Source organism: Ranitomeya imitator, chromosome 5 (assembly GCF_032444005.1).
Source record: "Ranitomeya imitator isolate aRanImi1 chromosome 5, aRanImi1.pri, whole genome shotgun sequence".
NCBI classification, from domain to species: Eukaryota; Metazoa; Chordata; class Amphibia; order Anura; family Dendrobatidae; genus Ranitomeya; species Ranitomeya imitator.
Genome location: NC_091286.1, coordinates 23777440 through 23921618, shown reverse-complemented (window position 1 = coordinate 23921618; position 144179 = coordinate 23777440). Strand labels below are relative to the sequence as shown.

The 144179-nt window shown below is 44.3% G+C and overlaps 2 protein-coding genes across 2 annotated transcripts in view; both read right to left on the bottom strand.

The window, feature by feature from the left end:
• Positions 1-18923, bottom strand: part of DNAH14 (dynein axonemal heavy chain 14) — a 182189-nt gene extending 163266 nt beyond the window's left edge. Inside the window, exons 1-5 of the mRNA XM_069726485.1 lie at positions 18761-18923; positions 17542-17672; positions 13064-13245; positions 12658-12752; positions 11186-11353 (exon numbers count right to left, since the gene is read on the bottom strand). Of these exons, the coding sequence (XP_069582586.1) occupies positions 11186-11353; positions 12658-12752; positions 13064-13245; positions 17542-17672; positions 18761-18913 (729 nt within the window). The 5' untranslated portion in view covers positions 18914-18923. The remainder of the gene's footprint in view (positions 1-11185; positions 11354-12657; positions 12753-13063; positions 13246-17541; positions 17673-18760) is intronic.
• Positions 18924-51972: 33049 nt separating this feature from the next.
• Positions 51973-130586, bottom strand: CNIH3 (cornichon family AMPA receptor auxiliary protein 3). The gene is made up of 6 exons (XM_069768424.1): positions 130163-130586; positions 91555-91623; positions 69761-69808; positions 57095-57207; positions 56624-56767; positions 51973-52608 (listed from the first exon to the last, which is right to left on the bottom strand). The coding sequence occupies exons 1-6, from the start codon at positions 130241-130243 to the stop codon at positions 52581-52583; spliced, it is 483 nt and encodes a 160-aa protein (XP_069624525.1). The 5' UTR covers positions 130244-130586; the 3' UTR covers positions 51973-52580.
• Positions 130587-144179: the final 13593 nt, after the last annotated feature.

Genomic DNA, 144179 nt, shown 5'->3' with positions numbered 1-144179 from the left:
GAAGGACCTGGAACACCATTCTGACCTGCTTCACGTGAGACTCCCAATCATCCAAAAAGACCAAAATATCATCCAAATATACAATCAGGAATTTATCCAGGTACTCTCGGGAGATGTCATGCATAAAGGACTGAAATACTGATGGAGCATTGGAAAGCCCGAATGGCATAACCAGGTACTCAAAATGGCCCTCGGGCGTATTAAATGCTGTTTTCCATTCATCGCCCTGTTTAATACGCACAAGATTATACGCCCCTCGAAGATCTACAGTGGGGCAAAAAAGTATTTAGTCAGTCAGCAATAGTGCAAGTTCCACCACTTAAAAAGATGAGAGGCGTCTGTAATTTACATCATAGGTAGACCTCAACTATGGGAGACAAACTGAGAAAAAAAAATCCAGAAAATCACATTGTCTGTTTTTTTAACAATTTATTTGCATATTATGGTGGAAAATAAGTATTTGGTCAGAAACAACATTTCATCTCAATACTTTGTAATATATCCTTTGTTGGCAATGACAGAGGTCAAACGTTTTCTGTAAGTCTTCACAAGGTTGCCACACACTGTTGTTGGATGTTGGCCCATTCCTCCATGCAGATCTCCTCTAGAGCAGTGATGTTTTTGGCTTTTCGCTTGGCAACACGGACTTTCAATTCCCTCCAAAGGTTTTCTACAGGGTTGAGATCTGGAGACTGGCTAGGCCACTCCAGGACCTTGAAATGCTTCTTACGAAGCCACTCCTTCGTTGCCCTGGCGGTGTGCTTTGGATCATTGTCATGTTGAAAGACCCAGCCACGTTTCATCTTCAATGCCCTTGCTGATGGAAGGAGGTTTGCACTCAAAATCTCACGATACATGGCCCCATTCATACTTTCATGTACCCGGATCAGTCGTCCTGGCCCCTTTGCAGAGAAACAGCCCCAAAGCATGATGTTTCCACCACCATGCTTTACAGTAGGTATGGTGTTTGATGGATGCAACTCAGTATTCTTTTTCCTCCAAACACGACAAGTTGTGTTTCTACCAAACAGTTCCAGTTTGGTTTCATCAGACCACAGGACATTCTCCCAAAACTCCTCTGGATCATCCAAATGCTCTCTAGCAAACTTCAGACGGGCCCGGACATGTACTGGCTTAAGCAGTGGGACACGTCTGGCACTGCAGGATCTGAGTCCATGGTGGCGTAGTGTGTTACTTATGGTAGGCCTTGTTACATTGGTCCCAGCTCTCTGCAGTTCATTCACTAGGTCCCCCCGCGTGGTTCTGGGATTTTTGCTCACCGTTCTTGTGATCATTCTGACCCCACGGGGTGGGATTTTGCGTGGAACCCCAGATCGAGGGAGATTATCAGTGGTCTTGTATGTCTTCCATTTTCTAATTATTGCTCCCACTGTTGATTTCTTCACTCCAAGCTGGTTGGCTATTGCAGATTCAGTCTTCCCAGCCTGGTGCAGGGCTACAATTTTGTTTCTGGTGTCCTTTGACGGCTCTTTGGTCTTCACCATAGTGGAGTTTGGAGTCAGACTGTTTGAGGGTGTGCACAGGTGTCTTTTTATACTGATAACAAGTTTAAACAGGTGCCATTACTACAGGTAATGAGTGGAGGAAAGAGGAGACTCTTAAAGAAGAAGTTACAGGTCTGTGAGAGCCAGAAATCTTGATTGTTTGTTTCTGACCAAATACTTATTTTCCACCATAATATGCAAATAAATTGTTAAAAAAACAGACAATGTGATTTTCTGGATTTTTTTTTTCTCAGTTTGTCTCCCATAGTTGAGGTCTACCTATGATGTAAATTACAGACGCCTCTCATCTTTTTAAGTGGTAGAACTTGCACTATTGCTGACTGACTAAATACTTTTTTGCCCCACTGTATCTTGGTGAACAAACTAGCCCCTTTAATACGAGCAAACAAATCAGACAGCAACGGCAAAGGATACTGAAATTTGACTGTAATTTTATTAAGAAGGCGGTAATCAATACAAGGTCTCAAAGAACCATCTTTCTTGGCCACAAAAAAGAACCCTGCTCCTAACGGTGATGACGACGGGCGAATATGACCTTTCTCCAAGGATTCCTTTATATAACTCCGTATAGCGGCGTGTTCTGGCACAGATAAATTGAACAGTCGGCCCTTAGGAAACTTACTACCAGGAATCAAATTAATAGCACAATCGCAATCCCTATGAGGAGGTAGGGCACTGGATTTGGGCTCATCAAATACATCCCGGTAATCTGACAAAAACTCCGGAACTTCAGAAGGAGTGGACGATGAAATTGACAAAAATGGAACATCACCATGTACCCCGACAACCCCAGCTGGACACAGACATAGATTTCCAATCCAATACTGGATTATTGACCTGTAGCCATGGCAACCCCAAAACGACCATATCATGCAGATTATGCAACACCAAAAAGCGAATATCCTCCTGATGTGCAGGAGCCATGCACATGGTCAATTGAGTCCAGTACTGAGGCTTATTCTTGGTCAAAGGCGTAGCATCAATTCCTCTCAATGGAATAGTATACTGCAAGGGCTCCAAGAAAAACCCACAGCGCCTAGCAAACTCCAAGTCCATCAAATTCAGGGCAGCGCCTGAATCCACAAATGCCATAACAGAATAGGACAACAGAGAGCAAATCAGAGTAACGGACAAAAGAAATTTAGACTGTACCGTACCAATGGTGGCAGACCTAGCGAACCGCTTAGTGCGCTTAGGACAATCGGAGATAGTATGAGTGGAATCACCACAGTAAAAACACAGTCTATTCTGACGTCTGTGTTCTTGCCGTTCAGCTCTGGTCAAAGTCCTATCACATTGCATGTTATGGCTGGCAATCAGGCAACACAGCGTGCAGTAATCAGCGCACATACAGAGATCTGGCAATAACCAAAAACAATAGGACGAGCTCTGAGACGTGGAATCTCTGTAGACTGCAGTACCTGATCTATCCTCACACAACTATAAGCAGCAGTGGATTGCGCCTATCACTACCTATGCAACTCGGCACTGCCTGAGGAGCTGACTAGCCTGAAGATAGAAATACAAGCCTGACTTACCTCAGAGAAATACCCCAAAGGAATAGGCAGCCCCCCACATATAATGACTGTTAGCAAGATGAAAAGACAAACGTAGGAATGAAATAGATTCAGCAAAGTGAGGCCCGATATTCTAGACAGAGCGAGGATAGCAAAGAGAACTATGCAGTCTACAAAAAACCCTAAAACGAAAACCACGCAAAGGGGCAAAAAGACCCACCGTGCCGAACTAACAGCACGGCGGTGCACCCCTTTGCTTCTCAGAGCTTCCAGCAAAAGATAATAGCAAGCTGGACAGAAAAAACAGAAAACAAACTAGAAGCACTTATCTAGCAGAGCAGCAGGCCCAAGGAAAGATGCAGTAGCTCAGATCCAACACTGGAACATTGACAAGGAGCAAGGAAGACAGACTCAGGTGGAGCTAAATAGCAAGGCAGCCAACGAGCTCACCAAAACACCTGAGGGAGGAAGCCCAGAGACTGCAATACCACTTGTGACCACAGAAGTGAACTCAGCCACAGAATTCACAACAGTACCCCCCCCTTGAGGAGGGGTCACCGAACCCTCACCAGAACCCCCAGGCCGACCAGGATGAGCCACATGAAAGGCACGAACAAGATCTGGGGCATGGACATCAGAGGCAAAAACCCAGGAATTATCTTCCTGAGCATAACCCTTCCATTTGACCAGATACTGGAGTTTCCGTCTAGAGACACGAGAATCCAAAATCTTCTCCACAATATACTCCAATTCCCCCTCCACCAAAACAGGGGCAGGAGGCTCCACAGATGGAACCATAGGTGCCACGTATCTCCTCAACAACGACCTATGGAATACATTATGTATGGAAAAGGAGTCTGGGAGGGTCAGACGAAAAGACACCGGATTGAGAATCTCAGAAATCCTATACGGACCAATAAAACGAGGTTTAAATTTAGGAGAGGAAACCTTCATAGGAATATGACGAGAAGATAACCAAACCAGATCCCCAACACGAAGTCGGGGTCCCACACGGCGTCTGCGATTAGCGAAAAGCTGAGCCTTCTCCTGGGACAAGGTCAAATTGTCCACTACCTGAGTCCAGATCTGCTGCAACCTGTCCACCACAGAATCCACACCAGGACAGTCCGAAGACTCAACCTGTCCTGAAGAGAAACGAGGATGGAACCCAGAATTGCAGAAAAATGGAGAGACCAAGGTAGCCGAGCTGGCCCGATTATTAAGGGCGAACTCAGCCAACGGCAAAAATGACACCCAATCATCCTGGTCAGCGGAAACAAAACATCTCAGATATGCTTCCAAGGTCTGATTGGTTCGTTCGGTCTGGCCATTAGTCTGAGGATGGAAGGCCGAGGAGAAAGATAGGTCAATGCCCATCCTACCACAAAAGGCTCGCCAGAACCTCGAGACAAACTGGGAACCTCTGTCAGAAACAATATTCTCAGGAATGCCATGTAAACGAACCACATGCTGGAAGAACAAAGGCACCAAATCAGAGGAGGAAGGCAATTTAACCAAGGGCACCAGATGGACCATTTTAGAAAAGCGATCACAGACCACCCAAATGACCGACATTTTTTGAGAAACGGGAAGGTCAGAAATGAAATCCATCGAAATATGTGTCCAAGGCCTCTTCGGGACCGGCAAGGGCAAAAGCAACCCACTGGCACGTGAACAGCAGGGCTTAGCCCTAGCACAAATTCCACAGGACTGCACAAAAGCACGCACATCCCGTGACAGAGATGGCCACCAGAAGGATCTAGCAACCAACTCCCTGGTACCAAAGATTCCTGGATGACCGGCCAGCACCGAACAATGAAGTTCAGAGATAACTTTACTAGTCCACCTATCAGGGACGAACAGTTTCTCGGCCGGACAACGATCAGGTTTATTAGCCTGAAATTTCTGCAACACTCTCCGCAAATCAGGGGAGATGGCAGACACAATGACTCCTTCCTTGAGGATACTCGCCGGCTCAGATAACCCCGGAGAGTCGGGCACAAAACTCCTAGACAGAGCATCCGCCTTCACATTTTTAGAGCCCGGAAGGTATGAAATCACAAAATCAAAACGAGCAAAAAATAACGACCAACGGGCCTGTCTAGGATTCAAGCGCTTGGCAGACTCAAGATAAGTAAGGTTCTTATGATCAGTCAAAACCACCACACGATGCTTAGCACCCTCAAGCCAATGACGCCATTCCTCGAATGCCCACTTCATGGCCAGCAACTCTCGGTTACCCACATCATAATTACGCTCAGCAGCAGAAAATTTCCTGGAAAAGAAAGCACATGGTTTGAACACTGAGCAACCAGAACCTCTCTGTGACAAAACCGCCCCTGCACCAATCTCAGAAGCATCAACCTCGACCTGGAACGAAAGAGAAACATCAGGTTGACACAACACAGGGGCACAGCAAAAACGACGCTTCAACTCCTGAAAAGCTTCCACGGCAGCAGAAGACCAATTAACCAAATCAGCACCCTTCTTGGTCAAATCGGTCAATGGTCTGGCAATACTAGAAAAATTACAGATGAAGCGACGATAAAAATTAGCAAAGCCCAGGAATTTCTGCAGACTTTTTAGAGATGTCGGCTGAGTCCAATCCTGGATGGCCTGAACCTTAACCGGATCCATCTCGATAGTAGAAGGGGAAAAGATGAACCCCAAAAATGAAACTTTCTGCACACCGAAGAGACACTTTGATCCCTTCACGAACAAGGAATTAGCACGCAGTACCTGGAAAACCATTCTGACTTGCTTCACATGAGACTCCCAATCATCTGAGAAGATCAAAATGTCATCCAAGTAAACAATCAAGAATTTATCCAGATACTCACGGAAAATGTCATGCATAAAAGACTGAAAAACAGATGGAGCATTGGCAAGTCCGAACGGCATCACCAGATACTCAAAATGACCCTCGGGCGTATTAAATGCCGTTTTCCATTCATCTCCCTGCCTGATTCTCACCAGATTATACGCACCACGAAGATCAATCTTAGTAAACCAACTAGCCCCCTTAATCCGAGCAAACAAGTCAGAAATCAATGGCAAGGGATACTGAAACTTAACAGTGATCTTATTAAGAAGGCGGTAATCAATACACGGTCTTAGCGAACCATCCTTCTTGGCTACAAAAAAGAACCCTGCTCCCAATGGTGACGACGATGGGCGAATATGTCCCTTCTCCAGGGACTCCTTCACATAACTGCGCATAGCGGTGTGTTCAGGTACGGACAAATTAAATAAACGACCCTTAGGGAATTTACTACCAGGAATCAAATCGATAGCACAATCACAATTCCTATGCGGAGGTAGGGCATCAGACTTGGACTCTTCAAATACATCCTGAAAGTCCGACAAGAACTCTGGGATGTCAGAAGGAATGGATGACGAAATAGACAAAAATGGAACATCACCATGTACTCCCTGACAACCCCAGCTGGTTACCGACATAGAGTTCCAATCCAATACTGGATTATGGGTTTGTAGCCATGGCAACCCCAACACGACCACATCATGCAAATTATGCAGTACCAGAAAGCGAATAACTTCCTGATGTGCAGGAGCCATGCACATGGTCAGCTGGGCCCAGTACTGAGGCTTATTCTTGGCCAAAGGTGTAGCATCAATTCCTCTCAACGGAATAGGACACCGCAAAGGCTCCAAGAAAAATCCACAACGTTTAGCATAATCCAAATCCATCAGATTCAGGGCAGCGCCTGAATCCACAAACGCCATGACAGAATACGATGACAAAGAGCACATTAAGGTAATGGACAAAAGGAATTTGGACTGTACAGTACCAATAACGGCAGAGCTATCGAACCGCCTAGTGCGTTTAGGACAATTAGAAATAGCATGAGTAGAATCACCACAATAGAAACACAGTCTGTTCAGAGGTCTGTGTTCTTGCCGTTCTACTTTAGTCATAGTCCTGTCGCACTGCATAGGCTCAGGTTTACTCTCAGACAATACCGCCAGATGGTGCACAGATTTACGCTCGCGCAAGCGACGACCGATCTGAATGGCCAAGGACATAGACTCATTCAAACCAGCAGGCATAGGAAATCCCACCATTACATCCTTAAGAGCTTCAGAGAGACCCTTTCTGAACAAAGCCGCTAGTGCAGATTCATTCCACAGAGTGAGTACTGACCACTTCCTAAATTTCTGACAATATACTTCTACATCATCCTGACCCTGGCATAAAGCCAGCAGATTTTTCTCAGCCTGATCCACTGAATTAGGCTCATCGTAAAGCAATCCCAGCGCCTGGAAAAATGCATCAACATTACTCAATGCAGAATCTCCTGGTGCAAGAGAAAACGCCCAGTCCTGTGGGTCGCCGCGCAAAAAAGAAATAATAATCAAAACCTGTTGAATAGGATTACCAGAAGAATGAGGTTTCAAGGCCAAAAATAGCTTACAATTATTTCTGAAGCTCAGGAACTTAGTTCTGTCACCAAAAAACAAATCAGGAATCGGAATTCTTGGTTCTAGCATCGATTTCTGATCAATAGTATCTTGAATCTTTTGTACATTTACAACGAGATTATCCATTGAGGAGCACAGAGCCTGAATATCCATGTCAACAGCTGTGTCCTGAAGCACTCTAATGTCTAGGGGAAAAAAAGACTGAAGACAGAGCTAAGAAAAAAAAATGATGTCAGGATTTCTTTTTTCCCTCTATTGGGAATCATTGGGTGGCTCCTTGTACTGTTATGGCTGGCAATCAGGCAACACAGCGTGCAGTAATCAGCGCACATACAGAGATCTGGCAATAACCAAAAACAATAGGACGGGCTCTGAGACGTGGAATCTCTGTAGACTGCAGTACCTGATCTATCCTCACACAACTATAAGCAGCAGTGGATTGCGCCTATCACTACCTATGCAACTCGGCACTGCCTGAGGAGCTGACTAGCCTGAAGATAGAAATACAAGCCTGACTTACCTCAGAGAAATACCCCAAAGGAATAGGCAGCCCCCCACATATAATGACTGTTAGCAAGATGAAAAGACAAACGTAGGAATGAAATAGATTCAGCAAAGTGAGGCCCGATATTCTAGACAGAGCGAGGATAGCAAAGAGAACTATGCAGTCTACAAAAAACCCTAAAACGAAAACCACGCAAAGGGGCAAAAAGACCCACCGTGCCGAACTAACAGCACGGCGGTGCACCCCTTTGCTTCTCAGAGCTTCCAGCAAAAGATAATAGCAAGCTGGACAGAAAAAACAGAAAACAAACTAGAAGCACTTATCTAGCAGAGCAGCAGGCCCAAGGAAAGATGCAGTAGCTCAGATCCAACACTGGAACATTGACAAGGAGCAAGGAAGACAGACTCAGGTGGAGCTAAATAGCAAGGCAGCCAACGAGCTCACCAAAACACCTGAGGGAGGAAGCCCAGAGACTGCAATACCACTTGTGACCACAGAAGTGAACTCAGCCACAGAATTCACAACAATTGCATAGGCTCAGGTCTATGCTCAGATAGTACCGCCAAATGGTGCACAGCTTTACGCTCACGCAAGCGTCGATCGATCTGAATGGCCAAAGACATAGACTCATTCAGACCAGCAGGCATGGGAAATCCCACCATGACATCCTTAAGGGCTTCAGAGAGACCCTTTCTGAAAATTGCTGCCAGGGCACATTCATTCCACTGAGTGAGTACAGACCACTTCCTAAACTTCTGACAATATATCTCTACCTCATCCTGACCCTGACACAAAGCCAGCAAGATTTTCTCTGCCTGATCCACTGAATTTGGTTCATCATAAAGCAATCCCAGCGCCAGAAAAAACGCATTAACATCACTCAATGCCGGATCTCCTGGCGCAAGGGAAAATGCCCAGTCTTGAGGGTCGCCACGCAACAAAGAAATAATGATTTTCACTTGTTGAGCAGGGTCACCTGAGGAGCGAGGTTTCAAAGCAAGAAACAATTTACAATTATTTTTGAAATTCAGAAACTTAGATCTATCCCCAAAAAACAAATCAGGAATTGGAATCCTAGGCTCTAACATCGGATTCTGAACCACAAAATCTTGAATGTTTTGTACCCTTGTAGTGAGATTATCCATCCAAGAGGACAGACCTTGGATGTCCATATCTACACCTGTATCCTGAACCACCCAGAGGTAAAGGGGAAAAGAGAGACAAAACACACTGCAAAGAAAAAAAAAATGGTCTCAGAACTTCTCTTATCCCTCTATTGAGATGCATTAATACTTTGGGCCACCTGTACTGTTACGACCTGGTGGTTAGGACAATAATGGACCTGGTGGTTAAGAGCACACGGAAAGACCTGATAGTTACTAATAATATAGGATGAGCTCTGAGACGTGGGAACTCTGCTGACCGCAATCCCTAATCCTATCACACACACTAGAAATAGCCATGGATTGCTCCTAACGCTCCCTATGCAACTCGTCACAGCCTAAGGAACTAGCTAGCCCTAAAGATAGAAAAATAAAGCCTACCTTGCCTCAGAGAAATTCCCCAAAGGAAAAGGCAGCCCCCCACATATAATGACTGTGAGTAAAGATGAAAATCACAAACACAGAGATGAAATAGATATAGCAAAGAGAGGCCCGACTCACGGTGCGGAGGCGCTCCCTCTGCGTCCCAGAGCTTCCAGCAAGCAAGACAAAAATCAAAATAGCAAGCTGGACAGAAAAATAGCAAACAAGAGAAAAACAAGCAGGAACTTAGCTTCTGCTGGGAAGACAGGTCACAAGAACGATCCAGGAGCGAACTAGACCAATACTGAAATATTGACAGGTGGCATGGAGCAATGATCTAAGTGGAGTTAAATAGAGCAGCCAGCTAACGAATTAACCTCGTCACCTGTGGAAGGAAACTCAGAAGCCGCAGCCCCACTCACAACCACCAGAGGAAGCCCATGGACAGAACCAGCCGAAGTACCATTCATGACCACAGGAGGGAGCTTGACAACAGAATTCACAACAGGGGACAGCGCTTACTGTAGCGCTGTCTCCTGTACGGCACACGGACACCGTCCGTGTGCGGTAAGTGTTTTTACACGGACCCATTGAATTTAATGGGTCCGTGTAATCCGTGCGCTCCCACGAACACTGACATGTCTCCGTGTTTTGCACACGGACACACGGTCCATGAAAACACGCTGACATGTGCAGAGACACATTGATTTCAATGTGTCTACGTGAGACAGTGTCTCCGGTACGTGAGGAAACTGACACCTCACGTACTGGAGCCACTGACGTGTGAAACCCGCCTAAGAGAGCAGAACAGTGCTGGTTCTCTGGATCAGATTCTTACCGTATTGGGCAACCACTAGGGGGCGCTCAGGAGCGCACTGCAAACTGTTTAGTAACTCCAAAAAGTGTTTGCAAAAGCTATAACTTTTACTTGTACATTTGTATTCCTTTTGCGCAGTAGATTAATTTCTTTAACGGCACGCACTAGGGGAATCACATATATTTTACGTTTTAGGGTGGAATAGAAAAAAAAAACATTCCAAAATATATTTGGGGGCTTCAGTATAGGAGATCAGTAACAGGGGCAGATTTATCAAGCTTGGGGGTTATAGAAAAAACAAATTATTGGAGCAAAACTGCGCCAAGTTCAATAAAAAACATACGTTGGTAAATAAATTTGGCAAGTTTTAGACGTCTGAAAATTTAATCAGGTGTTCATTGGAATCATTTTCTGTCGTAAAGCTTAATAAATCTGTCCAAAAAAAAATAAACAGGAGTGAAGCGGTTTATAAAAAAAAATATATATTTTTTTTCTAATCCTGGACAATGTGAATATAAAGCAAATCAGGAAGGATTTGCAGAATATAAATGGAGTTTCTAGACAGCGAAAACTGGAGAGAATTTCCACCACCACAATGTAATGAATATAAGGGGAGACAGGTGGACAGATGGTCCATAAAGCGTAGTCTGCGCTAATTACCCGGGAGGATGCTGCGGCTCTGTGAGCTGTGTCCTGGTCAGCTGTGCTTCATCACAACACGAGCAATTACACGCCGCATGTATATTGGCTTTCTGAAGAATTTTGCATGCAGCTTTGGATGTGATTGGAGGACGGCGGGTAAAAGTAATGCATGTAACAGAATGACACTTGTGATGGATGATCCCTGCGCTCACCTTACACACGTACGACGCGCTGACGGTCCAATATACATCCCGCTGGACGGCGCTACGAGCCGGGACAATATGGAGATCATAGGGATCGTAGCGAGCGGAGGGCTGGTCCTGACATCGAGGCAGGCAGTACATGAATTCTCCTGCGTCCTCTCTCACAGGAGCGCTCTCCTAAGCAGAAGAAGAAGAGGAGACTTATTACCGACATGTTACACTGAATTTTCCCAGAGATACTGCAGTGATGAGTCCGACAAAGGCTTACGGGGTCAGTCAGATCACAGCGGCGGTCAGTGCACTCACAGCCTCATATACCGCACTGCCTCTTCCCATAGTAGCTCATCCGTCCGTGTGGATTACTGACTATCATGGTCTCCCATACTACAGATACAGGGGGATGAATCCGGCCACTGGTCACTGTGTCTATAAGGGTCTGTTTACATAGACGCATCGTCGGCACCATACGACCACCAATCGGTAAACTTTTACACATTGGCGGACATTAGAATGCTTGTTTAGAGGCAGACCAAAATAAATGATCTGTAAAGAGATCACTCAGACCTCATAGGATGCTGTCATTCTAGACAGTGAGTCCCGATGCACCGCCGAGAACGATGATCTATCTATTATCTATTATTTATCTATCTATCATCTATTTATCTAATATCTATTTATTATTTATCTATCTATCATCTATTTATCTAATATCTATCATCTATTTATTATCCATTTATCTATCTATTTATTATCTATCTATTATCTATTTATCCATCTATCATCTATATATCATCTATCTATCATCTATTTATTATCTATCTATTATTTATCTATCATCTATTTATTATCTATCTATTATCTATTTATCCATCTATCATCTATATATCATCAATCTATTTATTATCTATCTATTATTTATCTATCATCTATTTATTATCTATCTATTATCTATTTATCCATCTATCATGTATATATCATCTATCTATCATCTATATATTTATTATCTATCTATTATTTATCTATCTATCATCTATTTATCTAATATCTATCTATCTATTTATTATCCATTTATCTATCATCTATCTATTTATTTATTTATTATCTATCTATCTATCTATTATCTATTTATTATCTATTTATTCATCTATCATCTATCATCTATCATCTATCTATTTATTTTTTGTCTATTTATCTATCTATCATCTATCTATTTATTATCTATTTATCTATCATCTATCTATTATCTATCATCTATCTATCTATCTATCATCTATCTGATCGTGCTGAGAGGTGTCCTGCTTGGATCACCCCCAATGAAATAAAGTGTGAAAAGCGTATTACGTATTTTAAATGAGGCGCCGCTGATCTTCCCTTGAACACCAGATGTGGAGTTGGGAAATGTCCGATATGTATAGAACACAACACCTTATACTAACTGTTCCTGAGTCATGGACATGTTACACACTGTATCCGGGCTTTACCTTTAGAAATCCCATATATTTGTTGGCCTCACGTTGCGGTCGGGGTGTCCTCCAGCCGAGGTCGGCTCTGACTCTCTGTATATACGACATTACATCTGAAACATAAGACGTAATAATGACCATAAAGGTTCGATCTCACTATCTAATATCTGGCTGTGATACGGTGCCAGTATTGTGCGGCCATCTGTGTAAATGTAATAGAAAGCTCTGAGCAATACCAAAGGGGTGCGAGATGGTGCGAGATCTCCCGATTCTGGTAATGAGAGATCACAGCTCCACAAGAAGCCATCTCATCTGCAACTTTATAGGAAAAAGAAGCTGCCCCAGTATGATCCCCAATATGTTGTGAGTGACGTGTATAAGGCGTATATACAGTGCAGATCTGCCCCGTACGCCCTTCTGTTACCATTTGTGACCCCCTGGCATGTGTCAGACTCGGGCCGGGCCGGCTCCTCTGGTATTTTGTAGTCAAGTGTATCTGTCAGGTCAATGCAGCTTTGGAAGTCTTTCTTCAGTATCACTTCTGACTTTAAGGACAGTGCGGTATCCTGCAAGCTCCCGCTGATCATCACCTCACTCTGGCGTTTGCTGCAAACATAAAAATGGGTAAAGAGAGTGGAGGTGTAGGAGGAGCAGACAAGGAGGCGCAGGTGTAAGGGGAGCAGACAAGGAGGAGCAGGTGTAAGAGAAGCAGACAAGGAGGAGCAGGTGTAAGAGGAGCAGACAAGGAGGCGCAGGTGTAAGAGGAGCAGACAAGGAGGCGCAGGTGTAAGAGGAGCAGACAAGGAGGCGCAGGTGTAAGAGGAGCAGACAAGGAGGCGCAGGTGTAAGAGGAGCAGACAAGGAGGCGCAGGTGTAAGAGGAGCAGACAAGGAGGCGCAGGTGTAAGAGGAGCAGACAAGGAGGAGCAGGTGTAAGAGGAGCATAGTAACATAGTAACATAGTTAGTAAGGCCGAAAAAAGACATTTGTCCATCCAGTTCAGCCTATATTCCATCATAATAAATCCCCAGATCTACGTCCTTCTACAGTGTAGGAGGAGCAGACAAGGAGGCGCAGGTGTAAGGGGAGCAGACAAGGAGGCGCAGGTGTAAGAAGAGCAGACAAGGAGGCGCTGGTGTAAGAGGAGCAGACAAGGAGGAGCAGGTGTAAGAGGAGCGGACAAGGAGGCTCAGGTGTAAGAGGAGCAGACAAGGAGGCGCAGGTGTAAGAGGAGCAGAAAAGGAGGAGCAGGTGTAAGAGGAGCAGACAAGGAGGAGCAGGTGTAAGAGGAGCAGACAAGGAGGCGCAGGTGTAAGAAGAGCAGACAAGGAGGCGCAGGTGTAAGAGGAGCGGACAAGGAGGAGCAGGTGTAAGAAGAGCAGACAAGGAGGATCAGGTGCAAGAGGAGCAGACAAGGAGGAGCAGGTGTAAGAAGAGCAGACAAGGAGGATCAGGTGTAAGAGGAGCAGACAAGGAGGATCGGGTGTAAGAGGAGCAGACAAGGAGGCGCAGGTGTAAGAGGAGCAGACAAGGAGGAGCAGGTGTAAGAGAAGCAGACAAGGAGGAGCAGGTGTAAGAGGAGCAGACAAGGAGGCGCAGGTGTAAGAGGAGCAGACAAGGAGGCGCAGGTGTAAGAGGAGCAGACAAGGAGGCGCAGGTGTAAGAGGAGCAGACAAGGAGGCGCAGGTGTAAGAGGAGCAGACAAGGAGGCGCAGGTGTAAGAGGAGCAGACAAGGAGGCGCAGGTGTAAGAGGAGCAGACAAGGAGGAGCAGGTGTAAGAGGAGCATAGTAACATAGTAACATAGTTAGTAAGGCCGAAAAAAGACATTTGTCCATCCAGTTCAGCCTATATTCCATCATAATAAATCCCCAGATCTACGTCCTTCTACAGAACCTAATTGTATGATACAATATTGTTCTGCTCCAGGAAGACATCCAGGCCTCTCTTGAACCCCTCGACTGAGTTCGCCATCACCACCTCCTCAGGCAAGCAATTCCAGATTCTCACTGCCCTAACAGTAAAGAATCCTCTTCTATGTTGGTGGAAAAACCTTCTCTCCTCCAGACGCAAAGAATGCCCCCTTGTGCCCGTCACCTTCCTTGGTATAAACAGATCCTCAGCGAGATATTTGTATTGTCCCCTTATATACTTATACATGGTTATTAGATCGCCCCTCAGTCGTCTTTTTTCTAGACTAAATAATCCTAATTTCGCTAATCTATCTGGGTATTGTAGTTCTCCCATCCCCTTTATTAATTTTGTTGCCCTCCTTTGTACTCTCTCTAGTTCCATTATATCCTTCCTGAGCACCGGTGCCCAAAACTGGACACAGTACTCCATGTGCAGTCTAACTAGGGATTTGTACAGAGGCAGTATAATGCTCTCATCATGTGTATCCAGACCTCTTTTAATGCACCCCATGATCCTGTTTGCCTTGGCAGCTGCTGCCTGGCACTGGCTGCTCCAGGTAAGTTTATCATTAACTAGGATCCCCAAGTCCTTCTCCCTGTCAGATTTACCCAGTGGTTTCCCATTCAGTGTGTAATGGTGACATTGATTCCTTCTTCCCATGTGTATAACCTTACATTTATCATTGTTAAACCTCATCTGCCACCTTTCAGCCCAAGTTTCCAACTTATCCAGATCCATCTGTCGCAGAATACTATCTTCTCTTGTATTAACTGCTTTACATAGTTTTGTATCATCTGCAAATATCGATATTTTACTGTGTAAACCTTCTACCAGATCATTAATGAATATGTTGAAGAGAACAGGTCCCAATACTGACCCCTGCGGTACCCCACTGGTCACAGCGACCCAGTTAGAGACTATACCATTTATAACCACCCTCTGCTTTCTATCACTAAGCCAGTTACTAACCCATTTACACACATTTTCCCCCAGACCAAGCATTCTCATTTTGTGTACCAACCTCTTGTGCGGCACGGTATCAAACGCTTTGGAAAAATCGAGATATACCACGTCCAATGACTCACCGTGGTCCAGCCTATAGCTTACCTCTTCATAAAAACTGATTAGATTGGTTTGACAGGAGCGATTTCTCATAAACCCATGCTGATATGGAGTTAAACAGTTATTCTCATTGAGATAATCCAGAATAACATCCCTCAGAAACCCTTCAAATATTTTACCAACAATAGAGGTTAGACTTACTGGCCTATAATTTCCAGGTTCACTTTTAGAGCCCTTTTTGAATATTGGCACCACATTTGCTATGCGCCAATCCTGCGGAACAGACCCTGTCGCTATAGAGTCCCTAAAAATAAGAAATAATGGTTTATCTATTACATTACTTAGTTCTCTTAGTACTCGTGGGTGTATGCCATCCGGACCCGGAGATTTATCTATTTTAATCTTATTTAGCCGGTTTCGCACCTCTTCTTGGGTTAGATTGGTGACCCTTAATATAGGGTTTTCATTGTTTCTTGGGATTTCACCTAGCATTTCATTTTCCACCGTGAATACCGTGGAGAAGAAGGTGTTTAATATGTTAGCTTTTTCCTCGTCATCTACAACCATTCTTTCCTCACTATTTTTTAAGGGGCCTACATTTTCAGTTTTTATTCTTTTACTATTGATATAGTTGAAGAACAGTTTGGGATTAGTTTTACTCTCCTTAGCAATGTGCTTCTCTGTTTCCTTTTTGGCAGCTTTAATTAGTTTTTTAGATAAAGTATTTTTCTCCCTATAGTTTTTTAGAGCTTCAATGGTGCCATCCTGCTTTAGTAGTGCAAATGCTTTCTTTTTACTGTTAATTGCCTGTCTTACTTCTTTGTTTAGCAGACAAGGAGGAGCAGGTGTAAGAGAAGCAGACAAGGAGGAGCAGGTGTAAGAGGAGCAAACAAGGAGGTGCAGGTGTAAGAGGAGCAGACAAGGAGGTGCAGGTGTAAGAGGAGGAGACAAGGAGGTGCAGGTGTAAGAGGAGCAGACAAGGAGGTGCAGGTGTAAGAGGAGGAGACAAGGAGGTGCAGGTGTAAGAGGACCAGACAAGGAGGAGCAGGTGTAAGAAGAGCAGACAAGGAGACACAGGTGTAAGAGGAGCAGACAAGGAGGTGAAGGTGTAAGAGGAGCAGACAAGGAGGTGAAGGTGTAAGAGCAGCAGACATGGAGGAGCAGGTGTAAGAGGAGCAGACAAGGAGGAGCAGGTGTAAAAGGAGCAGACAAGGAGGCTCAGGTGCAAGAGGAGCAGGCAAGGAGGCGCAGGTGTAAGAGGAGCAGACAAGGAGGCGCAGGTGTAAGAGGAGCAGACAAGGAGGCGCAGGTGTAAGAGGAGCAGACAAGGAGGCGCAGGTGTAAGAGGAGCAGACAAGGAGGCGCAGGTGTAAGAGGAGCAGACAAGGAGGCGCAGGTGTAAGAGGAGCAGACAAGGAGGAGCAGGTGTAAGAGGAGCAGACAAGAAGGAGCAGGTGTAAGAGAAGCAGACAAGGAGGAGCAGGTGTAAGAGGAGCAAACAAGGAGGTGCAGGTGTAAGAGGAGCAGACAAGGAGGTGCAGGTGTAAGAGGAGGAGACAAGGAGGTGCAGGTGTAAGAGGAGGAGACAAGGAGGTGAAGGTGTAAGAGGAGCAGACAAGGAGGTGAAGGTGTAAGAGCAGCAGACATGGAGGAGCAGGTGTAAGAGGAGCAGACAAGGAGGCGCAGGTGTAAAAGGAGCAGACAAGGAGGCTCAGGTGCAAGAGGAGCAGGCAAGGAGGCACAGGTGTAAGAGGAGCAGACAAGGAGGAGCAGGTGTAAGAGGAGCAGACAAGGAGGCGCAGGTGTAAGAGGAGCAGACAAGAAAGCACAGGTGTAAGAAGAGCAGACAAAGAGGAGCAGGTGTAAGAGGTGCAGACAAGGAGGCGCAGGTATAAGAGAGGCACAGGGGTTTCGGATACAGATCTTACATTTCTGGCCCCTCCTTTTTGTCTTGTATTTTTCCTACGATTCTTCTCTTTCCATCCGCTCTGCAGATAGTGGTGCGGACGGTGGGCAAACAGAACTCCATGTACCCAGGTGGAGGCTTTGGAATTAAACCCTTATAAAAAGGAATGTAGCCAATATTATAAAGCGCAGTGTGCACAGGTTTCTAAACAAATGCAAATACACACATCTCTTCATACAGTATATCAGTGGTCCCCAACCTTTCTGATCTTGAGAGCCACATTCAGCACTGAGAGAGGGTCGCGAGCCACATCCAGCTCCCACCCCCTTCAAAGTAGTGTCAACCAAAGCCCCCATTACAGGTATAATGATAACCAAAGCTTCTGCACAGAAATCACTCCAGAGCAGTAAACTGAGATCCAGGGGTTCCCACAATACCCCCATTCAGTATTCTCCCATCAATGACTCCCAACACACGGTCACATCCAGCTTTCTCCCCTAACAGGTAGTACCATCATCTTGCATACCATACCTAAAACATCTCTAAACCCCTAAGACCAGTAATTGTGCATCCAGATCTGCACTACGGTGCAGGGCTACTCACAAAATTCACCATGTTGAGATGTGTTCTTCATACCAGTTTGCTAGACATGGAGCTAATGTACCACAATTCACGGGACCACGAGTCACATGTGGGGACCCATGCAGTATATAGTTTTCTTTTTGTGTTATATATGGGGCCACAAATACACAGACTGGAGATGTTGTCCATAGCAGCCAATCAGATTTTAGCTTTTATTGTTTTGGATCTAGTTTGAAAATTAAAGCAGTGATAGGATTGGTTGATATGAAAAATTAGAATTATATACATAATAGAGCCTAACTACACCCCACCATACATTCATGTAGGTATGGGACCTGCTCAGAAATTTACCAGCTCCATCAGCCGCGATTGTCAGTTTTATATCCTGCCGCAGCAGCCGAGATCGGAGCTATCTCTGATCCCAGCCATGTAACCCCTTAGCTGCTGCACTCCATATCAACAATGCCCCTAATGGAGTGAGCTGTATTAGCCGGTTGGTGATTGCACTGAAGACCCCTGAGTCCGGACCCCTATGAGGATGGATGTGGCTACTACTAGCCCCTTGGCATGGACGGACGGTCGCGCCCCGCTTCTCTCTGGATCCTCTGCGTGATGAGAGGACATGCTGGTGGTAATGTTGATGGAGGAGGATTGCTCACCAGCCTGTGTCTCCGCTCGTCACCGCTGACAGCTTGTTTGTGCAGCATCGTATTCTTGGAGACCATCTGGAGAACATCTGAACTCTGCGCTCCAAGATGCAGGCGACGACTCAGATCTGTGCTGGGCAAGAGCTGGCGCTCCCCCGTGTACATGTTGTGTCTTTCCTCCTGGAGGGGGTGAAAAATACAAATATAACAGGAATAAACAGCCAGTATGCACAGAAAGGGTTAACAGATAAATCGTATCTCCTGCTCTCTGCTATTATCTGTTTCTTTTCTTTGTTTGGGGAGTAATTCTTCCTTTATGGGGGGCAGATGGACTCCCCTGTCCCTGCAATATGAAGCTGTAGGGTCTCCAGATACCGCCATATGTTGCTGAATTGTGTGCTGAACAGAGGCATACTATAGGTAAAGCACGATGACTGCTTTATGGCAGCACATAGATTCTCATGTTACCATATGTATGGAGTTGTAGGGACTCCATGTGCCGCCATATGGCGCTCAGTGTTGCAGGGACTCCATATGCCGCCATATAGCGCTCAGTGTTGCAGGGACTCCATGTGCCGCCATATGGCGCTCATTGGGTGTCGTACACCCATATCTTACAGCTCCCTGGGTAAGTTCTCATTCCTGCTTTATGACCGCCCTTAGTGTCTCCTGTTCCCATAGTGCGGAGTCTCAGAGACCCCAAGTGCCGCCATATGGCGCTCAGTGTTGCAGGGACTCCATGTGCCGCCATATGGCGCTCATTGGGTGTCGTACACCCATATCTTACAGCTCCCTGGGTAAGTTCTCATTCCTGCTTTACGACTGCCCTTGGTGTCTCCTGTTCCCATAGTGCGGAGTCTCAGAGACCCCAAGTGCCGCCATATGGTGCTCCATTAGAGAGTAAGGTGGGGCTTCCTGGGTGTCGCCTTGTCTTGATCTACATCAGAGCCTGGAGTCCCGGTTTGCTCGGTGCGGCCCTGCAGGAGCTCCATGTGCCGCCATATGGTGCTTTTTCCAGTCTGTAGCAGTGGTCACGGATTTCCGGCCACTTCTGTGCAGCCATCGCTGCCTATTCTGCGCGACCTCTACAGACCTACAGAGCTGAGCGTCCGCCAAAACGTCTCCATTCCCAGTGAATGAAGACAGGGGCGGAGGGTGGAAAGCAAAGAAAAACTTTTTGGGGGTCAAAAATATTTCCAAAAATGGAATTTCTATCACAGGTAACAACCGACACGTTACCAATACATTTAGTAGATACATTTTTTAAGATCTCTGCTTGCTGTTATAGATTGGAAAACCGGTCACACAGCTGCAGAGCTCGTTACACTGTGTCAGGGCTATGTTCATACTGTCAGTCTCTGTTTCCATTCACTGACACTGTGCAGAAACCTTGCAAATGTGAAAACTGAAAGGTAAAGCAGCCACAGATCCAGCACAGAAGACCCCAGCACTCACCATGGACAGAGCCCTCCGCAGCCTGCATCCAGCGCACTGTCCGGTGTCACACTCTCGCTTATAAATAAAGATTGTTTTGTTGTGATTTTTCACTCTCTGCGGAGAGACGCTCCCAGCGGTTGTCTAGGAGACCGGGGCGTGGTGACACAGGGGACAGAGCAGAAGCTCCTCCCCCAGAGATGTCAATCAAACTCCTGTGCCCCAGAGAGGAGGCAGCAGCAGCACATGTAGATGCTGAGGACGTTTCTATGGTTACTGAGCAACAATTATAAACATGTCTGAAGTTTTTACACTTTTATTGACAAATCCTTGAAGTTTCTGTGATGTCTCACTATCCCCAGCGCTGACCCTTATTCTCCAGACTTCTGCCCCTTGCCCCGGCAGCTGGATATCGGCTTCTGGGCCAAATAAATGTTTAAAAACTCAAGAAATGCTGATTAGGGACCAGGGGTGTAACAATGTCGCAGAGGGTGCGACCATGTCCACACCTGTGCCGGAGGGGGGTCCGCCAACGCCAGCAGCTGGGTGTGTGTCGTCTGAAATGACCCTCTGCCCCCCTGCACTGCATGCAAGCTGTCAGCCAATCAGAAGCTGACGTCAGCGTGCCCGTCACAGGCGGCACATACCAGTCACTGGCGCCCCAAAGTCAGCCGCCAACCTCTGCGTCAGCCGCCGACCTCTGTGTCAACCGTAGAAGAGGACACCGGGCGTCGTGAGGGTGGAGGAGGAGAAGAAGAATCGTGTATTTATTTTTTAAATGTGTTGGAAAAGAGCAGAACGGATGACATGGAAGCGGCCCAGGATTTGGGACATCATACCAGGAAAGGGCCAAGGACAGAGGATATTATTACAGGAAGTGGCCAGGATGGGGACATTATACCAAGAAGGGGCCCAGGATGGGGGACATTATACCAGGAAGGTCCCAGGATGGGGAACAATATACCAAGAAGGGGCCCAGGATTTGGGACATCATACCAGGAAAGGGCCAAGGACAGAGGATATTATTACAGGAAGTGGCCAGGATGGGGACATTATACCAAGAAGGGGCCCAGGATGGGGGACATTATACCAGGAAGGTCCCAGGATGGGGAACAATATACCAAGAAGGGGCCCAGGATTTGGGACATCATACCAGGAATGGGCCAAGGACAGCAGACATTATTACAGGAAGAGACCAGGATGGGGGACATTGTACCAGGAAGGTCCCAGGATGGGGGACAATATACCAAGAAGGGGCCCAGGATTTGGGACATCATACCAGGAACGGGCCAAGGACAGAGGTCATTATTACAGGAAGAGACCAGGATGGGGGACATTGTACCAGGAAGGTCCCAGGATGGGGGACATTGTACCAAGAAGGGGCCCAGGATTTGGGACATCATACCAGGAATGGGCCAAGGACAGAGGACATTATTACAGGAAGAGACCAGGATGGGGGACATTGTACCAGGAAGGTCCTAGGATGGGGGACAATATACCAAGAAGGGGCCCAGGATTTGGGACATCATACCAGGAACGGGCCAAGGACAGAGGACATTATTACAGGAAGTGGCCAGGATGGGGGACATTGTACCAGGAAGGTCCCAGGATGGGGGACACTATACCAAGAAGGGGCCCAGGATTTGGGACATCATACCAGGAACGGGCCAAGGACAGAGGACATTATTACAGGAAGTGGCCATGATGGGGGACATTGTACCAGGAAGGTCCCAGGATGGGGGACACTATACCAAGAAGGGGCCCAGGATTTGGGACATCATACCAGGAACGGGCCAAGGACAGAGGACATTATTACAGGAAGTGGCCATGATGGGGGACATTGTACCAGGAAGGTCCCAGGATGGGGGACACTATACCAAGAAGGGGCCCAGGATTTGGGACATCATACCAGGAACGGGCCAAGGACAGAGGACATTATTACAGGAAGAGACCAGGATGGGGGACATTGTACCAGAATAAGGGACATTATTACTGGAAGGAGCCCATGATGCGGTGAGAAATAATAGGATTGGGACATTATACCAAGAAGGAGCCCAGGATACAGGACATTATTACTGGATCTGGATGGAGGACATTATACCAGGATGGAGGACATTATTACTGGAAGATGCCAGGATGTGGGACTTTATACCAGAAAGGGGTCCAGAATAGAGGACATTATTACAGGAAGAGACGAGGATGGGTGACATTATACTAGGAAGGAACCCAGGATAGAGGACATTATTGCAGGAAGAGACCAGGATAGGGAACATTATTACTGGAAGAACCAGGATGGGGAATATTATAACAGGAAGGGGAACATTATGCCAGAAAGGGGCCCATAATAGAGGACATTATTACTGGAAGAACCAGGATGGGGAACATTATAACAGGATGGGGGACTTTATGCCAGAAAGGGGCCCAGAATAGAGGACATTATTACAGTAAGAGACCAGGATGGAGGACATTATTACTGGAAGGGGCCAAGATGGAAAACATTATTACAGTAAGAGACCAGGATGGAGGACATTATACCAGGATGGAGGACATTATTACAGGAAGAGACGAGGATGGGGAACATTATAACAGGATGGGGGACTTTATGCCAGAAAGGGGTCCAGAATAGAAGACATTATTACAGTAAGAGACCAGGATGGGGGACATTATTACTGGAAGGGGCCAAGATGGAGGACATTATTACAGTAAGAGACCAGGATGGGGGACTTTATACCAGGATGGAGGACATTATTACTGGAAGGGACCAGGATGGAGGACATTATTACAGTAAGACACCAGGATGGGGGACATTATTACTGGAAGGGGCCAAGATGGAGGACATTATTACAGTAAGAGACCAGGATGGGGGACTTTATACCAGGATGGAGGACATTATTACTGGAAGGGGCCAGGATGGAGGACATTATTACAGTAAGACTGCAGCGCTAAAACATGTAAACTTGAAAACACGAAATTTGAACTGCATTACTGCACTAGAAATATGAAAAATGAGAGCTTTTAGCGCATAAAAATGGCCAATTTTATGTGTACCTGGTAGCCCCTTTACGGCATCTCTCTTATACCAGGTCCTAAAACTTGCCTTACCTCGCTGAGAATAAACGTCTCCATCTGAATGGGTACATGTGAAACCTCTTTTTAGACTAAAATTCTCTCTCTATGTGGAGGGGTATTGGACCTGCTGTAATTAAAGCACCTGAAGCTAGGAGGCGGAGTGCACGATCAGAAGGCTAAAGAATACATTTCAAAAACCTGACCGGCACATCCAAACATAGACTAAGTGTGAACATGTGCTGAACCCAGAGTCGCCAACTCGTATATAGTTAAGTAAATAAGGCAGCACACTGCAGCGCTAAAACATGTAAACTTGAAAACACGAAATTTGAACTGCATTACTGCACTAGAAATATGAAAAATGAGAGCTTTTAGCGCATAAAAATGGCCAATTTTATGTGTACCTGGTAGCCCCTTTACGGCATCTCTCTTATACCAGGTCCTAAAACTTGCCTTACCTCGCTGAGAATAAACGTCTCCATCTGAATGGGTACATGTGAAACCTCTTTTTAGACTAAAATTCTCTCTCTATGTGGAGGGGTATTGGACCTGCTGTAATTAAAGCACCTGAAGCTAGGAGGCGGAGTGCACGATCAGAAGGCTAAAGAATACATTTCAAAAACCTGACCGGCACATCCAAACATAGACTAAGTGTGAACATGTGCTGAACCCAGAGTCGCCAACTCGTATATAGTTAAGTAAATAAGGCAGCACACTGCAGCGCTAAAACATGTAAACTTGAAAACACGAAATTTGAACTGCATTACTGCACTAGAAATATGAAAAATGAGAGCTTTTAGCGCATAAAGATGGCCAATTTTATGTGTACCTGGTAGCCCCTTTACGGCATCTCTCTTATACCAGGTCCTAAAGCTTGCCTTACCTCGCTGAGAATAAACGTCTCCATCTGAATGGGTGCATGTGAAACCTCTTTTTAGACTAAAATTCTCTCTCTCTGTGGAGGGGTATTGGACCTGCTGTAATTAAAACACCTGAAGCTAGGAGGCGGAGTGCACGATCAGAAGGCTAAAGAATACATCTCAAAAACCTGACCTGCACATCCAAACATAGACTAAGTGTGAACAGGTGCTGAACCTAGAGTCGCCAACTCGTATATAGTTAAGTAAATAAGGCAGCACACTGCAGCGCTAAAACATGTAAACTTGAAAACACGAAATTTGAACTGCATTACTGCACTAGAAATATGAAAAATGGCCATTTTTATGCGCTAAAAGCTCTCATTTTTCATATTTCTAGTGCAGTAATGCAGTTCAAATTTCGTGTTTTCAAGTTTGCATGTTTTGGCGCTGCAGTGTGCTGCCTTATTTACTTAACTATATACGAGTTGGCGACTCTAGGTTCAGCACCTGTTCACACTTAGTCTATGTTTGGATGTGCCGGTCAGGTTTTTTAAATTATTACAGTAAGAGACCAGGATGGGGGACATTAGACCAGGATGGAGGACATTATTGCAGCAAGTCTTTATAGAATCTGGAATGCTACAAGGGCCCATACATCTGACCAACAAGCATGTATGGCTTTTGTATTGGGGCCCATTGAGCTGTAGTTTGGCCACTGGCACTCGTGTTGTATTACACCGATGTTGCTTTGATCACGTGACATTTCTCTTTTAACCCCAGAGCGAGTTTCTCTCATGGATCATTGCGCAGCTCGAAAAAGAACCTGTAGAAGCAGCTCCTAGCGAACCAGTCGTGATGCCTCCATGTCCAGGGGCCATGCGAATGACTGTATCCGCAGATGAAGGCGACCATGGGCCTGGTAGGAAATCATTGGGTTTATGATGTAGACGGATGAGGTGTCCATGTCACCCACAGACCGCAGTGTCCTCATGTGTCACCCAGATCAGATAGCATGTAGCTTAGGAGATGCTTCACTAGAGACCACATGGGCCGTGGAGGTGGGCGGCCTGGATTGTATATCTGCCCCGTGTCCGTGTGTCAGTCCCGAGGGTCATCTAATAATTTAGGAGTCACTTCATATGACTATGATTACTATAGGGGGTGGAGTGGTTGGAGGTTTTGGGGGGCCATTGAGGTCTCTGCGATCTCGTGTACTGCAGCTCCTTCCAAAGTCTACGGGACTGATGACAATAACCGAATATCCCCCCAACCCCAAATACTCCAATGTGCAGCAACTCTGATGGATTTATAACATTTTCGCAAATCTCTCAGCCGGATAAAGAATTTACAGACGTTCTGCAGCAACAAAATGGGAGAACATTTTTAAGAAGATTTTTCCAAAAGTTTCTCAACTTTGTATTTAATGAGCGAATGAACAATAGAATTAATTCTGTGAAAAGGTGGAAATAGTCTATAAAACATGTATTTTAACAACGTTCGTTTGCCCCCCAAAAAAGGACTGGCCGGAACAATCTATGTAGTAGGTGTCCTTTGTAACACACACATTTGTAAGGAGTTGAATATTTTTGCAAAGCAAATCATATACAGTATACATATAATAAAACTATAGTTACAAAAATAAATGTGTCAAGTAAATGTAATGATTATGGAATTGCCCTGATTGCTCCATCCTACACCAAACGTAATACGGTGTAGAAATATTAATCACCGATTAAGAGGGGTGCTGATCATTGGACCCCCACGGATCTAATGTCTTATTCTATGGACTAGACATCAATTCTTAAAAGCTGGAAACATCTAAGAGGAAAAAGCTGAAGGCTCTCATGTCTGCCATCTGATCCCCTTTCCATAGGATCCCCAGTGATCCTGTGATCCCATAGATAATGAATGGAGTTGAGGTCAACTATGTGCTCCTCTGCTCTACTCAACACAAGATCCCTATTCCTGGGATCCAGAACCATGTTGTCATGATCCAGACCGGGTTTTGAGTCCTGTCTACCCCTTTCCTGGTCTGGTCATGTCAGGGTTTAACTTTGCGCTGCCTCATTCTGGGTTCAGGTTTGCTGTTTATCTCCGCTGCATCCTGCAGGCGGTGTCAGTTATAGTCTCTGCCAACGGCGTGAGTAGCTGCCCATGCTTAAACCCCGATTTGTCCTGCTGCCTTTGCTGACTGTGCCCGCATCTGTTTACTGCCCTCTTCCCGTCCCGACACTGTGTTTCCCTTTCATGTGTGGACTCCCAGGTACCTGGACCCTGACCTGCTTTTGTCTCTTGTCTTTGGTATTTCTGCTCCTGACCTGTATTGGCCTTTTTGGCTTGTCTCTGACTCTGCGTTTGTTTATTCCTTTGGTACTGCACGACTGACTAATATCGCCCCGGCTTGTTTGACTATCCTGCTGCCACCTGGTGGTAGCCTCGCTGCTGCTCCGCAGGTCTGCTCTGGCAGTGTGCAGTCCTCTCGTCACTTTACTGTCATCTAGTGGAGCTTGCATCTCCCTGCATAGCAGCAGCGTGACACATGTTATCATCAGGATCACTGGGGTCCCAGTGATAGGACCCCCAGTTATCATAAAGTTATCCCCTATGCTATGGATAGTGCATAGTTTACAATTTTGGGAATAATCCTTTAAGCTCTAATGCAGGGCAGTACAAAAGTATTGCATTGTGTTGCACCCGCATTGAAGTGATCACAATTTCAAGTTTTGGAGATCTTCATTCTCGGATGCAGTTTGGTATAATAAATCTGTCTTACACCGGTAAGTCTCCGCCATTACTCCCAGTGTCTGGTATTGGCTGCGGAGCTGATGTCACTTCGACAGCCAATCAGTGAGCTGAACTGCCAGCGCTCACTGATTGGCTGTCGACTTGACGTTAGTTCTGCAGCTAAAACCAGACATGGGGAGCAGTGAAGGGGATTCATTGGTGGACCTGAGGACGGTGATTAAAGCACTGTTTGTTTATTTGTTTGTTTTTTATACCAAACTGTGCCAGGGATTGAAGTTTTCCTAAAAGGGGACAAATCCATAAAAAAATAAAATAAAATGTAAATCACCTTTCTCTCATCTAGCACATTATTCATTCCGTACGATGAATGCCGTAGGAAACAAAAAAAATAGCTATATAGCTCTACCCTACCTACTGTATCCTCACCCATCCCTTGTAGATTGTGAGCCCTCGCGGGCAGGGTCCTCTCTCCTCCTGTACCAGTTATGACTTGTATTGTTTAAGATTATTGTACTTGTTTTTATGTATACCCCTCCTCACATGTAAAGCGCCATGGAATAAATGGCGCTATAATAATAAATAATAATAATAATAATAACTACTATTGCAATGGAAAAGTAGATAAAGTTCTGACTCCTGGAAGTCAGGAATCATAAAGAGAAGCGAAAAATTTAAAAATCATTTGCAGCCATTAAAGGGGAATGACACTTTATTTCTCCAGCTTGGTATATGGTTATTTCTGGCTTGAAAAGATTCACGTAGACAATTTGTTGCGGCGTTCCTTTAAAGCGTGATGCAGATCCATCGCACAATCCTACCGGAGCCGTAGAGAAGCTGCAGGTGTCCCGATATAGAACGAGGTGTAGAAACTTTTCCCAACTCTTCTTGCAGCACGGGGGCCTCAGAGATCTGCATCCCCCGAGGATCGCTCCTCACAATGGATCATATCGTGCTGATAATATACCTCAACCCCTGGAAGCCCTCGGCCTCGGCAGTCAAGCTGCTTCTAATGACATTTTAATGCCTCGTTTCTCCGGCACTTTTGTTCGGAGCGGTGGGAGAGCGCAGGATTCCGAGTCTCCAGCACATTAGCCGAGTTGGGTTTAGTCACTTTGTTTGAGGTTTCGCTGTGTGCGACAATCCACAGGGGCATCCGATCAACGTAAGGGGAGCAGCAGGAAAGCAATCTATCACGCTGCCAGCCCCCCAACCCCCGCCTGCCCATCACTAATTAACGAATTACCGCACAAGCAGCTACTAATAATGCAAAAACTGGAGAGATGATGGAGTGTGTGCCATTGTCTTCCAGGCAAGAATTAGTCTGTTCCACACACTTCATTTAGCCGAGCGCTGCATCCATTCATTACATTGGCAGGACTGATGATGATCAGGATGATGATGATGGGGAGGGAGAGGCCGTTGCTGATGACAGATCTGGCTGCTGGTATTAGAGGTGAAAAGGAATATTTTGTGTTTTTGGTAATATTATACCCAAAGTCATTAATTGTTTAGCAAAAAACATTTTTGGCTTTCGCTGCCTTTCTGATAGCTCTCAGGAGCAGCCTGACTTCATATTTCTCTGCTGCCCCATCTGATCTAATGTATAAAGAGCCTGACCGGCTATAGTGCATTGTGGGAGCGTAAAGTGACTACGGGCGGTGGCCATGACCGAGCTGCTGCTCCATCACTCCTTTTAACGCACTTTATAGGACCCAGTGGCATCCTCCACCAGCTCTAATTGACGCACCTGGACTGGGGTGTTTATAACTCCCAGCTTGCTGCTGGGAGTTGCCGGTAATATTTCCATTTCCCTGTTGAGGCTTGGAGCTAGAGCAGTCGGCTATCTTCCTCTTTGGTGTTTGGAGGACGTCTGTGTTTCTCTCTGAGTCTACTCAAGCTAAGCTTTCCCCTTGTTTGTGTATCCCATCTGTCTTTAGTGTTAGTGGGGATTGACTAGCGCACATTCTGTCCTTCCCTTTGCAGGGCTTATAGCCAGGGTCAGGCAGGGATTATGGTAGGTATCCTGCTAGGCGATAGGTGCGGAACCTATATAGGGATGCTTAGGGCAGACAGGGTGACATTAGGTCTGTCTTGGGGTCTCTACACTCCCCCCCTCCCTAGTGTTGGGCTCCCTTCCCCTTATCCCTTCGTGTTGCACTTAGTGTTTCCTACACTGTGCGTGACATTAAGGCACTCTCCATAGTACCCATACCAAGCCTTGAGATCTGGACATTGCAAGAATGTCCGCAAGGGATTCTAGTAAGGCCTCCCACTGTCAGGAACAATAGATTATTACTTCCTATCAGGAAGTGCTTGCTTTTCAGTAGCACTATTCATTCCCACTGTGGGCTAGTCCCAAACATTAACTGTATCTTATGTCCTAGATCCTAATCTGTATCTTACCCTATGCTGTTTACCATATCAGAGTCTATTCACAATATACAGTATACTACAGTACATAGCATGTGCAATACTAATGCTATATAGTGTCTGATGGAAAAATAACTATACTTGCGACAATGCGTGACCGCACGAGGCCGTACATTAACACACTGCATGGCCACGGTACAAGGTACAGGGGTTTTCTGCTTTTTGACAATCGTTCTTTTAATAAGCTGATCAGCAGCAATCAGTTCTACTCTATGGCAGAGACTGGAAGGATGTGTTCTGTACCTGCAGCGCCTGCACAGGAAGAAGGAAGTATTACACAGTTTACATTGAGGGCAATGCGCTCTCTGTGTAAGGCCAGTTGTGTCGGGTCCTCTGCGGTAAGAGATGAGATCTCCACTCTGTCCAATAGGTGAGAACTGTGATAGGAGAGTAAAAGGTGATAAAACTGAGAAGAAAAGTAAAATAAAGTATTAAAGGTCTGCTGTACTGTAATATCCTTACAGTATGTAACCATTAACCTTTTCACCACCATAGACCACCAGGAATATAACCATAAGCATCTTCTCCACCATAGACCACCAGGAATATAACAATAAAAATCTTCACCATCCTAGACCATCATGGCTGTAACTATGAACCCCTTCATTGTTCTAAACCACAAAAAAATGAAACCATAAACTACTTGATGAACCCAGGACCACCAGGGATGTAATCATTAATCCTTTTGTTGCCACAGACCACAAGGGGTGTAACCAATAATCCATCCTCTGTCCTAGACCACCAGAGGTGTAACCATTAATCCCTTCACTGTACTAAACAAGCAGGGACGTAACCATTAATCCTTTCACTGTCCTAGACCACCAGGGCTGTAACCAATAATCCCTCCTCTGCCCTAGACCACTGGGGATGTAACCAATAATCCCTCCTCTGCCCTAGACCACCAGGGATGTAACCAATAATCTCTCCTCTGCCCTAGACCGCCAGGGCTGTAACCAATAATCCCTCCTCTGCCCTAGACCGCCAGGGATGTAACCAATAATCCATCCTCTGCCCTAGACCACCAGGGCTGTAACCAATAATCCCTCCTCTGCCCTAGACCGCCAGGGATGTAACCAATAATGCCTCCTCTGCCCTAGACCGCCAGGACTGTAACCAATAATCCCTCCTCTGCCCTAGACCGCCAGGGATGTAACCAATAATCCATCCTCTGCCCTAGACCACCAGGGCTGTAACCAATAATCCCTCCTCTGCCCTAGACCGCCAGGGATGTAACCAATAATCCATCCTCTGCCCTAGACCGCCAGGGATGTAACCAATAATCCCTCCTCTGTCCTAGACCGCCAGGGCTGTAACCAATAATCCCTCCTCTGCCCTAGACCACCAGGGATGTAACCAATAATGCCTCCTCTGTCCTAGACTGCCAGGGCTGTAACCAATAATCCATCCTCTGCCCTAGACCGCCAGGGATGTATCCAATAATCCCTCCTCTGTCCCAGACTGCCAGGGCTGTAACCAATAATCCCTCCTCTGCCCTAGACCACCAGGGCTGTAACCAATAATCCCTCCTCTGCCCTAGACCACCGGGGCTGTAGCCAATAATCCCTCCTCTGCCCTAGACCACCGGGGATGTAACCAATAATCCCTCCTCTGTCCCAGACCGCCAGGGCTGTAACTAATAATCCCTCCTCTGCCCTAGACTACCAGGGATGTAACCGATAATCCTTGCTCTGTCCCAGACCGCCAGGGATGTAACCAATAATCCCGCCTCTGCCCTAGACCACCAGGGATATAACTAATAATCCCTCCTCTGCCCAAGACCACCAGGGATGTAACCAATAATCCCTCCTCCTCTGCCCTAGACCACCAGAGATGTAACCATTAATCCCTTTTACTGCACTAGACCGCCAGGGATGTAAGTGCAGCGCCCCAGGGTCCTGGTCATTGCAGTAATGTCATTCTCCTCTAGGGGGGAGTGATGTTACGTTTGGAGGCAATTAAGGAGATCTCTTCACCAGGTAAACACAATGCATGCAACATGTTCACACTCCAGACCAGAAGGGGGAGCTCTAAGCCTGTTTAAGGTGAACTCCCCTATAAGAACATCCTGATCTGGAGGGAAAGGGTTCAGTTCCTGTCAGGGAGACAGGGGGAGAGGAAGCATAGGAGCCCTGTGGCTTGAAGTGCTGCATTTCCTGGAAGAAGACACTAAAGTGAACATATTGCAGAGAGTGTGCAGGAAAGCAGAGCACAGGAGAGGAATATCAGAGGGAGACCAGCCAGGAGCAGGCTGCTTCCTTCTGAGGAGCAGAAATCCGGTAGCCAGAATACCGAGGGAGTAAGGATCTCTACGCTTTACTTCAGAGGCTGGCAGGACAGCTTATTTCAAGTTACTGATCCGCCCTAATGTAAGGAGGTTGCTGTCCCTGCTCCTTACCTGTAACCACTTAGTCAGACAGCTGGGTTGTCGGGGGGAAGACTTGCTGCCCTGGAGAGAAGGGACCATGTGACGGCTGGGGCAGGGAGGAAGAGACGGGGGTGTGGTCAGAAAAGTGCGGGAGAGCAGAGCGCACCAGAGGGGACAGCGTGCCAGAGAGAAAGCAGGCTGCAGCGCCACGCTCCCCATGACAGAGTGCTCCCCGTGAGGGCACTAAGGCTGGAGTGAGAGTGGGGACTTGGAAGCCTCCATAATCAGAGACAGTGACCAGTGACCTCAGTGACAAGCTAAGATCCCTGAGTGTGATAAGTAACTGCCCAGTGTGTGTGTGACATCTTTACTACAGAGAATCTGCCAGAAACATACAGAGACTCTTGCAGCAGTGACTGAGACTGTGCTGCTTCCTGGTTCCAGTTTCACTTTGAGAAGAACAGACTGCAAAAGGTTTTAACCCCGGAGTCTCCAGTTCTCAGAAGAGAGGAAAGACTTCAGAGTCTTCAAGTGCTGCTGGTGACTGTACCCACATTGGAATAAGGACCCTCCAGTCAGGATTTCTCTGGACTGATAAGTTACAAAAACACTCGTTTTCCATTCCTATTCTGCTTAGCTGTTTCATAGCTTCAGTTAACTTGTTGTGTACCCCCTGCTTCCTCCCTGCGAGGAGAATTTTATCACCGTTAAAGGGAACCTGTCACCCCGAAAATCGCGGGTGAGGTAAGCCCACCGGCATCATGGGCTTATCTGCAGCATTCTGTAATGCTGTAGATAAGCCCCCGATGTTACCTGAAAAAGGAGAAAAAGACGTTATATTATACTCACCCAGGGGCGGTCCCGCTGCTGGTCAGGTCAGATGGGCGTCTCTGGTCCGCTGCGGCGCCTCCCATCTTCATTCCAAGACGTCCTCTTCTGATCTTCAGCCACGGCTCCGGCGCAGGCGTACTTTGCTCTGCCCTGTTGAGGGCAGACAAAGTACTGCAGTGCTCAGGCGCCGGGCCTCTGACCTTTCCGGCGCCTGCGCACTGCAGTACTATCCTCTGCCCTCAACAGGGCAGAGCAAAGTACGCCTGCGCCGGAGCCGTGGCTGAAGATCAGAAGAGGACGTCTTGTAATGAAGATGGGAGGCGCCGCAGCGGACCAGAGACGCCCATCCGACCTGACCAGCAGCGGGACCGCCCCTGGGTATATTTTAACTTGTTTTACAGCATTTCAAAATTTTTGCATGTCTTTTGCTGATGTATTGTTGTTTTCTTTTTCCCAGTCCGGGAGTACTGGATTTAACGGGGGGGGGGGGGGGGAAAGGTGCAGCGCCCCAGAGTCCTGGTCGTTGCAGTAATGTTATTCTTCCACCAGGGGGCGTGATGTTACGTCTGAAGGCAATGAAGGAGATCTTCTGTCCAGGTAGACCATCAGAGATGTAACCATTAATCCCTCCTTCTCTGCCCTAGACCACCAGAGATGTAACCATTAATCCCTTTTACTGCACTAGACCGCCAGGGATGTAACCAATAATCCCTCCTCTGCCCTAGACCACCAGAGATGTAACCAGTAATCCCTTCACTGCCCTAGACCACCAGTGTTGTAACCATTCATCTTGTACTGCCCTAGACCACCATGGATGTAGCCAATAATCCCTCCTCTGCCCTAGACCACCAGGGATGTAACTGCAGCGCCCCAGAGTCCTGGTCGTTGCGGTAATGTTATTCTTCCACCAGGGGGAGTGATGTTACGTCTGAAGGCAATGAAGGAGATCTTCTGTCCAGGTATCACAACCACAAATACACACTTCACCCTCCAGGCCGCCAGGGGGCCATGCTTCTATCTATTAGGGCACTCCTCACAATTAGGTAAAACTGGTAGTCTGGGGAGAACGTTAGAAGGAGGAGAGGAGAGCAGACGGAAGGTCTGTGGGAGAACGAGGGTTTACTTAGCTGCGCCTGCCCCACGTGCGGCAGCATCCAAAGAAAGAGACATTGAAAGGAATTGTGTTGCAGTGAGTGAGAAATGAAGTCATAGCAAAAGGAGAGGAACATCAGGGGGAGACCAGCTAGAAGCAGGCTGCCTCGTTCTGAAGCGCAGTACCGGTAGCCAGAACACCGAGGGAGTAAGGATCTCTATGCTTTACTTCAGAGACTGGCAGGACAGTTGATTCCACTTTGGCTGCCCGACCATATACCCAGGAGGCACGGTGGCAACATGTGGGGGCTGGGGTGTCTCTAGGGTCCCTGTAAAAAGCCTCAGGCCATCAGTCATACAGGTTTGTCCTATCCATCAGGGGGACAGAGAGAGAGAGACTTAACACCAACGATAGATGTGAGGACCTCACCGAGGAGCTCAGCAGGAAGGTACTAGAACACCCAGGCGCTAGAGGAAGGCTATTGAATTCCACCTGGATAAGGGGACTCTGGATTTGCCTTCAGACCGGCCGGACTCTGCCTGCCCTGTTGTCCCTACCCTGGACTGTGGATGCTGAAGCCCTCAGTAAAGGTAAAGAGACTGCAACCTTGTGTCCTCGTTATTCACTGCGCCTTACATCATCCACCATCTACACACTGGGAAGCCCTGGGGACACACTTCACCTGTGGGAAGGTTTACCATCTAGCTGCCATAACACCACCCCAGTGGACCCCTAAGCAGCGTCGGTCACCCTGACCGAATACCACAGGTGGCGTCACGAACATTTTCCTTTAAACTTTTGTCCTTTTATTGGACGCCCCTCAAAGGGCCATGGACTGGGTCAAGCCACCGTGACATCCCTGACGAGAACCGAAGGGCCCAGTACCGAGTACCCCATTGCCTTGACGTGGGGCGCTCCATAACCATTAATCCCTTCAGTAACCTAGACTTCCTGTTATATTCTTTTTAAAGGGAACCTATCCCACAATTCATGCTGCCCAAGCCACAGGCAAAATGAATCAGATCTGTGCTGCACTATTGCAGCCTGGTATATTGTTCTCGGAAGCTTTCTGGTATTTCAGAAACAATACAGTTAGATGGTACGGCCGGTAGGGATCATAGCCGGGGGGCCGTCAGGCTCAGAGTAGTCGATGCATCGTGACCCTGATACCTGGAAGTCTGAATTCGCCCTTTGTTGTCATTTTATTGCTCCATCAGGCCCCAATACTTGGGTCACTAAAAGTGGACATTTTTTCTTAATGTGGGTATTATTAATAAGTCGATTATGATATCACCTTCCTACATCCCACAGCTACAACCCGGGCGGCTGTTCCTGGGGACATTGGTTACTCTGCAGCATCTGTCCTGCTCCTGCCCCTGAGCAGAGGGATAGTCATTACCGTGCCGCTAATTACCTGCACACTTGGGCTGTTCACGGCGTGAAATAAAAAGAGGAACTTCAGAGAACGCTGCGATCCTAATGGCAACGCTGTGGCGCAGGGTCTCCGGATGGCGCCCGCCAAACTACAGAGCAGATGTTGCAAATTACATTTCTGAGTGGAAGCATAGATTGCTACAAATTGCCAAATCCTCTCCTCGTTGCCATTCTGCTTGATGTCCTCCTGGATTCCTGTAAAATAAATCTTTAAACTGAAAGGTTTATTGAACGGAATAGAAAAATCCCACCGGTAACTGTCAAGAAAAATGATAAAAGCAGAAAGACACCGCGGGGCCCCGCTGCTGCGCAGATCGCAAACGACAGCGTGTTCTATTCCGGAATTAATCCTTAACCCTTTCTTTATTAACTGGGCGATTTTTAGTTTTTGCACTTTCGTTCTTTTTCTGCCTTTTTTTCTTTTCCAAGAACCATTAATTTTTAATTTTTTTCCATAGCCATATAGGGTCTTTATATTTTTGCACTCCACTGTCATTTTCATTGATACCATTTTCGGGTACATACAACACTTTGATCGCTTTTTATTGCGAGAAGTGCGATGTCATGAACAAAAAAATGGAAATTCTGTTCCATACACTTGGACTTAACATAGTACCTGCTATGTTGGGAAGGGGTTAAAGGGTGTGTAAACTTTTGTACTCATTTTCTTCTACAGATGCAATGGAGCCCCTGTTTTGAGAGGGCCCAAGGTGGACCCTATCCCTTCATTTTTTTGGGTGGTAGTATCCTTTGCATATATTAAAGTGTTGTTCATAACATGTAAAGTTATCACCTATCCACAGGTGGTGGGGGTCCGACCTCTGGGACCTTGAAATCGAGTGGTGGCTGCACCACTACTGCATTCCTTCTGTACAGGACTGTCGGCCATCTCAAGCAGTTTCATGTGGGATGAACGGATAGGAGGCAGGACAATTCAGAACTCCTTTCTCCATAGGGTTCTCAATAGTGATTAGTGCTTCATTGGTGGCACAAGAATCCTCCATGATTGGTCCTGGACTCGGGACTACAAAAGTCTTCAGCAAGTCCACTAGAGTAGGATTGTGGCCAAAGTGACCACCGGCTCTTCCATGCCCCAGTTTTGTGCAAGGTGGCCTTGCACCTTGGTGATTCCAGATGGTTTGATAACACTGCCTTTCACCAGTTGTCTGACCAGCCGCTGCTGTGAGGGCTCAATAGGCACATCACCCCATATTCAGTTCTCTAGCTTCTTCTCAGTGACCCTTTGACATTGTTGTGCGTCACTTCTCTGGCACTATCGATCTCTGGGTCTTCTGTAGGGCTCACTGCCAGCCCCCAATGGGTAGCTGCATTTAGGCTCTTGGTCACCTGCTCCTGCCCCAATTCTCACGGATATTCCTCAGCTACTGGATCCGGACCTAAATCCTTAGAAGGTGCTTTGGGCATCTCATGTGGTCACACCACACACTCAATTCTTGGCACCAGAACAATGACTTTCATAGACTTCTTTCTCCATCGTTGGCGTGCAACAATTACTACCATGGGCATGGTTTCCAACAGTCCCAAATTTGCCAGGACTGTCGTGATTTTTCATAAAAAATCTTGGCAAATTCTAGGCAGATCTAGGTTAAAAAGGGGGCAGTTCATCTGGGTTAGGGGGCATTGGGCTAGTGGTCTAGTGATGAGCGAATATACTCGTTACTCGAGATTTCCCGAGCACGCTCGGGTGTCCTCCGAGTATTTTTTAGTGCTCTTTTTAGTGCTCGGAAATTTAGTTTTTATTGCCGCAGCTGAATGATTTACATCTGTTAGCCAGCATAAGTACATGTGGGGGTTCACTAGCAACCAGGCAACCCCCACATGTACTTATGCTGGCTAACAGATGTAAATAATTCAGCTGGGGCAATAAAAACTGAATTTCCGAGCACTAAAAAATACTCGGAGGACCCCCGAGCATGCTCGGGAAATCTCGAGTAAAGAGTATATTCGCTCATCACTAAAGTGGTCCTATTTGGCCAATGTTGGTAAGCATGCACAAGGTCAACCAAGGTGGATAAAATGTTATGGCACAACATAACATGGCTCATACACATACTATAGACCCTGTATACCTTTATGGATGTATGTATCTGATTGGCCGTCATTTGTTTCTTACGCTTATTGTATAAATATCAGGGTCGTAACTATAGTGGGAGCAGGGGTTACATCAAAGACCTGGAGAATAAGTAGGCCCAAAATGTCCCTTTGGCCTATGTGAGAAGACCCATACTAATAAAGGCCCATGAAGAGATTTTGCCTGTGGAGCCCACAAACATCAATTTACATCACTGATAAATATCCAGTATTTCAACAACCCAAATTTGACCCCTTCACATTTGACATTTTGAGATAAACGTAATTTTTGGGTGGAAGTGTCATGTGAAGCTTCACAATTGGCTGAATTTTCTGAAACCTTAAGGAGCTGGAAATCCATAGGTTTCCTAAGATTAGCTTAGAAATAAAACAACCCTCATCCATTGGACATCAAAAGGTCCGTGCAAAAATAGATCTGTCACATATTGCAGGAAACGGGAGACGATGCTGGAAATTGAATTCTTAGCATGAAGAACAAATAGGTCATTGAGAGGGGCTGGGGGCGATGAGTAATTGTAACATCACGGCCACTAAGATAAAAACGCATCATTTGTGAGCTCCGGCCGGCAGAAGATTCCATGGTGGAAGGCGACGTGATGGGAGACCGGAGAATGATTGGATGTGACAAGGTGGTTGCAATCCTCCCAGGACTTCATAAGGTTTCCTGATCAGATCAGATATGACAGCTGAGAAGCAGGATGACATTAATGCACTGTATTCCCGCGCTGGGCTCCAGCGTGGTCCTCATGGTTGTTGGTGTCCTCTGACATACACAATCTATGTCTACATGGGCCACACAGGCGATCTGTGTCTCAACTAATACATGTTTCCATGAGAGATGGACCTGCTCGTAGGAGGGTGGTGGAAAATTGTAATATTTCTTAATGCAGTTGTATCACATTCTGTGCTTTATCCATTAATCTTTTTCAAATTATGATCAACCAGGGACATAGCTATGGGGGAAACAGAGGCAGCAGTCGCACATACTGGCCATGGAGCCTGAGGGAGACTTTGTACTGGGACCAGGAAGCGTTAGATGGCATTTTTGCTGCCTCTTCAGCAAAAATGCAGGAGTACATGCAGGAGTGCCATCTCCATACAGCTAGAGCTAGCTCCATATGCAGCGCCCCAGGATCCTGGTCGTTGCAGTAATATCATTCTCCTCTAGGGGGGAGTGATGTTACATTCGAAGGCAATAAAGAAGATCTCTTTACCAGTTAACACCAAACACACAACACACTTCACACTCCAATCCACCAGGGGGAGCTATGCTCCTATTTATTAGGGCACTCTTCACAATTAGGTAAAACTGGTGGTCTGGATAGGAAGTTATGCAGAAGCTGACTGGGCTTCACCCAGTTTGCTGCTATCTGAGCTTCGCTCAGGTAGTTGGTCCCTGACAGGGGTGGGATCCTGTCAGAGGCCTAGACGGAAGGCCACGGAGCTGCGCCTGCCCCACGTGCGGCAGCCCCTAAGAAAGAGACACGAACAGCGAACTGTATTGTATAGAGTGAGAAGAAGTCATAGCAAAAGGAGAGGAAACCCGAAGGAGTTCTGCCCTACACAGGCTGTCTCCTTCAGAGGCGCAGTATCCGGTAGCCGGAATACCGAGGGAGCAACAGTCCTTTATGCCTTGCTCCAGAGACCGGCAGGACAGCTAATTGCAAGTTACTGATCCACTCCACACCCAGGAGACACGGTGGCAACTTGTGGGGGTCGGGGCATTCTAGAGTCCCTGCAAAAAGCCTCAGGCCATCAGTCATACGGGTTCTTCCTATCCATCTGGGGGACAGAGAGAAAGAGACATAACATCTAGAACATCTACAACAGTTTTGAGGACCTTATGAGAGGCTCAGCAGTAAGGTACTACAACATCCAGGCGCTAGAGGAAGGCTACTGATTTCCACCTAGATAAGGGGACTCTGGATTTGCCTCCAAACCGGCCAGACTCTGTCTGCCCTGTGATCTGGTGCTCTGGACTATGGATGCTGAAGCCTTCAGTAAAAAGGTAAAGAGACTGCAACCTTGTGTCCTCGTTCTTCACTGCGCCTCTCATCATTCACCATTTACTCACTGGGAATCCCTGGGGACATACTTCACCTGTGGGAAGGATTGCCATCTCCATACAGCTGGAGCTAGCGCCATACATACAGGAGTGCCATCTCCATACAGCTGGAGCTAGCTTCATACATGCAGGAGTACCATCTCCATACAGCTGGAGCTAGTTCCATACATGCAGGAGTGCCATTTCCAAACACTGGATCTAGCTCCATACATGCAGGAGTGCCATCTCCAAACAGCTGGATCTAGCTCCATACATGCGGGAGTGCCATGTCCATACAGCTGGAGCTAGCGCCATACATACAGGAGTGCCATCTCCATACAGCTGGAGCTAGCTTCATACATGCAGGAGTGCCATCTCCATACAGCTGGAGCTAGCTCCATACATGCAGGAGTGCCATTTCCAAACACTGGATCTAGCTCCATACATGCAGGAGTGCCATCTCCAAACAGCTGGATCTAGCTCCATACATGCGGGAGTGCCATCTCCATACAGCTGTAGCTAGCTACATACATGCGGGAGTGCCATCTCCATACAGCTGGAGCTAGCTCCATACATGCAGGAGAGGAGTGCCATTTCCATACAGCTAAAGCTAGCTCCATACATGCGGGAGTGCCATCTCTATACAGCTAGAGCTAGCTCCATACATGCAGGAGTGCCATCTCCATACAGCCGGAGCTAGCTCCATACATGCGGGAATGCCATCTCCATACAGCTGTAGCTAGCTACATACATGCGGGAGTGCCATCTCCATACAGCTGGAGCTAGCTCCATACATGCAGGAGTGCCATCTCCATACAGCTAGAGCTAGCTCCATACATGCGGGAGTGCCATCTCCATACAGCTGGAGCTAGCTCTATACATGCAGGAGTGCCATCTCCATACAGCTGGAGCTAGCTCCATACATGCAGGAGTGCCATCTCCATACAGCTGGAGCTAGCTCCATACATGCAGGAGTGCCATCTCCATACAGCTGGAGCTAGCGCCATACATGCGGGAATGCCATCTCCATACAGCTGGAGCTAGCGCCATACATGCGGGAATGCCATCTCCATACAGCTGGAGCTAGCTCCATACATGCGGGAGTGCCATCTCCATACAGCCGTAGCTAGCTCCATACATGCGGGAATGCCATCTCCATACAGCTGGAGCTAGCTCCATACATGCAGGAGTGCCATCTCCATACAGCCGGAGCTAGCTCCATACATGCGGGAGTGCCATCTCCATACAGCCGTAGCTAGCTCCATACATGCGGGAATGCCATCGCCATACAGCTGGAGCTAGCTCCATACATGCAGGAGTGCCATCTCCATACAGCCGGAGCTAGCTCCATACATGCGGGAGTGCCATCTCCATACAGCTGTAGCTAGCGCCATACATGCGGGAGTGCCATCTCCATACAGCTAGAGCTAGCTCCATACATGCGGGAGTGCCATCTCCATACAGCTGTAGCTAGCTCCATACATGCAGGAGTGCCATCTCCATACAGCCGGAGCTAGCTCCATACATGCGGGAGTGCCATCTCCATACAGCTGTAGCTAGCTCCATACATGCAGGAGTACCATCTCCATACAGCCGGAGCTAGCGCCATACATGCGGGAATGCCATCTCCATACAGCTGGAGCTAGCGCCATACATGCGGGAATGCCATCTCCATACAGCTGGAGCTAGCTCCATACATGCGGGAGTGCCATCTCCATACAGCCGGAGCTAGCTCCATACATGCAGGAGTGCCATCTCCATACAGCCGGAGCTAGCTCCATACATGCGGGAGTGCCATCTCCATACAGCTGTAGCTAGCGCCATACATGCGGGAGTGCCATCTCCATACAGCTAGAGCTAGCTCCATACATGCGGGAGTGCCATCTCCATACAGCTGTAGCTAGCTCCATACATGCAGGAGTGCCATCTCCATACAGCCGGAGCTAGCTCCATACATGCGGGAGTGCCATCTCCATACAGCTGTAGCTAGCTCCATACATGCAGGAGTACCATCTCCATACAGCCGGAGCTAGCGCCATACATGCGGGAATGCCATCTCCATACAGCTGGAGCTAGCGCCATACATGCGGGAATGCCATCTCCATACAGCTGGAGCTAGCTCCATACATGCGGGAGTGCCATCTCCATACAGCTGGAGCTAGCTCCATACATGCGGGAGTGCCATCTCCATACAGCTGGAGCTAGCGCCATACATGCGGGAATGCCATCTCCATACAGCTGGAGCTAGCTCCATACATGCGGGAGTGCCATCTCCATACAGCTGGAGCTAGCTCTATACATGCAGGAGTGCCATCTCCATACAGCTGGAGCTAGCTCCATACATGCGGGAGTGCCATCTCCATACAGCTGGAGCTAGCTCCATACATGCGGGAGTGCCATCTCCATACAGCTGTGGCTAGCTCTATACATTCAGGAGTGCCATCTCCATACAGCTGGAGCTAGCTCCATACATGCAGGAGTGCCATCTCCATACAGCTGGAGCTAGCGCCATACATGCGGGAGTGCCATCTCCATACAGCTGGAGCTAGCTCCATACATGCGGGAGTGCCATCTCCATACAGCTGGAGCTAGCTCCATACATGCAGGATTGCCATCTCCATACAGCTGGAGCTAGCTCCATACATGCAGGAGTGCCATCTCCATACAGCTGGAGCTAGCTCCATACATGCGGGAGTGCCATCTCCATACAGCTGGAGCTAGCTCCATACATGCAGGAGTGCCATCTCCATACAGCCGGAGCTAGCGCCATACATGCGGGAATGCCATCTCCATACAGCTGGAGCTAGCGCCATACATGCGGGAATGCCATCTCCATACAGCTGGAGCTAGCTCCATACATGCGGGAGTGCCATCTCCATACAGCTGGAGCTAGCTCCATACATGCGGGAGTGCCATCTCCATACAGCTGGAGCTAGCTCCATACATGCGGGAGTGCCATCTCCATACAGCTGGGGCTAGCTCTATACATGCAGGAGTGCCATCTCCATACAGCTGGAGCTAGCTCCATACATGCAGGAGTGCCATCTCCATACAGCTGGAGCTAGCGCCATACATGCGGGAGTGCCATCTCCATACAGCTGGAGCTAGCTCCATACATGCGGGAGTGCCATCTCCATACAGCTGGAGCTAGCTCCATACATGCAGGATTGCCATCTCCATACAGCTGGAGCTAGCTCCATACATGCAGGAGTGCCATCTCCATACAGCTGGAGCTAGCTCCATACATGCGGGAGTGCCATCTCCATACAGCTGGAGCTAGCTCCATACATGCAGGAGTGCCATCTCCATACAGCCGGAGCCAGCTCCATACATGCGGGACTGCCATCTCCATACAGCTGGGGCTAGCTCCATACATGCAGAAGTGCCATCTCCATACAGCTGGAGCTAGCTCCATACATGCGGGACTGCCATCTCCATACAGCTGGGGCTAGCTCCATACATGCAGAAGTGCCATCTCCATACAGCTGGAGCTAGCTCCATATATGCAGGAGTGCCATCTCCATACAGCCGGAGCTAGCTCCATATATGCGGGAGTGCCATCTCCATACAGCTGGGGCTAGCTCCATACATGCAGAAGTGCCATCTCCATACAGCTGGAGCTAGCTCCATATATGCGGGAGTGCCATCTCCATACAGCTGGAGCTAGCGCCATACATGCGGGAGTGCCTTCTCCATACAGCTAGAGCTAGCTCCATACATGCAGGAGTGCCATCTCCATACAGCTGGAGCTAGCTCCATACATGCAGGACTGCCATCTCCATACAGCTGGAGCTAGCTCCATACATGCAGGAGTGCCATCTCCATACAGCCGGAGCTAGCTCCATACATGCAGGACTGCCATCTCCATACAGCTGGAGCTAGCTCCATACATGCAGGAGTGCCATCTCCATACAGCCGGAGCTAGCTCCATATATGCAGGAGTGCCATCTCCATACAGCTGGAGCTAGCTCCATACATGCAGGAGTGCCATCTCCATACAGCCGGAGCTAGCTCCATATATGCAGGAGTGCCATCTCCATACAGCCGGAGCTAGCTCCATACATGCAGGAGTGCCATCTCCATACAGCCGGAGCTAGCTCCATACATGCGGGAGTGCCATCTCCATACAGCTGGGGCTAGCTCCATACATGCAGAAGTGCCATCTCCATACAGCTGGAGCTAGCTCTATACATACAGGAGTACCATCTCCATACAGCTAGAGCTAGCTCCATACATGCAGGAGTGCCATCTCCATACAGCTGGAGCTAGCTCCATACATGCGGGAGTGCCATCTCCATACAGCCGGAGCTAGCTCCATACATGCAGGATTGCCATCTCCATACAGCTGGAGCTAGCTCCATACATGCAGGAGTGCCATCTCCATACAGCTGGAGCTAGCTCCATATATGCAGGAGTGCCATCTCCATACAGCTGGAGCTAGCTCTATACATACAGGAGTACCATCTCCATACAGCTAGAGCTAGCTCCATACATGCGGGAGTGCCATCTCCATACAGCTGGAGCTAGCTCTATACATACAGGAGTACCATCTCCATACAGCTAGAGCTAGCTCCATACATGCAGGAGTGCCATCTCCATACAGCTGGAGCTAGCTCCATACATGCGGGAGTGCCATCTCCATACAGCCGGAGCTAGCTCCATACATGCAGGATTGCCATCTCCATACAGCTGGAGCTAGCTCCATACATGCAGGATTGCCATCTCCATACAGCTGGAGCTAGCTCCATACATGCGGGAGTGCCATCTCCATACAGCTGGAGCTAGCTCCATACATGCGGGAGTGCCATCTCCATACAGCTGGAGCTAGCTCCATACATACGGGAGTGCCATCTCCATACAGCTGGAGCCAGCTCCATACATACGGGAGTGCCATCTCCATACAGCTGGAGCCAGCTCCATACATGCGCGAGTGCCATCTCCATACAGCCGGAGCTAGCTCCATACATGCAGGAGTGCCATCTCCATACAGCTGGAGCTAGCTCCATACATGCGGGAGTGCCATCTCCATACAGCTGGAGCTAGCTCCATACATGCGGGAGTGCCATCTCCATACAGCTGGAGCTAGCTCTATACATACAGGAGTACCATCTCCATACAGCTGGAGCTAGCTCTATACATGCAGGAGTGCCAGGAGTATTCTCCTGGATCGGTCACAGTATTCTCGGTGGTCAGTTACAGTACCTCCAGGGTCAGTTACAGAATTCTCCCGGGTCAGTCACAGTATCCTCCATGGTCAGTTACAGTACCTCCATGGTCAGTTACAGAATTTTCCATGGTCAGTTATAGTACCTTCAGGGTCAGCTACAGCATTCTCCAGAGTCAGTTACAGTACCTCCATTGTTAGTTACAGTACCTCCATTGTTAGTTACAGAATTCTCCAGGGTCAGTTACAGTATTCTTTAGGGTCAGTTACGGTATACTTTCAGGGTATGAGCAGTGATGTCAGGAAGATTAAAGCAGTACACACCTGTTTTCTGTTTGGAATGACGGCCAGTCTTTTGTTATTTGTGCATATAAAGCCTCAGACTGAGCTCTCCACCCATCAGCCTCTGGTGGTTTTATTCTAACCCTATAAATGCAATCTTCAGCCTAGGAGAGGATCCCCATTAATCAGGTTCCCAACAAAGAGAATCGCCTTAACGTGGCTGCGGGGTAAACATGAATTCGCCAATTTATGTGCTAAGTAGTCTCAATTTTTCCTATTTTCTAGAGCAGTATTACAATTCCAGCTTCATATAAATCATTTTTTCATGCTATAGGTTACAGAGTGCAACTTTATTTTTTGTTATTTTTTACTTCGTTATATCCTTGCTGCAATGTTTTGGATCCTCTGTTGCATTAGTTAAAACAATAGGGCTGCCTCTTTAATTAGGCAAATAAAAGAAATATATAATAAAAAATACAATAAAAAAATTTATGAAAAATAGTGCGACACATTCACTTTTAAGCAGATGAATCATTAATACCAACATTTGACATTTTATTACAATCCCCTCCAAGAAACCCTTTTTTTTTTTTTTAAATAAAAAGCAACTTTATTTAAACAAACGCTCTCCACCCACATCCCTTCATGCATATAAAGATGGAGCGCCCAGCATAAAATCTTCAAGTAAAAACTTATAGACACATCCAGGTTAGAACGCGCCACATAACACTGAATGTTTGACATCACAGCCCTTGATACGTGCTCCATGGACATAAAAAGTATTGGGCAGAGCAAATGAAATGACAGTTCTACTGATCGTACCTACAAAAAAACAATCTTCAAGGGGACATATTTGATATATTGTCCCAGAATATCCAATATGAAAAATGATGCAACATTGAAAATTGTCTTGATAACCAATATCCTAACATCTGACTCCAGCACCTGACTACAGGCGGTTTATTTGTAGTCTGTTACCATGGAGATGCATAACAATGAGCAAATCTGCCAAAATGTTAATTTGCAAGATGCTTAAAAATATTTAAAATATTATACTTACCTCGCTACTCAACTGCTTTGCCTCCATGGCTCCCGACCAGGTGCCCAGCTGGCTCCCGACCAGGTGCCCAACTGGCTTCAACCCTCCCTGCGGCTCCAATCTTCTTCTCTTTGGTCTTCACTATCTAGTAATGACTAGGCTTTACGTAACATCATGACTTTGCAGGATGACATACGCCACGATATCGCACGGGGCAGAGTCAGCACCGGAGGGGCTTAAGAGCAAAAATTAGAAGAAAAGAAGACCAGAGCTGTAGGGAGAAGCCAACAGAGAACCGCCTGCTAAGTTACGTTGGAAGGACAGCCGAGGGGCTAGGTGTTATAATATCTTCTCAATTCTTTAAACCCAACCTGGCCACCAATTTTTTGGGTATTCGAGCAAATCGATTTAAAAAAAATAAATAATAATAATTGGAATATGATTCATTTCAAAATGGTTTGTTGATCTATAGTTGGTGCAGAAGCTGTAGACACAAACCCATAGTAGATGTGCAAACAAGACTATTTTGCAGAATTTCCTTCTAAGTTGATTTTGAAGCTTGAGGTTAGAGCGGTCCAGAACTCCTGGTGCTTCAGGTTCCAGTTCTGGAGACCCTCAAGGGGTTGAGGATTTCTCATGTACAGAAAATTTGTGCGTTTCCATCTCATGGGCATGCACCTTCAGCCATATTTGTCTTGATTTTGGGAGGACTTTCCTATGAATGTAACCATAAAATCCACGTCCAAAAGGTTTGAGGGTGTTCCTAGAACCTGTCACTCGATTCACGCTATCCAAGTCATTGGCAGCATAAGTCAGAACCTTTCGGCACAAATTGCAGCCTGATAAGTAGGGAGAGACCTGTCAACTATCAACTAAAACGGAGAAGGGAGAAGCTGGACTAGTCATGGTCTCCACCTGGATCTTTAAACTATACTTTTTCTGAAACTCTCCATTTGCATTTTTGTAATCATGCAACAATTAAAGACAGCAGTCTGAAATGCATTTGCTATATATCCCTATAGATGGGTTGTGATTTTTAATACCTAATAAAATGTGGTTGTTACTGAAGATCCTGAAAATGGAATCCTTTTCTCTTCCTACATTGTTTCACCACCGGTCTTAGCGCTTCGGATCTTGGATGGGAAAGCTGACTATTTTGCTTTTTTGTCTCTCCGTCTGTCTTTGTTTGGGCAGCATGAATGATGTTACAGGTTTCCTTTAATCTGGATCTGCTAATGTTGGTAAGTATGACTACTTTTACGCACTGGTCCCGGATCTGTGTTTTGATCCACTCACCCCGGTCTGCTAAACTCTGTGTTACTCCACATCTGGCTTTGCAGATGCTCCAGCATGCTCCCATGTGATCATATGCCTGGGCCTATATAAGACTATATCAGTGCAACTAAGACTCTGAGTTTGCCAGTACACCTTCACCTGGTCTGCTGGCTGTCTGCAGTTTACAGGACCTGCCTGCCTGCGGTTTCCAGCATCACAGCTGCCCGTTCATGGTCTTCATGACGTCTCCTGCCTGCTTGCAGTTTTTAGAATCCCAACGGCCTGTCTGTGGCCTCTTGGATGTCCCCTGCCTGCCTATGGTTTCCAGCAGGCCAACTGCCTATCCGTGGTCTCCTGGATGTCTCATGCCTGCCTATGATTTGCAGCATCCCAGCTGCCCATCCACAGTCTCCTTGATGTCTCCTGCCTGCCTGGGGTTTCTAGCATCCCAACGTGTATGTGGTCTCCTGAGCATCTGCTGCCTGTCTATGGTTTGCAGTATCCCAGCTGCAAGTCCACAGTCTTCTTGACGTCTCCTGCCTGCCTGGGGTTTCTAGCATCCCAACGACGTGTCTGTGGTCTCCTGAACATCTCCTGCCTGCCTATGGTTTTCAGCAACCCAGCTGCCTGTCCGTGGTCTGTTAGAAGTCTCCTGCTTGCTTGCCTTCTCCCTCATTCCAGTTGCCTTTCCGCTGTCCATAAGACTTTTCCTGCCTGCCTCCAGTTTCCAGCATCGCAGCTGCCTGTCCATGTTCTCCTGGACATCTCATGCCTACAGTTTCCAGCATCCCAGCTGCCTCTCCGTGGTCTCCCAGATGTCTCCGGTCGGCCTGCGGCTTCCATTATCTCTGCTATTTGTTTCCCACGTTGAGCACTGGCCTGCAGCACCAACATCCGTGGCTTGTCAACCCACCCGGATCTTGGGCTTAGAGGATCCACCTCACCTAGTGATCCTGACACCTACATTTTCAGCCTTAAAGCCAAAGCAAAAACAAACCTCTCTACACATGGGGCATGGCTACCAAGAGCTAGGGCATGGCTTACATTTTGCAGAAATTGAACATGATAGTGACAGGTTATCAGCCTCAAAATATCACGATGTTGTCCAGTTTCTGAAAAGAAAAATCAAGAAATTACAAGCTTCAAATATTATGAGCTAGATCCTACAGAGAACAGTGGAATATAACATCCCAAAAATCAGAAACTGTGAACTTAATTATAAAAATACAAATTTTGATTGAACAAACATAGACAAAACAAGTAAAAAATTCAGTGTTTGGAAAGAAAGAAAGAATGGTGATGACACAATGACAAAAGCGACGCACCTAAAAACCACATGTTGCCAAAGATGGCATCGCACCAGGGCGGCACAATCAGAGGTGTGGGTACTGATAATAATACAGAGGCACTATAAACTAAATCAGGGAGACACAGGTGTGATTACCCGAATGAACTGTGCATGCAAAACTGGCCTAAGCTCAATAGGGAGTAGGGTACCTGCGATACCCAGAGTAAAAGGACAAAATTACATGTGCCTAATCATAAATCAGTCTAAATAAAGTGCCACATGCCTACAGAAAGTGCCATATATAGTGCTTACCCATGTGGGACATGGAGAAGATGCGTACGCTGTCAAGAACCCCAACGCACGTTTCGCGCTGATGGCTTCTTCGGGGGCCTTGTGTGTGTTGTTGTGCATTGGTGGGCCATACTGTAAATACTCCATACACGCTTGATAAAAATGACCAACCGCTCTGTGGAGCGCATGGGCGGCGGGTCCCGAGCCACACGGACATCACTTCCGACTGTCCTAGATTTGGAGCAGGTCAAGGAAAAGTTTCCTGTGACGTCAGATGACCTGCACCAAGCCGATTGGACACCTTCAGAGATGCAGGTGTGCTCAGGACCCACAGCACATGCGCACTCCGCGGCAGCCATCTTGGATAATAGAACAAGTGTGGGCAAAAACGCAAATGCTAAGTGAGGCTGCCAACCTAAATTACAATGTGCAAAGCAGTGAAATAGTGATATATACATTAGCATACAAAGCATTAAAATCAAGCCAGATTAAAAAACATCAGTTAATAATAGATCATCCTATATCCAGTCTGCTCACCGCAGATTCCCATGTATGCGATCAAGAACAATGGTGTTTCAGGGGGATCCAGGCACACTCCTCAATGTACAAAGCAGACTATTGATGAGGATCCAACTGCACATACTGAATTTAAATGACAAATTAAAAATGAATTAATATAAAATGAACATGAAAACAGCAACAGACTAAAAACAAGAGAGACAGAGAAGGACATAATGCACGAGAAAATGTATAACAATCGCGACAGTGCGGTGCCTATAACCCCAAATTACATCCCAGTTGTTATAAAAAGGGCACAAATGAAAGTTGCTCGTTTAGCCCATGGGGTGACATAGTTCCAAGGGAGACTATCCAGCGACATTCCAGCTGCGCCAAGATTTTCTTAAAATTACCGACTCTGGTGCCACAATGCACCCTGTCGATGCCCCTGATCTTGAGAGCATCTGGGTCGCAATTGTGGCACTTGTGATTATTTTTATCTATGTATATTTTATCTCTTATATACTGTATTTTCTGGCGTATAAGACTACTTTTTATCCCCTGAAAATCTTCTCAAAAGTCGGATATCGTCTTATACGCCAGGTGTCGTCTTATAGGGCAGGTGCGGAGTAATCTGCGGTCGCCGCATATTGTGGGGGGAGCGACCCCAATGACGAGGTGGCGCCTCACCGGGAAGGTGTAAGTGAAGCAGAGGCAGAGAAGGAGATAATAGGATACAAGGGCGAGCCAGATGAGTGAAAGAGGAGTGTTTTTCTAGGCTCAGCACCGCGCTCTCTCTTATTTGCATACCCCTGGCATCCCAGACGCTGACAGTTTGCTTCACTTACACCTTCCTGGTGAGGCGCTCCCTCACCTCGTCATCGGGACCACTCCCCCCACTATATACGTCGACCGCAAATTGCTTCGCACCCACCCTATAAGACGACACCCAGCATATAAGACAACCCCCGACTTTTGAGAATATTTTATATTTTAACTGGAAAAGCTGGGGGTCGTCTTATACGCCTAGTCGTCTTATACGGTAGATTTCATTGTATAAATCTTTTTAATCTGTATAATCATTGGCAATATTTCTGCTTCATTGTATATGTATATTGTTCAAATGGATTACCGTGTTATGGAACTTTTTATATCTGTTTATCTTACGCCCACTCTTCAAATTAGTTATGTTAATCATTTACCCCACCGGTGTGTTTTCCGGTTTAGGGCTATTTAAGTGGGACACATGGGTCTATTGGAATGTCATGATTAAGGGAGCTTAGTCTCCAGAAACGCGTTGAGATTCTTACCCATATGGTTCGTGCTGAAGTCTGTATCCTCTATGCTTAAAGTTTGTGAATAAAGAAAACTCTTTTTTACGGATTCAGTGAAGCTAGACATTCTCTTCTTTTTTTATTATTATCAGTACCCACACCTCTGATTGTGCCGCCCTGGTGCGATGCCATCTTTGGCAACATGTGGTTTTTAGGTGCGTCGCTTTTATCATTGTGTCATCACCATTCTTTCTTTCCAAACACTGAATTTTTTACTTGTTTTGTCTATGTTTGTTCAATCAAAATTTGTATTTTTATAATTAAGTTCACAGTTTCTGAATTTATGGGACGTTATACTCCACTGTTCTCTGTAGGGTCTATTTATAATGGGAGTTGTCCTGTGCTTATTTTGTCCTCCAGCACTTTTTCCGTAATGATTGTATGTGTTCTGGAGATGTCGGTTTGTGTTAAACTAAATATTATGAGTTGAAAGAAAACAGTCCATGACTATTTTTGTTTTTTCCGTATTACCTTTTTTTTCCCCATAATTGTACTGTTTCCGTGTTATTCCTCTTGGAAATGTATTATATATTAATATACAGCACTAACGAGTCAGTGTCAGGGCACAGTCAGACGGCCGTATAAATGCACGGGCCGGCCTGTGGCTCTTCCGACCCGAGCGTGATATCTTCATGTATTCCTATGCAGCTGCCACGCTCGAGTTGGGAATCCGCGGCCAGTCCGAGCACTGCGGTGCGATCTTGGTCCGATTTATACGTCCGTCTTACTGCACCTTCAGAGTCTGCAGTCAATGTTACCAAGGGAAATGGCAACACTCTGTTATCAATTTATTCATACTTTTCCAGGAAGAACAACAGAGGAACGGCACAATGTAGAGATGTGAAGAAAATGTGCTCCAAAGCGCAAATATTTACCAAAATGGAGCATATGATCCCTGCACCGTTAGTAGGTAAGCTTCGCTGTCCTTAACGATGTCGCCTGCCAAATATTAAACACCACGGTGGGTAACGATTGTCCACTGCAGTCAAGGAAGGTGTCATATGGTATAGACGAGAAAAAGTGGAAAATGAGTAAAAGAATATATTGCATTCATACCCCTATAAATGGGATGTCCACATCTGGGGCCATTTTATTTTTACTTAAATGTATGTACTTGGGGCTAAAAATAATTTTGGCAATTTGATTACAAATCTTGCAGCATTTTGCTTTTCTAGGCTCTTCAATTTGTTGAACAATGAATTTTAATGTGTTCTGTGGTCTTAAATCAGCTCAGAAGAGCTAAAAAAAAAGACATAAATAAGTTAGAAATTTTCCCACTGGACTGTTCTGACAGATTCTCAAATAACTTATATGGCATCCGTCAAATGACAGTGCAAAATTTTAAGTTGTAGAATGTTAATGTTGCAATTCTATTTAGGATAAAGAGGAAGAAGAAGAAAAAACCCCTTTAAGAAGATGTGTAATTTTATCATGGTCTGTGCACATTTTCAACCTCTGGGTGTACACAAGTCTATCTCAGTTTACTGACGGCTTGCAAAGATCTTGAAAATGGCATAGAACTGAAACACAGGATATATTAGAATGTCACAGGATTCCGTACACTGCGATTACATTCCATTTCCATAAATCCGGACCCCTATGTACAAATAAATTTCCACCAAACACAAATTTTCAGCCCATAATAAATTATAATGCCATATCAAACAGGTTGAAGAACGCATGAGGATGAAAAATGCCAAAAAAATCATCCGAAGGAGCGGCAGAACCGGAACTTTTTAGAAGAAAGGACTTGTCCATTAGGAATCTCCGCGTAATTACTGAAATTGAAATACGGAGCGGGACGATGAGAATAAATAAATCCCTCGTTAGTGTAGTCCCCGATGTCGACTATATGACCACAACATCAACATAAAAAAATATAAAGTATATTATTGCAATAGAGAAGAGACTCCAACGATGGCTGCCGTCTTGTAGACCACATCTCTGAGGAATCTATCATAGAATGGTAGAGTTGGAAAGGACCTCCTGGGTCATCTGGTCCAAAACCTGCTTTCCTGTTGTCCAAGAACTTGATCCCAAAGTTTATAATCCCGTAATGAATGTCTGGTACTAATCGATGATCCTCAGGGTCTTTACTGCCGGTGTGGTCAGATCTCTGGCCGGTAACTAAACATATAGACATGACTCTCCCAAGATGTCCTGGGCCACCATAACTGATCCGCCAGAGTCCTGCGATAATCTCTAAATCAGGCGTGTCCTTAATATTTTCTAAATCTTCCTCTTTTAGGAACTCATTAAAGTGTATATCATACTGGAGAAACAGAGAAGATGTGGTTAATTAGGTCACAGGAAGGGATCCATCCAATGATATAACAGTAGTAATGTATTATACATGAACAAACTGATTTTTTAGTTGAGTTTTTGGAGCAGAAACTGAACAAAAACTCTTGGTTTTTGAAGACCTTTGAGGAGGATTTGATGAGTTTTTGCTCAGTTTCTGTTCCAAAAACTCCTATAAAAACTTAGTGTGCACAGACCCTATGGGTAAATCCACATGTATTAGATTTCCCATGGAGAGTTTTCACATCAAATCAGAAAAATCTGCACTGAATTGTGTGGATTTTGGTGCAGATTTGCCTTTCACTATGATAAAACAATGCAGATTTTCTTATAACTATCACTTTGAAGATAAAAAAAACAAACAAACAAAAAAGTAATTTGTAAAGTATACAGCCTTATTTAAATTCTGCATCAGTAGTTTGTCAGTATTTCTCCCTGTAGATTTCAATTTTGGTTATGGTTTACAAATAAGGATGCAAAATAATGACTAAATATTCACATGTAAATAAGGCCTTGAAGTTGGGTTTCTTGGTTTTAACCCTTCAATTACATTTATAACTTAAGACCTCTGGTTACACAAATGATAAAATGTTCAAAGAAAATCAACAGGGGTTTCAAAGTTTGTGCTAGACAAAGAACAATGGAGACCAGATGAAGTATTAGGAGAAGGTTAAGTCTACGATCGTTGTGTTTAAATTTCTGCACACATCACAAGAAGAATTAACTTTCTGTACTTATCATGAGTAAATTTAACTTTCTGCACTCAACAGGAGTAGACTTAACTTTCTGCACTCAACGGGAGTAGACTTAACTTTCTGCACTCAACAAGAGTAGACTTAACTTTCTTCACACAAGAGGATAGTTAACTTTCTGCACCTATAAATATACTTAGATTTCTGCGCACAACATGAGTAGATTTAACTTTCTGCATCCATAAGTAGACCTTACTTTCTAGACCCAAATTAGACTTTCATTTCTACATACTACAAGAATAGATTTAACTATCTGCCCCCATAAATAGACTTAACTTTTTGTACAAAAGAGTAGGGTTAAAATTCTGCACACAAGGGAAGCCTTATTTTTCTGCATAATTAAACCTTTTTAAGTCTTCTTATGGATGCAGAAAGTTAAGTCTACTCTTGTTGAGTGCAGAGAGTTAAGTCTACCCTTGTTATGTGCAGAAAGTTAAGTGTAATTATGGGTGCAGAAAGTTAAGTCTATTCTTGTGTGGAGAAGGTTAAATTTCGCCTTCTTATGTGCAGAAATTTAAGTCTAATTATCTATGCAGAAAATTAAGTCTACTCTTATGTGCAACTCAAAGAGTTATTGTGTCATCCGCAGCACACTGATCTAGAGACTCTTGCATCTTGTATTGTTGCTGGAACTGGCGGACATTCCTTCTTGACAGTTCTGTCTTAGTAGCTTTGTTTTTCTGCTTAATTTCTTCTTGCTACTGTGACACATTTACAATCTGTTAGTGCTTGTTCAGAAATCTACACTGTTATGACCATATTTGTGTATAGAGATAACAGTGAATTTGAATAAGCACATGGCTCAATGAATAGAAGAATTGCTCAGGAAACTGCCAATAGTAGGGGGTACAGGCTTCTGATTATGCAGTACTAATATGTTGTGAATTCTGTGACCAAGCTCCCTCCTGTGGTCGTGAGTGGTACTTCGGCTGGTTCTGTCTATGAGCTTCCTTTGGTGGATGAGAGTGGTACTGCGGCTTCTGAGTTTCCTTCCTCAGGTGATGAGGTTAAGTCGTTAGGTGCTGCTCTATTTAACTCCACCTGGTGCTTTGATCCTGGCCTCCAGTCAATGTTCTAGTATTGGTCTTACTTCCTCCTGGATCGTTCCTGTGGCCTGGCTATCCTGCATAAGCTAAGTTTTGCTTGTGTTATTTTTGTTTGCTATTTTTTCTGTCCAGCTTGCTATATTGGTTTTTCTTGCTTGCTGGAAGCTCTGAGACGCAGAGGGAGCACCTCCATACCGTTAGTCGGTGCGGAGGGTCTTTTTGCCCCTCTGCGTGGTTGTTTGTAGGGTTTTGTGTTGACCGCAAAGCTATCTTTCCTATCCTCGGTCTATTCAGTAAGTCGGGCCTCACTTTGCTAAATCTATTTCATCTCTGTGTTTGTGTTTTCATCTTGCTCACAGTCATTATATGTGGGGGGCTGCCTTTTCCTTTGGGGAATTTCTCTGAGGCAAGGTAGGCTTATTTTTCTTTCTTCAGGGCTAGTTAGTTTCTCAGGCTGTGCCGAGTTGCATAGGGAGCGTTAGGCGCAATCCACGGCTACCTCTAGTGTGGTGTGATAGGATTAGGGATTGCGGTCAGCAGAGTTCCCACGTCTCAGAGCTCGTCCTTTGTTTTTGGTAATTGTCAGGTCACTTAGTGTGCTCTGAACTTCTATGTCCATTGTGGTTCTGAATTACCTGTTCATAACACTAATAGCAGAAGCTCCTTCAGGATCTCAGAAGAAGGGGGATATGAGTAGCTGTCTCACTGCTTTATAGGAATCAATGGGCTGGAGACAGCCAACTTGTATCTCAAGAGTTAACTCCTCAGCCTACAATGTAGCTACTGTGAACACTCATCCAGGCTGTAGTGGTCGATCTTGGTAACAAGCTGTTCATTAAGTAAGATAAAAGCTCTCATATCAGGAGAACCGCAGCAGATGCAAAAAGTAAGTCAATTTCAAACTTGCTTATTTTAACTCCGTCTAACTATACTATTTCATATCATAAAAATACCCATTAAGTCTATTCTTGTTGTGTGCAAAGTTAAGTCTACTAGATGTGCAGCAAGTTAAGTCTACTCTTGTGTGTAGAAAAATAAGTCTACTCATGTGCGAAGAAAGTTAAGGAAATCACAAATCAATAGTACAAATGAAAATAAGCAACTTTGTAAGATTTCTTATCAAAGGTGTTTGCTTCTTTCTCTTACTGAATTAATCTTTCACTCTCAATTCATGGGTAAATTCTTGAAAACATGTATTCTGGGAAGACAATTTTTTCTATTAATGAGATAAGAGATGACAGATGGAGAGGGTTGTACAAAATTCTATGGCGAGGGCTCCGTCAGAAGCTGAGAGGAAGGGAGAAGAGAACAGTTATCTCATTACTGTATATAAATGAATGGGCTGGACTTGAGGGAGCCGTCTTGTATCTTAGCAGTTAAGGCTACGTTCAGATTAGCGTTGCGCGCCGCTGCGTCGGCGACGCAATGCACGACGCACAAAAAAACACGTGCAAACGCACGCAAAAACGCTGCGTTTTGCGACGCGTGCGTATTTTTTTTGACGAAATCGGACGCAAGAAAAATGCAACTTGTTGCATTTTCTTGCGTCCGACGCTAGCGTCAAAAACGACGCACGTGTCAGAAAACGCAACAAGAAAAACGCATGCGTCCCCCATGTAAAACATAGGGGCGCATGACGCGTGCGTCGCCGCTGCGTTTCCCGACGCAGCGTCGGGAAACGCTAATCTGAACGTAGCCTTACTCCTCTATTTGGAATGTAGCTACGGCACACACCCGGCCAGGCTATAGTGGTTGATCTTGACGGCAACATGCCAAGCTGTACCCTATGTAAGATAAAAGCTCTCATATCAGGAGAATCTAAGCTTAAAGAAAAAGCAAATCAATTGCAAACTTGCTCATTTTCATGATGTCTAAATAACTATACCAGTAGATACATTTTGCCATTACTGAGATAAGAAATAGCAGTTGGTGCTTTTAAACTTCTACGGAGAGAGGAGGAGAAGAGAGGAGTTAGAGGCAGACACAGACATTCCGCTGCATGTTCTACATAGTACGTTATGAGCAACAACTGTCATATATTCTCTGGTATAATGTGGACTCACTTCATGACGTAAATTTCGTCCGATTTGTGTAAATTCTAGAAAAAAAATATGAGAGCTGCAGCCCTATTGCTAATATCAATTGGCAGTTATGATTATTTATTTATTTCAAAGAAATTAGCATTTACCAGTATAAATAATAGAAGAAGGAGAGGAGATAGAATGCTAGTTTACACCATGCTTCTTTCTGGCAATAACTCAAGGTGCTGGCATTCATTACTACCGGTGGGTCATACGCCAATTCTGAGCTGTCTGCCGGGCAGTGGAAATACCTGGTGACAGATAACGATGACAGGTAAACAATGTTGCATAGACTGCAGTTATAATCAGTACAATTAGGACAGCAACGACTGGTTGTTTTTATTCCGCTAGTGAGTATCATCTTCATGCCACTCCTCATGGGCGGTCCTATCCTGTGGGCCAATCAGATGTCTGATGCTGCTGCCTCTTCTTACCTCTCCCTGTATACAGGAGGGAAAGACACTGCAGCTTCATCTCCCTCCTCCCCCTTGTTTTCTATTTATTGTGTTACTGACCAGGAGGTGACTATAGAGACTTCTGAACATGCAGAGAGAGTAAGGTCACATAAGAGTAATTACCTCCAGATATGGTAGAAGAGCAACGGGGTGTTCAGCCCAAGTGTTAACCATTCTTCAGCACATAGAAACATTATGCAGAACAGACTGTGAATGGAATATTCCGGGAGTACCAGCTAGAAGAAATTACAGAAAATTAAAAAGGTATTCCGACAATTGTTATTTCCATTGAAGAATAACCAATATCCATCTGATGGGTAAAGGGTCTTACTTCTCAGACCACGTATACCAAGTAGAGCCCAGTGCAAACTTCCACCAAATTTAGTAGAGGTCGTGTCTATGCCTCGTTCTATTATAGACTTGTATGGTCACCTATCCTCCTTGTGGCCAATTTTGAAGGTGGGGTACAAATTGTGGCTTATTTTGAAATTGGGGTATTGCTTTGCAGATAGTCGTCAAAGTTCTGTGCTCCCATCAAACAGACAAAAATGTGATAACCTTGGGACATGCCAAAAAAAATCCATCATCAATACTCCTATAGCTCGTTGGAGCTCCAATGTCCCATCTTCCCGGAGAAACATTAGAGGGGGTCCGTGCTTAGGACAATCCCTACTTGTTGGACCTCATTTAGTGGGCTTGTCATGTTCATGTTCTTTCCACTTTTTTTCCATGGATAGAACATGTATCCATTATTGTCTAGGGGCCTGTTCACTTGTCCTTTTCTATCTGCGCAAAAAAACGGGTTCACGGATCAAAAATGCCCAATCAAGTAAATGGGTCCATGACAAAATTGGATAACGCCATCCGTATCTTCCTAGTTCTGGATTTTTTTTTTACTGTTGAATGGATAGGAGAAGTTTGGAAACGTTTTTTTAATGAGATGCAATCTACAGTACATCAGTTCTTGGAGTAAAATAATCCCCGAAAAGTTGTAAAAATTGTGCAAAATTTTTGCTTTTTACGCAGCCCTCACCAAAAGCTAAGAAAATAGGTTTGGTTTGGCTTATCAGGATGCTGCAAAAATAATATGCAGTAATATGTCAGTGCCATACAGCAAGTGCCGCCATACAGTACTCATAAATACCAACATCATACTAATGGAGTGTGGACTGAGAAGGAGAACGGGAGACCTGATAGCACCTCAATGGGATACCAGATTTTTACTGGTATTACGTCATTGGATAGAGGTACTATATATAAAAATAATATGGTGTAATATGTCAGTGCCATACAGCAAGTGCCGCCATACAGTACTCATAGATACCAACATCATACTAATGGCGTGTAGACTGAGAAGGAGAACGGGAGACCTGATAGCACCTCAATGGGATACCAGATTTTTACTGGTATTACGTCATTGGATAGAGGTACTTAGGTTTTCTATTGTAGACATCTCCCAGGGCATGGTGGGAGTTGTAGTCCCTTGAGAGCCACAGGGTTGGAAACCATTTATATACATAAGAGGGTAATTGATGCAAGCAGTATCACTAGTCCTTGGATATGAGACCTAGAAATCTCGCTGCAGGACACACTGGATATAAAATATTTAACATTTGTTCGGGCATTTAATACGAGGCTTTAATGATCAGATAAATGCACAATAAAAGCCAACAGAGCGCGACCTTTCCTTACTCCGTTTTCTAGTTGTTTAAGCAATTAGTAGTGTAAATCGTGACCTTTAAGAACTCACAGTATGACGACTCCCGCACCCGGAGGGAAGCTTGGAACGAGGCCCAATGCACTGGGAACATGGCTAGGTATGAAAGTTACATAATTAAGTAATATACACAGTATGGGAAAGGGATGAAAGGGAAGAAAGTGACCCGAGAACAAGACGATGTGTCTATTAAAGGGGAAAAAAAGACCCTCAGAACGGGTGCAACACGGGGGGCAGGATAAGCAGACATCTCGATATCATCACAGTGACACCTCTGTAGGAAAACATCAAGCCAAAAATCAGGATTGCACCATTGCCGGGAAGAGATGAGACCAAATCAGCTCCTCCTCCCTCTCTGCGTGGAGACCTCTGTACAAAGAACATTAAGACTCTTTGTTACGTCATTCAGACTTCTAAGAAGTTTTTATTAATACAAATCTAAGACTATTGGCTCCCGATGGGGAAGCGGAGAGAACCCCCTACCTCTATTAAACTTTTTAGATGATCTGTCTGTGGGGCTAAACATTCGGGATCTGAGTTATCTCCAACCCCGGCCATTGCAGACAGATATAGGTGACATACTACAGATGCAGGGGCGTAACGATTGCGGTCGTAGAGGGTGCAACCATGACCGGGCAGGAGCAGGAAGGAGGCCCGCTGACGCACATTCGGTTGAAATGTTTTGTGGAGCAGAGATTTGCAGGCTCCCTGCACTGCAATACAAGCCACCAGCCAATCAGAGGTCTACAGGTGACAGGGGCGTGTTGGTCACGGACAGCGCATGACGTCACTGCCATGAGCTGCTTGTAGATGGCACACTAAAGTCTGCTACCGACTTCTGCACCGGCTATGGAGGAGGACGCTGCACGTCGTGGGAGAGGAAGGTAAGAAGATTTTTTTTTCTAATAGCGGCAGAACAGGGAACATTTCATGAGGAAGGGGCCAAGGATGGGGGACATTATACCAGGAAGGGGCACAGGATGGGGGACATTATACCGGAAAGGGGCCAGGATGGGGACATTATAATAGGAAGGGGCACAGGATGAGGAAATTATACCAGGAAGGGGCACAGGATGGGGGACATTATACCAGTAAGAGGCACAGGATGGGGGACATTATACTAGTAAGGGGCCCAGGATGGGGGACATTACACTAGAAAGGGGCCCAGGATGGGGGATATCATACCAGGAAGGGGCCCAGGATGGTGGACACTATTATTGGAAGGGGACAGGATGGGGGACATTATAATTGGAATGGGCCAGAATGGGGAACAGTATACCAGGAAGGGACCCGGGATGGGGGACATTATACCAGTAAGAGGCACAGGATGGGGGACATTATACTAGGAAGGTGCCCAGGATGGGGGACATTATACTAGAAAGGAGTCCAGTATTGGGGATATTATACCAGGAAGGGGCCCAGGATGGTGGACACTATTATTGGAAGGGGACAGGATAGGGGACATTATAATTGGAATGGGCCAGAATGGGGAACAGTATACCAGGAAGGGACCCGGGATGGGGGACTTTATTATTGAAATGAGCTAGGTTGTGGACATTATTACTGGAAGGGGTCAATGTAGAGGACATCATTACTAGAAGGGGCCAAGATAGAGGACATCATTACTGGATGGGGGACATTTCTCCAGGAAGAGACCCATGATGGGGCACATTATTACAGAAAGGGGACATTACTACAGGAAGGAACCAGGACGGGGACATTATTACAGGAAGGAGACAGGACGGGTGGATATTATTACTTGGGAGGCAAATACGCATATTTTTATAGAACGCTACATGGGCCCACATATCTGACCAACATGCTGGTGGGGGGCCAAGGTCCAAATTTTGCACTGGGGCCCATCAGAATCTAGTTACACCTCGGTACAGATGGCACAACTGGTGTAGAAAGCGGTTACTCCATCTTTGGTGTGCAATAACCACCAAAGCTCACTGGAAATAGCACATATTAACCCTTAATCATTTCTAGACCACCAGAAAGGCTGTTATTAACCCCTAAACCCCTTTATATAAAAATGAACTATGGAGTACAGTATAATCCATCCATGTCTGTTCTTGGAAGACCCCTCTTTCCCCCAATCTCAAAGGCTTAGGTGTAATCTACACCTATGGTAGGTATCTGTAAATCCCGTATTATCATATCCATACCCTGGTAGGGAACAGGCTAATATCACTGCAAACTGTAAATCTCAACACCACGCACCCCACCACCTACAATCTAACAAGGATTACCTACCTGGCACCAACCTGCTCAGCCTACAGAGTCATGAAATATTTATGGGGTTTGTCAAAAGTTGTGACACATCTTGGGGGCAGCCAGCGATGGAGGATTTACATCACAAGAGCTTCACAAAAATAAGTCCATGAATAAAACATGTACCTCCGGCTAGGCAGAATTAATTACTGTCTGCACTTTAAATAGAATATTAACAATGTGCGTGATGCCCTTATGGGCGGTAAAGTGCAATCAATGGCGGCTTCAAAGGGACTTCAAATTTATATCACTTACAACCTGTGTGTTTTATGGAGAGAACTAAGAGAGACATTCGCTCCAACACAGAGGGCGCAAATAAACGTGTGGCTTCTGTGATGAGGGTGAATATTCCAGATAATATGGCTGATGGTAAAAAAAGAAGAGGAAGATGATGACCAACTACAAGATGGAAGGTGTCAATCAAAGGAAATCTTGAACATGTTATTGAGAGGATCAAGGACCCAAAGAAACCATGGAACGTTCTGGAGAAACTGTAAATGGTTGAGATAAATAGTGTTATATAGTGCCCAGATAAATGGTGTCATGTAGTGCCCAGATATATAGTGTCACTAGCTGAAGAGCCCAGCGTTGCCCGGGCATAGTAACTAACTGTGGTTAGTTATAACAAATTATAATGATTTTATATATATATATATATATATATATATATATAAAGCTGAGTGTATAGCCCCACTCACGCTGCATACCCACAATCACTCTAATATCCCACATCATCCCGTCAGCCAGAGCCACCGGACTACTACCCCTAATATCCCACATCATCCTGTCAGTCAGAGCCACCGGACTACTACCCCTAATACCCCACATCATCCTGTCAGCCAGAGCCACCGGACTACTACCCCTAATATCCCACATCATCCCGTCAGCCAGAGCCACCGGACTACTACCCCTAATACCCCACATCATCCCGTCAGCCAGAGCCACCAGACTACTACCCCTAATACCCCACATCATCCTGTCAGCCAGAGCCACCGGACTACTACCCCTAATATCCCACATCATCCCGTCAGTCAGAGCCACCGGACTACTACCCCTAATACCCCACATCATCCCGTCAGCCAGAGCCACCGGACTACTACCCCTAATACCCCACATCATCCCGTCAGCCAGAACCACCGGACTACTACCCCTAATACCCCACATCATCCCGTCAGCCAGAGCCACCGGACTACTACCTGTAATATCCCACATCACCCTGTCAGTCAGAGCCACCAGACTACTACCCCTAATATCCCACATCATCCTGTCAGCCAGAGCCACCGGACTACTACCCCTAATACCCCACATCATCCTGTCAGCCAGAGCCACCGGACTACTACCCCTAATATCCCACATCATCCCGTCAGTCAGAGCCACCGGACTACTACCCCTAATACCCCACATCATCCCGTCAGCCAGAGCCACCGGACTACTACCCCTAATACCCCACATCATCCTGTCAGCCAGAGCCACCAGACTACTACCCCTAATACCCCACATCATCCTGTCAGCCAGAGCCACCGGACTACTACCCCTAATATCCCACATCACCCGTCAGTCAGAGCCACCGGACTACTACCCCTAATATCCCACATCACCCCATCAGTCAGAGCCACCGGATTACTACCCCTAATATCCCACATCACCCCGTCAGTCAGAGCCACCGGACTACTACCCCTAATATCCCACATCACCCCGTCAGTCAGAGCCACCGGACTACTACCCCTAATATCCCACATCACCCCGTCAGTCAGAGCCACCGGACTACTACCCCTAATATCCCACATCATCCCGTCAGTCAGAGCCACCGGACTACTACCCCTAATATCCCACATCATCCTGTCAGAACCACCGGACTACTACCCCTAATATCCCACATCATCCCGTCAGTCAGAGCCACCGGACTACTACCCCTAATATCCCACATCATCCTGTCAGAACCACCGGACTACTACCTCTAATATCCCACATAACCCCGTCAGTCAGAACCACCGGACTACTACCCCTAATACCCCACATCCTCCCATCGGAGACAACATTGTCAGGTTGTCGCTGTTACACTGATTAAAATGATATCTGGGTTAGAGAAATCCGTCTTGAAGTTTGAAGTTAATGAGATGCTTCATGCCGGACAAAGAGAAGCTCCTGATTCTGGGCCCCTGCAGTCTGTGGCAGAGGTGGTCGGTGTCGGCACGGTAATATATTGTGTTATTTCCAGCTTTACAGAAGGACGATAACACCATAGAAACGATAAGAATAATAGGCCTCAGTTACCACAACTGTCTACAAGGAAAACTGTTGCTCATAGCAACCAATCACAGCTCAGCTTTCATCTTCATCACAGCTCTGGTGAAATGAAAGATGCTCAGTGATTGGATGAGGAGTGGGCGGGGCTATGTGGAGTGGGCGTGGCTGACACATGCACACACTCACATACATACACTCAGCTTTGTATATAGTGTCATTTAGCATCCACATAACATGAGCCGGGCAGGCCAAGATTAATAATTTTAACCAAATACCAGATAAATAATCATAAAGAATCACAATAAATGGTGTAATACAGTGCCAAGATAAATGGTGTCATACAGATATATAGTGTGACATAGTACCAAGATATATCCTGCCAAATAAATAGTGTCAAATAGTGCAAATATAAAAAGTGTCATATAGTGCAAAGATAAATGGTGGCATACAGATATATAGTGTGACATAGTACCAAGCTATACAGTGCCAAGATAAATAGTGTCCTACAGTGCAAAAATAAATCGTGTGATAATAGTGCCAACATAATTAGTGTCACGCAGTGCCAAGAGAAATAGTGTTACATAGTGACAAGATAAATAGTGTCATACAGTGCCAAGATAAATGGTGTTATACAGTGTCAAGAGAAACAGTGTTATATAGTGACAAGATAAATAGTGTCATTCAGTGCCAAGATAAATAGTGTCATACAATGCCAAGATAAATAGTGTTATATAGTGCCAAGATAAAAAGTGTCATACAGTGGCAAGATAAATAATGTTATATAGTGCCAAGATAAAAAGTGTCATACAGTGGCAAGCTAAATGGTGTCATATAGTACCAATATAAATAGTGCCAAGCTAAATGATGTCATACAGTGCCAAGATAAATAGTGTCATGCAGTGCCAAGATGAATAGTGTCATACAGTGTCAAAATAAATAGTGTCATACAGTGCAAACATAAATGGTCTCATAAAGTGCCCATATATATGGTGCCAATCTAAATGGTGTCATACATTGCCAAGATAAATATGGTTATATAGTGAAAAGGTATATGATGTCATACAGTGCCAAGATAGATCGTGTCATAGAGTGCCTAGATAAATGGTGTCATGCAATGCCCAGATAGTGTCATAGAGCGCCAAAATAAATAGTGGCATATAGTGCCAAGCTAAATGGTATCATACGGCACCAAGATATAGTGTCATATAGTGCCAAGATGAACAGTGTCATACAGTGTCAAGATAAATAGCGTCATATGGTGCCAACATAAATGGTCTCATAAAGTGCCAAGATAAATAGTGCCAATCTAAATGGTGACACACATTGTCAATATAATTATGGTCATATATTGAAAAGGTGTATGATGTCATACAGTGCCAAGATAGCTAGTGTCATGAAGTGCCTAGATAAATGGTGTCATGCAGTGCCAAAATAGTGCCATAGAGTGCCAAGATAAATAGTGTCATATATTGCCAAGCTAAATGGTATCATATAGTGCCAAGATATAGTGTCATAGTGCCAACATAAATGGTCTCAAAGTGCCAAGATAAATCGTGACAATCTAAATGGTGTCATACATATGATCATATAGTGAAAAGGTGCATGATGTCACACAGTGCCAAGATAAATAGTGTCATATAGTGCCAAGCTAAATGGTGTCATACAGTGCCAAGATGAATAGTTTCATGCAGTGGCAAGATAAATAGTATAACATAGTGCTAAGATAAATGGTATCATACAGTGTCAAGAGAAACAGTGTTATATAGTGACAAGATAAATAGTGTCATACAGTGCCAAGATAAATGGTGTCATACAGTATCAAGAGAAATAGTGTTATATAGTGACAAGATAAATAGTGTCATATAGTGCCAAGCTAATGGTGTCACACAGTGCCAAGATGAATAGTTTCATGCAGTTGCAAGATAAATAGTGTCACATAGTGCTAAGATGAATAGGGTCATACAGTGGTAAGATAAATAGTGTCACATAGTGCTAAGATGAATATGGTCATACAGTGGTAAGATAAATAGTGTCATATAGTGCTAAGATCAATAGGGTCATACAGTGGTAAGATAAATAGTGTCACATAGTGCTAAGATGAATAGGGTCATACAGTGGTAAGATAAATAGTGTCACATAGTGCTAAGATGAATATGGTCATGCAGTGGTAAGATAAATAGTGTAACATAGTGCTAAGATGAATAGGGTCATACAGTGGTAAGATAAATAGTGTCATATAGTGCTAAGATGAATAGGGTCATACAGTGGTAAGATAAATAGTGTCACATAGTGCTAAGATGAATAGGGTCATACAGTGGTAAGATAAATAGTGTCACATAGTGCTAAGATGAATAGGGTCATACAGTGGTAAGATAAATAGTGTCATATAGTGCTAAGATGAATATGGTCATGCAGTGGTAAGATAAATAGTGTCACATAGTGCTAAGATGAATAGGGTCATTCAGTGGTAAGATAAATAGTGTCACATAGTGCTAAGATGAATATGGTCATGCAGTGGTAAGATAAATAGTGTAACATAGTGCTAAGATGAATAGGGTCATACAGTGGTAAGATAAATAGTGTCATATAGTGCTAAGATGAATAGGGTCATACAGTGGTAAGATAAATAGTGTCACATAGTGCTAAGATGAATAGGGTCATACAGTGGTAAGATAAATAGTGTCACATAGTGCTAAGATGAATAGGGTCATACAGTGGTAAGATAAATAGTGTCATATAGTGCTAAGATGAATATGGTCATGCAGTGGTAAGATAAATAGTGTCACATAGTGCTAAGATGAATAGGGTCATACAGTGGTAAGATAAATAGTGTCATATAGTGCTAAGATGAATAGGGTCATACAGTGGTAACATAAATAGTGTCACATAGTGCTAAGATGAATAGGGTCATACAGTGGTAAGATAAATAGTGTCACATAGTGCTAAGATGAATAGGGTCATAAAGTGGTAAGATAAATAGTGTCATATAGTGCTAAGATGAATAGGGTCATACAGTGGTAAGATAAATAGTGTCACACAGTGCTAAAATGAATAGGGTCATACAGTGGTAAGATAAATAGTGTCATATAGTGCTAAGATGAATATGGTCATGCAGTGGTAAGATAAATAGTGTCACATAGTGCTAAGATGAATAGGGTCATACAGTGGTAAGATAAATAGTGTCATATAGTGCTAAGATGAATATGGTCATGCAGTGGTAAGATAAATAGTGTCACATAGTGCTAAGATGAATAGGGTCATACAGTGGTAAGATAAATAGTGTCATATAGTGCTAAAATGAATAGGGTCATACAGTGGTAAGATAAATAGTGTCATATAGTGCTAAGATGAATATGGTCATGCAGTGGTAAGATAAATAGTGTCATATAGTGCTAAGATGAATATGGTCATGCAGTGGTAAGATAAATAGTGTCACATAGTGCTAAGATGAATAGGGTCATACAGTGGTAAGATAAATAGTGTCATATAGTGCTAAAATGAATAGGGTCATACAGTGGTAAGATAAATAGTGTCATATAGTGCTAAGATGAATATGGTCATGCAGTGGTAAGATAAATGGTGTCACATAGTGCTAAAATGAATAGGGTCATACAGTGGTAAGATAAATAGATTCATATTGTACCTAGTAGAAATGGTGGCTTAAAAAAATCTGTTGGCCAAAACAAAAGCTGCTGGCTGTGTATGTGATCTGGCGTTCATTGGGAACTGTAAATGTGCGGTTGGTGAGGACGAGGTGCAGAAGTGGAGATTTTCCAAGAGTGGGCGGTGGGACTGTGGAAGGTTTGAGGGCTGAAGGCAGAGCTGACAATGTTGCCCTTACGGGGCCCTGAGATTCCTGGTGGCCGCCCTGCACAGAGAGGCCACAAAGGCCCCAGAGGTAGATTTGCTGGAGCTCTTGATGACAAGTTCGCGACCCTATGAAGATTATGAGTCTCAGTGGGGACAGAGGACATAGCGAGCTATCACAACGTACTGTATGGACAGGAGACATTATGTTCCACCAGATCTAACTTTTAGGAAACTTGACTGTAATATAAGCACGAGAGAAGAAGCCGTGGAAATGATGTAAACCTGTCGTCTTTTCAGTCCCGATGCAATGAAATATTAAAAGGTAACCATGATGTTTAACAGAACGCAAACCTCGACATTTCCTAGACTTGTCTCGCTCCTTGTTACTGTAACGAGACGGATGCAACCGATTCTGGGATCATTTCCAGCCATTGTTCCGGGAGCGGAGTCCTCAGCTGGAAATGTGCAGGTTTCCTATGGTGTGTTATCGGAATGAGTGATGGGCGTTACATGATTACTTCTCTCCAGTCCTCGTCTTCTTCTGGCGCTAATTACAAGACATTTTGTACTCTGCAAATTTAATTCATTTTAGAGAGGTTTTTTTTACTTTGTTCCTACAATTTTAACCACCGGAGCGGCGGCGCCGCAGCAGCGGGGGGACAGAATAAGTGCATAACTGGTATTTTTTTAATCACATCCCCGCTCTTAAACGAAATTCTGGACAACCCTTTCATAATTGTTCTATCCAAAGTTCTTCAACTACTTTTTAGTTCCCCTACTTCACATTGTCTAAATACAAGCCAAGCAGTATATCCCTAGTGTTAACAACACCCATATAGAATTATACGCAGAACACACAAAAAATACCCCCAAAAATTGTGCTCTGGAGAGTTACAGTGCTTCCAGAAATGCTCCATCAATAAAGCCCTGGAAGAGGGCGAGGGAGAGGGGTGCGCATGGTTTAAAAGAGGTCTACATGGGGAAAAAAATCCTCTTTCCTTCCAGATGGCTAACCTTATAAGTTGGCAGTCAAGAGGTTAATGCAATGCATGTTCTTGATATGCCCTACTGATAATGCTAAATAAATCATGTTCTAATAATATGAATAGCTATAATTATCTTATAATTTCTAATAAGGATAAACTATCTAAACCAAGTAAAACTGTCCATGTATTCATACATCAGAGTCAAGGGCGTACATATAAATCATAGGGGTCTTAATTAGGCCCCCCATCCCCCACAAAAAATATAATATAAGCAGGGTCACAGAAGGGCATATCTTACAACTTAGCAACTCTTACATAATAATGTTTCCCCACACCCTAAGTTACCCTTTCATGATCCCCATCATGTATGATGCCAAAAAACGTGCCACCCCCACAAGCACAGTGAATTCCTACATACACACACACATACAAACACACTATGATGACCCTACCACCCCACACAAAGTATGATATCCCCACAGTGACCCCAACAGAATATGATGGCGCCCATATAAACTATCTAAACCAAGTAAAACTTGGAAAACATAGAATGTTGGCTCTGATACAGCCCTCCACACAATGATGGCCCCCATACAGCCCTCATATAGTATTGTGGCCCTCCATACAGTATACATATCCCTCCAAGTAGTATAATTGGCCCCCAGAAATGTCCAAATAAAATAATGGCCCGCACATAGCCCTCCAAATAGTATGATGGCCCCCCACATAGCTCTCCAAGTAGTATGATGGTCCTCCAAATAGTATGATGGCCCCCCAAGTAGCCCTCCAGATAGTATGATGGCCCGAACATAGCCCTCCAAATAATATAATAGCCCCCACATAGCTCTCCAAATAATATGATGGCCCCCCACATAGCTCTCCAAGTAGTATGATGGTCCTCCAAATAGTATGATGGCCCCCCAAGTAGCCCTCCAGATAGTATGATGGCCCGAACATAGCCCTCCAAATAATATAATAGCCCCCACATAGCTCTCCAAATAATATGATGGCCCACCACATAGCTCTCCAAGTAGTATGGTGGTCCTCCAAATAATATGATGGCCCCCAAGTAGCCCTCCAAATGGTATATGATAATGATGTCCACAATGTATTCGTTGATTGAAAAAAAAAATACTCATCTCCCCATTCACCCCCGCTGCTCTGGTCTCAGCCCACGTGACTCACGGCCTCCATAGTGGCCATATGGTCTACCAAAATTAGCCATGCGCCACTGACTAGAGCAATCAGAGTTTGGTGATTATATTTGGATTTTTTTCCCAGATACAATTTGCATTTTTGCAAACGTGACCACATGCAGAGCCCCCATATTGGATGTAACTTGGCCACTGGTGGTGAAAATGCCCCTATACCATTGATTGAGCGCGCCGAGAGCTCAATATCAGTAATTCAGCAGTGACAACGATATGGCTGCTCTTCCTGCTGTCATATTTGCAAACATGGCTGCCGTAACCGAGTGTACAAATACCAAAATCTCTGACCGTGATAGGAAAAGAATTCTCAATACTCAGATATTGAGTTACTAATACTCCAGATACATTAATATTCCATTATGTCCACAAAACTATAACGCACCCCTCTAAATCATCTCTCAAAAGGGGCGAGCCTTACTTAAATGTGCCATCAAATAGACATTTCCACATTTGTGGGTCCCTGGGGGGAGTCTTAAAGTTTTACATTTTATTCCCATGAAAAGGGATTTAAATATTGGGAGGTGAATAATAATGTCAGACTCACCTTCCTAAGGAGGAAACAGATTCGCTCGATGTTTCTCAGCCGCTCCCTCTGTAATAAAGAAGTGAGTATAAAAGTATTAGTAAGTGTAAAGAAGTATAAAATTGGGGGCAAATGGCAATACAAATTAGCGAGTACTGCTGGGGGTGATTAAGTTTTGAAAAACAAATTTTCCATTGTTTTATCCATAGAGGGGGGGGAATAGGTGATAACTTGTTTTCACTGACCACCCCCTTTAAGAGTCAAGACTGACTTATAGGATTGGTAACTCCATCTATTTGCATTTTTTAATTATGAATGCCTATAAAATTTCCTTGACCAATGTGACAGTCTCCTTAAACAGGACCTGTCACTAACCATAAATATGTATTTTTTTTTACCCGGTATAAATGACCCTGTTCTCCTGATTCCGGCGTGGTTTTTCTTTTGTTTCTGCGCCTCACCATTCCAGAGATATGACCAATTCTTCCCTGTATGCAAATGAAGTATTGTTAACTAAGGGGGCGTGGTTCTAATAAACACGCCCACAGAGAGGGGTTGAGGACCACGCCCAGCTGCCTAAAAATAGATTTAGTAACAAAGAAGAGGGTTCCATATCAAGTGGCGTAACTAGAGTGCAAAATTTGTACCTGGCCCCCCACCCACATGTTAGTCAGATGTGTGGGCCCTTGTAGCGTATTCGCCTCCCATGTAACAATGTCCCCTGTCCTGTCTCCTTCCTGTAATAATGCCCTCCATCCTGGTCCCTTCTTGTAATAATGTCCCCCACCTTGGCCCTTTTCAGTGATAATTGGCCCCCCATGCTATAACAGTGTACCCGATCCTAGGACTCTTCCTTGTATAACGTCCTCCATTCTGGGCCCCTTCCTGAGCCCCTTTTATGGGATAATGTCCCCCTTCCTGGGCTCCTTCCTGTAATAACGTCCCCCATTCTGGCCCCTTCCAGTAATAATGCCCCTCCCATCCTATAACAATGTTCTCCATCTCTGGCCCCTTCCTTGGTTAACTTCACCAATCCTGGGTCCTTTCCTGGTATAATGTCCCCCATCCTCAGCTCTTTCCTGTAATAATGTCCCCGGTCCTGGCCCCTTCCAGTAATAATGTCCCTCCCATTCTATAATAATGTCCCTCATCCTAGGCCTCTTCCTGGTATAATGTCTCCTATTCTGAGCCCCTTCCTGCTGTAATGTCCATCCCTTGGCCCCTTCTTGCAATAATGCCCTCCTCCATCCTGACCCCCTTTCTATAACAATGTCATCCATCTTCTGGCACTTCCTAATATAATGTCCCCTATCCATCAACATTGTCCCTTGTTCTTCTCCAGCCCACTTAAAAAATAAACAAACGATTCTTACCTTCCCCCAGTCCTACGACGTAGAGCGTGTTCTTGTATACCCGGCAGCTGGCTTCAACTTGCCGACACGGGCAGTGCATGATCTCACAGTCATGTGTTACCCGTGACATGCAAGCCTCTGATTGGTCACCGACGTGTATTGTGGTGCTGGGAACCTGTGGATCTCTGCACAGTGATACATTTCACCTGAATGTGCATCCGAAGAAGCACATCCAGGTGAAATAGGCCCTGGGATCGGCAGGCCATCTTCTAGAACAAGCCTGATCTTTATGCCCCTGGTCATATTTCAGGAATGGAGAGGCGCAGGTACAAAAAGAAACATCGCCGGATTCAGACGAACAGCAGCTTTTAACCCAGGTAAAAAAAATATGTATTCACCTGAATGTGCATTCGAAGAAGCACATCCAGGTGAAATAGGCCCTGGGATCGGTGAGCCACCTTCTAGAACAAGCCCGATCTTTATGCCCCTGGTCATATTTCAGGAATGGAGAGGCGCAGGTACAAAAAGAAACATCGCCGGATTCAGAAGAACAGCGGCTTTTAACCCAGGTAAAAAAATATGTATTCACCTGAATGTGCATTCGAAGAAGCACATCCAGGTGAAATAGGCCCTGGGATCGGTGAGCCACCTTCTAGAACAAGCCCGATCTTTATGCCCCTGGCCATATCTCAGGAACGGAGAGGCGCAGGTACAAAAGAGAAACATCGCCGGATTCAGAAGAACAGCGGCTTTTAACCCAGGTAAAAAAATATGTATACACCTGAATGTGCATCCGAAGAAGCACATCCAGGTGAAATAGGCCCTGGGATCGGTGAGCCACCTTCTAGAACGAACCCGATCTTTATGCCCCTGGCCATATCTCAGGAACGGAGAGGCGTAGGTACAAAAGAGAAACATCGCCGGATTCAGAAGAACAGTGGCTTTTACACCACGTAAACAATTACGTATTTATAACTACTGTATATATATTAGCCACGGGTTATTGATCACTGATATAAATGTATCACTGCAGCTCCAGTTCAGACCTGAATATCAGAAACTGTATAATCTAAGGACTCGTAAATATTACGTCTCTGTAAGAAGAGCAGTAGCACGTTTCCTCCAATGAATGATTGCGTTTGGTAGTTATTAATTTCCGCTGCTCAGATATATTATCATCATCCTATAATCTGACGCAACCGGGAGATTTATTGTAACAACCGGGAAGATTCTGTATCAATCCTCTAAATCTTCTGCTGAGGATAATGAGATCCGCTGCTAGTGTTTAGAATACAAATGGCGGCAATCAAAGGACGATCGCAGAAGAATTGTTTTTTTTATAATGCTCAATGCTCACCTACAACTGCGACTTTTCAGGACGGAGTATCTGGGATTACAAGGGTTCTGTGGTTTGGGCAATCCATTTTGGTAGAAGGGTCCCCCCCGATTTTAGACTGATCTCTGGGATCTCCAGCAATCAGGGGTAATCTATAATGGGACCTGGCAGCAGTGTTCAATTTCCCTACAGCGCCACCGCAGGTGAAATGTAGAAATTACACCAGTCTCAATAAAGTCAATGGGATGTCGGTTTAAAAAATGGACATGTTGGGTCCTCCGGAGTGAGAGACGCTCTTTGTTACCAAGCATTGATCAAACAAAAATCAATAGGGGTCCCAAATCTACTAATTAAGAAATTAAATGGGGTATCTAATATATAATTGCCTAGAATACTACTTCCTGCAATTTGTGCCAACTTCCTGTCCGGAGCTAATGTCCGGAGATAATGTCCGGAGATAAGTGACGTCAACAGTGTCCAGTGTCTGATTGGTTGCCGCCTGCTGCGAGCGACCAATCAGAAACGTGCCGTACTGTGACACACTCCGCCCACCATTTTGGTGTGATTTTTGAATTTTTACCTCACAGCAAGTTTCTACTGCGTGGAGGCGGGCCCAGTGACGTTGCTCTTCAAGCTCCTGCCGAATTTCGTCAAAAAAATGATAATACCATTTACCAAAACTATATATATTTAGTTGTTCAGTGACATTTTCACACCAATTTTGAACTTTTGTTTGGTGTTTTCTCCATATACTGCCTATTATTCACTGACTGTTATACTGAGAGACTGCCGTTTATTAACCTCTTCTTTGCCACATTGGGTATATTGCTCTATTATTTGCCACATAAGGACATTGTCCATTATTGCCCAGCAATTTCTTAAATAACAAGAATTGTCAAGAGCTGGTGAGTGCAGCCATTTTTTGTTCTTTCTTACTATTATTTATTAATTGTATTATTCTTACATTTGAATAAATAAAGTATATATGGATTCTAGACTCCCGATTCTTTAGAATCGGGCTGCCATCTAGTATATATATATAATTGCCTAGAATACTACTTCCTGCAATTTGTGCCAACTTCCTGTCCGGAGCTAATGTCCGGAGCTAATGTCCGGAGCTAATGTCCGGAGCTAATGTCCGGAGCTAATGTCCGGAGCTAATGTCCGGAGCTAATGTCCGGAGATAAGTGACGTCAACAGTGTCCAGTGTCTGATTGGTTGCCGCCTGCTGCGAGCGACCAATGAGAAACGTGCCGTACTGTGACACACTCCGCCCGCCATTTTGGTGTGATTTTTGAATTTTTACCTCACAGCAAGTTTCTACTGCGTGGAGGCGGCCCAGTGATGTTGCTCTTCAAGCTCCTGCCGAATTTCGTCAAAAAAATGATAATACCATTTACCAAAACTATATATATATTTAGTTGTGAAGTGGTTCAGTGACATTTTCACACCAATTTTGAACTTTTGTTTGGTGTTTTCTCCATATACTGCCTATTATTCACTGACTGTTATACTGAGAGACTGCCGTTTATTAACCTCTTCTTTGCCACATTGGGTATATTGCTCTATTATTTGCCACATAAGGACATTGTCCATTATTGCCCAGCAGTTTCTCTGCAATATAAACTGCCTATTTATTAATATCTATGTGGCAGATTCTACCAATCTGTAGTGGCAAGTGCCATCTTTTTTGCAATCACGTGCTGGGGTAGTAGTGTGCGGGCCTCTGATGCTAATAAGCTGAATAAGATTATCAAGAAGGCAAGTTCTGCTGTGGGCTATAATCTGTACTCTTTTGGGGAGGTAGTGGAGAGAAGAACTCTGAAAAAGTGTATGGCAATTATGAACAATAATGCACATCCATTATATGAGCTATTCATGAGACAGAAGAGCACCTTCAGTAACCGGCTAATACTTCTGAGGTGTAAGAAGGAAAAATATAGGAAATCGTTTGTGCCAACTGCTATGGGAATGTACAATAATAACATTAGGGTTAAACCACCAAGGTGAATGTCTACTTATTTCTCTACATTTCAGTTCACTCGTTGTGTATGTCCTATTCTAATGTATAATGTTCTTCTGTCAACAAACTGTCATGTCAATTATGTAATTCCTTTATGATTTTTATGATTTAAGTTGTGCTGCTGTGATACCATAATTTCCCACGGGATCAATAAAGTGTATCGTATCGTATCGTATCGTATCTGCATTCCTGCAAAGAACTATTGCCTATTATTAACTGGCTATTTTCCTACTACCTGACACTGCCTCTTATTAACCTGTTGTTTGCCACCACCACGCTTAAAGCTGTTTAGCTTAGCCAACATGAGCTCTAATAGTAAGGATACTAATGACACAGAGCTAACAAGAATTGTCAAGAGCTGGTGAGTGCAGCCATTTTTTGTTCTTTCTTACTATTATTTATTAATTGTATTATTCTTACATTTGAATAAATAAAGTATATATGGATTCTAGACTCCCGATTCTTTAGAATCGGGCTGCCATCTAGTTAGAAGATAAAAGATTTCACCCTTTAACACCAATATCAACATACATGATGGGTGCGGGTGTATTCAGCAGCTTCAGGAGCTGAGCACGCTCCGTACATGACAGGCGCCGGCTGTGTTAAACAGCCACCACTTGCAAAGCCATCAGACTGAACTAGGTCTGCTTAACCACTTAAATCCCGCTGTCAGTCTCTGACAGTGCTGTCTTCGTCCACCATTCTTTATACTGCAGCTCGGCTTATTCAGTTTTGCTGATGTGAACAGGCAAAAGTCAGTGCATAAAATATGACAAACTGCAGGCAATTAAACTCATTGCCACCATATATTGAAATAAAATTATGGGGCAGCGTGATATAAACTCTCTATATGGCCACATTATATAAAATCATCTATTGATGTTTACGCGGGAGCCACTCCCTCCCTTGCGGGTTTATTTTAAGGAAAAAGTCTATGACTGTCTGAAGGAAAGCGGAGGATTTGGAGCTATCAGTATAACTCCCGTAGTTCTTTCTGCTACATTAGATTAATGCTTCCTGAAGGTTCCATAAACTTTCTCTATATACATTGTCAGTATAACCTTGGAGATGTCAAGTTCGTGAGCAGCGAAAATGTTGACAGCGGCTTCTGGAGCCTGCGCTCATCGGACGTGCTGCGTTGTAATCCAGTAACTGCTGTGTATTCTTACAGCGGCGAGGAGTCACAAAACATCTCATGAATGGAGGAGATAAGACCGGAGATGTGACAGAGCAGATACATGTATATGGCTGATTACGGATGTCGTGGAATAGAAGCTTCGCTGTGGACCTAGAAATATTCTGTAAACTGAGGTCGTTCCTACAGTCACAACTATTGCTGCAGTCCCCGCTAACATCCCAACTCTGGGACTATTCCTTAAACATATGGACAAAAACAATTTTTCTACCTTGTTATAATTATTATTATTTATTATTATAGCGCCATTTATTCCATGGCGCTTTACATGTGAGGAGGGGTATACATAATAAAAACAGGTATAATAATCTTGAACAATACAAGTCATAACTGGTACAGGAGGAGAGAGGACCCTGCCCGCGAGGGCTCACAATCTACAAGGGATGGGTGAGGATACAGTAGGAGAGAGGACCCTGCCCGCGAGGGCTCACAATCTACAAGGGATGGGTGAGGATACAGTAGGAGAGAGGATCCTGCCCGCGAGGGCTCACAATCTACAAGGGATGGGTGAGGATACAGTAGGTGAGGGTAGAGATGGTCATGCAGCGGTTTGGTCGATCGGTGGTTGCTGCAGGTTGTAGGCTTGTCGGAAGAGGTGGGTCTTCAGGTTCTTTTTGAAGGTTTCGATGGTAGGCGAGAGTCTGATGTGTTGTGGTAGAGGGTTCCAGAGTAGGGGTGATGCGCAAGAGAAATCTTGTATGCGATTGTGGGAAGAGGAGATAAGAGGGGAGTAGAGAAGGAGATCTTGTGAGGATCGGAGGTTGCGTGTAGGTAAGTACCGGGAGACGAGGACACAGATGTATGGAGGAGACAGGTTGTGGATGGCTTTGTATGTCATGGTTAGGGTTTTGTACTGGAGACTCTGGGCAATGGGGAGCCAGTGAAGGGATTGACAGAGGGGAGAGACCGGGGAATAGCGGGGGGACAGGTGGATTAGTCGGGCAGCAAAGTTTAGAATAGATTGGAGGGGTGCGAGAGTGTTCGAGGGGAGGCCACAGAGCAGGAGGTTGCAGTAGTTGAGGCGAGAGATCATGAGGGCATGGACTAGGGTTTTTGCAGATTCTTGGTTTAGGAATGTACGGATCCGTGAAATATTTTTGAGTTTAAGGCGGCAGAAAGTGGAAAGGGTTTGGATATGTGGTTTGAAAGAGAGATCAGTGTCAAGGATTACCCTGAGGCAGCGAGCTTGTGGGACTGGGGAGAGTGGGCAGCCGTTTACTGTAATGGATAGGTTCGTTGGGGGGTCGCGTGAGATGGGGGAAAGATGATGAATTCTGTTTTGTCCATGTGCTTATGCACTAACTTACCTGTCCCGGCTCCAGTGCCGGACTTTACTCCCTTCTCCTATTGCCTTTTTGTAGTAGTTTACATGTCTCAGATAACCCGATGAATTTCCCTGACATACAGTGACGTGTAAAGGTTTGGGCACCGATGGTCAAAATTACTGTTATTGTGAAAAGTTGAGCAAGTTGAAGATGAAATGATCTGTAAAAACCCTTAAGTTACAGATCACACATTTCGTTTGTGTTTTAGGCACAAAAAAAAATGAATATATAAATAGTAATATTTTACATTAAAAAAATTACAAAAAGGAAAATGGGCCAGTGCAAAACTTTGTGCACCCTTGGAGATTTCTGTGCTCAAATAACTTTGACCAAGTTTTCAGACCTTAGTCTGTTAGGGTTATGGCTTGTTCACTATCATCGTTAGGAAAGAACAGGTGATGCTATTTCCCAGCTTTATAAAAACCCAGCCTTCTCTAACCATGCGCCCAAAACAGCAGCCATAGGTTCTTCTAAGCAGCTGCCTAGCACTCTGAGAATGAAAATAGTGGAGGCCACAAAGCAGGAGAAGGCTAGAAGAAGATCGCAAAGTGTCTTCAAGTTGCCCTTTCGTCAGTAAATGTAATAATGTTACCAGGAACAGTGGAGGTCAAGATAAGGTCTGGAAGACCAAGAAAAATTTCAGTGAGAGCTGCTCAGGATTGCAAGAGAGCCAAATCATAACCCTCACTCAACTGCAAAAGACCTTCAGAAAGATTTAGCAGACTCTGGAGTTGTGGTACATTGTTCTATTGTTCAGAGACACCTGTACAAATATGGCCTTCATGGAAGAGTCTGTTGTGAGTTCTGTTTTTGGGAGAAGATCTTGGATTCTCGTATTTCCAGACGGAAACTCCAGTATTTGGTCAAGTGGAAGGGTTATGGTCAGGAGGATAATTCTTGGGTGATTGCCTCTGATGTTCATGCTGCCGATTTGGTCCGTGCTTTTCATAGGGCTCATCCTGGTCGCCCTGGTGGTTCTCGTGAGGGTTCGGTGACCCCTCCTCAAGGGGGGGAGGGGTAATGTCGTGAGTTCTGTTTTTGGGCTCCCTCTGGTGGTTACTGATGGTACTGGGTGACTTGTGTTCTCTGCGGTCTCTGGTGTCCACCTGTTCCATCAGGTTATGGGAGTTTCCTATTTAACCTGGCTTTTTTGTCATTTCCTCGCCGGCTATCAATGTAATCAGCGTGTCTTTTTTCCTCTGCTCCCTGCGTCTGTTATCTTCAGGACAAGCTAAGTTTTGATTTTCGTGTTCCACGTTTTGCTTAATTTTTGTCTTAGTCCAGCTTGTAGATATGTGATTCCTTGCTGCTGGTTGCTCTAGTGGGCTGAAATTACTCCTCATGTTCCATGAGTTGGCACATGAGTTCAAGTAATTTCAGGATGGTTTTTTTGAAGGGTTTTTCGCTGACCGCGCAGTTCACTTTTGTATCCTCTGCTATCTAGCTTTAGCGGGCCTCATTTTTGCTGATTCTATTTTCATAACTACGTATGTGCTTTCCTCTCATTTCACCGTTATTACATGTGGGGGGCTGCTATTTCTGTGGGGTGTTTCTCTGGAGGCAAGTGAGGTCTGTGTTTCTTCTAATAGGGGAAGTTAATCCTTCGGCTGGCGCGAGACGTCTAGGAATCATCGTAGGCACGTTCCCCGGCTACTGCTAGTTGTGTGTTTAGGTTCAGGATCGCGGTCAGCTCAGGTTCCATCACCCTAGAGCTTGTTTTGTTTTTGTGCTTGTCTTTTTGTGATCCCCTACCATTGGGATCATGACAGTATAGCCGGCCCAAAAAAAAAATTGGTCATCGTTTTGGCTGAAGTAGGAGGAAAAGTAGTCTGAGGAAGTTTTTTTTTTCCCTCCTCAGTGTTTGCTGCCTAGCCTTAATTGCAGCTTGGCTGCTTCTTTCCTCCCCTTAATTCTTGAATGGCTCTGACCTCAGCTGTTTATCATGGACGTCCAGAGTTTGGCTTCCAGCCTGAATAATCTTGCTGCTAAGGTTCAAAATATACAAGATTTTGTTGTACATACGCCTATGTCTGAACCTAGAATTCCTATCCCAGAGTTTTTTTCTGGAGATAGATCTAGTTTTCTGAATTTTAGGAACAATTGCAAGTTGTTTCTTTCCTTGAAATCTCGCTCCTCTGGAGACCCTGCTCAGCAGGTCAAGATTGTTATATCTTTCCTGCGGGGTGACCCTCAGAATTGGGCATTTGCATTGGCACCAGGGGATCCTGCGTTGCTCAATGTGGATGCGTTTTTTCTGGCATTGGGTTTGCTCTATGAGGAACCTAACCTAGAGATTCAGGCTGAAAAAGCTTTATTGGCTCTCTCTCAGGGGCAAGATGAAGCAGAAATATATTGTCAGAAAGTTTGGAAATGGTCGGTGCTTACTCAGTGGAATGAGTGCGCTCTGGCTGCAAAATTCAGAGATGGCCTTTCTGAGGCCATTAAAGATGTTATGGTGGGGTTCCCGGCGCCTACAGGTCTGAATAAGTCCATGACTATGGCTATTCAGATTGATCGGCGTTTACGGGAGCGCAAACCTGTGCACCATTTGGCGGTGTCTTCTGAACAGGCACCTGAGATAATGCAATGTGATAGAATTCAGTCCAGAAGTGAACGGCAAAATTATAGGCGGAAAAATGGATTGTGTTTTTATTGTGGTGATTCAGCTCATGTTATATCAGCATGCTCTAAACGCACAAAAAAGGTTGATAAGTCTGTTGCCATTGGTACTTTACAGTCTAAGTTCATTCTGTCTGTGATGCTGATTTGTTCATTATCATCCATTTCCGTCGATGCCTATGTGGATTCAGGCGCTGCCCTGAGTCTTATGGATTGGTCATTTGCCAATCGCTGTGGGTTTAGTCTGGAACCTCTGGAAGTTCCTATTCCTTTGAAAGGAATTGACTCTACATCTTTGGCTATGAATAAACCTCAGTACTGGACACAAGTGACCATGCGTATGACTCCCGTTCATCAGGAGGTGATTCGCTTCCTGGTACTGTATAATTTACATGATGTCTTAGTGCTTGGTCTGCCATGGTTACAAACTCATAACCCAGTCCTGGACTGGAAAACAATGTCTGTGTTAAGCTGGGGATGTCAGGGGGTTCATGATGATGCATCTCCGATTTCTATCGCCTCATCTACTCCTTCTGAGGTTCCGGTATTTCTGTCTGATTATCGGGAGGTTTTTGAGGAGCCTAAGCTCAGTTCGCTTCCTCCTCACAGGGATTGCGATTGTGCTATAGATTTGATTCCTGGCAGTAAATTCCCTAAAGGTCGTTTGTTCAATCTGTCAGTGCCAGAGCATACTGCTATGCGGAATTATGTTAAGGAGTCCTTGGAAAAGGGACATATCCGTCCATCTTCGTCCCCTTTGGGAGCAGGTTTTTTTTTGTGGCCAAAAAAGATGGTTCCTTGAGGCCTTGCATAGATTATCGTCTTTTGAATAAGATTACAGTCAAGTATCAGTATCCTTTGCCATTGTTGACTGATTTGTTCGCTCGCATTAAGGGGGCTAAATGGTTCACTAAGATTGATCTTCGGGGTGCGTATAATCTTGTGCGGATAAGGCAGGGTGATGAGTGGAAAACCGCATTTAATACGCCTGAGGGCCATTTCGAGTATTTGGTGATGCCTTTTGGACTTTCTAATGCTCCTTCTGTCTTACAGTCTTTTATGCACGATATTTTCCGTGAATATCTGGATAAATTTATTATCGTGTATTTGGATGATGTTTTGGTTTTTTCTGATGACTGGGAGTCTCATGTTCAGCAGGTCAGGAAGGTGTTTCAGGTCCTGCGGGCCAATTCTTTGTTTGTAAAAGGTTCTAAATGCCTCTTTGGAGTCCAGAAGATTTCTTTTTTGGGGTATATTTTTTCCCCTTCTACTATTGAGATGGATCCCGTCAAGGTTCAGGCTATTTGTGACTGGACGCAGCCTACATCTCTTAAGAGTCTACAGAAGTTCTTGGGCTTTGCTAATTTTTATCGTCGCTTCATAACTAATTTTTCTAGTGTTGTTAAGCCTTTGACGGATTTGACTAAAAAGGGTGCTGATGTTACTGATTGGTCTCCTGCGGCTGTGGAGGCCTTTCAGGAACTTAAGCGCCGGTTTTCTTCTGCTCCTGTGTTGCGTCAGCCAGATACGTCGCTTCCTTTTCAGGTTGAGGTTGATGCTTCCGAGATCGGAGCGGGGGCTGTTTTGTCACAGAGAAGCTCCGATGGCTCAGTGATGAAGCCATGTGCGTTCTTTTCTAGAAAATTTTTGCCCGCTGAACGGAATTATGATGTTGGTAATCGGGAGCTTTTGGCCATGAAGTGGGCATTTGAGGAGTGGCGTCATTGGCTTGAGGGTGCTAGACATCGTGTGATGGTCTTGACTGATCACAAAAATCTGATGTACCTTGAGTCTGCCAAGCGTCTGAATCCTAGACAGGCTCGTTGGTCACTGTTTTTCTCCGGTTTCAATTTTGTGGTTTCATACCTGCCAGGTTCAAAGAATGTGAAGGCGGATGCTCTTTCTAGGAGTTTTGTGCCTGACTCCCCTGGAAATTCTGACCCACTGGTATCCTTAGGGATGGGGTGATTTTGTCGGCTGTCTCCCCAGACTTGCGACGTGCTTTGCAGGAGTTTCAGGCGGATAAACCTGATCGTTGTCCGCCGGAAAGACTGTTTGTTCCGGATAATTGGACCAGTAGAGTCATCTCCGAGGTCCATTCTTCTGTGTTGGCAGGTCATCCTGGAATATTTGGTACTAGAGACTTGGTGGCCAGGTCTTTTTGGTGGCCTTCCTTGTCGAGGGATGTGCGTTCTTTCGTGCAGTCTTGTGGAGTTTGCGCTCGGGCTAAGCCTTGCTGTTCTCGGGCCAGTGGATTGTTGTCACCTTTGCCTATCCCGAAGAGGCCTTGGACGCACATTTCCATGGACTTTATTTCGGATCTCCCTGTCTCTCAAAAAATGTCCGTCATATGGGTTGTGTGTGACCGCTTTTCTAAGATGGTTCATCTGGTACCCTTGCCTAAGTTACCTTCCTCCTCTGAGTTGGTCCCTCTATTTTTTCAAAACGTGGTCCGTTTGCATGGCATTCCGGAGAACATCGTTTCTGACAGGGGATCTCAGTTTGTGTCTAGATTTTGGCGGACGTTCTGTGCTAAGATGGGCATTGATTTGTCCTTTTCGTCTGCATTCCATCCCCAGACGAATGGCCAGACGGAACGAACTAATCAGACTTTAGAAACTTATTTAAGGTGTTTTGTTTCTGCTGATCAAGATGACTGGGTTTCCTTTTTGCCGCTTGCCGAGTTTGCCCTTAATAATCGGGCTAGTTCTGCTACCTTGGTTTCTCCTTTCTTTTGTAATTCGGGGTTTCATCCTCGTTTTTCCTCTGGTCAGGTGGAGCCTTCTGATTGTCCTGGAGTGGACATGGTGGTGGATAGGTTGCATCGGATTTGGAGTCATGTGGTGGACAATTTGAAGCTGTCCCAGGAGAGGGCTCAGCAGTTTGCTAATCGCCGTCGCCGCGTGGGTCCTCGACTTCTTGTTGGGGACTTGGTGTGGTTGTCTTCTCGTTTTGTTCCTATGAAGGTCTCTTCTCCTAAGTTCAAGCCTCGGTTCATCGGTCCCTATAGGATCTTGGAAATTCTTAACCCTGTGTCGTTTCGTTTGGATCTCCCGGCATCATTTGCTATTCATAATGTGTTCCATCGGTCGTTGTTGCGGAAGTATGAGGTACCTGTTGTTCCTTCGCTTGAGCCTCCTGCTCCGGTGCTGGTGGAGGGTGAATTGGAGTATGTTGTGGAGAAGATCTTGGATTCTCGTATTTCCAGACGGAAACTCCAGTATTTGGTCAAGTGGAAGGGTTATGGTCAGGAGGATAATTCTTGGGTGATTGCCTCTGATGTTCATGCTGCCGATTTGGTCCGTGCTTTTCATAGGGCTCATCCTGGTCGCCCTGGTGGTTCTTGTGAGGGTTCGGTGACCCCTCCTCAAGGGGGGGGGGTACTGTTGTGAGTTCTGTTTTTGGGCTCCCTCTGGTGGTTACTGATGGTACTGGGTGACTTGTGTTCTCTGCGGTCTCTGGTGTCCACCTGTTCCATCAGGTTATGGGAGTTTCCTATTTAACCTGGCTTTTTTGTCATTTCCTCGCCGGCTATCAATGTAATCAGCGTGTCTTTTTTCCTCTGCTCCCTGCGTCTGTTATCTTCAGGACAAGCTAAGTTTTGATTTTCCTGTTCCACGTTTTGCTTAATTTTTGTCTTAGTCCAGCTTGCAGATATGTGATTCCTTGCTGCTGGTTGCTCTAGTGGGCTGAAATTACTCCTCATGTTCCATGAGTTGGCACATGAGTTCAAGTAATTTCAGGATGGTTTTTTTGAAGGGTTTTTCGCTGACCGCGCAGTTCACTTTTGTATCCTCTGCTATCTAGCTTTAGCGGGCCTCATTTTTGCTGATTCTATTTTCATAACTACGTATGTGCTTTCCTCTCATTTCACCGTTATTACATGTGGGGGGCTGCTATTTCTGTGGGGTGTTTCTCTGGAGGCAAGTGAGGTCTGTGTTTCTTCTAATAGGGGAAGTTAATCCTTCAGCTGGCGCGAGACGTCTAGGAATCATCGTAGGCACGTTCCCCGGCTACTGCTAGTTGTGTGTTTAGGTTCAGGATCGCGGTCAGCTCAGGTTCCATCACCCTAGAGCTTGTTTTGTTTTTGTGCTTGTCCTTTTGTGATCCCCTACCATTGGGATCATGACAAGAGTCATCAGAAGAAAACCTCTCACGAGTCCTCACCATAAAATTCAGTTTCAGAAAAACATTTAGTCTGATGCATTTTGTAAACAAATCCTGTGGAACGATGAGGCTAAAATAGATCTCTTTGGCCACAATGATCAAAGGTCTGTGTGGAGAAAAAAGGGCAGAGAATTTCAGGAAAAGAACATCTTGCCAACCATTAAGCATGGGGGTGGATCAATCATGTTTTGGCGTTGTGTTGCAGCCAATGGCACGGGGAACATTTCATGGGTAGAGGGAAGAATGGATTCAATTAAATTTAAACTAATTTTTGATGTAAACATAACACCATCTGTAAATAAGCTGAAATGGATAATAATCCTAAACACACAGCAAAATCCACCATAGAAGACCACAAAAGGCATAAACTGAAGGTTTTGCAATGGCCCTCACAGTCCCCCGACCTGAACATCATTGAAAATCTATGGCTAGACCTCAAAATAACAGAGGATGCAAGACGCCCCAGGAATCTCACAGAACTGGAAGAATTCATAAAGGGAGAATGGATGAAAATCACTCAAGCAAGAATTGAAAGACTCTTGTCTGGCTGCAAAAAGTGTTTACAAGCTGTGATACTTGCAAAAGGGGGCACTACTTGGTACTAACCATGGGTGCCCAATGCAAAGGAAATGTGTCATCTTTAACTATAGGCCTTTTAGAGATCATTTAATCTTCAATTTGCTTACACAATAACAGGAAAGATATATATCTTGGTACCGTGTTAGCCAGTAGATAGAAAAATATGTAGAATTGAGAGTCCTTAAAAGGTATCAACCACTGAGGACTCAATTCTAAATATTTTTCTTACACAATAACAGTTATTTTGAGCAGAGGAGCCCAAACTATTACATGCCACTGTGATTATCTTTGGCCTTTTTAATTAGCATTGTCCACATTTGTTACGAGTTTGTCAAGAGTTAACTCCTGACTTCCATTCTACAACCACAATTATTTCCAAGCTCCATTCAGCTTAGTAAGTGTTGTCCATATCTACCTCTCCTCAAGCAAGTTACCAATTCCTGGGATCTGATCAGACTTGGCCTCGGCAATCAAGGTAATGCATTTCTTCAAGTGTGTTTCTAGTTTGCTTAAAATACACTATTATCCTGTGGTTAACTATTTCCTTGCTACAACTCCTAGTTTGCACAATCCCTAGCCTCTTTGTCTTTTTGAGATTATGATGATGACACTTTAAGGAAGGTGCTTTCATTATGTGAGTGACGCCTGTATGCATAGGTGGGATTTACATTATCTGAAGTCTTCCTGAATACAATGCAACATATGGGTGAGATGGGTCCACCAGAAGAACCGTGCCTTGCTAGTGGCTCTCCACTTTGCTGGAATTAGGAGGGCACTCTGCCTACCCTCTTTATGAGATCATGATGATGATGCTTTAAGGGAGGAGCTTTCATTATGTGGGTGGGGCCTGTAAGCATAGTTGGGACTTACATAATGGAAGTCTCCCCGAATTTAATGCAATATGTGGGTGAGATGGGTCCATCCAAGGAAGAACTGTCCTTTATTAGTGTCTCTCCACTTTGCTGGCATTGGGGGGCACTCTGCTAAGCCTCTTTATGAGATCATGATTGTGACACTCTAGGGGAGGTGCTTTCATTAGGTGGGAGGGTCCTGTATGTATAGGTGGGATTTAGATCATCTCAGGTCTTCCGGAATAAATAAAATGCAATACATGGGAGAGATGCAAGAACTGTTAGGGGTGCCATTAGGGGGCCACTTTTATGATCTGCGACTAATGACAATTTAAGGAAGATGATTTCATTTTGTGGGTGGGGCCCTGTATGCATGGGCGGGGCTTAAATAATCTCAGGACCTTTGTAAAAATAGGGAAGTATATGGAGGTCCTGGATCATCAAGGATCATTTAGGGCAATACTACAACTTTCTTTTTTTTTAATTTAAATAGATTTTTATTAACAATATAAAAAAAAGGAGAACAACAGAATGCCATTTACATTGCATTATATCAGATACACATTTTCTTACTTTAATAAACCCCAACATTACCCCAACTACCCCCCTCCCCCATAAGACAGCTCAGTCTCAATCTCCACCCCACCGAGGCATTATCTGCCTCTTGTAATTTATCCTCTTCCAGGTCTTAGGAAACACGACGCCTATACTCCTCAATCCAAATCAAACCAAGGAGACCATATTTTATTAAAGAGTTCTATTTTCCCCCTTTTACTGTACACCCCCTTTTCCAATTTTAGACCATGTTGAACATATTGGAGAAATTCCCTTCTCACAGGTGGTTCCGCGTTTATCCAGTTTCGTGCTATTACTTTCCTGGCCATGTAGAGTAGCCTAGCAATTGCAATCTTCCAAGTATTGTCAACTCCAATTTCTTCCACATATCCCAGCACACATACTATCGGGTCTCTAACAACTCTGCACTTATACGCTGCTTCAACTCGGCTCAAAACCACCACCCAAAAGGCAGCCAGTCTCGGACACGTCCACATCATGTGATATATTCCTGCCTTCTCACTCGCACACCTCGGACACCCAGAATTGGCACGCAATCCCGCTTTGTATAACACTTCCGGAGATTTATATACCCTATGCAAAATGTATAGCTGCGAGAGCCTATATGGTTCACTCAAGGATAGTCGCGGAACCCACTCCATCACCGATTCCCAGGTTTCATTTTCCATCGGCCCCACTTCTCTCTCCCACTTAGCTCTCGCCTTTATAGGGAAATCTAGCAGAAATGTGTGCATAAGGTCCTTATACAGAGTGGAAATAACTCCCCTTGTAGTACCCTCACCACACACATACTCCAACACTATATCATCTTGAACCCTGATATCAGCCTTCTTATTCTGAGCTCTAAAGGCATGTCTCATCTGCGCATACTGATATTCCCCTGTGGATCGCAAACCAAATTCTTCCTGCAATTGGGAAAAGGACTTCAGCTCCTGCTGCTGGATTATCTGGTGAACAAAGCAAATTCCCTTATTCTGCCATTCCATCAATCCTCCCAGGGCCTCAAAATCCTTTAAGTTGTGGTTAGACCATATCGGTGTGAATTTAGTCAACCCTGTAACCCCACGAATCTGCCTTAATCTATTCCATAATTTACGAATCAGGAACAGGGTTGGGTATATTTTCCCCAGCGCGCCCAATGAGCCATCCTCCAAACACCTGGCCATCGGTCGTCGGTCCGTCACCTCTTCCAATAGCTGTTGTACTGCACTGGATGACGCCCCTCGCGCCCAGCCCTTCAAATGCTGGCTCTGGGCCGCAAGGAAGTATATTTCCGGGTTGGGCAAAGCCAAACCACCATCTTCCTTGGGTCGTTGAAGCGTCTCCAAGCTAATACGTGGATATTGTCTACCCCATATCAAACTTCTAAAGAGGGCATTAATCTGCCTGAACTTCCCCCGAGGGATCCAAATTGGTGCGTTATGCAGAACATAAAGAATTTTGGGCATAAGGACCATTTTAATAAGGTTTACCCTACCGACGACCGATAGATGTAGCTTATTCCAGGCGTCTACCTTTGCCTTGAGTACCCCCATAACAGGAGTCAAATTTCTTTGCAGAAACTCCGCCACCGGCACCGAAATCCATATTCCAAGATATTTAAATTGGGAAACCACCTTCAGCCTCTCATCCCCAACATCCTCACTCACATTCTCTCCTACGTCATCCACTCTAAAAAGAACCGTCTTATCCCAATTAATTGTTAGTCCCGACACAGTACCAAATCTCTCAACAATTTCAACGGCCCCTCTTAGTGAATTGTCTGGATCCTCCAGGAACAGCAAAACATCATCCGCATATAACGCTATTTTTTCCTCTACTTTGCCATACCTAAACCCAGGGACCCCATCCGACTGCCGAATCTTAGCAGCAAGAGGTTCTACAGCCAACGCGAACAGGAGGGGTGAAAGCGGGCATCCCTGCCTAGTACCCCTAGCCAGCCCTATAGGACGAGATAGCTCCCCATTTACTCTAATTCTGGCGGATGGTAATGAGTACAACAGCTGTATCCAGGCCACAAACTGCGGGCCAAACCCCATACATTCCAGCACCTGCCAGAGGTACCCCCATTCGACGCTGTCAAACGCCTTGTGTGCATCTAGCGATACAATCACTCTTCGACCACAGTTATCAGACTCTACCTGCAAATTTACATATAACCTCCGCAAATTGATCGCCGTTGATCTATCCGGCATAAAGCCAGATTGGTCCGAATGCACCAGACTCGCAATAACACTAGAGAGGCGGAGAGCCAACACCTTGGCCAGAAGCTTGACATCAATTGTTAGTAAAGAAATTGGGCGGTACGACTCCGGTTTCCCCAAGTCCTTATCCTCCTTTGGAATGACCACTATTATGGCCTCTCTCATAGAGGCTGGCAAGCGCCCACAAGACCTAGCTTCCTCCAATACCATTTTTAATCTAGGAATCAACACTTCTGCCAACCCTTTATAGATCTCAGCGGGTAACCCATCGACCCCAGGCGCCTTCCCATTGGCCATAGACATCAATGCCCGACTCAATTCCTCCTCAGTGATAGGGGCCTCAAGGCTCTCCCTATCTGCCTCACTCAGTCTCGGCAAATCCAGACCTTCCAAGAAAGTCAGTGCATCCTCGACCGATTCACCAACCCGAGAGGAATACAAATCTGCATAGAAGTCCGCAAAGGCTCTCAAAATTTCAGGTGTTTCCGTTATTTTACCTCCACTAGCAGAATCCAAAGAGTGTATATATGAAGAACCTCTCTGAGCAGCAGCCACTACCGACAGCATATGTCCCACTGTTTCTCCCTCCTGATAGAACAATACCCTTTGGAAATCTCGTTTCCTCTCAGCTTTGCCTAGCAGAATTTTTTCCAAATGATTTTGTGCGTTTTTCATTCTTTTCTCTGCCTCAGGGGTTCCCAGTGTGGCCATCCCATCCTCTGCTTCCTTCAACTCCTCAACTGCCGCTTTTTCTACCTCTCTCGTCCTCCGCTTACACCTACTAATGTCCCTAAACAGTAGTCCCCTCAGGTACGCCTTCATTGCATCCCAAATTGTAAGAGCGTCGGCGCTTCCATCATTTAAGAGAAAGAATTCCGCCACCTCCCGTCCTATACTTTCCAACTCAATACTCTGTAGCCAATTAGGATGAATCTTCCATTCTCTCCCACTTAGCGAGCGAGCCCCCTCCAATCTAACCTCTACTTCAATTGGACTATGGTCCGACAAGGCCCTTGGCAGATATCTCACCTCCCCAACCAATGTGTCCAAAATCCTGTTACCCAGAGCCATATCAATCCTAGAGAGTGTGGCATGTGCCGGTGAATAACATGAGTACCCTCTCTCCCCCACATGTCTAACCCTCCACAGATCAATCAAACCTATCTCCTGTATATAGGTGCCAAATGTCGTTATGTGTCCCTCCGACCTATTCTGAGTATTTTTATTTTTATCCCAATATTCATCACAGATGTTATTTAGATCTCCGATAATTATTAACGGTGTCGGTCCCCATTTTTCCACTCGCTCCATTACTTCTCTAATCTTCCTGCTAGAGTAGGGAGGCGGAATATACATCGCGGCAACACACAGCATCACTCCATACAGTATACACCGTAATAGTACATACTGTCCCTCCACGTCCACATATACCTTCACCTCCTCATACTGAACTCCCGCTGGAACCAAGATTGAGACTCCTCTTGCATACGTGGAGAAGGTAGAATGATATCCCCTCTGGATCCATCGTCTATTCAAAACATCCACTTTTTCCCTTACCAAATGCGTCTCCAGCAAGCATATCATTGAGGCCCTTTGGTCTCTTGCATATTGCAAACACGCAGCACGTCTAGATTTCTCCCCTAGGCCTCTCACATTCCAGCACAAAATCTTAAAACGGGTCCCCATCACTTGGCTCATCTTCACTATAAGTATCATCAATTTTGAGCTCAGGCTGTCTAACTACCCTCCCCCCCCCCCCCTCCCAACTCCCCCTCCCACCCTTCCCCCCTCACATCTAACCATTCCACCTCTTTCCAAGAGTGGGGCATCATCGCCCATAGCGAACACTCCGTTTGGCATTACCTTCCCAACCCTCCTCCCACCACTGTACATAACAGGATTTCAGACATTTTGAAAAATAACGTTCTCAAAACATTTTAACTTAGAATTATTTGCACACACAAGAAGTCTGCATAAACTTAAAATATGTCGCAAACCCTTCCTCCCCCTTTCCCAGCAGCCATTACACCATCCCTTTCCCTTCTTCCCCCCCCACACCCCCTGAGTTGTCAATCACATGACTCTTTCCCAACTGACAGATAAGTAAACAACTTCAGACTCTTCCCACAGTTTCAGTCTCCTTTTCCTTTAAGCTTTTTAGCATTAATATCGATCCACTGGGTAGCGTCCTCCGGCTTCTGGAAAAAATGAATTTTATCAAACGCCACCACCCTCAGTCTTGCTGGGAACATCATGGAATACTGCACACCCAATTCCCTCAGCCGTCTCTTGATACCCGTGAACATCATCCGTTGTTTCTGCACCAGAGTAGAATAGTCTGGGTATATAGCAATCTTTTGACCTTCAACTGTCAGATCCGTCATGTCTCTGGCCTTCCTCAGGATAATGTCTCTGTCTCTATAGTTTAGAATTTTGGCGAGCATGGTACGGGGATTCGCTCCAGGGACAGGTGGTTTCGGCGGGACCCTATGCGCTCTTTCTACCGCGAACACTTTTGTTAGCGCCATATCTCCAAATGTCTCTAACAGCCATTTTTCAATATATTCCGTTGGATTCCTCCCTTCAGCTTTTTCAGGGATGCCCACTATGCGAATATTATTTCTTCTGGACCTGTTCTCAAGGTCCTCATTTTTCGCAGCCAATTCAGCTATTGCTTGAGTGAACTTTTTCTCTGCTTTTTGCAGCTGCACTATATGGTCTTCTGCAGTGCTCACTCTCTCCTCTACCTCCCCCACACGTTTGTCAATCTTCTGCATGGCTGCGTTTATCTGGGCTGTGTCCCCCTTAACCTCCTGTATCTGTATGGTCAGAGATTGTTTACATGAAGAGACTAGCGCAAAAACGTCTCTTAGGGTAGGCTCAGCTTCTGGCGCCATTTCCTCGGGTCCCCCTTCTGCCACCGCCATTTTACTCTCCTTTCTCCCCTGTTGTACCTCATGTTCTCCTGCTGGGCTCTCCTCCTCCTCCTCCTCTTCGGTATCAGCTCCGGCTCCCTCCTCTGCGGCCTCCGCTCTCGCAAACTGCTGGAGCTTTGCCGCTACCTCCATGCGCTTTCTGCATGCGGCGTTCTCCTTGTCTGCCTTTTCCCTCAAGTCGGCGCCATCTTGGATTGCGCCTGCATCCCCGGCTCCCGCGTCCTTCTGCCGTCTCCTGGTCATGTTCGTCGGTTCCAGCGCTACCGAACAGCACCGCCGGCCTCTCCAAGTCTCCCCGCAGCCAGTAAGCCCCCGCAGGGACCAAACAGCAGCGGCTCTGCAGGATTTTACAATATACAGCGGCGGGAGCTCACAGCCGCACGTCCGCTCACATGGACTCTCAGGCCACGCCCCAATACTACAACTTTCATCCAGTGGCTGGCAGGACATGCCGGGAGTCGGTGAATTACAGGTAGTAGTACCCCTAAATAGGACAATAGACACCTAACACTACCAGACAGTGCCAGTAACCCAAGAATGTGCCACTTAGGGGGCAAATTGGTGGCGCAAAAATGACTTCTACGACTGACCTGTGATCCTAAGACAAAGCAATAATTCTCAGAGCACAGAAACGTCTTCAAAGACGACTTACCGCGTGCGCAGGATTACACTGATCAATTGGGCTTTTGAAGTCTGTTCTTAATTCATCAAAGGCAATTATCTGCAAGAAATGATGAGAGCGTTCTTAGTCCCGAGCAGCGGATCTGCACGAAATTTCATGAGCCACATTATCCCGCTTATTTCCAACCATCAAAGCATCTGCAGATACATTATGTAATGGCATGCCTGCATTTAATACCTTGTGCTATAAAATCTGACAAATGTTATATACTGTACATATAAGAATATGCAACATTACATCAATCAGTACAGTGTACAATGCCGCTCCTCCCTGCCCACGGACAATGATTGACAGGTCTTTCCATCTACACGCACGCAGGAAGAGATCTGTCACTTAAAGGGATCAGGCTGGGAGAGCGGCTTTTAAACCCTTGACCATTTTCCATTTTTTAATTACAGTTAGGTCCATATATATTTGGACAGAGACAACATTTTTCTAATTTTGGTTATAGACATTACCACAATGAATTTTAAACAAAACAATTCAGATGCAGTTGAAGTTCAGACTTTCAGCTTTCATTTGAGGGTATCCACATTAAAATTGGATGAAGGGTTTAGGAGTTTCAGCTCCTTAACATGTGCCACCCTGTTTTTAAAGGGACCAAAAGTAATTGGACAATTGACTCCAAGGCTATTTCATGGACAGGTGTGGGCAATCCCTTCATTATGTCATTCTCAATTAAGCAGATAAAAGGCCTGGAGTTGATTTGAGGTGTGGTGCTAGAATTTGGAAGGTTTTGCTGTGAAGTAAACATGAGGTCAAAGGAGCTCTCTGTATAGGTGAAACAAGCCATCCTTAAGCTGCGAAAACAGAAAAAACCCATCCGAGAAATTGCTACAATATTAGTTGTGGCAAAATCTACAATTTGGTACATCCTGAGAAAGAAAGAAAGCACTGGTGAACTCATGAATGCAAAAAGACCTGGGTGCCCACGGAAGACAACAGTGGTGGATGATCGTAGAATAATCTCCATGGTGAAGAGAAACCCCTTCACAACAGCCAACCAAGTGATCAACACTCTCCAGGAGGTCGGCGTATCAATATCCAAATCTACCATAAAGAGAAGACTGCATGAAAGTAAATACAGAGGGTTCACTGCACGGTGCAAGCAACTCATAAGCATCGAGAATAAAAACTCTAGACTGGACTTTGCTAAAAAACATCTAAAAAAGCCAGCACAGTTCTGGAAGAACATTCTTTGGACAGATGAAACCAAGATCAACCTCTACCAGAATGGTGGAAAGAGAAAAGTATGGCGAAGGCGTGGTACAGCTCATGATCCAAAGCACACAACATCCTCTGTAAAACACGGCGGAGGCAGTGTGATGGCTTGGGCATGCATGGCTGCCAGTGGCACTGGGTCACTAGTGTTTATTGATGATGTGACACAGGACAGAAGCAGCCGAATGAATTCTGAGGTATTCAGAAACATACTGTGTGCTCAGATCCAGCCAAATGCAGCCAAACTGATTGATCGTCGTTTCATACTACAGATGGACAATGACCCAAAACATAAAGCCGAAGCAACCCAGGAGTTTATTAAAGCAAAGAAGTGGAATATTCTTGAATGGCCAAGTCAGTCATCTGATCTCAACCCAATTGAGCAGCATTTCACTTGTTAAAGACTAAACTTCAGACAGAAAGGCCCACATACAAACAGCAACTGAAAACCACCACAGTGAAGGCCTGGCAGAGCATCAAAAAGGAGGAAACACAGCGTCTTGTGATGTCCATGCGTTCAAGACTTCAGGCAGTCATTGCCAACAAAGGGTTTTCAACCAAGTACTGAAAATGAACATTTTATTTAAAATTATTGAATCTGTCCAATTACTTTTGGTCTCTTTAAAAACAGGGGTGGCACATGTTAAGGAGCTGAAACTCCTAAACCCTTCATCCAATTTTAATGTGGATACCCTCAAATGAAAGCAGAAAGTCTGTACATCAACTGCATCTGAATTGTTTTGTTTAAAATTCATTGTGGTAATGTCTATAACCAAAATTAGAAAAATGTTGTCTCTGTCCAAATATATATGGACCTAACTGTACACTGTTTAATGATCAGATACATTTATATATTTATATTTTGATAGATTGGATATGTATGAACAGAGCGATACTAAATATATGCTTTTTTTTATTGTTTTATGTTTAATGGGGGTGATTTGAACTTTTGTGTTTTTTTCATAGTTTGGAAAACTTTTTTTTTAACTTTTTACTGTATTTATTAGTCCCCTTAGGGCACTTGAAGCGTCTTCATCTGAATGGGTACCTGTGAAACCTCTTCTTAGACTAAATTTCTCTCTCTCTGTGGAGGGGTAATGGACCATTCATATGAAGACGTTTATTCTCAGCGAGGAAAGGAAAGTCTAGGACCTGGTATACGAGAGATGCCCTAATGTGGCTACCAGGTACACATGAATAGGCCAATTTATGCAATAAACGCTCTCATTTTTTCATATTTCTAGTGCAGTGATGCAGTTCAATTTTCATGCTTTATGTTTGCATGTTTTAGCGCCGCAGTGTGCTGCCTTATTTATTTGACTGTATATGAGTTGGTGACTCTAGGTTCAGCACCTGTTCACACTTAGTCTATGTTTGGATGTGACGGTCAGTTTTTTGAAATTTGGCCTTTATTCTGGGCCCCATCCTGGTATAAATATCCTCCATCCTAGTAAATGTCCCCCGTTCTACCGCTGTTCTTTAATCTAAGGAAAAAGAAAAATATTATACTCAAGAAGGGTGTACATACAAGTCATGGGGCCCCATAGCAGAAGAATAATGCACAGTCCATAGTCCTCCATATAGTATAATTCACTTCTCAAAGTCCTCCATACAGTATAATGCACAGCCCATATCCTTCATAAAATATAATGCACAGCCCATAGTCATGCATGTTGTATAATGCACAGCCCATAGTCATCCATATAGTATAATGCACAGCCCATAGTCATCCATATAGTATAATGCACAGCCCATAGTCATCCATGTAGTATAATGCACAGCCCACAGTCATCCACATAGTATAATGCACAGCCCATTATCATCTATGTAGTATAATGTACAGCTCATAATCATCCATGTAGTATAATGCACAGCCCATAGTCATCCATGTAGTATAATGCACAGCCCATAGTCATCCATGTAGTATAATACACAGCCCATAGTCATTAATGTTGTATAATGCACAGCTCATAGTCATCCATATAGTATAATGCACAGCCCATAGTCATTAATGTTGTATAATGCACAGCTCATAGTCATCCATATAGTATAATGCACAGCCCATAGTCCTCCATGTAGTATAATGCACAGCCCATAGTCATCCATATAGTATAATGCACAGCCCATAGTCATCCATGTAGTATAATGCACAGCCCATAGTCATCTATGTAGTATAATGTACAGCTCATAATCATCCATGTAGTATAATGCACAACCCATAGCGATACATGTAGTATAATGCACAGCCCATAGTCATCCATGTAGTATAATGCACAGCCCATAGTCATTAATGTTGTATAATGCACAGCCCATAGTCATCCATATAGTATAATGCACAACCCATAGCCATACATGTAGTATAATGCACAGCCCATAGTCATCCATGTAGTATAATGCACAGCCTATAGTCATTCATGTAGTATAATGCACAGCCTATAGTCATCCATGTAGTATAATGCACAGCCCATAGTCATTCATGTAGTATAATGCACAGCCTATAGTCATCCATGTAGTATAATGCACAGCCTATAGTCATCCATGTAGTATAATGCACAGCCCATAGTCATTCATGTAGTATAATGCACAGCCCATAGTCATCCATATAGTATAATACACAGCCTATAGTCATCCATGTAGTATAATGCACAGCCTATAGTCATCCATACAGTATAATGCACAGCCTATAGTCATCCATGTAGTATAATGCACAGCCTATAGTCATCCATGTAGTAGAATGCACAGCCTATAGTCATCCATATAGTATAATGCACAGCCTATAGTCATTCATGTTGTATAATGCACAGCCCATAGTCATCCATATAGTATAATGCACAGCCTATAGTCATCCATATAGTATAATGCACAGCCTATAGTCATCCATGTAGTAGAACGCACAGCCTATAGTCATTCATATAGTATAATGCACAGCCCATAGTCATTCATATAAATGTATAGATTAGAGCAACATATAATCTAATACGGAGCAACTCCCAATAGTCTATAGACAATAAAGCAGATGGAGTCAAAAAGGCTCATTTATGAATAAAAAGGTATAACATTTATTAAATATATCATCATAAAACAATCTCAGTATATCAATACAAAAGTTAGTTATACAAAAAGAGGGTTTCTCACTATTTGTGCAAGGATCACGGTAAAAGTGTTCCTACACCCACACAAACATAATGTATATCGGCCAGAGGTTCAAGTTCTCAGCACCATGTCTATTACTGTTACAAATAGCCACTAAAACAAAGGCTACTGTTTCAAGATGATAAAGATATTAAAAAGAATGAACCTTACCCATGTTTGCCGCAGTGTGGACGAGGAAACGCCAGCCCCTATAGTCATCCATGTAGTATAATGCACAGCCTATAGTCATCCATGTAGTATAATGCACAGCCTATAGTCATACATGTAGTATAATGCACAGCCTATAGTCATCCATGTAGTATAATGCACAGCCTATAGTCATCCATGTAGTATAATGCACAGCCTATAGTCATCCATATAGTATAATGCACAGCCCAGTCATTCATGTAGTATAATGCACAGCCTATAGTCATCCATGTAGTATAATGCACAGCCCATAGTCATCCATATAGTATAATGCACAGCCTATAGTCATTCATGTTGTATAATGCATAGCCCAAAGTCATCCATGTAGTATAATGCCCAGCCCATAATCATCCATATAGTATAATGCACAGCCCATAGACATCCATGTAGTATAATGCACAACCCATAGTCATCCATGTTGTATAATGCACAGCCCATAGTCATCCATGTTGTATAATGCACATCCCATAGTCATCCATGTTGTATAATGCACAGCCCATAGTCATCCATGTTGTATAATGCACAGCCCACAGACATCCATGTAGTATAATGCACAGCCCAGAGCCAACTGTTCACAGAGTGCTGTATCCAAGCATATTAATGGAAGGTTGAGTGGAAGGAAAAAGTGTAGTAGAAAAAAATGCACAAGGATTCAGCTCGCAATGTCTATCTCCGTAGTAACCCTGACTTTCCATGTGACACGTTACTCGGCAACCTATTGGTCACATAGAGTTTTAAATATGCTGGTGTCCCTCTTCCCTGCCACGCCCCCTGAAGAAGTGTGGACGAAACGTGCGTCGGGGTGGAGGGATGCAGCACTGACACCACATCACCTGTAGGCATGATCTTTCAGGACCATGCAGCCTACTCTTTTTCTACCCTCATATGTTGTGCAGTGACATTAGTGCATATCGAATTTCTGTTGGCGCCCTATTACTGGTTACTGAAGTGGGCGTCCCACTATAGCTCAGCATAGCAGGTGGTCACCCCAACTGCATTGTTCTACTTAGGCAGCCATCTTTCCTACCTCAGCACATGCACTTTACCCTTCTTACAGGCAGTATTTTGCACTCCCTGATCTATGTATGAATTTTTTCTCTATCATTTTCACTTACGTACAGTATATGATTAAAGGTGTCCGTAGCAACTCAGCGTCCCTCACACCTGAGGCATTGGCTTTTATTTTCCTATTATTATCGGTTTGATTATTGATGTTGTATATTTAATCAAAATTGCAATTCATTTCATTTTTTGCATATTTTTCTATTGTGTGCTTTTTCTGTTCACCTCTCTCATGCTGTTGAGAATTTGGTGTTACAGAGGGGATTAATATACAGTGGGGCAAAAAAGTATTTAGTCAGTCAGCAATAGTGCAAGTTCCACCACTTAAAAAGATGAGAGGCGTCTGTAATTTACATCATAGGTAGACCTCAACTATGGGAGACAAACTGAGAAAAAAAATCCAGAAAATCACATTGTCTGTTTTTTTTATCATTTTTTTTGCATTTTATGGTCGAAAATAAGTATTTGGTCAGAAACAAACAATCAAGATTTCTGGCTCTCACAGACCTGTAACTTCTTCTTTAAGAGTCTCCTCTTTCCTCCACTCATTACCTGTAGTAATGGCACCTGTTTAAACTTGTTATCAGTATAAAAAGACACCTGTGCACACCCTCAAACAGTCTGACTCCAAACTCCACTATGGTGAAGACCAAAGAGCTGTCAAAGGACACCAGAAACAAAATTGTAGCCCTGCACCAGGCTGGGAAGACTGAATCTGCAATAGCCAACCAGCTTGGAGTGAAGAAATCAACAGTGGGAGCAATAATTAGAAAATGGAAGACATACAAGACCACTGATAATCTCCCTCGATCTGGGGCTCCACGCAAAATCCCACCCCGTGGGGTCAGAATGATCACAAGAACGGTGAGCAAAAATCCCAGAACCACGCTGGGGACCTAGTGAATGAACTGCAGAGAGCTGGGACCAATGTAACAAGGCCTACCATAAGTAACACACTACGCCACCATGGACTCAGATCCTGCAGTGCCAGACGTGTCCCACTGCTTAAGCCAGTACATGTCCGGTGTTATGAAAGGTAATTCAGAATCACAATGGACATGGAGGTCAGAGCACATACAGTGAACTGACAATAACCCAAAATAATAGAATGAGCTCTGAGACGTGGGAACTCTGCAGACCGCAATCCCTAAGCCTATCAAACCACACTAAAGGTAGCCGTGGAGCGCTCCTGACCAGAACCTAGGCGCCTCGTCACAGCCTGAGAAACTACCTAATCCTGAAGATAGAAAAATAAGCCTACCTTGCCTCAGAGAAATTCCCCAAAGGAAAAGGCAGTCCCCCACATATAATGACTGTGAGTAAGATGAAAACACAAACATAGAGATGAAACAGATTTAGCAAAGTGAGGCCCGACTAGCTGAACAGAACGAGGATAGGGAAGATAACTTTGCGGTCAGCACAAAAACCTATAAAAAACCACGCAGAGGGGACAAAAAGACCCTCCGCACCGACTAACGGTACGGAGGTGGTCCCTCTGCGTCTCAGAGCTTCCAGCAGGCGAGAAAAAACAATAAAGCAAGCTGGACAGAAAAATAGCAACAAAATAACATAAGTAAAACTTAGCTTTGCAGAGCAGCAGGCCACAGGAATGATCCAGAGAAACACAAGTCCAACACTGAAACATTGACAGGAAGCATAGATCAAAGCATCAGGTGGAGTTAAGTAGAGAAGAAGCTAACGAGCTCACCAGATCACCTGAGGGAGGAAACTCAGAAGCTGCAGTACCACTTTCCTCCACAAACGGAAGATCCCAGAGAGAATCAGCCGAAGTACCACTTGTGACCACAGGAGTGAACTCTGCCACAGAATTCACAACAGTACCCCCCCCCCCTTGAGGAGGGGTCACCGAACTCTCACCAGAGCCCCCAGGCCGACCAGGATGAGCCACATGAAAGGCACGAACAAGATCGGGAGCATGGACATCAGAGGCAAAAACCCAGGAATTATCCTCCTGAGCATAACCCTTCCATTTAACCAGATACTGGAGTTTCCGTCTTGAAACACGAGAATCCAAAATCTTCTCCACAATATACTCCAATTCCCCCTCCACCAAAACCGGGGCAGGAGGCTCAACAGATGGAACCATAGGTGCCACGTATCTCCGCAACAATGACCTATGGAATACGTTATGTATGGAATAAGAATCTGGAAGGGTCAGACGAAAAGACACAGGATTAAGAACCTCAGAAATCCTATACGGACCAATAAAACGAGGTTTAAACTTAGGAGAGGAAACCTTCATAGGAATATGACGAGAAGATAACCAAACCAGATCCCCAACACGAAGTCGGGGACCCACACGGCATCTGCGATTAGCGAAAAGTTGAGCCTTCTCCTGGGACAAGGTCAAATTGTCCACTACCTGAGTCCAAATCTGCTGCAACCTGTCCACCACAGTATCCACACCAGGACAGTCCGAAGACTCAACCTGTCCAGAAGAGAAACGAGGATGGAACCCAGAATTGCAGAAAAACGGTGAAACCAAGGTAGCCGAGCTGGCCCGATTATTAAGGGCGAACTCAGCCAAAGGCAAAAAGGAGACCCAGTCATCCTGATCAGCAGAAACAAAGCACCTCAGATATGTTTCCAAGGTCTGATTGGTTCGCTCGGTCTGGCCATTAGTCTGAGGATGGAAAGCCGAGGAAAAAGACAAGTCAATGACCATCCTACCACAAAAGGCTCGCCAAAACCTCGAAACAAACTGGGAACCTCTGTCAGAAACAATATTCTCTGGAATGCCATGCAAACGAACCACATGCTGGAAGAACAAAGGCACCAAATCAGAGGAGGAAGGCAATTTAGACAAGGGTACCAGATGGACCATCTTAGAAAAGCGATCACAGACCACCCAAATGACTGACATCTTTTGAGAAACGGGAAGGTCAGAAATAAAATCCATAGAGATATGTGTCCAAGGCCTCTTCGGGACCGGCAAGGGCAAAAGCAACCCACTGGCACGAGAACAGCAGGGCTTAGCCCGAGCACAAATCCCACAGGACTGCACAAAAGCACGCACATCCCGCGACAGAGGGCCACCAAAAGGATCTAGCCACTAACTCTCTGGTACCAAAGATTCCAGGATGACCAGCCAACACCGAACAATGAAGTTCAGAGATAACTCTATTCGTCCACCTATCAGGGACAAACAGTTTATCCGCTGGGCAACGATCAGGTTTATTAGCCTGAAATTTTTGCAGCACCCGCCGCAAATCAGGGGAGATGGCAGACACAATTACTCCTTCCTTGAGGATACCCGCCGGCTCAGATAAACCCGGAGAGTCGGGTACAAAACTCCTAGACAGAGCATCCGCCTTCACATTTTTAGAGCCCGGAAGGTACGAAATCACAAAGTCAAAACGGGCAAAAAACAACGACCAACGAGCTTGTGTAGGATTCAAGCGCTTGGCAGACTCGAGATAAGTCAAGTTCTTATGATCAGTCAATACCACCACGCGATGCTTAGCTCCTTCAAGCCAATGACGCCACTCCTCGAATGCCCACTTCATGGCCAGCAACTCTCGGTTGCCCACATCATAATTACGCTCAGCAGGCGAAAACTTCCTGGAAAAGAAAGCGCATGGTTTCATCACTGAGCAATCAGAACCTCTCTGCGACAAAACAGCCCCTGCTCCAATCTCAGAAGCATCAACCTCGACCTGGAACGGAAGAGAAACATCTGGTTGACACAACACAGGGGCAGAAGAAAAACGATGCTTCAACTCTTGAAAAGCTTCCACAGCAGCAGAAGACCAATTGACCACATCAGCACCCTTCTTGGTCAAATCGGTCAATGGTTTAGCAATACTAGAAAAATTGCAGATGAAGCGACGATAAAAATTAGCAAAGCCCAGCAACTTTTGCAGACTTTTCAGAGATGTCGGCTGAGTCCAATCATGGATGGCTTGGACCTTAACAGGATCCATCTCGATAGTAGAAGGGGAAAAGATGAACCCCAAAAATGAAACCTTCTGCACACCAAAGAGACACTTTGATCCCTTCACAAACAAAGAATTAGCACGCAGGACCTGAAAAACCGTTCTGACCTGCTTCACATGAGACTCCCAATCATCCGAGAAGATCAAAATGTCATCCAAGTACACAATCAGGAATTTATCCAGGTACTCTCGGAAGATGTCATGCATAAAGGACTGAAACACTGATGGAGCATTGGCAAGTCCGAACGGCATCACGAGATACTCAAAATGACCCTCGGGCGTATTAAATGCAGTTTTCCATTCATCACCTTGCTTAATTCGCACCAGATTATACGCACCACGAAGATCTATCTTTGTGAACCAACTAGCCCCCTTAATCCGAGCAAACAGATCAGATAACAATGGCAAGGGGTACTGAAATTTAACCGTGATCTTATTAAGAAGGCGGTAATCTATACAAGGTCTCAGCGAACCATCCTTCTTGGCTACAAAAAAGAACCCTGCTCCTAATGGCGACGATGACGGGCGAATATGCCCCTTCTCCAGGGATTCCTTCACATAACTGCGCATAGCGGTGTGCTCAGGCACGGACAAATTAAACAATCGACCTTTTGGGAATTTACTACCAGGAATCAAATTGATAGCACAATCACAATCCCTATGCGGAGGTAGGGTATTGGACCTGGGCTCATCAAATACATCCCGGTAATCAGACAAGAACTCTGGGACCTCAGAAGGAGTGGATGACGAAATTGACAGAAATGGAACATCACCATGTACCCCCTGACAACCCCAGCTGGACACCGACATGGATTTCCAATCTAATACTGGATTATGGGCTTGTAGCCATGGCAACCCCAACACGACCACATCATGCAAATTATGCAACACCAGAAAGCGAATAACCTCCTGATGTGCAGGAGCCATGCACATGGTCAGCTGGGTCCAGTATTGAGGCTTATTCTTGGCCAAAGGCGTAGCATCAATTCCTCTCAATGGAATAAGACACTGCAAGGGCTCCAAGAAAAACCAACAACGCTTAGCATATTCCAAGTCCATCAAATTCAGGGCAGCGCCTGAATCCACAAATGCCATGACAGAATATGATGACAAAGAGCAGATCAAGGTAACGGACAGAAGAAATTTTGACTGTACAGTACCAATGGTGGCAGACCTAGCGAACCGCTTAGTGCACTTAGGACAATCAGAGATAGCATGAGTGGAATCACCACAGTAGAAACACAGCCCATTCAGACGTCTATGTTCTTGCCGTTCAACTCTGGTCAAGGTCCTATCACACTGCATAGGCTCAGGTTTAAGCTCAGGTAATACCGCCAAATGGTGCACAGGTTTACGCTCACGCAAGCGTCGACCGATCTGAATAGCCAAAGACATAGACTCATTCAAACCAGCAGGCATAGGAAATCCCACCATGACATCCTTAAGGGCTTCAGAGAGACCCTTTCTGAATATTGCTGCCAGCGCAGATTCATTCCATTGAGTGAGCACTGACCACTTTCTAAATTTCTGACAATATACCTCTATCTCATCCTGAGCATGACAAAGAGCCAGCAAATTTTTTTCTGCCTGATCCACTGAATTAGGCTCATCGTACAGCAACCCAAGCGCCAGGAAAAACGCATCGATATTACTCAATGCAGGATCTCCTGACGCAAGAGAAAACGCCCAGTCCTGAGGGTCGCCGCGCAAAAAAGAAATGACGATCCTAACCTGTTGAATTGGGTCACCAGAAGAGCGAGGTTTCAAAGCCAGAAATAGTTTACAATTATTTTTGAAACTCAGAAATTTAGTTCTATCTCCAAAAAAACAAATCTGGAATAGGAATTCTCGGTTCAAGCAAAGAATTCTGGACCACAAAATCTTGAATATTTTGAACTCTTGCCGTGAGCTGATCCACACATGAAGACAGACCTTTAATGTCCATTGCTACACCTGTGTCCTGAACCACCCAAATGTCTAGGGGAAAAAAAAGACAAAACACAGTGCAAAGAAAAAAAAATGGTCTCAGAACTTCTTTTTTCCCTCTATTGAGAATCATTAGCACTTTTGGCTTCCTGTACTGTTATGAAAGGCAATTCAGAATCACAATGGACATGGAGGTCAGAGCACATACAGTGAACTGACAATAACCCAAAATAATAGAACGAGCTCTGAGACGTGGGAACTCTGCAGACCGCAATCCCTAAGCCTATCAAACCACACTAAAGGTAGCCGTGGAGCGCTCCTGACCAGAACCTAGGCGCCTCGTCACAGCCTGAGAAACTACCTAATCCTGAAGATAGAAAAATAAGCCTACCTTGCCTCAGAGAAATTCCCCAAAGGAAAAGGCAGCCCCCCACATATAATGACTGTGAGTAAGATGAAAACACAAAAATAGAGATGAAACAGATTTAGCAAAGTGAGGCCCGACTAGCTGAACAGAACGAGGATAGGGAAGATAACTTTGCGGTCAGCACAAAAACCTATAAAAAACCACGCAGAGGGAACAAAAAGACCCTCCGCACCGACTAACGGTACGGAGGTGGTCCCTCTGCGTCTCAGAGCTTCCAGCAGGCGAGAAAAACCAATAAAGCAAGCTGGACAGAAAAATAGCAACAAAATAACATAAGCAAAACTTAGCTTTGCAGAGCAGCAGGCCACAGGAATGATCCAGGGAAAAAACAAGTCCCACACTGAAACATTGACAGGAAGCATAGATCAAAGCATCAGGTGGAGTTAAGTAGAGAAGAAGCTAACGAGCTCACCAGATCACCTGAGGGAGGAAACTCAGAAGCTGCAGTACCACTTTCCTCCACAAACGGAAGATCCCAGAGAGAATCAGCCGAAGTACCACTTGTGACCACAGGAGTGAACTCTGCCACAGAATTCACAACAGTCCGGGCCCGTCTGAAGTTTGCTAGTGAGCATTTGGATGATCCAGAGGAGTTTTGGGAGAATGTCCTATGGTCTGATGAAACCAAACTGGAACTGTTTGGTAGAAACACAACTTGTCGTGTTTTGAGGAAAAAGAATACTGAGTTGCATCCATCAAACACCATACCTACTGTAAAGCATGGTGGTGGAAACATCATGCTTTGGGGCTGTTTCTCTGCAAAGGGGCCAGGACGACTGATCTGGGTACATGAAAGAATGAATGGGGCCATGTATCGTGAGATTTTGAGTGCAAACCTCCTTCCATCAGCAAGGGCATTGAAGATGAAACGTGGCTGGGTCTTTCAACATGACAATGATCCAAAGCACACCGCCAGGGCAATGAAGGAGTGGCTTCGTAAGAAGCATTTCAAGGTCCTGGAGTGGCCTAGCCAGTCTCCAGATCTCAACCCTATAGAAAACCTTTGGAGGGAGTTGAAAGTCCGTGTTGCCAAGCGAAAAGCCAAAAACATCACTGCTCTAGAGGAGATCTGCATGGAGGAATGGGCCAACATACCAACAACAGTGTGTGGCAACCTTGTGAAGACTTACAGAAAACGTTTGACCTCTGTCATTGCCAACAAAGGATATATTACAAAGTATTGAGATGAAATTTTGGTTCTGACCAAATACTTATTTTCCACCATAATATGCAAATAAAATGTAAAAAAAAACAGACAATGTGATTTTCTGGATTTTTTTTCTCAGTTTGTCTCCCATAGTTGAGGTCTACCTATGATGTAAATTACAGACGCCTCTCATCTTTTTAAGTGGTGGAACTTGCACTATTGCTGACTGACTAAATACCTTTTTGCCCCACTGTATCTGATTTATCTGACCATCTACCTATATCAATAAGGGGTAATTGGAGCAGCAGAAGCTACGGTATTTATTCTAGTAATTTATGGTGGTCTCAGTAACCAGACCCCACTACTAATATCTTTCCAAGTAATAAATCATAACATTTTGTCCATACTTGCTTCAATTCTTTTATTTTTGTAATGTAAGTTTTGGGGGAAAATAGCTAAAAATATAGAAAAAGTAACAATTTCAATCCACACATAAATATACATACTGTATATACTGAATATACATACTGTATTTACTGAATATATATACACGTATACCGTACATATATAATGTGTGTCCCCATTAATCCCCATTATTATTTTACAACCAAGAGCAAGAAAATCCCCACGAGTCGTAATAACTTCACCCCTCGCATCCCGAACAATATCACTATACTGTATGTTATAGAGTGCTACTGGGGAGGGGGCACATATTTATTCACTTGCCAGAGATGAATAATTTCTTCATACGCTTATTTTTCAGGCTGCAAGTGAGGAATTAACTCTAATGTGACTCAATACAAATGCTAATTTCCGTTTTTCTTCAGGCTGAGAATAACAAGCTGTGAAAAGTTTATAAAGCGTTCCGAGGTCTCCATCACTGCGCGCCCCCCGGAGAGGATGAGTCCTGTAGAATCAGGAATGGAAATCTTCAGGTTCCCTCATTATAATCTAATTTCTTCCCGTGCCCTGTGATGTCAGCTGCCGCTCCGAGCAGTTACATTACGCGGATCTGGAATACTGCGATGCTTCATGTGAATAATGCGCTACCTGTTTATCATAGCACTCGTTATGATCATTGCAGAGCGGTATTATATGGCACTGTGCTGTTCTGATTCCTTTTTATCATAGCTGGGATGCTCTGCGTGTCCTGACATCTTTTTATCATAGCTGCGATGCTCTGCCTGCCCTGACTCCTTTCTGTCATACTGTACCTGTGATATTCTATGTGTCCTAACACTTTTCTATCATAGCAAAGATGCTCTGCATGTCCTGAGTCCTTTCTATCATAGCTGCAATGCTCTGCCTGTCCTCACATCTTTCTATCATAGCTGCAATGCTGTCTGTCCTGACATCTTTCTATTATAGCTGCAATACCCTGCATGTCCTGACTCCTTTCTATCATAGCTGCGATATTCTGTGTCCCGACACTTTTCTATCGTAGCTAAGATGCTCTGCGTGTCCTGAGTCCTTTCTATCATAGCTGCAATGCTCTGCCTGTCCTGAAAACTTTCTATCATAGCTGCAATGCTCTGCCTGTCCTCACACCTATCATAGCTGCAATGCTCTGCCTGTCCTCACACCTTTCTATCATAGCTACAATGCTCTGCCTGTCCTCACACCTTTCTATCATAGCTGCAATGCTCTGCCTGTCCTCACACCTTTCTATCATAGCTGCAATGCTCTGCCTGTTCTGACATCTTTCTATTATAGCTGCAATACCCTGCATGTCCTGACTCCTTTCTATCATAGCTGCGATATTCTGTGTCCCGACACTTTTCTATCGTAGCTAAGATGCTCTGCGTGTCCTGAGTCCTTTCTATCATAGCTGCAATGCTCTGCCTGTCCTGAAAACTTTCTATCATAGCTGCAATGCTCTGCCTGTCCTCACACCTATCATAGCTGCAATGCTCTGCCTGTCCTCACACCTTTCTATCATAGCTACAATGCTCTGCCTGTCCTCACACCTTTCTATCATAGCTGCAATGCTCTGCCTGTCCTCACACCTTTCTATCATAGCTGCAATGCTCTGCCTGTCCTGACATCTTTCTATTATAGCTGCAATACCCTGCATGTCCTGACTCTTTTCTATCATAGCTGCGATATTCTGTGTCCCGACACTTTTCTATTGTAGCTAAGATGGTCTGCGTGTCCTGAGTCCTTTCTATCAAAGCTGCGATGATCTGCATGTCCTCCTAGCTATCAAGCAACAATGCTCTGCATGTCCTCCTTTTTATTATACAGTAGCTGTGATGCTCTGTTTCCTGACACCTTTCTACTGTAGCTAAGATGCTCTGCGTGTCCTGAGTAGTTTCTATCATAGCTGCGATGCTTTGCATTTTCAGAGTCCTTTCTATCATAGCTATGTTTATTAGCATTTTTGGACCCTTTTCATCGTAACTGTGATGCTCTGTGTGTCCTGACACCTTTCTACCATAGCTGCGATGATCTGTGTGCCCTTATTTTTCTATCATAGCTGCAATGCTGTTTATGATCTGACTCCTTTCTAACATAGCTGTGATGCTCTGCGTGTCCCGACACGGTTCTATCATAGCTGTGATGCTCTGCGTGTCCCGACACCGTTCTATCATAGCTGTGATGCTCTGCGAGTCCCAACACTGTTCTATCATAGCTGTGATGCTCTGCGTGTCCCGACACCGTTCTATCATAGCTGTGATGCTCTGCGTGTCCCAACACCGTTCTATCATAGCTGTGATGCTCTGCGTGTCCCAACACGGTCCTATCATAGCTGTGATGCTCTGCGTGTCCTGACACCGTTCTATCATAGCTGTGATGCTCTGCGTGTCCCAACACGGTTCTATCATAGCTGTGATGCTCTGCGTGTCCCGACACTGTTCTATCATAGCTGTGATGCTCTGTGTATCCTGACCCCTTTCTATCATAGCTGCAATGCTCTGCCTGTCCTGACACCTTTCTATCAAAACTGTGATGATCTGTGTGTCCTAATTCCTTTCTACCATAGCTGCGATGCTCTATGTGTCCCCACACCTTTCTATAATAGCTGTAATGCTCTGTGTGTTCTGATTCCTTTTTATCATAGCTGCGATGCTCTGCGTGTCCTGTCCCCTTTCTATCATAGCTGCGATGCTCTGTTTGTATACTGTCACCAGCACCATACCAAATCATATAATCTTTGGCAGAATATTTCCTAATCTTGCCTCCATAGAATATACATACAGTATATGCAGGAGAAGATGACGTAATCATTTCTTTTACACTCCAGGAATAATTTGCACAGTCTGCTCTTCCACCCATTAATCGCCCTGGAGGGGAGCGCAGCTCTGCAGGTTAATGCCCCATAACAGCTTGATTTTTTCTGATTGTAGTAAATGGGTTATTTGTTTATATTTGTGACTGGAGGAGGCCGAGAAAATTAAATTAATAAATCCCAAAAGAACAGTAACAAAGTCATCTGCAACTATGTCTTCGGCTCCATAGAGGAGCACTACTACCGGGGAGAGTCACCGAGTCACATTCTCACAACTTCTACCCTGTAGGATATATTTACAGGTGCTTCTCGCAAAATTAGATCATCTAAAAGTTAATTTATTTCAGTTCTTCAATACAAAAAGTGAAACTCATATTATATAGAGTCATTACACACAGAGTGATCTATTTCACGTGTTTATTTATGTTAATGTTGATGATTATGGCTTACAGCCAATGAAAACCCAAAAGTCATTATCTCAGTAAATAAGAATACTTTATAACACCAGCTTGAAAAATTATTTAAAATCCGAAATGTTTTCCTACTGAAATGTATGTTCAGTAAATGCACTCAATACTTGGTCGGGCTCCTTTTGCATTAATTACTGCATCAATGCGGCGTGGCATGGAGGCGATCAGCCTGTGGCGCTGCTGAGGGGTTATGGAAGCCCAGGTTGCTTTGATAGCAGCCTTCAGCTTGTCTGCATTGTTGGGTCTGGTGTCTCATCTTCCTCTTGACAATACTCCATAGATTGTCTTTGGGGTTAAGGTCAGGCGAGTTTGCTGCCAATCAAGCCCAGTGATACTGTTGTTTGTACACCAGGTATTGGTACTTTTGGCAGTGTGGACAGGGGCCAAGTCCTGCTGGAGAATTACATTTCCATCTCCAAAAAGCTTGTCGGCAGAGGGAAGCATGAAGTGCTCTAAAATGTCCTGGTAGACAGCTGCGCTGACTTTGGTCTTGATAGAACACAGTGGACCTACACCAGCAGATGACATGGCTCCCCAAACCATCACTGATTGTGGAGACTTCACACCAGACCTCCAGCAGCTTGGATTGTGGCCTCTCCACTCTTCCTCCAGACTCTAGGACCTTGATTTCCAAATGACATTCAGAATTTACTTTCATCTGAAAACAACACCTTGGACCACTGACAACAGTCCGGTTCTTTTTCTCTTGGCCCAGGTAAGACGCTTCCGGCGTTGTTTATTGGTCATGAGTGGCCGGACACAAGGAATGTGACACTTGTAGCCCATGTCCTGGACACATCTGTGTGTGGTGAAGCATTGACTCCAGCAGCAGTCCACTCCTTGTGAGTCTCCCACAAATTTTTGAATGTCCTTTTCTTAACAATCTTTTCCAGGCTGCCGTTATCCCAGTTTCTTGTGCAATGTTTTCTTCCACACTTTTTCCTTCCGCTCCACTTTCCATTAATCTGCTTGGATACAGCCCTCTGTGAACAGCTGGATTCTTTAGCAATGACGTTTTGTGGCTTCCCCTCCTTGTGGAGTGTGTCAGTGACGCCTTCTGGACAGCTGTCAGGGCAGCAGTCTTCCCCATGATTGTGGAGCTACTGAAACAGACTAAGGAACCTTTATAAACACTTAGGAGCCTTTGCAGGTGTTTTTGTTAATTATTCTAATTTACTGAGATAATTACTTTTGGGTTTTCATTGGCTGTAAGCCGTAATCATCAACATAAATTGTAGTAAAAAAATCCAGCACTCTAACTTAGCTTTTAGTCAGTGGTTTAATTGAGTCCATGTTAAACAACAGAAACGTTTCGGTCCTAATATTCGGACCTTCCTCAGTCACAGTAATAAGATATGGTTGACACCAGGCAGACCCCAGGATTGTGAGATCTCAGTAGATTCATGGGGGATGGTGGACACAGACAGTGTCTCAGGGCTTGTATAAGTATCCGGAGGGTGCCCTTAGGGAGAATCTGGAGCCTGTGTGTGTGGTCTGAAGGGACGCGGCATCCACCGTAAGTCCATGCTGGATGTGAGCTCTGTGTCTCTCCCAGTAATATAGGCTGGATGTGAAGACTGTGCATCTTGCCCAATAATTTAAGCTGGATGTGAGGTCTGGGTGTCTATTGAAGTAATATAAGCTAGATGTGAGACGTCACCGCTGTGCTCTGCTTTACGGCCGGCGCTCACAGTCAGTGCGGGAAGCTGACGGCGAGGGATGTGACAGACACCAGAATGTAAGTATGTACTTTTTTTTTTTTTTTCATTTACAATAGTAACCAGGGTAAACATCGGGTTACTAAGCGCGGCCCTGCGCTTAGTAACCCGATATTTACCCTGGTTACCAGTGAACACATCGCTGGGTCGGCGTCACACACGCCGATCCAGCGATGTCAGCGGGTGATCCAGCGACGAAATAAAGTTCTGGCCTTCTAGCTCCGACCAGCGATTTCACAGCAGGATCCTGATTGCAGTTGCGTGTCAAACACAACGATATCGCTATCCAGGACGCTGCAACGTCACGGATCGCTATCGTTGTAAAGTCGCTCAGTGTGAAGGTACCTTTAGTCTTCATGGTATTGTTTGGAGATCTCCCTGGTCTTCATGGTGTTGTTTGGAGATCTCCTTAGTCTTCATGGTATTGTTTGGAGATCTCCCTGGTCTTCATGGTGTTGTTTGGAGATCTCCTTAAGGTACCTTCACACATAACGATATTGTTAACGATATCGTTGCTATTTGTGACGTAGCAACGATATCGTTAAGGAAATCGTTATGTGTGACAGCGACCAACGATCAGGCCCCTGCTGGGAGATCGTTGGTCGCTGAACAAAGTCCAGAACTTTATTTCGTCGCTGGACTCCTGCTGACATCGCTGGATCGGCGTGTGTGACACCGATCCAGCGATGTCTTCACTGGTAACCAGGGTAAACATCGGGTAACTAAGCGCAGGGCCGCGCTTAGTAACCCGATGTTTACCCTGGTTACCATGCTAAAAGTAGAAAAAAACAAACACTACATACTTACCTACCGCTGTCTGTCCCCGGCGCTGTGCTCTGCTCTCCTCCTGCACTGGCTGTGAGCCGGAAAGCAGAGCGGTGACGTCACCGCTCTGCTTTCCGGCTCACAGACAGTACAGGAGGAGAGCAGAGAAGCAGAGCGCAGCGCTGGAGGACAGACAGCGGTAGGTAAGTATCTAGTGTTTGTTTTTTTTTACTTTTAGCATGGTATCCAGGGTAAACATCGGGTTACTAAGAGCGGCCCTGCGCTTAGTTACCCAATGTTTACCCTGGTTACCGGCATCGTTGGTCGCTGGAGAGCGGTCTGTGTGACAGCTCTCCAGCGACCAAACAGCGACGCTGCAGCGATCCGAATCGTTGTCGGTATCGCTGCAGCGTCGCTTAATGTGAAGGGGCCTTTAGTCTTCATGGTATTGTTTGGAGATGACCCTGGTCTTCATGGTGTTGTTTGGAGATCTCCTTAGTCTTCATGGTATTGTTTGGAGATCTCCCTGGTCTTCATGGTGTTGTTTGGAGATCTCATTGATCTTCATGGTGTGGTTTGGAGAACTTCCTATTCTTCATGGTGTTGATTGGAGATCTCCCTGGTCTTCATGGTGTTTGGAGATCTCCTTAGTCTTCATGGCATTGTTTGGAGGTCTCCCTGATCTTCATGGTGTTGTTTGGAGATCTGCAAGGTCTTCATGGTGTTGTTTGGAGATCTCCTTGGTCTTCATGGTGTTTAGTTAGTGGTGCCTCTTGTTAATGGTGTTGCAGCCTCTGTGGCCTTTCAGAAAAGGTAACGTGTATATACTGACAGACATGTGACACTTAGATTACACACAGGAGGACGTCCTGTCACTAAGCATGGGACTTATGAAGGGAATTGCTTGCACCAGAAATTTTTAGGGGCTTCATAGCTAAAAGGCGAATACATATGCACATGCCAATTTTTAGTTATTTGTTCCCATAAATTTAATTTTTACCTATATTTTTCTCACTTCACCACGACTATTTAGTGCTGATGTATCACACACAAATCAGATTACAAAAATATTAAAATATTAAAATAGCTAAAAAGCCTATGGGGGTAAATACTTTTGCAAGCCACTGTATGGTTGCTCTCCGATACATTATGCTATGCTTGTCTTACCTAATCGTCGGAGGCCATGGGGCTCTTACCTCCACTGATCAGACATTGATCATCTCTCTTTAGGACAGGTTCTCACTTTTCATTTTCCAGAAATGGCAGTCAATAGTCTGCTATGCTGCAGACTCACAGACTGTTATAAATTTACTGTCAATGGACAAGTGGGAAATTACAATAATATAACTTAATGTGGTTTTTATCCATTTGAGAAACTTGAAACTACAGGGACGGCCATGGTTGGCAAAATCGAATTTAAACTACAATTTTGGTCAGCACCCATTATAAGAAATAGGGGTCATATTCTAAACTGATCCTTTCTGGAATGACCTGAACAATATTGTGTCCATATGTCCATTTTCCCCAAGTACCGTAAGTAAAAAAAAAAATGTCAGCGTTCACATCAGTATAAGCCAAATGGACGAGCGCAGTTCTACAGATGAAGAAATTGTAGCTTCTCGTTACCATTAATGGTGGCAGAAAAGTTCACAAAAGTCAAGAAGTGTTCAGTTGGTGAAATCCTCCGCACAGTCCCACTAATCACAAATTATTAATCTGTGCGAGGATCGGGTGATTCTAAAAATATTCAAGAGAAGAAATCTGCAAATGAAATATCTCAAGGATATTGTGTCCTTCAAGAAAAAAAAATGATAGGGATAGTAAAAAAAATCTTAACATTTATGGGACCCCAAAACACTGTCAGCGTGGACCCGAGTGGTGGTCCAGAATAGTTGCCAAGAGTCGTAGAGGTGTGAATAATGCCTTTATTACCTGTTATAGTGAAAGGGTTAAGGCCAACATGAAGACGGTGGGGGACAAGTTCCAGAGTTTCAGACTCTAGGGCCTAGCATATTAAGGAAAATGATATCCCTGGTGGTCTTGAATAGATAAGGCGTTACTAGTAACATCCCTGAGGTCTTGGGCAGTAAATGGGCTAATGTCTACATCTCTGGTGGACTGTGGCAGAGGTGGAGAATAAAATTTCAGCTTAATAGTCACACAAGTACTATTAGGTCAGGGGGATAGTGTGGTGTCAATACTTCATAGGATGTACTTCACAGTCTAACAATGGTATTGGCATAATCAGGAGGCTGTTAGTGAGCATAATGAACTTGTAAGGAACTCCCTAAACTTAGAGTCACAGTATAGCAGTGTAACCACCAAGCTCAGAGTCACAGTATAGCAGTGTAACCACCAAGCTCAGAGTCACAGTATAGCACTGTAACCACCAAGCTCAGAGTCACAGTATAGCACTGTAACCACCAATCTCAGAGTCACAGTATAGCACTGTAACCACCAATCTCAGAGTCACAGTATAGCACTGTAACCACCAAGCTCAGTGTCACAGTATAGCACTGTAACCACCCAGCTCAGAGTCACAGTATAGCACTGTAACCACCCAGCTCAGAGTCACAGTATAGCACTGTAACCACCAAGCTCAGAGTCACAGTATAGCAGTGTAACCACCAATCTCAGAGTCACAGTATAGCACTGTAACCACCAAGCTCAGAGTCACAGTATAGCAGTGTAACCAACAAGCTCAGAGTCACAGTAGAGCACTGTAACCACCAAGCTCAGAGTCACAGTATAGCACTGTAACTACCAAGCTCAGAGTCACAGTATAGCAGTGTAACCACCAAGCTCAGAGTCACAGTATAGCAGTGTAACCACCAAGCTCAGTGTCACAGTATAGCAATGTAACTACCAAGCTCAGAGTCACAGTATAGCACTGTAACCACCAAGCTCAGAGTCACAGTATAGCACTGTAACCACCAAGCTCAGAGTCACAGTATAGCTGTGTAACCACCAAGCTCAGTCACAGTATAGCAGTGTAACCACCAAGCTCAGAGGCACAGTATAGCACTGTAACCACCAAGCTCAGAGTCACAGTATAGCAGTGTAACCACCAAGCTCAGTGTCACTATAAAGCAGTGTAACCACCAAGCTCAGAGTCACAGTATAGCAGTGTAACCACCAAGCTCAGAGTCATAGTATAGCAGGGTAACCACCAAGCTCAGCGCCATGGTATAATAATGCAAACACCAAGCTCAGTGCCATAGTATAATAATGTAACCACCAGGCTCAGTGCCATGGTATACTAATGCAACCACCAAGCTCAGTGCCATAGTATAATAATGACACCACCAGGCTCAGTGCCATGGAATAATAATGTAACCACCAAGCTCAGTGCCTTGGTATAATAATGCAACCACCAAGATCAGTGCCATAGTATAATAATGTAACCACCAAGCTCAGTGCCATAGTATAATAATGTAACCACCAAGCTCAGCGCCATAGTATAATAATGTAACCACCAAGCTCAGTGCCATAGTATAGTAATGTAACCACCAAGCTCAGTGCCATAGTATAGTAATGTAACCACCAAGCTCAGTGCCATGGTACAATAATGTAACCACCAAGCTCAGTGTTCCATATTATAATAATGTAACCACCAAGCTCAGTGCCATAGTATAATAATGTAACCACCAAGCTCAGCGCCATAGTATAATAATGTAACCACCAAGCTCAGCGCCATCGTATAATAATGTAACCACCAAGCTCAGTGCCATAGTATAATAATGGAACCGCCAAGCTCAGTGCCATAGTATAATAATGTAGCCACCAAGCTCAGCGCCATAGTATAATAATGTAACCATCAAGCTCAGTGCCATAGTATAATAATGTAACCACCAAGCTCAGCGCCATAGTATAATAATGTAACCACCAAGCTCAGCACCATAGTATAATAATGTAACCACCAAGCTCAGCGCCATAGTATAATAATGTAACCACCAAGCTCAGCGCCATAGTATAATAATGTAACCACCAAGCTCAGTGCCATAGTATAATAATGTAACCACCAAGCTCAGTGCCTTGGTATAATAATGCAACCACCAAGATCAGTGCCATAGTATAATAATGTAACCACCAAGCTCAGTGCCATAGTATAATAATGTAACCACCAAGCTCAGCGCCATAGTATAATAATGTAACCACCAAGCTCAGTGCCATAGTATAGTAATGTAACCACCAAGCTCAGTGCCATGGTACAATAATGTAACCACCAAGCTCAGTGTTCCATATTATAATAATGTAACCACCAAGCTCAGCGCCATAGTATAATAATGTAACCACCAAGCTCAGCGCCATAGTATAATAATGTAACCACCAAGCTCAGTGCCATAGTATAATAATGTAACCACCAAGCTCAGTGCCATAGTATAATAATGTAGCCACCAAGCTCAGCGCCATAGTATAGTAATGTAACCACCAAGCTCAGTGCCATAGTATAATAATATAACCACCAAGCTCAGCGCCATAGTATAATAATGTAACCACCAAGCTCAGCGCCATAGTATAATAATGTAGCCACCAAGCTCAGTGCCATAGTATAATAATGTAACCATCAAGCTCAGTGCCATAGTATAATAATGTAACCATCAAGCTCAGTGCCATAGTATAATAATGTAACCATCAAGCTCAGTGCCATAGTATAATAATGTAACCATCAAGCTCAGTGCCATAGTATAATAATGTAACCATCAAGCTCAGTGCAATAGTATAATATTGTAACCACCAAGCTCAGCGCCATAGTATAATAATGTAGCCACCAAGCTCAGCGCCATGGTATAATGATGTAACCATCAAGTTCAAATTTCACATGGAATTGTGCAGATTTTGGCGAAATCCGAAAATGAACATCTGCAGCTTGTCAAATTCTCAATTTACACTGCACATTTCATTAATGGTCATGTACGAGGCCGCTACTGAGAAACTCAACAGGGGCATAAAATCCACGGCCCATCCCATCCGTGTAAAGATAATTTTTAGCTGAAAAAAAAAATACTTTTCTTTCTTAGGGGCTTATGAATTTTCACATAAAACTAAGAGCCAATTTCCAGGCTTAGGTCCTTGTTAAGTCTTACAATTAATTTATGAGAACATATTTACTCGTAAACGCTATATTCTGTTCCGCCTGACGGAACGTCTTGTACACATTACCGGGCACATCGTCGATATACCTCCCTGTCTGTCTGAGTCTATCAGCTCTGTGTTTGCTCTGCCCCGGGTCACATTACAGCGGAGACATAATCCTGTCTGGTCTCATCGAGATTTCTGCCTCTCATTGTCCCGTTCTCGCATCGAGCAAGCTGCTTGCCTACAAGACACGGCTATTTTTCCAACAAACAGTATGGGATACTTCTCTCCGTGCAAAATTAAATGTGTCTAACATCCAAGCTGCTCTTAGACGACAGAACATCTTTATTCACGGATAACCAGGTCTGTTGTAATCCCATAAAACGTACACGCATTATTTCCTTATAAAGAGCCACAGCTTTGGTTGTATTTTAGGTTTTGGCCACTGGGGGTGCTGTTGTGATAAAATAATTTTCACATGGTGCGTTACAGCATAGACATAAAGGGGCCACATCTGTCAATTAGAGATTAGTATACTGTATTTATGGACGTTTTTTGGCTGATTTTGACTCCAGATTGTCCAGAACTGATACATTGATGACCAATCCTAAGACCCCCAGCTTCTTCTCCATTCAGGGGGATACCCGATTCCGCAGCCACTGGATAGACACGGTGTACAAAGCCAGAACATTGTATAGGGGTCACTCTCAGGTCCTGGAACTCAGCTCCCATTGAAGTAAATTGGAGCTTAGCTGCAGTACCAAGAACAACCACTAGAATGGGCGTGGCGCTCAAGCAGAAGTCCAAAAAGAAGAGTTGAGGACCACACCCACTTGGCTATCAAAATAAAAATAACACTAGATTCAGGAAAGCAATAGCATGTACAACAGGTAGGAAAAAAATACATATTTGGGTCATCTTTAACCTCTTCATGCCAAGGCCAATTTCAGTTTTTGCATTTTTGTTTTTTTTTCTCACCTTCTTCAAAGAGATATAACTTTTTTTTATTTTTCTGTCCATATAGACAGATGAGGGTTATTGTACTTTTGAATGACATGATTAATTTCACCACATAATGTACTGGAAAATGGGAAAAAAGAATTCCAAGTGGGGAGAAATAGTGATTAAAACACAATACTGACATTGTTGTTTTCAAATTTGTTTTCATGGTGTACATTTTGTGGCAAAAATGACCTCACAATACGATTCCTCTTATCAGTACGATTACGGCGATACCAAGCACGTCCAGTTTTTATTATTATTTTTTTAGTTCTTTTTTTTTTTTTTATTATTATTATTTCAGTGATGAAAAAAAATCAGGTTTGCCAAAACCAATTTTTTGTGGGGTGTGTCGGCATTTTCCGAGATCCGTAACATTTTTATTTTTCAGTCGATAAAACTGTGTGATGGCTTTTTTTTTCTGGGACGAGAAGAAGTTTTCATTGATACCATTTTGGGACAGATACGATGTTTTGATCGCTTGTTACAGCATTTTTTTGTGGAATTGTAGCAACCAAAAACATTTGAGTTTGGTGTTTTTGAAATTTTTTTGTTTACCGTGTTTACCCATCAGGTTAATTACCGTATGTTTATATTTTGACAGATCGGACTTTTCTGAACACGGCGATACCACATATCTGTATTTTTTAATATCTATATTTTAATGGGGAAAAGGAGGGGTGATTTGAACTCTTATGTTTTTTTTATTTTTGTCATTTTTTTTAACTGTTTTTTTTTACTTTTCATTTGTACTGTTAGTCCCCTTAGGGGACTTGAAGCTGCGATCATTTGATCACTTGTACAGCGACGCCACAGCATTGCCGCCTATATAAAAATCAAAGTCTCATTTGAAGACAGGGTTTCGGAAATGACCAGAACAATGGGTCTTCAGTAGACCCCCGGCTGTCATAACAACCCATGGGTGCCCCGTTATCACGCAAAAATGCAAAATAATTTGTAGCCAAAGAAAACATAAAATTAAGTAGGACAAACCAAAGTCCCCAAAAGTGGACAATCCCTATTTTAGGAGTCACACAACAGCAGTTTTTTGGGGGACAATGTGCGGGAAATTTTCTGCTGTATATTCCGCAGTGAATCCTAGACATGGCAGACATCAGTGTAGTTTCACATCGCTTTACACTGACGCAACATGACAGCGGAATACAATGATACGAAATTATCCAGCAGTAGAAATACTTCTAAGAATCTCGCTCCCTGGTGAAAACTTGACTTCAATTATTCATCAAGAGCATCCAGAAACCATGAATGAAAGCGGCGGAAGTAACAGCTGGACGGTGGCGGGAGCTCAACACAGTCGTACACCGCGAGGAACGGAAACACAAAGCGTGAACTGGAGTAAACACAGCCATGAAAATTTCATGGCGTTATACAACGATACATTAACCAGCAAGCTGTCGCTTCATGTGCTTGCCCGAAAAGAAGCATTATCGTATGTTCTGGAATTAACATCCTGTGAGACAAACGTAAAGGCGACTGCTTTTTTTCCCTGGTGTAAATGCCGCTATTCTCCTGAATCTGGCAATGTTTTTCTTTTCCTTGGGAAGACTGATAGATCTGAATTACTTTGTTTCTCATTTATTCCAGAATTTCTTTGGATTGAGGCATGATATTTAGCTTTTGAGGTTCTTTTGGTCTACTTCACTTTGTCAGGCAGGCTCTACTTAAGTAATTTCTTGATTGAGAATAGGTGTGGCAGTAATCAGGCTAGGGAATTTGAACTCCGCTTCCCAAAGATTTGATACATCACAGTTAATTTATGCTGTAAGGGGGGGGGGAGCAATGACTTTTTTTTTTCTTTCACACAGGACACTGTAGGTTTGGATTTCTTTTCCCATTTATAATAAAGACCTTCATTTAAAAACTGCATTTTGAAGTGTATGGGAAAATAATGCAAAGCCCAACACAGGTACCACTGTAAAGACAGAGGAAAAGGCGCTGTCATTAGCAGAGCAAAAATGTCTTAATTTGTAAAAAAAAATAAGCAGTTATTCAACTGGGCGGGGTTTATTGGAGTGGGCGTGGTCTTCTATTAATTAATGCTAAAGTCATAAATTGGTGTAAATTTTGCCACACATCCATAACGGGCAGAGATTTCATTTTGTGATTTTAGTACAGTTTAAACTCGGCGAATCAAGTTTTTTTAATATTATGCAAGTATATGCAAATCATAGTGTGATCATGAGTCTCAAGACCCCATCTAAAGGTCCGGATTAATCCCGAGGAGCAGACTCTGACCGTCTCATCTCACACAGAAGTTATAGTAAAGTGCAGGCGCCGGCATGAAACTTTCTCACCGGGAGACAGATTAATCTTCTTGGCCCAGATACCGCACAGCGTCAGCAATTAGTTGGAAACGACATCCTAATATCCAGCCCCAGGACAGCCACGTTACCTGCACGTACAGAGACTTATTAATAGAAGAGTTCACCAAAATATCGGCCACCGGAGCGATCAAAAAGTGATCACGGGACCTCCAAAAAAATTCAGGATGATTCCGTTAATAAAAAATATTACAGGGAACTGTGCACAGAAATTCTGCATCATATACGGCACTTGGAAACATATCCTTAACCCCTTCACCCCGAGGGAGGTTTGCACATTAATGACCGGGCCAATTTTTACAATTCTGACCACTGTCCCTTTAAGTGGTTATAATTCTGGAACGCTTCAATGTGATTCTGAGACTATTTTTTTAATGACATATTGCACTTCATGATAGTGAAAACATTTCTCCGATATGACTTGCGTTTATTTGTGGGGGAAAAATGGAAATCGAATTTTGCAATTTTTGAACTTTGAATTTTCATGCCCTTAAATCACAGAGATATGTCACACAAAATAGTTAATAAATAGCATTTCCCACATGTCTACTTTACATCAGAACAATTTTGGAACCAAAATTTTTTTCTGTTAAAAAGTTATAAGGGTTAAAAGTTGACCAGCGAAACCCTGGTGTAGGCGCTCAGGGTAGAGCGCAGGATAAATGTGCGCTGAGCCGAACTGCGATCTTTGGGAGGCAGAATGAAAAAAAATCAACAGAATGTGAAGAATTGGTTTTATTTATTTTTTACGCCGTTCCTTGTGCAATATAGGTGATTATGCGACTTTATTTTTCAGGTTGGTGCTGTCACACACTAAAAGACGCTTTTTATTGCAAAAACTAGTTTTTACACCACCATATTTTGAGAGCTATAATTTTTACATATTTTGGCCCAACAGAGTCATGTGAGGGCTTGTTTTTTGCCGGACGAGTTGACGTTTTTACTGGCGTCATTTTTAAACACATGACATTTTGTGATCACTCTCTAGTCTGAGTTTTGGGAGGCAGAATGTACAAAAACCACCAATTCAGGAATTTTTTTTTTTGTGGGGGGGGGGGGGTAGGGGGTGGTTTATGTCATTCTGCGTGTGGTAAAATTGATAAGGTAGTTTTATTCTTTTTTTTATTTATTCTTTTTGTTTATTTTTATTTTTTTCATACAACTATTTATTTATAGATACAATATCTTTTGATTTTTTTTATTATTATTAGTTCGTTATTTTATTTTTTTTAGATTTTTATTTTACAATTATTAAAAAAAAAAGTTTACTTTTTTTTTTAACCTTTTTACTTTGTCCCAATATGGGATTATCATTTTTTGCAGCCTGATCGCTTGTATAGTATGGGGATGCATACTTTCTCGAAAAGTATAATGTTACAGGGTATATATACTAGATTCCTTGTTAGGGTGTTGATCCAGGGAACTAGTCTGATTGCGGAAGTCGGGAAGGAATTTTTTTCCCCAGTGTGGAGCTTACTCTTTGCCACATGGGGTTTTTTGCCTTCCTCTGGATCAACATGTTAGAGCATGTTAGGTTAGGCTATGGGCTGAACTAGATGGACTTCCTTCAACCTTAATAACTATGTTACTATGTTACAAAAACATGAACAGTCTATAATTATAAGGGTAGGTTAATTTGGTTAATTTTAACATTGAGAGATAGAATATCAAAAATAAAATCCAGAAAAATCACATTGTATAAATTATATAAATGTATTTGCATTTTGCAGTGAGAAATAAGTATTTGCCCTATGGCAAACAAGACCTAATACTTGGTGGAAAAACCCTTGTTGGCAAGCACAGCAGTCATACGTTTTTTGTAGTTGATGATGAGGTTTGCGCACATGTCAGGAGGAATTTTGGTCCATTCCTCTTTGCAGATCATTTCTAAATCATTAAGATTTTGAGACTGTCGCTTGGCAACTCGGAGCTTCAACTCCTTCCATAAGTTTTCTATGGGATTAAGGTCTGGAGACTGGCTAGGCCACTTCATGACCTTAATGTGCTTCTTTTTGAGCCTCTCCTTTGTTGCCTTGGCTGTATGTTTTGTGTCATTGTCTTGCTGGAAGACCCAGCCATGACCCATTTTTAATGTCCTGGCGGAGGAAAGGAGGTTGTCACTTAGGATTTTACTGTACATGGCTCAATTCATTCTCCTATTGATGCAGTGAAGTAGTCCTGTGTCCTTAGCAGAAAAACACCCCCGAAACCATAATATTTCTACCTCCATGCTTGACAGTGGGGATGGTGTTCTTTGGGTCATAGGCAGCATTTCTCTTCCTCCAAACACGGTGAGTTGCGTTAATGCCAAAGCCCTCAATTTTTGTCTCATCTGACCACAGCACCTTCTCCCAATCACTCACAGAATCATCCAGGTGTTCATTGGCAAACTTCAGACGGGCCTGCACATGTGCCATCTTGAGCAGGGGAACCTTGCGGGCACTGCAGGATATTAAACCTTTACGGCGTAATGTGTTACCAATGGTTTTCTTGGTGAATGTGGTCCCAGCTGCCTTGAGATCATTAACAAGTTCCCCTCGTGTAGTTTTAGGCTGATCGTTCACCTTCCTCATGATCAAGGATACCCCACGAGGTGAGATTTTACATGGTGCCCCGGATCGATGTCGATTGACACTCACTTTGCATTTCTTCCATTTTCTTACTATTGCACCAACATTTGTCTCCTTCTCACCCAGCATCTTACTTATGGTTTTGTAGCCCATTCCAGCTTTGTGCAGGTCTATGATCTTGTCCCTGACATCCTTATAAAGCTCTTTGGTCTTGCCCATGTTGTAGAGGTTAGAGTCTGACTGAGTCTGTGGACAGGAGTTTTTTTTATAAAGGTGACTATGTAAGACAGCTGTCTTTAATGCAGGTAACGAGTTGATTAGGAGCGTCTAACCGGTCTGTAGGAGCCAGAACTCTTAAAGGGGATCAAATACTTTTTACTCACTGCAAAATGTAAATACATATATATAATTTATACAATGTGATTTTCTGGATTTTATTTTTGATATTCTATCTCTGAATGTTAAAATTAACCCTTAAAATTATAGACTGTTCATGTCTTTGTAAGTGGGCAAACTTACAAAATCAGCAAGGGATCCAATACTTATTTCCCCCACTGTGCATTTATTTATTTATTTATTTATTTATTTATTTTTTAAAAGTCTCCATATCATTTTGGCATTTGAAAAAAGAAAAGAGAATACTATGGATTTAGGATGACTTCTTGGCAACCTGCCTCCTCAATAGCAGAACAGTAATATGCATATGTTAGATATCCAAAAGCTTTGAAGAAGACCTGTTGCTAGAAAAGTATATTTTTTTACCTAGTGTAAATGCCGCTGTTCTCCCAAATCCCACGTTTTTCTCTTGTTCCTGTGACTATATGACCCTCTGTATAAAATCTAATCCTTTTAGCCAAGTGGGTGTGGCAGAATACGCTTTTCTGTGGGTTTGATCTTGAAAACCACACCCATTTGCAAATAAAAACTAGAGGGAAGAACGGCGCAGAAACAGAAGAAAAACATTGCCGGATTCAGGAGGACAGCGGCATTTATGCCACGTTATTAAAAATGATAATAATTTAAATTTTTTTTAAAGACATAGTACTAATTAAATATATAAAAGAGTTGCCCTAAGTGGCTTCTAGCCCCGTTGAGCAGAAAAAAAAAAAATGTACAAAATTCTTGAATGAATACTGTAAGCCAGGTATAAACATGCGACATTTATGAGAAATTCAACATCAGAAATAAGTATAAGTAAATGCAAACTATCCTGTATACGTGGATTGCACGTTTGCACTATTTTAGGTCCTGTCCACCATTGAAAAATTGGTAACAAAGTAAAAAGAACGTGCACACAACGCCGCAGTGCCAGCAGTGAAAAAAAAATAGAAAAGGCTTTTAAAACAAGAATAAAATGTCATCAGAAGCCATGGGTGGTCCCAGTTAAGACCAGAAGTCCATAAAATCTTTTAACTCTTTCACACCCACACGAAAAATACTCTCCAGAAGAATTCATAAGTAGCGCCAAAAATTACAGAGGTCATATTTCAATATGATTAACTGCAAAGATTTCTGCTAATGTGAATTGTTTGGTGAGATTCTACAGAAATGTGAGAAAGTGAAGAATCAGAGCTGTCAGAATCCTCAAACGTGATACATTGTATCGGTACAAGATATATAATAACCCGCTACATTGTAACGGATAACCAGCGGTGGTACTAGAACTCCCAGCATAGCCAAGCTTTTTATTCTTCCTTGGATTGCAATACTGCCTGCTGCCCTACATTGTATTATGATCTTTCCCATGGACGCCCTTCACCCTCTGTGCCCCCATGCCTGGTACCCACACGTCAAACGACAGATTAGTGACAACGCAGAAAGACATAGAATAGAGGAGGAAAGTAGAAATAATGTGTAATCACAGGGAGCACAAGAATGTGCCTTCATAAATCCTACTGGTAATCAGAATTCATGGAACCACAAGTCTTAGAATGTCTTGTAACACACAAACAGATCCACTAACTCCTGATTGCTCCTTCTGTCCCCTACTCCTAACTTTTGGGCTCTACTTCTACCCTTACCCATGGTATACCCTATCCAGGACAGACCAGCCACCCTCCATGGCACATGACTCCTGGATGACAAGCCCTGAGTACCAGACATGAACCCCGGATACACTGACACCATGCAAACGGGTATATTCCTGCCACCCTAGACTCCACTGCTCGCATAGCTCCTGGACGTGCCCCTGCCATGCTCTGTGCCACCATTCACATTATTCCTGGATGTGCCCCTGCCATCCTCTGTGCTATCATTCCTGGATGTGCCCCTGCCATCCTCTGTGCCACCATTCATATTATTCCTGGATGTGCCCCTGCCATCCTCTGTGCCACCATTCACATTATCCCTGGATGTGCCCCTGCCATCCTCTGTGCCACCATTCACATTATCTCCAGATGTGCCCCTGCCATCCTCTGTGCCACCATTCACATTATTCCTGGATGTGCCCCTGCCATCCTCTGTGCCACCATTCACATTATTCCTGGATGTGCCCCTGCCATCCTCTGTGCCACCATTCACATTATTCCTGGATGTGCCCCTGCCATCCCCTGTGCCACCATTCCTGGATGTGCCCCTGCCATCCCCTGTGCCACCATTCCTGGATGTGTCCCTGCCATCCTCTGTGCCATCATTCCTGGATGTGCCCCTGCCATCCTCTGTGCCACCATTCACATTATCCCCGGATGTGCCCCTGCCATCCTCTGTGCCATCATTCCTGGATGTGCCCCTGCCATCCTCTGTACCACCATTCACATTATCCCTGGATATGCCCCTGCCATCCTCTGTGCCACCATTCACATTATCCCTGGATGTGCCCCTGCCATCCCCTGTGCCATCGCTCACATTATCCCTGGATATGCCCCTGCCATCCTCTGTGCCACCATTCACATTATTCCTGGATGTGCCCCTGCCATCCGCTGTGCCAGCATTCACATTATCCCTGGATGTGCCCCTGCCATCCTCTGTGCCATCATTCCTGGATGTGTCCCTGCCATCCTCTGTGCCATCATTCCTGGATGTGCCCCTGCCATCCTCTGTGCCACCATTCACATTATCCCCGGATGTGCCCCTGCCATCCTCTGTGCCATCATTCCTGGATGTGCCCCTGCCATCCTCTGTGCCATCATTCCTGGATGTGCCCCTGCCATCCTCTGTGCCACCATTCACATTATTCGTGGATGTGCCCCTGCCATCCTCTGTGCCACCATTCACATTATTCCTGGATGTGCCCCTGCCATCCTCTGTGCCATTACTCACATTATCCCTGGATATGCCCCTGTCATCCTCTGTGCCACCATTGACATTATTCCTGGATGTGCCCCTGCCATCCTCTGTGCCATTACTCACATTATCCCTGGATGTGCCCCTGCCATCCTCTGTGCCATTACTCACATTATTCCTGGATGTGCCCCTGCCATCCTCTGTGCCATTACTCACATTATTCCTGGATGTGCCCCTGCCATCCTCTGTGCCATTACTCACATAATACTTGGATGTGCCCCTGCCATCCTCTGTGCCATTACTCACATAATACTTGGATGTGCCCCTGCCATCCTCTGTGTCATTACTCACATTATACCTGGATGTGCCCCTGCCATCCTCTGTGCCATTACTCACATTATCCCTGGATGTGCCTCTGCCATCCTCTGTGCCATTACTCACATTATCCCTGGATGTGCCTCTGCCATCCTCTGTGCCATTACTCACATTATCCCTGGATGTGCCCCTGCCATTCTCTGTGCCATTACTCACATTATCCCTGGATGCGCCCCTGCCATCCTCTGTGCCATTACTCACATTATCCCTGGATATGCCCCTGCCATCCTCTGTGCCACCATTGACATTATTCCTGGATGTGCACCAGCCATCATCTGTGCCATTACTCACATTATCCCTGGATATGCCCCTGTCATCCTCTGTGCCACCATTGACATTATTCCTGGATGTGCCCCAGCCATCCTCTGTGCCATTACTCACATTATCCCTGGATGTGCCCCTGCCATCCTCTGTGCCATTACTCACATAATACTTGGATGTGCCCCTGCCATCCTCTGTGCCATTACTCACATAATACTTGGATGTGCCCCTGCCATCCTCTGTGTCATTACTCACATTATACCTGGATGTGCCCCTGCCATCCTCTGTGCCATTACTCACATTATCCCTGGATGTGCCTCTGCCATCCTCTGTGCCATTACTCACATTATCCCTGGATGTGCCCCTGCCATTCTCTGTGCCATTACTCACATTATCCCTGGATGCGCCCCTGCCATCCTCTGTGCCATTACTCACATTATCCCTGGATATGCCCCTGCCATCCTCTGTGCCACCATTGACATTATTCCTGGATGTGCACCAGCCATCCTCTGTGCCATTACTCACATTATCCCTGGATATGCCCCTGTCATCCTCTGTGCCACCATTGACATTATTCCTGGATGTGCCCCAGCCATCCTCTGTGCCATTACTCACATTATCCCTGGATGTGCCCCTGCCATCCTCTGTGCCATTACTCACATAATACTTGGATGTGCCCCTGCCATCCTCTGTGTCATTACTCACATTATACCTGGATGTGTCCCTGCCATCCTCTGTGCCATTACTCACATTATTCCTGGATGCGCCCCTGCCATCCTCTGTGCCATTACTCACATTATACCTGGATGTGCCCCTGCCATCCTCTGTGCCATTACTCACATTATCCCTGGATGTGCCCCTGCCATCCTCTGTGCCATTACTCACATTATCCCTGGATGTGCCCCTGCCATCCTGTGTGCCATTACTCACATAATACTTGGATGTGCCCCTGCCATCCTCTGTGCCACCATTCACATTATCCCCAGATGTGCCCCTGCCATCCTCTGTGCCACCATTCACATTATCCCTGGATGTGCCCCTGCCATCCTCTGTGCCATTACTCACATTATCCCTGGATGTGCCCCTGCCATCCTCTGTGCCATTACTCACATAATACTTGGATGTGCCCCTGCCATCCTCTGTGCCATTACTCACATAATACTTGGATGTGCCCCTGCCATCCTCTGTGTCATTACTCACATTATACCTGGATGTGCCCCTGCCATCCTCTGTGCCATTACTCACATTATCCCTGGATGTGCCCCTGCCATCCTCTGTGCCATTACTCACATTATCCCTGGATGTGCCCCTGCCATTCTCTGTGCCATTACTCACATTATCCCTGGATGCGCCCCTGCCATCCTCTGTGCCATTACTCACATTATCCCTGGATGTGCCCCTGCCATCCTCTGTGCCATTACTCACATAATACTTGGATGTGCCCCTGCCATCCTCTGTGTCATTACTCACATTATACCTGGATGTGCCCATGCCATCCTCTGTGCCATTACTCACATTATTTCTGGATGCGCCCCTGCCATCCTCTGTGCCATTACTCACATTATACCTGGATGTGCCCCTGCCATCCTCTGTGCCATTACTCACATTATCCCTGGATGTGCCCCTGCCATCCTCTGTGCCATTACTCACATTATCCCTGGATGTGCCCCTGCCATCCTGTGTGCCATTACTCACATAATACTTGGATGTGCCCGTGCCATCCTCTGTGCCACCATTCACATTATCCCCAGATGTGCCCCTGCCATCCTCTGTGCCACCATTCACATTATCCCTGGATGTGCCCCTGCCATCCTCTGTGCCATTACTCACATTATCCCTGGATGTGCCCCTGCCATCCTCTGTGCCATTACTCACATTATTCCTGGATGTGCCCCTGCCATCCTCTGTGCCATTACTCACATTATTCCTGGATGTGCCCCTGCCATCCTCTGTGCCACCATTCACATTATCCCCGGATGTGCCCCTGCCATCCTCTGTGCCAGCATTCACATTATTCCTGGATGTGCCCCTGCCATCCTCTGTGCCATTACTCACATTATTCCTGGATGTGCCCCTGCCATCCTCTGTGCCATTACTCACATTATCCCTGGATGTGCCCCTGCCATCCTGTGTGCCATTACTCACATAATACTTGGATGTGCCCCTGCCATCCTCTGTGCCACCATTCACATTATCCCCAGATGTGCCCCTGCCATCCTCTGTGCCACCATTCACATTATCCCTGGATGTGCCCCTGCCATCCTCTGTGCCATTACTCACATTATCCCTGGATGTGCCCCTGCCATCCTCTGTGCCATTACTCACATAATACTTGGATGTGCCCCTGCCATCCTCTGTGCCATTACTCACATAATACTTGGATGTGCCCCTGCCATCCTCTGTGTCATTACTCACATTATACCTGGATGTGCCCCTGCCATCCTCTGTGCCATTACTCACATTATCCCTGGATGTGCCCCTGCCATCCTCTGTGCCATTACTCACATTATCCCTGGATGTGCCCCTGCCATTCTCTGTGCCATTACTCACATTATCCCTGGATGCGCCCCTGCCATCCTCTGTGCCATTACTCACATTATCCCTGGATGTGCCCCTGCCATCCTCTGTGCCATTACTCACATAATACTTGGATGTGCCCCTGCCATCCTCTGTGTCATTACTCACATTATACCTGGATGTGCCCATGCCATCCTCTGTGCCATTACTCACATTATTCCTGGATGCGCCCCTGCCATCCTCTGTGCCATTACTCACATTATACCTGGATGTGCCCCTGCCATCCTCTGTGCCATTACTCACATTATCCCTGGATGTGCCCCTGCCATCCTCTGTGCCATTACTCACATTATCCCTGGATGTGCCCCTGCCATCCTGTGTGCCATTACTCACATAATACTTGGATGTGCCCCTGCCATCCTCTGTGCCACCATTCACATTATCCCCAGATGTGCCCCTGCCATCCTCTGTGCCACCATTCACATTATCCCTGGATGTGCCCCTGCCATCCTCTGTGCCATTACTCACATTATTCCTGGATGTGCCCCTGCCATCCTCTGTGCCATTACTCACATTATTCCTGGATGTGCCCCTGCCATCCTCTGTGCCATTACTCACATTATTCCTGGATGTGCCCCTGCCATCCTCTGTGCCACCATTCACATTATCCCCGGATGTGCCCCTGCCATCCTCTGTGCCACCATTCACATTATCCCCAGATGTGCCCCTGCCATCCTCTGTGCCACCATTCACATTATCCCTGGATGTGCCCCTGCCATCCTCTGTGCCATTACTCACATTATTCCTGGATGTGCCCCTGCCATCCTCTGTGCCATTACTCACATTATCCCCGGATGTGCCCCTGCCATCCTCTGTGCCATTACTCACATTATTCCTGGATGTGCCCCTGCCATCCTCTGTGCCATTACTCACATTATTCCTGGATATGCCCCTGCCATCCTCTGTGCCATTACTCACATTATCCCTGGATGCGCCCCTGCCATCCTCTGTGCCATTACTCACATTATCCCTGGATGTGCCCCTGCCATCCTCTGTGCCATTACTCACATTATTCCTGGATATGCCCCTGCCATCCTCTGTGCCATTACTCACATTATTCCTGGATGTGCCCCAGCCATCCTCTGTGCCATTACTCACATTATTCCTGGATGTGCCCCTGCCATCCTCTGTGCCCTATGGACATAATTCCTATATATACCAGCATCACCCTCTGTTTTCTGTAAGCAAATGATTTGGAGATGCCCTGCCACTCTCTGTGCCTCCAGAATATGCCCATACCACCCAATATACCACTATTTACCTAACTCCTGGATATGCCTCTGTGTCTTACTTATAACCCCTGGATCTGCCCCTGCCATCCTCTGTGCCATTACTCACATAATACTTGGATGTGCCCTTGCCATCCTCTGTGCCATTACTCACATTATTCCTGGATGTGCCCCTGCCATCCTGTGTGCCATTACTCACATAATACTTGGATGTGCCCCTGCCATCCTCTGTGCCATTACTCACATTATTCCTGGATGTGCCCCTGCCATCCTCTGTGCCATTACTCACATTATCCCTGGATGTGCCCCTGCCATCCTCTGTGCCCTATGGACATAATTCCTATATATACCAGCATCACCCTCTGTTTTCTGTAAGCAAATGATTTGGAGATGCCCTGCCACTCCCTGTGCCTCCAGAATATGCCCATACCACCCAATATACCACTATTGACCTAACTCCTGGATATGCCTCTGTGTCTCACTTATAACCCCTGGATCTGCCCCTGTCACTTCTGTGCCCATATACCCAGAATTCCTGAATAGAATGGTACTACCCACTGTGCCCCCATATACATAATTCCTATATTTGCCCCTGCTACTTTCTGTGCCCCAACGTGCATAGCCCCTTGCCATGCCCCTGCCAGCCCCCATGCCCATTACTTACATGCCAAATTGCAAAGAAGATGAGAGCAGCGCAGAGGACCAGGGACAACATGTAGCAGAAGGCAGCGAAAGTAAATGCCATGGTGCCCCCAGAAGAGAAGAAGGATCAGGGCTCAGTCCATGCAGCCAGGACCCCAGGAAAGTGTCCTCCAGCCTCCAGGTCCCTGCGCAGGGCATCAGCCTCCTCCAGGGTATGACTCCAGCACTGCAGTCCTCAGAGTGACAAATGCTGCCCTGCACATGGGCACAAAGCTGGGCACAGACCTGCCCACTGTCAGCAACACTGTGCCAGGCTGCAGCCTCTGCCATGCATTCCCCCGGCACACAGGACACTTGTGGAGAGCAAGAAATGTGCTGCCAGGGGAGGAGGAGGAAGGATGAGGAAGACTGAAGGAGGTGCTGCTGCCAGGCAACTTAGTCCATGTGCTGCTGATGTGCCTGGTGCATGGAGGATGTGTGATCTCAGCCCAGCAATGCCCCCAATAGGCAGGATCTGGACCCACTGGGCATCAGCTCTACAGGGAGCAGCAGACCCTGACACATTGTAACAAAGCCTGGAGCCTAGAGGTGATGGATACAGTGTAACATACCAGGAGGCAGCTGCATAGGGGCGCAGAAGAAAATGGGGCTCCCACTGCTGGGGGGCAAATGGCAACGCTTTATGGCCGAGGACTTACACAGAAGATTAATGCGAAAGTATCTTCCTAACGAACCCCTGCAAGATATCAAGGTGTGGGGGGCAAGAATAGACCCCCTGATGTAGCCCAAACCTGTCCAGACAACTGTCCTCATCGACTCATGACTTCTAGCATGAAAGAAGGGTGGACAAGGAAACAGTCAGCAACGTCCAGGATGGTATCAGCAGAGGGAAAGGAAACAGTCAGCAATGTCCAGGATGGTATCAGCAGAGGGAAAGGAAACAGTCAGCATTGTCCAGGATGGTATGAGAAGAGGGAAAAGAAACAGTCAGTAATGTCCGGGATGGTATGAGAAGAGGGAAAAGAAACAGCAATGTCCAGGATGGTATCAGCAGAGGGAAAGGAAACAGTCAGCAATGTCCAGGATAGTATCAGCAGAGGGAAAGGAAACAGTCAGCAATGTCCAGGATGGTATGAGAAGAGGGAAAGGAAACAGTCAGCAATGTCCAGGATGGTATGAGAAGAGGGAAAAGAAACAGCAATGTCCAGGATGGTATCAGCAGAGGGAAAGGAAACAGTCAGCAATGTCCAGGATAGTATCAGCAGAGGGAAAGGAAACAGTCAGCAATGTCCAGGATGGTCTCAGCAGAGGGAAAGGAAACCATCAGCAATGTCCAGGATGGTATCTGCTAACTGTTTCCTTTCCCTCTGCTGATTTTATCCTGCACATTGCTGACTGTTTCATTTCTCTCTGCTGATCCCATTCTGGACATTGCTGACTGTTTCCTTTCCCTCTACTGATACCATCCTGGACATTGCTGACTATTTCATTTTCCTCTGCTATGTCCAGGATGGTATCAGCAGAGGGAAAGGAAACAGTCAGCAGTTCCAAGGATGGTATCAGCAGAGGGAAAGGAAACAGTCAGCAATGTTCAGGATAGTATCAGCAGAGAGAAAGGAAACAGTCAGCAATGTCCAGGATGGTATCAGCAGAGGGAAAGGAAACCGTCAGCAATGTCCAGGATGGTATCAGCAGAGGGAAAGGAAACCATCAGCAATGTCCAGGATGGTATCTGCTAACTGTTTTCTTTCCCTCTGCTGATTTTATCCTGGACATTGCTGACTGTTTCCATTCCCTCTGCTGATTTTATCCTGGACATTGCTGACTGTTTCCATTCCCTCTGCTGATTTTATCCTGGACATTGCTGACTGTTTCCTTTCCCTCTGCTGATTTTATCCTGGACATTGCTGACTGTTTCCTTTCCCTCTGCTGATTTTATCCTGGACATTGCTGACTGTTTCCTTTCCCTCTGCTGATTTTATCCTGGACATTGCTGACTGTTTCCTTTCCCTCTGCTGATTTTATCCTGGACATTGCTGACTGTTTCCTTTCCCTCTGCTGATTTTATCCTGGACATTGCTGACTGTTTCCTTTCCCTCTGCTGATTTTATCCTGGACACTGCTGATTGTTTCCTTTCCCTCTGCTATGTCCAGGATGGTATCAGCAGTGTGAAAGTAGCCTTAATGGACCTTAACTAGGTCTAGGGAGATAATGTAATTGATCCATGGCTGGGCCGCCGCCATAATACAACATGGAGCACAACAGAGGGCTTGACTTGACACTACAGTTCCGACTTCCCTTTGGTCCAGTTTATCTTTTCCGCTGGGTAATTTCACACATAGCAATAAAACCACCGCTTCCAGCACCAATCAATAGGACCCCCATGATAACCAGAACAGGGGTCCCTTGCCCTCCATGTGGATAAATGCATGAAAAAAATATATAAAAAAATAATCACCCAAAATTTCTTGTTAAAAATGCATGGTACTTTTTCACAAGCCAAAAAATGCTGAAATCATGTGTGCAGTCATTGTGGTTTTGGAATAGTGGCAGTGGGTATACAGTGGGCACTTATACAAAATATTATTAGAATATATAAATGGTTTTTTTCTAGCTTTAGTGCCTGATACATTCACATATATAATGGCCAAAAGTGTTATCTGCTAAGTGAATACTCTGATATATACAGTATTTATCTATTGTGACAGTCGCCACCTGCTGGTCCGATATCATATTGCTGTATATATACTGTTCAGTATAATAAAATCTAAAAAGGTGAAGAAAAACATAGAATACAGTAAGTGAAGGAGAAAATCACTGACAGAGGGAATTATTATAGGGGATAACAAATTCATGGCAGGTCACAGGTTTCTGTGGGCCTTACTTCATCCATTATTACAACCGTAACCCTAAGACCTACAGAAAGGTAAGCGCTATTTCTATAGATTGGATGTCAGAATATGATATCTTATAAGATGAATAAACATAAGATATACCATGCAGTTTATAATCTATGCAGCAATTAAAGCCTTTCTCATTCGTTACATATATTACAAATGGCGCTTGCGCTTTTCTTGATATTGCAGAGGTAGAGGCAAAAAGCCGACCTTATTAATACACAGAAAAATGTATGAGAGACGATTCCCTTCTCTGAACATAAGGCACTACAGTGTTAGCAAGAAGTATAATACTGACAGTGTAAGCAAGAATATAACTACTATAATACTGCTCCCTATATACAAGAATATAACTACTATAATACTGCTCCTATGTACAAGAATATAACTACTATAATACTGCTCCCTATATACAAGAATATAACTACTATAATACTGCCCCTATGTACAAGAATATAACTACTATAATACTGCCCCTATGTACAAGAATATAACTACTATAATACTGCCCCTATATACAAGAATGTAACTACTATAATACTGCCTCTATGTACAAGAATATAACTACTATAATACTGCTCCTATGTACAAGAATATAACTACTATAATACTGCCCCTATATACAAGAATGTAACTACTATAATACTGCCTCTATGTACAAGAATATAACTACTATAATACTGCTCCTATGTACAATAATATAACTACTATAATACTGCCTCTATGTACAAGAATATAACTACTATAATACTGCCTCTATGTACAAGAATATAACTACTATAACCCCTTACCGGCATCGGACGTACTATACCGTCCGATGCCGGCTCCCCTGCTTTGATGCAGGGCTCCGCGGTGAGCCCGCACCAAAGCCGGGACATGTCAGCTGTTTTGAACAGCTGACATGTGCCCGTAATAGGCGCGGGCAGAATCGCGATCTGCCCGCACCTATTAACTAGTTAAATGCCGCTGTCAAACGCAGACAGCGGCATTTAACTACCGCTTCCGGCCAGGCGGCCGGAAATGACGTCATCGCCGACCCCCGTCACATGATCGGGGGTCGGCGATGCTTGTGAATGGTAACCATAGAGGTCCTTGAGACCTCTATGGTTAATGATTGCCCGTCGCTGTGAGCGCCACCCTGTGGTCGGCGCTCACAGCACACGTGCAATTCTGCTACATAGCAGCGATCAGCAGATCGCTGCTATGTAGCAGAGCCGATCGTGCTATGCCTGCTTCTAGCCTCTCATGGAGGCTATTGAAGCATGGCAAAAGTTAAAAAAAAAAGTTTAAAAAAATGTGAAAAAAATAAAAAAAACATAAAAGTTTAAATCACCCCCCTTTCGCCCCAATCAAAATAAATCAATAAAAAAAATATCAAATCTACGCATATTTGGTATCGCCGCGCTCAGAATCGCCCGATCTATCAATTAAAAAAAAGTATTAACCTGATCGCTAAACAGCGTAGCGGGATAAAAACTCAAAACGCCAGAATTACGTTTTTTTGGTCACCGCGACATTGCATTAAAATGCAATAACGGGCGATCAAAAGAACGTATCTGCACCGAAATGCTATTATTAAAAACGTCATCTCGGCACGCAAAAAATAAGCCCTCAATCGACCCCAGATGATGAAAAATGGAGACGCTACGAGTATCGGAAAATGGCGCAATTTTTTTTTTTTTTTTTTTAGCAAAGTTTGGAATTTTTTTTCACCACTTAGATAGAAAATAACCTAGTCATGTTTGGTGTCTATGAACTCGTAATGACCTGGAGAATCATAATGGCAGGTCATTTTTAGCATTTAGTGAACCTAGCAAAAAAGCCAAACAAAAAACCAATGTGGGATTGCACTTTTTTTGCAATTTCACCGCACTTGGAATTTTTTTCCCGTTTTCTAGTACACGACATGCTAAAACCAATGATGTCGATCAAAAGTACAACTCGTCCCGCAAAAAATAAGCCCTCACATGGCCAAATTGACGGAAAAATAAAAAAGTTATGGCTCTGGGAAGGAGGGGAGCGAAAAACGAACACGGAAAAACGAAAAAATCCCCCGGTCATGAAGGGGTTAATACTGCCCCTATGTACAAGAATATAACTACTATAATACTGCTCCTATGTACAAGAATATAACTACTATAATACTGTCTCTATGTACAAGAATATAACTACTATAATACTGCTCCTACGTACAATAATATAACTACTATAATACTGTTCCTATGTACAAGAATATAACTACTATAATACTGCCCCTATGTACAAGAATATAACTACTATAATACTGCCTCTATGTACAAGAAAATAACTACTATAATACTGCTCCTATGTACAAGAATATAACTACTATAATACTGCCCCTATGTATAAAAATATAACTACTATAATACTGCCTCTATGTACAAGAATATAACTCCTATAATACTGCCCCTATGTATAAGAATATAACTACTATAATACTGCCTCTATGTACAAGAATATAACTACTATAATATTGCCCCCTATGTACAAGAATATAACTACTATAATACTGCCCCTATGTACAAGAATATAACTACTATAATACTGCCCCCTATGTACAATAATATAACTACTATAATACTGCCCCCTATGTACAATAATATAACTACTATAATACTGCTCCTATGTACAAGAATATAACTACTATAATACTGCCTCTATGTACAAGAATATAACTACTATAATACTGCTCCTAAGTACAAGAATATAACTACTATAATATTGCCCCCTATGTACAAGAATATAACTCCTATAATACTGCCCCTATGTACAAGAATATAACTCCTATAATACTGCCCCTATGTACAAGAATATAACTCCTATAATACTGCCCCTATGTAAAAGAATATAACTACTATAATACTGCCCCCTATGTACAATAATATAACTACTATAATACTGCTCCTATGTACAAGAATATAACTACTATAATACTGCTACTATGTACAAGATTATAACTACTATAATATTGCCCCCTATGTACAAGAATATAACTACCATAATACTGCCTCTATGTACAAGAATATAACTACCATAATACTGCCTCTATGTACAAGAATATAACTCCTATAATACTGCCCCTATGTACAAGAATATAACTACTATAATACTGCTCCTATGTACAAGAATATCACTACTATAATACTGCCTCTATGTACAAGAATATAACTACTATAATACTGCCCCCTATATACAAGAATATAACTACTATAATACTGCTCTTATGTACAAGAATATAACTACTATAATACTGCCCCTATGTACAGGAATATAACTACTATAATACTGCTCCTATGTACAAGAATATAACTACTATAATATTGCTCCTATGTACAAGAATATAACTACTATAATACTGCTCCTATGTACAAGAATATCACTACTATAATAGTGCCTCTATGTACAAGAATATAACTACTATAATACTGCCCCCTATATACAAGAATATAACTACTATAATACTGCTCTTATGTACAAGAATATAACTACTATAATACTGCTCCTATGTACAGGAATATAACTACTATAATACTGCTCCTATGTACAAGAATATAACTACTATAATATTGCTCCTATGTACAAGAATATAACTACTATACTACTGCCCCTATATACAAGAATATAACTACTATAATACTGCTCCTATGTACAAGAATATAACTACTATAATACTGTATTACATAAGGGAAATTCAATTAAGAAATAACCCCAAAAAGAGTGTTTTTATACAAAAATTATAAATTTATTTAGACATAAGGTATACAAAATTATAACAGGGTAAAACTACTCATACAGGGTAGGGGGAGGAGCTATCCACATATCATAATGGTAACAATATTAATCAATATGCAGCCAAATCTCAATAGCTACCAGACAGATTACCTAACAGGAATATCATATAGTCATAGGCATTTCTTTAGCAGCACAGATATAAAGGAATCTTAATTAGCCCTGTAGAATCTGTATGTATCCGTAGAGATAAAGTGACTAAATGTAGCCGGTGTCTACAGCACTTGCTGACACCGGCTACATTTAGTCACTTTATCTCTACGGATACATACAGATTCTACAGGGCTAATTAAGATTCCTTTATATCTGTGCTGCTAAAGAAATGCCTATGACTATATGATATTCCTGTTAGGTAATCTGTCTGGTAGCTATTGAGATTTGGCTGCATATTGATTAATATTGTTACCATTATGATATGTGGATAGCTCCTCCCCCTACCCTGTATGAGTAGTTTTACCCTGTTATAATTTTGTATATCTTATGTCTAAATAAATTTATAATTTTTGTATAAAAACACTCTTTTTGGGGTTATTTCTTAATTGAATTTCCCTTATGTAATATAGTTATATTTGAGTGATCCACGTTGATGGATATGTTATGGTGGAATTAGATGGTCTTACTATAATACTGTCCCTGTGTACAAGAATATAACTACTATAATACTGCTCCTAAGTACAAGAATATAACTACTATAATACTGCTCCCTATATACAAGAATATAAGTACTATAATACTGCCCCTATGTACAAGAATATAACTACTATAATACTGCTCCCTATATACAAGAATATAACTACTATAATACTGCTCCTAAGTACAAGAATATAACTACTATAATACTGCTCCCTATATACAAGAATATAAGTACTATAATACTGCCTCTATGTACAAGAATATAACTACTATAATACTGCTCCCTATATACAAGAATATAAGTACTATAATACTGCCCCTATGTACAAGAATATAACTACTATAATACTGCTCCTATGTACAAGAATATAACTACTATAATACTGCTCCCTATATACAAGAATATAACTACTATAATACTGCCCTTATGTACAAGAATATAACTACTATAATACTGCTCCTATGTACAAGAATATAACTACTATAATACTGCTCCCTATATACAAGAATATAACTACTATAATACTGCTCCTATGTACAAGAATATAACTACTATAATACTGCTCCCTATATACAAGAATATAACTACTATAATACTGCCCCTATGTACAAGAATATAACTACTATAATACTGCCCCTATGTACAGTAATATAACTACTATAATACTGCCTCTATGTACAAGAATATAACTACTATAATACTGCCTCTATGTACAAGAAAATAACTACTATAATACTGCTCCTATGTACAAGAATATAACTACTATAATACTGCCTCTATGTGCAAGAATATAACTACTATAATACTGCCTCTATGTACAAGAATATAACTCCTATAATACTGCCCCTATGTATAAGAATATAACTACTATAATACTGCTCCTAAGTACAAGAATATAACTACTATAATATTGCCCCCTATGTACAAGAATATAACTCCTATAATACTGCCCCTATGTACAAGAATATAACTACTATAATACTGCCCCCTATGTACAATAATATAACTACTATAATACTGCTCCTATGTACAAGATTATAACTACTATAATATTGCCCCCTATGTACAAGAATATAACTACCATAATACTGCCTCTATGTACAAGAATATAACTCCTATAATACTGCCCCTATGTACAAGAATATAACCACTATAATACTGCTCCTATGTACAAGAATATAACTACTATAATACTGCTCCTATGTACAAGAATATAACTACTATAATACTGCTCCCTATATACAAGAATATAACTACTATAATACTGCTCCTATGTACAAGAATATAACTACTATAATACTGCTCCCTATATACAAGAATATAACTACTATAATACTGCTCCTATGTACAAGAATATAACTACTATAATACTGCTCCCTATATACAAGAATATAAGTACTATAATACTGCCCCTATGTACAAGAATATAACTACTATAATACTGCCCCTATGTACAGTAATATAACTACTATAATACTGCCTCTATGTACAAGAATATAACTACTATAATACTGCTCCTATGTACAAGAATATAACTACTATAATACTGCCTCTATGTACAAGAATATAACTCCTATAATACTGCCCCCATGTATAAGAATATAACTACTATAATACTGCCTCTATGTACAAGAATATAACTCCTATAATACTGCTCCTATGTACAAGAATATAACTACTATAATACTGCTCCTATGTAGAAGAATATAACTACTATAATACTGCTCCCTATATACAAGAATATAACTACTATAATACTGCCCCTATGTACAAGAATATAACTACTATAATACTGCCCCTATGTACAATAATATAACTACTATAATACTGCTCCTATGTACAAGATTATAACTACTGTAATATTGCCCCCTATGTACAAGAATATAACTACCGTAATACTGCCTCTATGTACAAGAATATAACTCCTATAATACTGCCCCAATGTACAAGAATATAACCACTATAATACTGTTCCTATGTACAAGAATATAACTACTATAATACTGCTCCTATGTACAAGAATATAACTACTATAATACTGCTCCTATGTACAAGAATATAACTACTATAATACTGCCCCTATGTACAAGAATATAACTACTGTAATACTGTCCCTGTGTACAAGAATATAACTACTATAATACTGCTCCTATGTACAAGAATATAACTACTATAATACTGCTCCCTAGATACAAGAATATAACTACTATAATACTGCTCCTATGTACAAGAATATAACTACTATAATACTGCTCCCTATATACAAGAATATAACTACTATAATACTGCCCCTATGTACAAGAATATAACTACTATAATACTGCTCCTATGTACAAGAATATAACTACTATAATACTGCTCCCTATATACAAGAATATAACTACTATAATACTGCCCCTATGTACAAGAATATAACTACTATAATACTGCTCCTATGTACAAGAATATAACTACTATAATACTGCTCCCTATGTACAAGAATATAACTACTATAATACTGCTCCCTATATACAAGAGTATAACTACTATAATACTGCCCCTATGTACAAGAATATAACTACTATAATACTGCTCCTATGTACAAGAATATAACTACTATAATACTGCTCCCTATATACAAGAATATAACTACTATAATACTGCTCCTATGTACAGTAATATAACTACTATAATACTGCCCCTATGTACAAGAATATAACTACTATAATACTGCTCCTTATATACAAGAATATAACTACTATAATACTGCTCCTATGTACAAGAATATATCTACTATAATACTGCTCCCTATATACAAGAATATAACTACTATAATACTGCTCCCTATGTACAAGAATATAGCTACTATAATACTGCCCCCTATGTACAAGAATATAACTACTATAATACTGCTCCTATATACAAGAATATAACTACTATAATACTGCTCCTATGTACAAGAATATAACTCCTATAACACTGCTCTTATGTACAAGAATATAACTACTATAATACTGCCCCCTATGTACAAGAATATAACTACTATAATACTGCCCCTATGTACAAGAATATAACTACTATAATACTGCCCCCTATGTACAAGAATATAACTACTATAATACTGCCTCCCAAACACAAGAATAACAAATGGAAAAAAGTAGATAATCTGATGTTTTAGGCTATGTTCACATATTGCGGTTTTTACCGCGGCGATTTTGCAGCTGCGCGTCCGCAGCAGTTTCTATAGCGTTTACAGTAACATTTAAACCCTATGGAAACCGCAAACCGCTGTGCACATGCTGCGGGAAAAACCCAGCGGGAACGCAGCGGTTTACAACCCGCAGCATGTCACTTCTTTGTGCACAATCGCAGCGATTCTGCACCCATAGAAATGCATTGATCCGCTTACTTCCCGCATGTGGCTGTGCACACCATGCGGGAAGTAATGCGGATAATGTGCGGGTTATACCCGGGGTGGAGGAGAGGAGACTCTCCTCCAGGCCCCGGGAACCATATTTGTGTTAAAACAAAAGAATTAAAATAAAAAATAATGTTATACTCACCTCTGAAGTCTCAGCGCTGCACGCGGCCGTCCGGTCTCAGGTTTGCTATGCGACCAGGACCTGCGGTGACGTCGCGGTCACATGACCGTGACATCACGAAGGTCCTGGTCGCACAGCATCTTTGGAACCGGACCGCCGCCTGCAGCGCCCAGGAGATCGGGACGTCAGAGGGTGAGTATGTCATGATTTTATTATTTTTAACATTACTATTGATGCTGCATATTGCTGCATATGCAGCATCAATAGTAGGAGTAAAATACCGCAGCGGAACCCGCAGGACAAACCGCGATAAATCTGCAGGGATAACCGCAGCGGGTTTGCCCTGCAGATTTATCAAATCCGTTGCGGGAAAACCCGCAGGGACAGGACGCAACGTGTGAACATAGCCTTATAGTTTTGTGTGGTTGGAAGATTAACAGTTTTTTAATTTTCTTTCACGTCTTTTTGATTAATAAATGTTTGGCACAATAGACTGTTCTACGTCCGTACTGCACTGTATTGGCTCCGCCATGACGATCCATCGGCATCCCATGATTGCACCGTATGGGGGGCGACAGCAGTTGTTGCATATACAGGTATATATCAGCTGTATGACACAGCCTGTTATGTATTTCACATGTTGGGAAGGGCATAAAGGAAATGTGTCATCAGAAAATCACCAATTGATTAAATCATGTTTTATGTAATTTTTTTAAAATAATTTTTTTCCATTTTTTTTTCCTATCACATTTTTATTAAAAATTAATGTTAAATATTTTGCAATTTTCACACTGGCCACTAGGGCTTTCCGAAACTTTAACTTCCTTTTGTTTCAGGAAATGCACATGTACATTAGCAGCAATGCAAAGATTCTGATCCTATCTTTTATATTGAAGCATCTAATGAGCGTGTGTAAAAGTCATTGTGAAGGTAGGGGGAGCAGGTGAGCTGTGATATTGCCTATTGTGAATGGTGGGTCTGCTTTGTGTAGAGGTGTTATTAGACATTGTCATCCTGCCTCTGATAATAATGAGCCTGCTGAAAACTCTTCTTCGAAGGACAGGAAATAATCTAAAAAAAAGACCTAGTGACCTGTGTCTAAACTGCAAAATTATTATTATTTTTTTTTTTTTTATAAAGATCATGATTTGTAAAAACAAAATGTCAAACGTTTTTTATAAAATTCATGTAACACAAAATCCTGATTTCAGCAATAGGATATTTCCACGTAAATATAAATCTATAACCGTGTGAAGGAAAGCAGGGTGTTTGGTGCTGTGTGTCAGGAACGGCTATAAAATATATTATGTAATTAATCAGCACAGAAGTAAATTCTTTGTTTTATTAAAATTTCCATCTGGTTTCGCTTCTTTTTTTTTTCCGTTTAACCCAGATTGTGCCAAGCACGTAGCCGCCATACAGCGGTGACTGATACTGCGTGGGAAGTGTCGTACGAGAAAGGACAGAAAGATGCCGAGTTTAAGATCACAGCTCCGACACGCAGCGCCCGCCGCCGCCTCCCCATCTTCTGCCCCACCGACATGAATCAAATGTTCTCGACCCGAGGTGAAGAGGACTGCAAGGAGGCAAAAGAAAGGGAATCTTCACTGCAGTAAGATGAACCGGGAAAAATGGCCGCTGGAAAGGAAAGCACTAAGCACCAGGACTTGTTACCATCCCCCCAGGTGGTCCAGTGGGCAATAAACCAAGCAGCTGGAGGTGGCAGAATGTGTAATATTACTGTGCCCCAAGGTTGTCACAAAGTGGAAAGACAATCTGCACCTTGTACAGGAACAGCCGACTCTGGAGAAGACGATGACATTCTAAGCGGTGGAACAATGGTTAACTGGGAGAAGGTCAATGGAATGGCTATATAATAGACACCTGCGTCCTCAAGGTAAGGTCAGGGCACGCTACTCGGAGGCTTCTGGGTCCAGAATTAATCAGGAAAAGTGTGAGAGTCTCTGGCTGGTCTCCCGGACACTCTTCCAGAGCCCCAGGCATCGGCAAAAATCCTAGGCATCGAATTTGGCCCTGGGGACTATCCCCAGCAAAATTGGGAGGGCAGACTTAAGATCGCCGCCCAGAAGGTGGACCAATGGAAGGGTTGGTCTTTGACGCTGAGGGAAAGGGTTAGCCTGGTTAAGGGTTTTTTGCTACCCTTGTTAATATACCTGGGCAGTGTCTGCATGTTGCCAGAGCTGCTCTGGACACGGGTCTACAGCCTGTTCAGTTCAGAGGACGCGATGACGCGCTTAATGCGCGCCGCCCTCTGACTGACCAGTCACAGCCAGAGGACCCGGAAGATGGCGGCGAGCAGCGGTGGAACGGGGCCAGGTGAATATAGCAAGTGCTGGGGGGCCTGAACTAGCGGCGATACCGGCACCTGACCCCCACAGTGCGCCGGTGTCCCCGCCTGCTCAGGCCCCCCAGCACTCAGCGCCCAGCGACCATAGGTGGGTGAGTATGGTATTTTTTTTTTCATATATTGCAGCAGCATACAGGGCATACACTATAGAGCATGTTATGGGGGCCATGAACCATAATGGAGCAGTGTACGGGGGCATACACACTGGAGCGTCTTATGGGGGCCATCAACCATAATGGAGCAGTGTACGGGGCATACACACTGGAGCATCTTATGGGGGCCATAAACCATAATGGAGCAGTGTACGGGGGCATATACACTGGAGCATCTTATGGGGGCCATGAACCATAATGGAGCAGTGTACGGGGGCATACACTATGGAGCATCTTATGGGGGCCATAAACCATAATGGAGCAGTGTACGGGGGCATATACAATGGAGCATCTTATGGGGGCCATAAACCATAATGGAGCAGTGTACGGGGGCATACACACTGGAGCGTCTTATGGGGGCCATGAACCATAATGGAGCAGTGTACGGGGGCATACACACTGGAGCGTCTTATGGGGGCCATCAACCATAATGGAGCAGTGTACGGGGCATACACTATGGAGCATCTTATGGGGGCCATAAACCATAATGGAGCAGTGTACGGGGGCATACACTATGGAGCATCTTATGGGGGCCATAAACCATAATGGAGCAGTGTACGGGGGCATACACACTGGAGCGTCTTATGGGGGCCATGAACCATAATGGAGCAGTGTACGGGGGCATACACACTGGAGCGTCTTATGGGGGCCATCAA

Coding starts and splice junctions, on each gene's coding strand:
- CNIH3 (XM_069768424.1), bottom strand. CDS start 130,243: ATGGCATTTACTTTCGCTGCCTTCTGCTACATGTTGTCCCTGGTCCTC. Junction 91,624..130,162: donor TCTTCTTTGCAATTTGGCAT/GTAAGTAATGGG, acceptor CATTTCTTGCAG/ATAATTGCCTTTGATGAATT. Junction 56,768..57,094: donor CTCTTCTACCATATCTGGAG/GTAATTACTCTT, acceptor ATCTGTCACCAG/GTATTTCCACTGCCCGGCAG.